The sequence below is a fragment of the Lissotriton vulgaris genome, chromosome 7 (genome assembly GCF_964263255.1).
Source record: "Lissotriton vulgaris chromosome 7, aLisVul1.2, whole genome shotgun sequence".
Classification (NCBI taxonomy): Eukaryota; Metazoa; Chordata; class Amphibia; order Caudata; family Salamandridae; genus Lissotriton; species Lissotriton vulgaris.
This window is the reverse complement of record NC_141695.1, coordinates 1,603,357,430-1,603,501,608: the sequence shown is the minus strand read 5'-3', so window position 1 is coordinate 1,603,501,608 and position 144,179 is coordinate 1,603,357,430.

Below are 144,179 nucleotides of genomic sequence, written 5' to 3'. Positions count from 1 at the left end.
AGCCTGTAACTCAGTTATAAGAAATGAAGGTGCATTTTATATTTAAAGAGAACCGTCCCTCCCTCTCCCAAGGTGAACTACCCCCCCTCTCAGAAACGGAAAGTACCCCCCCCTGAAAAAAAAACCCTCCCCCCCCAACGACGCTCCCAGTTCACTGGCGCTAATGCTGGATAGTGCCACGCTGCGTGGCCTTGCTGTGCTAGCATTCGTTCGTCCCAATTGCAGTGCCCGAATCGTCAAAGTTCGCCTGTTTTTCCTCCCAGGTTAGTGTCCCGTGCTTGTCCCCACAGTCGTCGTGTCTCAGTGTGGCTAAGCATCTATACTCCGCCCAGCCGCCACTAAGTCCAATCAGGCCCTCCTCTGCTCCCCTCGGTCCAGTGTCATGAGGATCCCACCCCAGTATATGAGACTACTGTGCTCCCTCTGTTTCTCCCTGTTGCGTGTCAGCAGTGTCTTCTCTTGTGTGCCTAAAGATGTTATATAGACTCCAAACATTTTTTGGGCGACTAGTGGGGGGAAGAAGTTCGCTGTAGTGTTCTGTTTGAGTGCAGCAATATACCATGTCTCTGGCCCATCGTGTCTTGGTTGGCGTCGGTCCCCTCATCCAGCACTGTGCTATTGTGCGTCTAGCCAGAAGTAGGCCCATGTCCGTCAATCGCCTGTACGCCACTGGTAGCGCCTTGGAGTAACCCAGCAGTGCCAGTGCCGGATCAACGGGAAGTTCATAGTTTAGTATCTCATTTACCTCCACTATGACTGCCACCCAAAACTCATATATCCTGCGACACCCCCACGCTAAGTGAAGGAAATCCGCCACTGGCACATGACACCGCTCGCACTCCGGGGATTGTCGGAGGCCATAACGGTGCAGCCTTCCTGGGGTGTAATACACTCTTTGCAGGAATTTAAAGTGGATCAACCTATGGCGTCCATTCAGAGACAACTTCTTGGTGTTGACGCAACAATACTTCCACATTGCGTCGTCTATCGTGATCTCTAGGTCACGCTGCCAGGCGAGGCGAGCCTTAGATACTTCCTGTGCTCTATGCGTGTTAATAGCCTTGTACAGGTGTGCTGTCATATGTCGTTGTGATACAGTGTCTATGATATGGGAGAGTTCCGGAAGGTCAGGAGGCTCCTCCACGTCTGGGCCCAGTGCATCCTTCAAGGCACTCCGGACCCTATGGAACTGAAACCGCTGCAGCAGTGTCGGGCGCTCTACTCCCTGAACTACCTGGTCCCAGGTTTTAGCTTTCCCCTCCGCGAACAACGCACCAGCCGTTTCTATGCCCAGCCCCTGCAGTGCCCGGACTACTCCTCTCTCTTCAATAGGCGGTAGCCACTGCATCCACTCCACCGCCATCAGGGGCGAATAGATCAGCTCGCCACCTCTGGCTTTCATGAGCGAGTGCCAGGCATGTTTCGTCGCCGTTATTGAGTCCAGCACACCGGTTCTTCGGTCGATGGGAGTGCAGATCGTGGCGGGGAGCGGGAGGGGGTCAGCAAAGAGTAGTTCCATCCGCACGTGCGGGATGTTTCTTTCACCGTGTATCCACGTGTGCAGGTAGGCGGCTTGCGCAACTCTATAATACCTCTCAAGGTCTGGAGCACCAAGGCCGCCCAGCTCATATGGCAACGTAAGCGTGCTCCACTTAACTCGTGGCTGCCTGCCTCCCCAGGCCAATCGAATCATGAGCTTTGTCAGATTCACAAAGAAGGCTTTCGAGAGTATAATGGGCAAAGTAGTGAACAAGAAGAGGAACCTTGGCAGAATCACCATCTTCATGATGGCTATATGTCCCATCAGGTAGAGCGGAAGTTTGCACCACTTTTCCACATCATCCTCGCATTTACTAAATGCCACCCCATAGTTATCGCGGAACAGCTCCTCCGCACTCGTATGGATCATGATGCCTAAATATCTCACCGGTTCTGTCGACCAGCGTAAAGGGTATTCCATATCAAATTGGCTAGTCACTGGGGTCAACGGGTACACTACCGACTTTTTCCAGTTGATTTTAAGTCCAGAGAGAGCTCCAAATTGTACCACTTCCCGCAATACGGGGGATAGGTTCACCTCCGGGTTCCGTACATAAAGTAACGTGTCATCTGCATATGTCAAAAGGACTATTTTGTATGTCGGGAAACTAACTCCCCTGTGCCAGTGATACTCCCGCAATGCACACGCCAGCGGTTCGGCGACGAGGGCATAAAGCAACGGGGACAGAGGGCACCCCTGTCTCGTGCCTCTATTGATGTCAAACGGGTCCGAGACTCGTCCCCCAAGGCGCACCCTTGCTGTGGGAATCCAATAAAGAGCTCCCACCATCTGCAGGAACGGTTCCCCCAATCCCAGTCTACGCAGGACTCTTAGCATAAACGGCCCCTCCACGGAGTCGAAGCCCTTCTCCATGTCCAAAAAGATGGCCACGGCTTTAGCGTCTTGCTTCACATGCTGCAAGGTACCCAACACTGTGCGTATGTTATAGGTGAGGTTCCTCCCAGGCATAAAACCAGACTGTCCCGGAGCCACCACCTTCGGTGCAATAAGAGCCAGACGAGTGGCCAAGACTTTGGCGTAAAGTTTTGCGTCCACGTTCAGTAGGGAGAGCGGTCTGTACGAGCCGCAGGCGTTGGGCGGTCTGCCAGGTTTTAATATAGTCACCAATAAGGCTTCTCTCATAGAGCACGGCATGCAGCCCTCCTCGGATATCTCATCGAACAGAGAGATCAGGTGGGGGACAAGTTTATCCTTAAATGCTTTGTAAAACCCTACCGTCAGACCGTCAATTCCGGGGGCGCTATGTACGCGCATTCTGGTCAGAGCGTCTGCGATCTCGTCCGCCTGTATAGGGGACATTAGGAACTCCCTGTCCGACTGTGCCAGGAAAGGTAACTGTATATGCTCCAGATAGTCGTCCATGTCTGATTCTAGATTTACTGTTTGTGCCGTATATAAATTAGAGTAGTAGTTGCGGAATTCCGTCATTATCTCATCCTCTGTCGTGACAGTGTTCCCACCCGCCGTAACCAGTTCGGTCAAGTTAGGGGCTCTTCTGGTGTTGCGTAGTATTCTGGCTAGTAGCGAGCTTGGTCGCTCGCTCTCACCATAGGTGCGTGCCGTGGCATATTTACCCCAATAGCGGACCTCCCTATCCGCCTCCTCATTGTATTCCGTGACCAGGGTTCTGATTCTATCAGCCACCGTGGGGTCAGGGTTAGTCAGTTGTAGTTTCTCCAGGTCACCTAATTGTGTTTCCAGGTAGCGTAGTCGCTGCCGGATAGCCTTCAGTACGCTAGAGTGTTTGGACATTGTAATCCCCCGGATGAAGACCTTGAACGCCTCCCAAACCGTACTAAAGGAGTCGACAGAGCCTATGTTCCGTTAAAAAAACAGGCCTATTTCTTCCGCCAGCTCGCCTCTGAAGACGTCGTCTAACAGCGCATACGGGGGAAAGCGCCATGTAAATGGTGGGATCCTACGTGTCGGCTTCGCCAGTGTCAGCAGCACTGGCGAGTGATCGGACAAAGTGCGTGCCAGTACCACACATGACAAAATATGGCTAGTGATGGAGTAGGAGGCCAACCAGTAATCGATCCGTGTGTGAATGTTGTGGAATGACGAGTAGTGGGTGTATCCCCCCCTGACAGTGTTCCTACTTCTCCACACATCAACCAGGTCAAGTGTCAACAGCTCAGCCTGAAGTGTCAGAGCGGCCGCCGACGGTCGATGTTGGGGCCCAGAGGATCTATCCAGCTAGCACCAGGTTGAGATCTCCCCCCCAGAGCATACGTGCTTCGGAGTATTGTCTGCAGCTGCGCGCCAGCTGTTCATAGAACTCTGGGGAGTCGTAATTCGGGCCGTATACATTAACTACAATTAAGTCATGACCCTTCCCAGTGCATCTTGATATAGAAAAACGTCCCTCCGAGTCAGCACATATCAGTTTTAGATCTAGACCTGAACGTGGGTTAACCCATGTTACAACTCCCCTAGAGTGTGTGGTGAACCCTGCCGCCGTAGAATTTCCCACCAGACCCCTGTGGTGTAGCATTGCGCTCGCTAGTGGTAGATGTGTCTCCTGTAGGAGAGCCAGATCTATGCGATGTCTCTGTAAATAATGGAGCACTTTCCTCAGCTTTCTATGGTCATTTAGGCCTCTGACGTTCCAGGTCAGAGCCCGGACGGTGTCTATAGGATTTTCAGAGTCCGTCACGGGGGCTCTGGACATCTACAACAGATAAAGGTTATACAACGATAGTGAACATCAGCGAATCTAGCATGCATTAGGTCATCTGCAACAGCCAGTGAACATTCTGCGAACTGTACCCCCCCCTGGTCCCCTCCCTACCCACCCACAGCAGACCCTCCCCAACCTGGTCCGTCTGTCCCCCATGGTCCCTTCCTCCCCACCCCAATTCCGACAAAACTTCAGAACATACCAACAGAACAACAAAGCATAGTGCGCGGGGGCAGTGGTAGCCTAGGGACATAAGCTCCGCCAAAACTCTCAGATTGCTCGTGTAGCCATCCACCCGCCCCCGCCGTGCACAGTGGTTTAGGGTAGAGCCATATTCCCATGCCCAAAGTCTCACCATGGCAGAATCCCTGGATCCCTCCCTGTACAGAGAAGGAAGATCAGGCATTAGTACCAATGTGGTACAAGTCAGAGGTGTAGCCCGGGAGTGTGGTATGCATTGTTCATAGTGCCTCCCCCCACCCCCGCTCTCCAATACACTTATCTGGAGATGCCGCCCGCCACACAGTCCAAAATTTCCTGATTGGTGGCCTCCACACGTGGAATGTTCTCAACGGCCTCTGTCTCCGGATACTGATGCAGAGACCCGCAAGTCGCCACTCCCAGAGCAGACTCATTCCTGGTCGTCCAGCCGGCTGTCGCCTCGTTGTTCGAGGCCTGTTCCCTCGACCAGTGATTCATGGCCTGTTGCAATGCCTTGGGGTCCGTGAATATGTGCGAATGCCCTCTTCAATTAACACGTAGCATAGCGGGGTATAACAGTGCATAGTCCAACCCCATTTCCCGGAGGCGCTTCTTATGGGGGAGAAATTTCTTCCTCTCTTCCTGTACCTTAGCCGTAAAGTCTGGGTATAAGGATATAGCAGACCCTTCGTACTGCATTTGTTGCTTGGCCCTGGCCAGCTTGAGTGCCATGTCCCTGTCGCGGTAGTTCAGCAGCTTAGCTATAATGGGCCTGGGGGACGCCCCGGGTTTCGGGCGAGGGGCCAGAGTTCTGTGCGCCCTCTCTACTGTAAACATACTGGAAAACACGTCCTCTCCCAGCAGGGTCTTCAGTAGCTTTTCGACAAATAGTTCCATGGGGCCTGTGTTTGTACTTTCCGGAAGGCCCATAATGCGTAGGTTGCAGGGCCTCGAGCGCGCTTCCAAATCCTCGGTTTTGTCCTGCAGGGCTTGCATCATCCTTTCCATCCTTTTATTCGCCGTGTCTAGGTCAGTCTGCGCCTCTTCCACTTCCGTCATTTGCCTTTCAGCCATGTCATGGCGCTCCGCATGCTTATCTAGCCTTTCCGCCATGCGGTCCATCCTGTAGGACATGGCGTCCATTTTGGTGCCCAGAGCTGATATGCTTGTTTGTAGACTCTGCTCATCGATAGCAGCATGGTTTTAATATCCGAGTTTAGGCCTTGGGCCTCGACCGTACTTGCCACTGTCTCAACCTCCGTCTGTGGGCTCTGTTGCAGCAGTCGCTTCTGCGCAAATGGCAGCTTGCTTTGGGTCCGGTCTTCTTTGCCCATCTTTAGGACCGGTCCTGTTGTGGCAGGGCGGGTGGTCTGTCTCGTGCGCCACAGGGGGCCCTCTCCCTATGAGGAACTGGCTGTGTCCTACCCACTCTGTGGGAGTTATGTTGTGGTTTCAGCTTTTCGGGACTTCCCAGCGTCTTCACCTCGAGTAATCAACACCCGGAGACCGTGACCAGGTACTGTTTGCGTGCGACCTCAATGCCTGTTCTGGCGTGCCCACCTAGGATTGTCCGGAGAGACCCGTTCTTGGCGGTCGAGTGCTTGGGAGGGCTCCGCAAGGGATATGGGGTGGTCGCGCACCTCCGAGGTGCCAGATATAAACATGTGTCCGGGTTATTGGGAAACGCTGGGCTGTCCCAGCCGCCGATAATGCTCCTCAAAATGGCGACTAGGGCGCCGGGAGTCTCCCCGCCGCCTCAGAGGCAGCCGTGCAATCACTGCCGCTGTTTCGGCTGGGCGGCGGTACTATGGCAGGGCCCGTCCACAGGCAGTTCGAACCACACTGAGCCCCTACCGCCGCGAGGCTAGCCGCCACCTCTGCCACAGCTTCAATGGCTAGTATCGGGAGCAAGAGATTGTTCCGTGCTCGAGCAGCACTCCGCTAGCTTTCGATCCACTCCCTGATCGGGGAGCAGCTCCGTATGATGGGGCGTCCCGGCTCTCCTACCGTGTGCGGCCCCCGGCGAACGCTGGATGCGTCTTGTAGCAAAGGTCCGAGCCGCGCCTCTGTCGGCGGCCGCTCGTTGTGTTACGTCGCCCTGGTGAGGGGCGTGCGGGAGACCGCGGTCGAGCGGCCTACCACTCTCGGAGCTCAGACGGGTCTTATCTCAGTCTATGGCGAGCAGACTTCCCACCTCAGGTGCTCCTGCTGCGCGCCTCGTCTTTAGCCATCCGGGGGAGCAGGAATCGGGAGGCAGTCGTCGCTCCAATCTGTATTATATAAGGATAAGGGTCTCAGGCAGCCATCGCGCTTGCTGGCTAGCTCCGCCCCCTGTGAAATGACACTTAATCAAATGACATTCTATAGCCTGTAACATAGTGTGATAACAATCCACAGTTACAGATGATTTACGTTGCCGTATGCTTATCACAATACATAAGCCAGGCCTACTGTCCTCTTAATAACTTTTCATAATAAACAGGCCAGCATTACGGCATCTAGAATACTGTTTCCTTGCACACCAACCAAGTCTCCACTGTTATTATTGGCTACTCACCACAGCTCAGGCCTACTGTACTGAGTCTAAGCTTTCCGACGAACCATCAGGCATACAATCATAAAATTGCAAATGCCCACAACATTGCAGTTTGCAAAGAAAAATAATATTCTTTCCTAATAGGGTTTAACAAGGATTCCCACTGTGCAAACCACCTATACTCGTGGATTCACAGTGGGGAACCAACCACAAAAACCTTGCCTACCATGGTAACCTGTAAGATTTGATGTAGCAAAAAACGACCTATGGGCTTTATTTCAGAGTAATAACAATTCAGCCCTAAATGTCTGTAAACTTTAACATAAGCTTTTGACAATCAATATGCCAGGCCAACTTACTTGATCACAAATGTTTTTAATTAATAAGCAAGCCTATAGCCTGCCTTTATCATTACCCTTTCACCATAACCAATTCAAGACCATTGTACTGAGCATAAGCTTTCCACAAGGCAACCATCAGTTATGCAATCATAGAAGCACAAATGCATACAGAATTACAGTTGGCAAAGTAAAATACTATCTCTCCTATAGAAAAACCTAGCAAGGATTATTTTAGTGTATATCTTCTATCCCATGTTTTTTCAGGTGGATCACCAACAATAAATCAACATAGACACTCAGGTATATAGCAAGCTTGCAAAACAATGTACACCCCCCCCCCCTCAGCAGGGCCTACCATGAATCGTCACAGTGAAAACACCAAAATCCTTGCCTACTATGGTCATTTCTGAGATTCTATGTAACAAAATACCCATCTGTAGGCTTTACTATAGAGTAATAATAGTCCATGCTTAAATGCTTTTGATATTAAAATATGGTTTTCATATTAAATATGTTAGGCTTAGTGCATTGGTCATACCTTTTCACAATATACAGATCAAGGGACCCAAACATGTGGGTGGAACCTTAGCCCCTGCCTCAGTACTACCCTGAAATCTCTTTTTTGTTGATCACATAAGATCAGGTGAGCTGGAAAGTCAGACCTAGAAATCCAAGTAGATTAGTGCAGCCAAACTGCTCTCAAACACAAAGCTGCACTCTGAGGTTAATGGTAGAAGGGGGGGGGGGTCAAGGGACTGCAGTACATAGCTTGTGCCTGCCCTCCTCCCATCTGTGCTGCTTCCAGAGATAAAGACTGTAATGTATCTAGTTATGGAGGGCACTACAACAGCATTACAATGCCATGTATGTGCTCCCAAAAGATCAAGATACTGCTGCTATCTTAGGCAGCTTGATAAATAAATAAAGTAATGACAGCTGTGTGCAGGGGACATTTTCTAAAGAAGCGCACAAGCAACTTCTGCCAAATCAAAATATGTATTCTTGAGGGGGTAGCTGAAACCCCTTTATGTAGTACTCCTGAAAGCTCTATTTTAGGTTGATCACATTACAAAACAAATGATAATATATGAAAACATTAAGGGGACATCCAGGAACAGTGTGTGCTCTGCCTAACCACTCAAGATCACTCAATCTATACTAATAGAATAAAGAGAGAGCCCAAACCATTGAGGTAGGTAATCTCAGGAACCACAGCACCAATCACAACACCCAATACAGCGTTGGAAAGGGCAGTTGCAGCAGAATGACATAGGGTATGCAGACGCCCACCATATACATTTAAAAGTTAAAAGAACCGTGCCAGCAAAGTAGTCCCTTGTGGGCGTGTCTGCGTTGTGCTGTGGGCATGTGCTGGGGGCGTGTGGTACGTTCTGCCCTTCATGCCATGTCTCATATCGTGTTCTGTGGGCGTGTGCTGGGGGCGTGGGCGTGTGCGGGGTGCGGGATTATGGAGAAAAAAAGCGTGCGTTGTGCCCAATATTTCATTGTTTTTTCTTCCCAGGTTCTGCACATTCCAGCTCCAGGTGTGCTTGCCCCGCGCTCCCAGTGACGTGCACCTGCTTTACTGTATGGAGGTCAGGCATGGCGCTATTCCCAAGGGCCGGAAGGAGCGCAAACAGGGGCCATTGTGCAGGAAATGTAATCTCGCCTTAACTTCCGGTGACGCCTGAAGTGCACACTGGAGATTTTCCACTTCTGTTGCGCACAGGCCTCGCGCCACGCACATCCGGACACAAGGCTCGCCTCCACGGAAATAGCAAGAAAGGGACTATCCCTCCCCCGGAAATATGTGATGATATTCCGCAAACCAACATCCCGCATACCATCACTGCGTAATTTTTATAACGCAGGACTATTACTCCGCAAAGACATCATTTCTAAAACTTTTACAACGCATATGACTTTATCACGCATGCCATTATAACGCAAATGCATGTGTGGTAAAGTCATATACATTGTAAAAGTACATTATTAAAACATCAAATATATGTTTGTATATGTGTGTATTTTTATATATATATCATCAATGTGATCTATGTGATCAAGCCTCTGGCTAGAGGCGAAACGCGTCATGCGGGCTTGCTGGGTGCTATTCTGCTTTACGGAATAAAACACTGATTTGCACCAGAATTGGGTCTGACTTATTAGTTTTCAACAGTCTAAGCAAATGTGACTGACGGAGCGTACGCAATATATACATATATATACACATTTTTTAAATTTAATTAAAACATTTATTCTTTTAAATTGCATTATTTATATTATTTTTATTTATTATTGTATTTTATTACCCTTTACACCATAAAAACTAATCCCACCCTGCTCCCTTTAAATACCCCTGCAGCCCATAATCATAACCCACCCTTACTCCTTAAAATACCCCGACACCCTTAAACACTAACCCATCTTAACCCTATAAATATACCCGGTACCCCAAAACCCAAACCTATCCCTAAACCCTAAAAATACCTTTTTAACCCAAAACCCAAACCTAGCCCTGAACCCTATAATACCCCTGTACCTCAAAACCCAAACCTACCTCTGAACCCTAAAAATACCCCTGTACCCCAAAACCCAAACCTACCCCTGAACCCTAAAATACCCCTGTACCCCAATACCCAAACCTAGCCCTGAATCCTAAAATACCCCTGTACCCCAAAACCCAAACCTAGCCCTGAACCCTAAAATACCCCTGTACCCCAAAACCCAAACCTAACCCTGAACCCTAAAAATACCCCTATACCCCAAAACCCAAACCTAGCCATGAACCCTAAAAATACCCCTGTACCCCAAAACCCATACTTATCCCTAAACCCTAAAACTACCCCTGTACCCCATAACCCAAAACTATATCTGAACCCTTAAAATACCCAAACACCCCAAAACATATACCTCAGTACCACAAAACATATACCCCTATACCCATACTTACCTTATCCAAACATAAAAAAACCCATGCTTTTACCATTTATGCATTTACAACGAATTTCGTTGTAAATGTATGCGTGGTAAAAGTATATAAAATGTAATGCCATGCATTATGATGGCATTACGGAGTCATGGTACTTTCGTAATGAAAGTATGCGGAGTGATGGTATGCGGAAAGAAAGTTGCGGAATAATGGGTGTTTACCCTCCCCCGCTAAGTACATTGGTGGCACAGCGGCCCACATCTCCAGCAACATACTCATATTTTTTCACCACCCATTTGAAAAATGCACAGGTCTCTTTCATTGATGGCCAGCACCGACATACACTTTTGGACACACCTCCCGCCACAAGTTCTAGAATTGCGAACTTTAGAGCTGGGGAGCTACGTTCGAATCTCGGCATCAGCTCAACATCCTGTGATTCCAGGCAAATCGCTTTGTCTCCCCATGCCTACCACAAATGAATGTGTTCTTCTGTAATGTAAATTCTGCTCATGCCATGTTGTCGAGTTCACACTATATAATATTGCAAGGAAAAATAAAGTAGGGAAACCCGAGTTCACACACTACTGAACGCGCACTCTTAAGTGCATCAGCAGTGCACTGTGAATCGGAGCGTTTCACATGCCTGTCACAGATGAGAAATGCTATCAAAACGAAATCCTACAAAACAATATACTACTGGCCGGCAGCAATTCATACCCAGACAACGTCGGGACGGGCTGCTAGTACAATTATAAAAGGGGAATCTACCCCTCCCCCCTCCCCCGGGGCATTGGGGTCACAAACTATTGGTACATTCCACTACCCCTGTGACTGGCAGAAGGGAGGGTGATGTTCCTTCTAGCTGTGATTTAAAAAAAGGTTGAAAAGGCTGACAAGCCACTTGTAAACTAAGAAAAGGCTTTTATACATTATGAACACCATTTTGCAAAATATCCTATATAATGTCCCATTAACATTGCATAGTAAAAGCCCCCAGGAAAAGAAGAATGATACTCTATGTATATGATAACAACCTTTGGTTGGAAATGTTTAAATTAAAATCCTGATGGCATATTTCTATGAAATGTGTTTGTTGATAGTTGGTATTTATGCAGTTGACCTTATAAGAGTGCAGAAGCCCACGAAGTCCACATATGTATGCTCCTTTTCTGTTGTATACAGTATTTTCCAGGACCATTCCTACTGAGACATTGATTATATGTTCAAGATAGACAAATGCAAGAGCATGCAGTTGTGCTGTGTGGCCAAAAGTAGGAAACAGAAAGCTGGGGTTGGTATAAAAGAACAGTAATGTGCCTATGCCACCTTTTATGTGAAGAAATAATTGTTAGATACAACTAAGCAATTAAAAATATTTCAATCCGTTGACAACCAACAAACTCCCAGTTCAACTGGCTAAGAGAGGGGGAAAGAGTATGAAAGCTAGAGAGAGAAAGAGAAGGTTGCAGGACAGATGATAGTCAGGCAAAAGGGTGAATGTATTCCAACTTTAGACTCCTTGGCAGGCTTTAACAAGGCCTACAAATGCCAGGCACTTCTTGTCAGGTCCCAGGCTTCTCTTCTTTCTCTTACTGTGCATCAAATCTGATATGGCCTTTGACTTGTGAATGACATGGCTATATGACAGCTCTTCCCCCTGGAAAGAAAGACTAAAAAAACAAATAAAGAAGTCAAGAGAGAGGGTAAGGAAAAACAATATCCAGTTGGGAAATAGGGAAGGTAGTAGTGAAGAACTATATCAAGAACTGCAGCTTTCTGAGCATGTCCACCGGCTTACTCTAGTACTGAGCTGAGGGTTTTCATTTGCTCTATGAGCCTTCAAAGGGGATGAAAAGATATATTTGAAGGACAACAGAAAACAGCACACACAAGTGTCTTCAAAATAGTTCATTAGGGTACTCAGTTTTTGCTTGTTGATTTGGTAGTGGAGGGATTCTATAAGAAGGTTGTAGGTGTTATCTACTGCTGTCACCAGTACATATGCTAGGATTATGTTTTTTAAATTTGCAAGCAAATAGGATATTTATCGCATATTCTATACTAGTGCCAATTTTCGTCTCCAAATACTTTGATTGAAATGGTAATAGCAGCCTTGTATGGATGTATGGGGATACATTTTGTTGGGGTTTAGTAATTATTTTAATTTGTGTTAATAGTTTGTAGCAGGTAGCACTTATTTGGGTAGCAAATCGTAAATTAAGGGTATGTTACTGTGATGATAATCACCATGTAAGGTGAATATCTGTGTGACTGGAAGAGGGCATGTTTTAAACGTGCCATTATTCCTTCACCTTTGGATTTGGAATAGTTGAAAAGCAGCTTATTTTCTGTTGTACATATTATTATTCTCCTGTTAATATTTTTATTATTGACACAAGGTAAGGTTCTTCACTATGTTTAGGGTTTAGATTTTCAGGAATATCTATATCCTGATATTTTCTGGGGATTCCTGTCATTTACACTTTGGTGTGTTCAGGAACTCTGGGGAGTAAGGGGCACATGCATCAATCTAGGATTTTGCATTTCCTAAATAGCGAAAATTAAGGAATCGCTATTTAGGAATTGCAAAATCCTATGCATCAAGAAATCCTAATTTTTTTTAGGATTTCTTAAGTTTCGGAATTTGCGTTTCCTTAATTGCGAATCGCAATTAAGGAATGGCATTACATTGATTCCTATGGGCCTAGAGGCCCATAGGAATCAATGCCGTTTTGCATTTCTTTTTTTAGGAAATCGCATTTTGTTGATTCATTGCAAGGGTGCAGAGGGGGGTCCAAAGGACCCCCCCCCGCACCCCTGAAATGTATTTTAAAGTGCATGTTTCACACACACATGTCCTAAGGACATGTGTGTCTGTAACATGACACTTTTCAAAATGCATTTTTGTGCTTTTTGAAACAATTTCGCAAATTAACACGAGGGTCAACCTCGTGTTAATTTGCACTTCCTATTTCAAAATTCGCATTTAAAAAAAAAATGATGCATTGCATTTAAGGAATCGCACAAATGCGATTCCTTAAATGCATTCGCATTTTTAGGAAAAGCAAACAAAAGCGAATTTTGAAAAATTGTTTCATGCATCCCAAAAACGTATTTAGGAAGTGCAAACGGCCGAATTTACCGATTCGCACCGTTTGCACTTCCTAAATAGGTTGATGCATGTGCCCCTACATGTTTTAAGATTCTTGCTGTGGGTTCGTTGCAGCTAGTACTTGCTTCCCTCAGGTCTTGAAAACAATTCTTCTATTTCTTTTACAGTTATGGGGTGGCTGTGCTTCCTGCCATTAAGTATTACATAATTTCTAGCTGTACCCTCCCATAAGCAGCATTAGCACAGTATTTATTACATTTCCAATATATATTGTCGGTGCGTGTGCTCTCCTGGTTCTATGTAGGTTAGGCAGGTGCCTAGGTCCAGCCCTCCCTAGACTTTCCTGTGACCGACTGGTCAAGGCCCTTGCAGACCTGCTTCCTGCACATCGAGGAATCAACCTCGTTCTCCCACTCTTGCACGCTCTCTCGCCCTCACTCTCCCTCTCTCCCTCTCTTGTGCCTCTGCCTTGTTCTCCTAACCCTCTCTCTGTTTTGTCTTTTGTGCTTTTTCACCCTTTGCTCTTTTTTGGGTATTTTTGTCTCTTTCTCTTTACCCATTTATGCCTTTTTTTCTCATTTTTTTCCTCTCACGCTTTCCCCACTTGCTCTCTTGTCTTTTGTGCCTTGCCTCTCACCCGTCTGTCTTGCTCTCTTCCCTTTTGCTCTCTTTTCCTGTGCTGTTTTTGTTATTTCTTTTTCCATCTCTTTGTTTTTTTCTTCTTCATGTTTCCTTACTGCATTCTTTTTCCTACCTACCACCTCCCGTGCCTTGACTGCCTTCCCTGTTCCTTCTGCCACTGACGCTCCTTTCTGCTTACCCTTTAAGCCCGTTCTTTGACCCCTGGACTCCTTCCTCTTCCTAGGACCAACTTAATGGCGGCGAGCCCATGTGCGCTAATCCATGCTGGCCCACGCCAGGCACCACAAACCTGGTTCATTCACTCCCCAACAGTACTCTGCAGTGTCCCTCTGGACCCTCAACCAGGGATGCCAACTACCCGCTGTTCCCGCGTTCCACCGCACACCACAGAAGGAGCCTTTACTTGCACCCACTGCCATTTTGGGTGCAGTAACCCACCCATAATGCTGGCACCACCCACACACAGCCAGCCTACGCAGAGAACACATCTGCCTCCAACGAGCTAACACATACCCCAAGATAGACTATCATGCATGCTCCTCAACATCAACTCAATCATTCCAACACACCATAGAACTCTGGGACATTCTGGACAATGCCGCCTGGACCACTTCTTCTTCTTGGAAACGTGGCTGACTACCAAGTTGGCACCTGATATTGCGACAGCCATCTTGTCAGGATACAAGATCATATGGGGAGAGAATGTGGCCTAACGGCTGGGACGGTCGACCTCGGAGCTGGGGAACTGGGTTCGAGTCTCATCAGGGACGCTCAACATTCTGTGATTCTGGGAAAATCACTAATCTCTCCGTGCCTAACAAAAATGAATAGGTCTGTCTGTAACATAACTGGTGCTCATGTAAAGTGCTCTGATATCTTCGGGTCCAGTTCGCACTAGATAAATCTCTAATAATAATAATAATATGACAGGACCACCATCACAAACCAAGAGGACGAACCGCAATGATTTTCAAAGAAACTGTAAGCTGCACTACAGCCACAGAGAACAAGACCACCTTCATGGAGTAATTGCAAATCTCAGCAAACTTCATCCCTGAACGGAACCCTTGTCTTCTATATGCCTGGCCCATGAGCAAGTTTCACCAACAACAATGGAGATTTCATTGGCCTTCTCACCATCGACTCCAAAGCCTACATCCTCCTAGGTAACCTCAACTTCCACCTGGAAGACTGCACTGACCCCAGCTCAGCAACACACCTTGAAAGCCTAGGTAACCTCGGACTCACACAACATGCCTCTGGATTCACACACTCTGCCAGACACACCCTTGACCCTGTCTTCACCACATTCAACGGCATCAACAGCACTGCATCCACACCTCTCATCTGGACCAACCACACCATCCTCCACTTCCAGATCAATGTCCCATATCAAATAAAACAGGCCACTACCAACCTGGCCAGCCGCAGCTGGAGCAGAATCACAGAATCGGACTGGTCAGGCACCCCAAGCATGAACTAACCAAACCCCAGTAGCAGCTTAAAAAGTGACATCACACAACTGGATCGCAGACTGCGCAGACTGCCTGGCACCCCAAAAACACAACACTCAGTAGAGAACCAATAAGAAGGCTAACTAGTCACAGTGACTAGTTAGCCTGCTTGCAAGTTCTCTTCTGGGTGTTGTGTTTTTGAGGTGCCAGGGAGTCGGCACAGTCTGCGATGCAGGTGTTGAGTTGTTTTATGCCGCTTTTTAAGCTGCTAGTGGGGTTGACTCCAATCAATCAAACAATGCTGCAAACAGCTGGAAAGAAGATGGAGAACCAATTACAAAGAAACAGACAAGGACGACTTCAAAGGGGCACTGAGAAATTACCACCAACAGATCAGAGTAAACAAGAAGAAGGCCCTAGCTGAGCACATAATAATCTGTTCTAATGGCTGTAAAGAGATGTTCACTATCTTTAAAAATGTCACCACACCAGCTTCCACCACCAACAGTATCGTCCACTCCCAAGATCTATGTGGAAACCTATCAGAATTCTTCAGCAACAAAATCAAAACCATCCACAACAATTTCAACCCTCAACTAAACCTCAGGAGCCTCACCTCCAGCCAATCCACAAAAAAGCTCGGAAGCACCCTGACTTCATGAAAAACTATCACCATGTAAGAGACAACCAACATCATGGGAATCCTCCACTCCGGGGCCCCAACAGACCCTTGCTCCCACCACATCTACAAAATGGGTACCTTCCCAATCAGTGAAGAACTCACCACCATCTTGAACGCATCCCTCAACTCGCCAATGCTTCCAGAGGACTGGGAACGTGCAGTGGTCTACGCACAACTAAAGAAACCTTCAGCAGACCCCACCCAACTAGCAATCTACTGCCGGGACTCCCTACCACCGTACATAGCCACTGTCATGGAGAAAGCAATCCACAAGCGACTCACTGACTACCTTGACCTAAACAACTCCTGGACACCACCTAATCAGGCTTCAGACCCAATCACAGAACCAAGACTGCCCTTATTGCAGCAACCGACAACATCAGGATTACCCTATATCGAAGAGAAACAGCGGCCCTCATCCTGCTTTACCTCTCCTTAGCCTTTCACAGGGTCCCCCCTGATCAGAAGACTTCACGTGACATGCATCCAAGGGCCCTGCCTATCGAGATTTCATCATGGTGCTGGTGGCACTGTAACCTTGGAGTAAGTGAGGCCTGTTCCCTCTCAGCCAATGAGGTCTAAAGGAAACCCAGAGTTGGGTCTGTCATTAATATAAAGTTTGTTAGGAAAGCCTTATGCCTGCTATATAATACTCTCATTCACATTTAGAAAGGAGTAGACAGGGGCATAGAGATGCCCTGATGAAAGCAAATGACTCATATGGGCAGAACTTTTCAGCTGGAACATGTTGGCAATATATTATGCGGGAATCATAACATTTCTGATTTTCAACCATGGGATGGGTACCCAGTAAATAAATGAAGATATCTGGGGTATACCCATAACCATTGTTACAATTGGATCCCTTCATCTGTTCAGAAAAGCAATGTCTACAAGCTCCCACTGGTTTGGCTGAGACAGTCCGGATGGTATTAACCTATCCAGATGAGGGTAGACACCAATGATGAAGCATGCCACCAGTAGCTGGGTGAGGTGTCTTCTAATATTTATTAGTCATGTAGGTCATCGGACTGCATATATAGTAGGGCCCAGCTGTTATTGGGCCTTTCTACATGTAGTGAGAGAACATCTAATTTTTTTTCACCTTGCAATGCTTGTTCAACATGCTCTTTTTACTAGCTGACCTCTAACTTGTTCTAGGTTCTTATGATGGCCACACTTCATATCAATGACATAAGCCTCTGACCTCTGTGCATACAAATTGTAATATTTTAGGTAATTCAACTGGGCCTTGAGTAACTCCATTAAGAATGCTGTGGAATGGCAGCTGTCAAGAATGTGGAGACAAAGGAATTCCTCATTATCAATTTAATGAAATTCACAGTGCATCATCAATTTACTCTGTCGCATGGCAACATCTCCCATTAATTTGTCATGCTGTATTGAAGTACTTCACTAAGTCTATGATTCTTTGATGGTCCTGACCATCATTTAGACACTTGGGCCGCCTTTCTTATGAATGAATCTTCTCAGGAAAGTTTGTCATTATTACATCTTCCACATCATCACCCACGGGTTGAGCAGCAAGCTTCTGGCCAGCTCCTTGCTGTGTTTCTTACCGGTAGCAGGAAGGGAGTTCTCAAAACGCCGGTGACCCTTTTCCCATCAGGAACTCATATCGCGTTGCTTTGACTTGTCATATGGGGCCGGGTACCAAAATCTAGACCTGGGTAGGTTTTCATTTTCATTCATTGCACCTATTTGTGATTTAGATGCGGTAGAGGCTGATGTTGACTGGCCGTCAGTGACTTTAGTACAGCAGGGTGCAGTGCAGGTAAAGAGAATTGGATGTACATTTGGCAGGCCTTTCATAAAGTAAACAACTGACATAGTTGCTAAGGGTCATTTACCAAGAGAGCCCTCTACTGGTTGCCTCAACCTGGATAAATAAGGCACACACCTAGAAACTTTTACTCACATAATAACTGCACCCTCAAGTGAAAAAGGACACAGATCAGTAAATTGAGTGAAGATTAGTTCCAATAAATATTTCATTTCTCACCTGCTGAATTAAAGAGATCCTATGTATACATTCCCTTAATGTATTCATGGCCTATTTATTCACTAAGATGAATGAAGCTCCTGATGAGGACCAACAAGGTTGAAACTGGTCTGAGGTTGCTTGTATTCCTGTCAAGGGGGGACGTGACCTAGGAGTCCAAGCTAGACAGATCCCATTGTAGTGGAACCAAGGCTGTTTTGCATAGAGTTGCTCCCTTTCTGGAGTGGAACAGTGAGCAAAAGACAATGGACTGGTATGTGCACCAGAGTAACTTACTAGTGACTGAGATTAATTCAAGCACTCCATCCATCATTTATTGTTTTTCATGTTGGATAAGCACACACATTGTAAACTGTATGTATGGTTTGGATTTATGTAGGATTTGGATTTGCCAGATTAATGCTGCGGATATTATTGCTGTGTTTTTTAAATTATTGTCCCTATTTTTCCCACTGGCTAGTTGGTTAAGATTTGCAAGTGTTCATTCTTGCACCCATCAGCACCAGGCCCAAAGCACCTCCCTCCTGAACAACTAAAGATAATATCACATTGATCCTCTGATGTCCTGAGCCTTATAGAAAATACACCTATAATTTCCCCGGTGCAAGCAAACATAAGAAAATTGGGACCAATATATTTGCGGGACTCTGGGACACGAAAACACCAAATTGAGAGTTCTCCTGGACAATAAGTAAACAGCCCCCTGGAAAAACACCTTAAAAAGCGGTTCTCCGTGTTTTCGACCCACACATCTACAAAAACACATGACCTCAAAGCAATTCAGGGTGTCTTTGGCACTGTTTAGTTATTTAAGAAGGTGTGATAATATCATGAACTTGGTTTACCTCATGCTGTAAAACTTTGCCAAGATCCACATTTATGAGTAAGACTGAGCAGGTAAGTAGAGGTTTCCAGAACATACCACTTCCGGTACGCAGGGGGTGCCAATGGTGGTGGAGGAAACAAGGAATGCCCTACACCAGAATGAGGCACCTCCCTTTGGTGGGTGAGGAGGGTGCTAAAGCAATATTTTGACAAACACGATGTGCCATGGGTCACTTGTTTAGTCATTTGATGTAAGCCATTACGCCTTAATTGGTTTGTAGCATTTAATATTAATTCCTAATATAATGACACATTTTATCAATGCCCTAAATATACGTTTGTCTTTACCAGGCAAGTTTTGAAACTTAATACATTTAGCTCTCATCCAGATGTTTGCAGCTTTTGCGTAACCCTTTGAACTATTACCAGATTTGGAATATGTGACTTGGAGGTTACACAAAGATGTTGCATACCCACGTGAACACACTAAGAAGATTTGAAACTAGGACCTGCAGGTTTATTCACAGCCCTATACAGAAGACACATCATTACTGCAAATAAACTGCAAGACCGTGCCAACAAGTCTCACGTAAAAAGAGGACAAATATGTACCTAGGTAAAGTGTGTAACAAAGGTTGCTCAAACTGGCATGCCACTTTCCCCTTGCCAGGGTTTAAAGACTGTAGGCCAGATTTATATTTGTATGACACAGCGCAACGCGGCACGACAAGTTGCTGCGCTGCGTCAAATGGAGATAACACAAATGCACAATATTTATCAACATATGTTGCATTCCGGCTGTCTGTGCTGGGGCGCTTAGTGCAGCCTGGCGCCGATGCTGGCACTCTTGGGTCATGGTGCAACTGTGCCGGCGTTGCAGGCTGGATTGTTTTTGTGCAGGAAGGGACACCTTAGAGGAAGTTTCCCCTTTAAGGAAATACTTCACACTGAAAACAAGGAAAAAACAAGGAGAAATAAATATATATTTGTCCTCGTTGCTCCTCTATCGAGCAGGTGTAGCATTTTGACGAATTCCCAGGTTTACCGGTGTTGGTAGACCTGTGAATGGTCTAAAATCCATGGATGGATACGTGGGAACATCCACTCTCCACCCACGGAAGGCCTTCTCTGCCCAGAGTAACTCAAGGCAGAGACTTGCACTGCCTAGTGTCACTCCAGATTTACCAAGAAATACAGGGCTTTGCAAGGTGACCTTGTGTGGCTTGGTAAATCTGACTTAATGGCTGCTTTGCCCTTGCTTCACCCTGCATGACACAAGGGCAACGCAATCCTATGATAAAGCTGGGTCTGGATATTACTTGAAACAACATTTTTCACCTGGAAGATGCGCACTAGTGAAGAATCTGGCTGCTCAATGAAAGCAGATGCCACACGGCTGAGGAGCTAAGATCAGTCTGGACGGAAGCCGCCTGGGCTGTGAAGGCCAGTAAAGAGGGCGCTGAAGGCAGAGACTCTGGCCCAGGGCCCCAGCCTTTCAGGGGGCCCCTGATACAGACAGCTCTGTTCTGCAGAGAGGCTTACTCTGAAGACCTTGAATAGTTCTTAAATACCCTTTTCCCTTATATTTATTTGTCAATGTGGGTAATGTGTGAGAGTGCATTATGAACATTTTGCAGAGAAAGGTGTGTTTATGTTTCATGCAAACTCAATAGGAAAAGTTTCATTTAGAAAAAAACAGGACCTCACACATGAGAAATGCGAAGGTGTCACAGATATTATTTGGTGCTGCCGTGTTACAATATTGAAAACACATGCTGCTATTAGATGTAAACAAATTTAGAATTTGGACCTTTGCGCCTGTGCACTGTCAGTGAGCTAACCAAAAAGGGCATGAAAGAGCTCAAACTGAATCATAAATTCGAAGCTGTTTAAACAGGAGACCCCAAAATACATTTGGGTAAGGGCCCCCAAATTCCTTTAGATGATACTGGCTGAAAGGTTTCTAAAGCACTCTGTAGACCATTAAGGAAACATTGAGGGCATCTTCAAGAATTTGTGATAGGGTATTTATCGGCACCCGAGGAGTCCACTGCACTGGCAGCATGATACCAAGGGTCTCTGACCAATGGTTGAGAAATATGAGGGCCACACAAGAGCTTCACTGCATTAGGCATTGGTCACTTTGAGTTGGCGAAGCTTCTCCTAGGTCTGAGAGCAAGTAGAGGACACATTATGATGGGTTAAAGGCCATCAAGAGGATATGTAAGAATTCTAAAGCACAGCGAACGAATGATGGACTGGGCATCACCAGAGCATCTCCAAGTGTCACTCAATTGAAGGTGATTCAGGCTCAATGGGTGATCTGAGTTCCAGCTGAGGATCAGAGATGGTCGAATGTTGCACCCTGGGAGCTGTCTGATGACTGGCTAAATGTGTCTGAGAAATTGCAGAGGGTCTCTGGGGGCAGATAAGGACTGTTTTATGTTTGGCCAAGGACTAACTGGGGATTCCTTAGGATTGGTGGGAGGGTTTGGTTGGGTCAAATTGGATTATGTGAGCACTGGCTGTGTAAATGTGATTATCAACTAAGAGAGGTCAGTGTGGTACTGTTCTGTGTGTGAGGAAAGCTTGCAGCTCTCCTACCTCGGCTATACCTGTTGCATCTTTAAAAGGAATCTAACAAAACTGCTACTTTTTCTCAACTTTTCCTTTTACGTTTTAGGGGATCTTGTACAGCTCCTGACTGCGTTGTGCCTGATCATGGTGTGCAAGGGACTTTGGGGCACATGCATCAACCTATTTAGGAAGTGCAAACGGTGTGAATCGGTAAATTCGGCCGTTTGCGCTTCCTAAATACGTTTTTGGGTTGCATGAAACAATTTTTCAAAATTCGCTTTTTTTTGCATTTCCTAAAAATGCAAATGCATTTAAGGAATCGCATTTGTGCGATTCCTTAAATGCAATGCATCAATTTTTTTTTAAAATGCGAATTTTGAAATAGGAAGTGCAAATTAACACGAGGTTGACCCTCGTGTTAATTTGCGAAATTCTTTAAAAAAGCACAAAAATGCATTTTGGAAAGTGTCATGTTACAGACACACATATCCTTAGGACATGTGTGTGTGAAACATGCACTTTAAAATACATTTCAGGGGTGCAAGGGGGGGTTCTTTGGATCAATGTAATGCCATTCCTTAATTGCGATTCGCAATTAAGGAATCGCAAATTCCGAAAATTAAGAAATCCTAAAAAATGTTAGGATTTCTTGATGCATAGGATTTTGCAATTCCTAAATTGCGATTCCTTAATTTTCGCAATTTAGGAAATGCAAATTCCTACAATTATGCATGTGCCCCTTTAAGTCTGTACTCTTCCGACTGCCTGTGCTGTATGCACTGCTGGGTACTTTGTATTTAGTGTCTGGATGGTTTTGTGGGAACGTACACCGCTACATATTACATTTGCTCTGCTACCTTCGAGCTTAGCCCCAAATGCTTTTAATACACTATGCCTGCAGTATTCACCATTTACCTTTAAACAATTTAGCAAGTTAAACAAAAAGATAAAACACTTCAATTAAATATGGCTTTACAGATTGTTTTTCATGAAAATGGCTTCATTGTAAACATCACAAAACTGATATTTAATTCAAAACAAGGAAATAATTTAGAAACTCATCCTCAAATACGTATTACTGAATTACTTTGGCAGAGTTAAAAGAGTGCTTAGCCCTTTAAAACTGTTGTTATATAAAAGCTCACACATATTAAGGTTAGATTTCAAGAAGCAGTAAAATATCAACCAAGTAAATGTCAAAATATATATTCTTTGTTTATGAATCGCTTTAAAACAAAAGAATCGTCCAGAGCAGACTGATGCAAGCTGTTCACGCTCGTTGATAAAATAATCGGTAAATATGCACAACTCTTTCTAATTTATCGCCACCTTTTCCGAGGTGCTAAATTGAATCCATTTCTCAGGCACAGCCCCAAGCCGACTTTGAATAATTCTTCTCAGTTGTAAATGTGAGTGGTGTGAAACGCTACGAGGTGAAAACACCTTAAATGAAGTGCAGAACATGTAAGCCCTGACCCACTTTTACCTGTCGGGCTGCAGAGTGCTTGCTGGGCATGCCTCCCCTCGCCACTCAAAGGGCCAGCTTTACAAACTAGAGCTCCAAGGGATCCAGGTCTATGAGTGGACAGCTCATCTCGTCCATGTTGTTTTCTGTACCATCTCGGATTTGAGGTCCTTTTCTGCGCCATTATAAATTAGAACTACAGTCCCCAGAATGCATAGGTAACCCCGGGCCTGGATGAGCTACTTACACAAGGACCTTGTAAAGTGAGAAGAGTTCTTATAAAGAACACGTGGAGTGTCCATATGCAGAAGAAACCCAAATGCAAACAGCAATGAGGGAGGCACTCAAAAAGCACTCGAAGGCACAATTCAATTAATAACTGCAATAAAGATGCTATAACCCCCGCACTCTGCCCCACTCCCGCAGTAATCCCAATACCTTTTCTTTGTAATTCCCCTCCCGCCAAGAAAGCCACTACACTTCTTGCCTTTGTGGTGGTCATTTGTTGGCCGCAGTTTATTAGGGTTACAAGGAAACAGGTATATTTTGCATTTGCATGTTATGTCATCATACATTTCCTTGCCATTGTCTCTTGGCCCTTCTGGGCCGGTTCTTGTGTAGGTTGGATTTCCTTGCGCTTCCTCTGCGCGGGAAGAGGATATCCGTTGTCCCAGAGTTAGGCTGCCTCGCAACCTTTCCGACCTTGTTGTGCCCTGCCATCCGGCGGGGGCTGGGCTGCGAGTGCCGTCTCTGCATCTTACCCCTTCCCTTCTTAGCCATGTCACCCAGCCGTGAGGCATCTGAAGGTGAGTGGACCTATTCTGGCGCACCGCCCTCCGGTGTGCCTCCGTACCAACCGTACTCAGCGTAGCCCTTCGCCACGCGCTTTCCCTCTCTCAGCCCTGCAACAACGCTGATCCGTAGGTGTGGGTGGGTGGGACAAGATTCTACGTGCGCCATACTGCTCCCCCCGCTCCTGTAGATAGGAGTGTACCTGGGGGAGCGGCGCTTATATGCCCCCCCAGGCCGTGCTTGGTCTCAGGAACACCTCCTCATTGTGGGGTTCAAATGTCGCCCGGTCCCCCCTATTGGCCGTGGAGCGGAAAGGGGGGGAGACGGACACCTTTCGGGGTCTCCCCTGCTCGCTGGGGCGACCCCGTTTTCGCGCCAAACTGGCGTCTCTTGGGCCATCTCCTGCCCCCACCTTGCTGCACTGGGGGTTCGCTGCCAGGTTATGGCAACGGCTCCTCAGCCCCCTACGGTGGCCCGCCTCTGCGATTACATACAAAGTCCAAATGTGTGGGTTTTCCACATTCAGTTCATTGAGTCAAGGAAACTGGTACATGATATATTCAACTTTATTCTTGCATCCTCCAAAATATTTACTCAGATAGCCTATCCAGAAAAACAAGCCACATTTATACTGCAAGCTTCTTTTTTCAAGTTATAGCAACATGTGGCTATGTATTACTTAACCAGCTAGCGGTCTGGGGAACCAAAGTTCGCCCTGGCGAAAATGCTCAATCCTGCTCCCCTCTCTTCATCTCCTTGCGCAGTCTCTCTCTTGTCATCCATCTACCATCTTCTCTCTCTCTCTCTTCTCCCTCTCAGATCGTTTTCTCTCTCCACCCTCCCTCCCTCTTTCTTTCTCTTTGGAGCTTCCATGTGACTGCTGCAATTAATGTTGGGGAGCTGAAGAAAGTGACAGAGGCGTTCAGAGCCAGCCTCCAAGGGCTCTGTTGTAAATAGATGTAGATGGATCACAGGATACTTCTGGATAAGTTACAGGATAGGTTTATTAAGACACAGCAGAGCGGTGGCCATGTTGCGAGGAGTATACGTTTACTACAGGCTCCAGCTCACCTGGGAAATGCCTGGTGTCTGGAATCTCTGGAATTCATTTTCAACCTTTAAAAATCATGTCTTCAACCAACACAGCAGAAGATATTAGCTGGTGATGATTTTAACATGAGACAGAGATAGGTACTTCTTCCTGAATCAGGATGGCAAAGGACCTCATTATCAGACTTTGTAGTCCTTCCATGGGCATCTGCCAGAACCTGGTTAGCAGTGCTGCGATTGAAGGTACGAGCCACTACTACAGTTCCTTGGGCTTATGATCTTCTGAAGTCCCTATCACATCACGTTCTGAGCCATTGATCTCCGATGTCTCAGAACTACGGGGCAAAGATTCCGGTATCACACCTGGTGAAACAGGTGTTAGAGGGTGGTTGATAACAGACAACTTGCAGAAGGGAGAATTTTTTTAGGGGGCCAAATCCCTCAGTATTGACTATGGAAGCGAGCCAAAGCGAGTGGGGAGCAACACTGAAGAGAATGGAAATAACACAGAGATAGTGAAAAACAGAGAAGGTATGCAGTTTAAATTGGAAGGAGTTAATGGCTATGTGGCATGCTCTACAGAAGTTTGTTCTCCATCGAGAAGTCAGTACTAAACAGAACCGACAAGCAGGATGCCCGTTTCAATTTCGCCTGTCTGCTTGCTGCTGGGTCAGTGACCGGGGGACACCAGGACAACAAGTCCCAGCCTTCTTTGCGGCCTGCTGCCACCTTCACCACTTCACTGCGGCAGGAGGCGCTTTAAAATCAGCCGCGGGCTCCCGCTGTGCGGGATGCCTGCAGGCGTGCCCGGGCACAGCCTGGGCCAAGGGCGGGCCCGTCAGCACCTGTCAGCACCAGACGGAGGTAGGGCAGGGCCACCCCCTTTTGACTCTGCTCACCAAGAAGGCTTATTTTCCGATCAGTTATCCTATCTTTATTGGCGAACGAGCCAATGGTACAGTAAACCTTTGACCTACTAAGTGTCTCTGCTTACATTAATGCTCTCACAACCTTTTTGTTTGCTCTGATTTCATTTGGTTTAGTCTAGAGGCGTAGATATAATTCTGAAATGGGGAAAAGAAAACAACCAAGCTCTGCACTATCAAAGTCACCACCTAAGTCAAGGCAGTCTTTTATGAACTGTATGAAAAATTAATTTTAAGTGTAGAAGAAACCTTAACCAGCTGCTCCGAGACTGCCCCTGAAACAGCAACTCCTTGTTTAACCATTCCCAATACAGCTCAAGCGCCCCAAACTCTGACTGAGGGTCCTGAGACTTTGTCAAAAGATAGCAATGAGCTTGTACATAACTTATCCTTACCGGGTACTTTGAACCTTTCGAATAATCATCCTTCTTCCAAATGTCAAAAAGATTTCAAGAAACTGTCCCATGGACCCCACTGTGGCTCTATCCGGTGGGTCAACTAAAGCTTAAAAGAGGATTCCAGTGCAGAAGACAGTAGACATCTCAAAGCCCACTAGATCTGTCAAAAAACTAGTATCTGCTGCTCCACAGGATTGCTCTTCACTGGTGACATCTGTTCAAGCCCTGACTGACCTTATTAAAACTGCGGTTTGTAGTCTTACAGACTGATTGAAAGCTATTGAATGTGCTGTGCTATCCTGTATTGAGCGACTAGGTGTAGTAAATGCCCATAAAGGGCCAAACGATTCTGCCAGAGATAATATTATTGGTAGTACCTTTAGATCTCATGTACTTTTACTGCCACAACAACCTGCTATGGAGAATCATGAGCCTCCTACTCGACAAATGTTAAATATGCTTCAGCAGCCACATATAGTGCAAGGAAATTATGTAGATAGTCATAATAACAAAGAGGTACCAATAGTTCCCACACCCAGTATCTCTCTGACGGGATCTTCTGCCGCCCAACCTACCCATCATACTAATCCTTTACACGATAATGACCAATTAGATCGTCCCCCTGCTGCTACCCCGTATGTGATTATACTTGCTAATGTCCCGACCTAAGGTACCCCTTTTTCAGAAATGTGGGAATCGTTAGGAAACAAGTCTCTAATAGGCTACATTCCAGGGTCAGGAATGGGGGGAGCTCCCTGATGATTTTAAGATGGTGAGAAGGGCACAGTGGGTTGGCAGGGGCCACAAGGTGTTTCATGGTGATTGTGTGGTGCTTTCTTTTAAATCCCCAGCACTAGTTAGAATGATATTGGGAAGTACAAATTCAAAGCCGACACTCATAAATCAGATTTCAGTATTACTGCTTGTTTTTTTTTACAGGCCTCCATTACAACTGCTTAATCAGCTGCCTTTTTAGTTGCAGCAATCATTCGAATGACAACCAGGCCCTCAACTGCCAAGCTTGATTTTGAATAAACCATCTCACTTGATGTTCTCTATTCCAACATCCACTAGATCTGATTCTCTCTCTAGCGTTTCTGGGGTAGATTGACTACAGGCGGATGTATTGGTTGGTGAACCTGTAGATCAGGATGCCCCTACCTCCCTAATGCCTGTTAATAGCTTACTGGTAGAAGGGGAGGTTTTAGAGGCTCAACAATCTTTGACACAGACTATGCAGAGGGGCCATGGTCATCTGGATTGTATAACTCCGGTTTCAAAACTGATTAGAGTCTTAAATTGGAATGTTGCGGGGCTTCAAAACAAAATTAACGTTCCTGAATGGATGGTTTTGTAACTGGTTTAAAAAAAATTGTTTACAGGAAACTTGGGTCGTGGAACCAATCCACTTCAATGGATTTGAAACATTTAATTTATCAGCTCTTCCATCGAGGCATGGTAGATCTAACGGGGGCTTATGCATTTATATGTCAAGCGATTTAACTTCCTCTACTGTAATCACAAAACCTCCTAACAAGTTTTATCAAATTGTCTCTATTGAATTTTCAGGCTCTATACTTCTGATTCTAGTTAACTTTTACAATAATGCCTGTGATTCTGACATATTGCATATCCTGGATCAACTTAATGCTGATCTTGAAGCTCTATTTGACAAGTAGGATGGAGACAAAATGTTGGTTTGGGGGGGGGGGTTTAATATCAAATTGTGTAATTTGCCATCAAGCAAGGTCTGTTGTCTTACCTCTCCAACAAACGACAACCTTACTCATTTTTTACATTTAATGAACTCATCTCCAAATATGATCTGGGTTTTAGTAACGAATTTGGGATCAGACCAGTTGTGGTACCATGTACTTACAATGGTGGTATGGGTAAAAGTGTTATTGATTTAACTTTGTTCCCTAACCGCTACTCGGCATTAATAACTGTTTTTAAAATTCATGACTTAGCAATGAGTGGCCACTTCCCACAGAGTCTTATGATGAACTTGGGCAGTTTAATAAAAACAAGGGATTTGTCACTCTACTATTTGTGCAGAGAACATAGAATTATCATAAACAAATGGTTACACCTTAGGGTGGTCCATGGTCGATCCAAATGGTTTTTTAAAGAAACTAATTTATCAACAAAGAAAGGTCTTTGACGTTTGTCTGGATGACTCAATAGGTCCTTCTGCTATTATGAAGTCATTCAATATAATTACTAAGACAATAAAAGCGGGCCAATTTACACACCAGAAAGATAGTACAGTAAACAAGAAACCCTGCTTTGAACATGCTTGCTCAGAGGCACATACAAACTTAAAACTGGCTTTAAAGTGCACACCCAGGAACATTCTGGAGGGTCACATTAAGAGACGGCTGTACAAGCTTGCAATCAAAAAGCGTAAAAGAAGTTTGAAAACGGAGGCTTGGGACATACTGTATGAGGCCAGTTGTAATAATGATCTATCGCATTCTGGCATGTAGTTAACTCACCCTTTTTTAGTGGGGATGACAAGCCTAAAATAGAGGTGGCAGTGAACGAAGAGAGCTGGGTATCACACTTCTCTAAACTATAGTCTGATTCTACAAGGTGTGGTCCAAAAGAGATAAAAGATGAAGACCCAATCCTTCATTAACGTTCATGATTGGCCCGACCTTAACTTCACACTGGGAGAAGTCACCCTGGCTATAAGCTCGAGTAAGGGTGGTAAAGCACCATGTCAAGGTTACAAGCACTCTTACCTGTGAGTTGCTTGTAGATGGATTTCGCAGAGACGTTATGGACCAACTTCCCTGAATTCTAGGCAACACCTAGAGATTGATTTGAACACCTAGGTAATCGTATAGAAAAGAGGGAGGGAGGCCGGATAGTGGACGCTACCTGTTCCTGGGTTGTCGACCTGCGAGGCAACAAAGAAACTTTTGTAACTCTTATCCTTTTGAATTCACTCTAAATTATCTACATTCATTCCTACAGCTCTCTTTCTTTAATTTCTAAAGCCTATCTGCGACAATAAGAATCTAAGCGTCGCGTCCGTGTTGTCGTCGTGGAGAGTTGTGAATGTGTAAGTCGCTGAGAGGGTTGAAACCAGAAAGATGATGTCAAGTTCTTTCCCCTAAAAAGAATAATTTTTAATGAGAAAATAAGTTACTCCCTTTTCTTTAGTTTGTTTCACCAAGAAAACATTTCTCAAACTCTTGTACATTTCACTTACACAATATACTCTGTTAAGTCTTCTCTTGACTCCACAACCTAAAAGAATCAACTTTAAACAAGAAACAATTGACACAAAATTCACTAAATCTCGATTATTGTCCACTAAGTTTTGGTACTTTGGTTCTCTCTCAAAGCACTTCTTCAGAAAACCAAATTGTCCCTTTTAGCAGAAGCACGGAGTGTTCTCGAAGAATTCTTCCAGGTAAGTTCTAGTCCTTCAAAACTCTGCTGCTTGCTTGCGTTGGGCGCCTTAAAACAAACTACGAAAAAGATTTCACTTAGCTTTTGTTTCTTTTTTCTTGCAGGAATGTGCGCTGGAAGTCTAGCAGAAAGAAGCAGCTTTTCGGCAGACTCCGGGCGGTGGCTGGCGTTCTAGGTCCCAGGGCGCTCCAGGATGTGCTCTTCCAGGGCGCGGCAGGAGGCGAAGCGTCGAGAAGCCTTGGGTGTGGCTTTTTATAGGCGAGCCACACCCCAGGAGATGCTGACGCATTGCGCACCGTTTGGCAGCGTGCGTATGCGTCCCAGAGAGTTTCCTCTTCCTGTCCTCAGCCGGCTGCATGGTTCATGTTCTGCAACTTAAGCACTAGTTCAAGATTATAAACTTACGCTTATATTTACTGATAACAATGTTTTGGCAGAATTCTTCTAGGAGGCAAAACATGTTATTCGACAAGTTATTTCAAGGATTGACATAAAACCACTGTCATACATTTTCTAACATTGAGGTATCATATTATCAACACTGAAAGCAATATTCCACATATTCATTATTTGGCTGCTGGGTGCACGGGACAGGGGTGGGTTTCCTGCGGGGATAGTAACTGCTCATTATGGAGCAGAAAGTGGTCTGTGTTCAAGACCGTGATTCATGACAGTACTCCCTTCTCAAGAGCCCTCCCAAGATCCGAGGAACAGGTCTAGGCTTGCGTGGATTTTGGAGGTGAAAACTTTTCAAGAGACGAGGGGGATTTTGCAAATTTGAGAGAGGTTCCCATGTCCGTTCCTCTGGACCGTAGCCCTTCCAATGAATCAAATAAAACAATTTTCCTCAAATTCTTTTGGAATCAAGGATTTTTTGAACTTCGAATTCAGAAACTCCGTCAACCTGTATGGCTACTGGTTTTTCTTTAAATCTAGTCATAGGATCAAAGGGTTTAACCAAGGATACATGAAATACTGGGTGAAATTTATACCTGGTTGGTAAAGTTAGTTTTATGCTAACAGGATTTATCAGTTTTTCTATAGGAAATGGTCCAATAAATTTAGGACAGAATTTTTTACAAGTTTTTATTTTCAAGTTCTTTGTGGACAACCACACTCTATCTCCTATGGAGTATGTAGGTGATGATTTTCTGTGAAGGTCTGACTGATCTTTTTGTTTTTCTTTCGCTTGTGCCAAGTGATATTGAGCCTGATCTTGAATGTGGATTAAGTTTTTAATATGGTCTTCCAAAGACGGTATTTCAGATGGGATTTGTATGGCACTTGGAATATTTTTAGGATGAAATCCATAAGTACAGAAAAAGGGAGATAGAGTAGTCGAGGAATTATCCATGTTATTATAAGCAAATTCCAAGACCCATAGGATTTCTGACCATTCTTTTTCGTTGTCAGCTAAAGCACACCTTAAGAACTGTTCTATAGTCTGATTAGTTCTTTCGGTTAAACCATCCGTTTGGGGATGATATCCGGAAGAGGTGCGAATGTCCATATCTAAAACTTTTCCTAAATTTTGCCAGAAGTGGGAAATGAATTGAGGACCCCTATCAGAAATTATCACTGATGGAATGCCATGTAAACAAATTATTTCCTTAGAGAATGTCTGAGTTAACTCCTTGGCTGAAGGGATTTTTTTTAACGGAATAAAATGAGCCATTCGAGAAAAATGGTCAACCACTGTTAGAATTGTATTGAAACCTTCCTTAGTTCTAGGGAGCTCAACTATGAAGTCAAGGGACACTGTGTGCCAAGGCTGAGGTGGAATTGGGAGCGGAAGTAAAAGACCACTGGGAGACTGGTGTAGTGTTTTATTTTGAGAGCATACATCGCAAATCTCAATGTAAGTTTAAACATCATTTAGCAAAGAGGGCCACCAAAATCTTCTTTTTATTGATTGACTAGTCTTAGTTACTCCTGGATGTGCAAACAATAATGTGTCATGATGAGATTGTATTACCTTTCCTTGGAGTTCTGGGATGGGTACAAAAACCTGTTCATTCATATACAATAAATAATTTTTCCAGTGCAACAAAGGATATAAGTTATGCCACTCTTCCATAGTTTTTTCTTTTATATTTTTTTTTATGTCCTCTATTACATCTGTAATGATTACTCCTACTTTAAAACAGTGATCAGACAATACTGGTTGAGTTGTTTCAACAGTACAATCTTTTTCAGTTACAAATCCCAAGCGAGACAGAGCATCTGCTTTCAAATTTTCTTTCCCAGGACGATAAGTGATTATGAAATTATAGTCATTGAAAAACAACGTCCATCGTAATTGTCTGGCTGTGAGAGCTTTTACAGAATGCAAAAATTGTAAATTCCTATGATCTGTATGGATTGTTACAGGATGCCTTGCTCCTAACAAATAATGACGCCATTCTTCGAAAACTGCTTTTATGGCTAACAATTCCTTGTCAGCGATTGCATAATTTTGTTCTGTAGGAGTGAGTTTTCGAGAGTAATATGCAATTGGATGCATCTGACCTGTCTCTTTATCCCTTTGAGATAAAATTCCCCCAATGGCAAGCTGAGAGGCATCTGCCTCTACAATGAAAGGATGAGAAGTGTCTGGATGCATCAGTACAGGTGCTGTAGTGAACTGTCTCTTAAGTATTTGAAAGGCTTCTTCAGCATCTTTGTTCCATTCAAATTTTATGTTCTTTTTTTAACAGTTTGGTTATTGGTTATTGGGGTAATTATGTGTGAGAAGTTACAAATAAAACGTCTATAAAAGTTAGCAAACCTCAAAAAACTTTGAATTTGTTTTACTGAGGAGGGACTTGGCCAATCAAGAACTGCATGAATTTTCTTTGGATCCATCTCGATACCTCTTGGACTTAAGACATACCCTAAAAACTCTACTTTAGTGGTATGAAAGATACTTTTTTCCAATTTTACGTACAAGGAATTGTCAAGAAGTTTTCGAAGGATAGCTCTTACTTGTTTTACATGTTCGGTGGTGTTTTTAGAATAGATGAGAATATATGCATACAATGCAACAAATATCCAAAAATTCTCTCAAAACCTCATTTATAAAAAATTGGAACGCTGCAGGAGCATTGCAGAGTCCGAATGGCATGACTTGATATTCGTATAAACCAAATTACGTTCGAAAGGCTGTTTTCCATTCGTCTCCACTTCGAACTCTCACCAAATGGTAAGCTCCTCGTAAGTCCAATTTTGTATAAATGGTGGCATCTTTTAACTGATCTATTAAAGTCGGAATCAAAGGAAGTGGATATCTGTTTTTGATGGTAATATTATTCAAAGCTCGATAGTCGATACAAGAACGCAACTCACCTCACCTCCCTTTTTTGGGATAAAAAAGAGAGGGGGGAATACAGGTGATTTCGAATGTCGAATGAAACCGTTGGCCAAATACTCATCTAGATATTCCCTCAAGTGTTCGTTCTCCTTCTCTGTGAGAGCATATATCCGACTACATGGTAAGGTAGCCCCCGGTACAAGATCTAATCGACAATCGAAATCTCTATGAGGTGGTAATGTGTTAGCTCTTTTTTTATCAAACACATCCTGAAGATCTGCATATTCTTTTGGAACTCCTTCCAGCAATAATACACTTTTAGACTGTAAAGGGAAGTCACTATCTTGAACTTGTAACTTTGAATCCGAAGATAGTAAACAAGAGGCTTGACAAAAATCTGAATCAAATAACACAGTTTTCTTTACCCAGTCAATTTTTGGATTGTGTTTTACAAGCCAAGGTATCCCTAAAATCAAGCGGAATTGAGGGGCATCTATAATGTCAAAAGTTATCTTTTCTTCATGTTTATTTAAACAAGTCATCAACAGTGTTTCTGTGTGAAATTGAATCAGTCCAGATGATAACTCTTTACCATCTACAGCTTTAACTACCTCCGATGTTCTTTAGATTCTGTTTTAAAATCTAACTCTTTTAAAAAAGCAGGTGTCAATAAAATTGCCTGTGGCCCCTGAGTCTATTAATGCAAAAACAGTCCAAACCTTATCTCTTCCTGAAAAAGACTGTAAAGAAATCTTTATACTAAGATGATGAGAAGTTATCTCAGGGGTTATGGAGGCCACGCTAGTTAACACACTCGACAATCTGACCTCTTGATTTGTCGAGTCAATTAGTTTTCCGACTGTTGTACTAATCCTACCTCGGAGCTTTTTCCTTTAAATTTATTTGGGCGAACTGGACATTCCTTAACAAAATGCCCTGCCTTTCCACAATACAGACATTGATTCATTTTTCTCCTCTTATCTTTCTCTTCTTTAGTCAAAGGTCCTTTTACAGTTCCAATTTGCATAGGTTCTCCTAAATCTACCTTAGGAGTGGGTTCTCCTTTTATGCTATTATTAGTTCTTTCCTTAAATGAAAACACCTTCAAATCAGCTTTTCCTTTTTCTCCTTTTCGTTCCGACAAACGATGATTTAATTTTACCACTAAATCTATCAAATCCTCTATATCATTTGGTGGGTCTAAAATGTGTGTTACCATATCTTTAAGCTCATCTTTTAGACCCTTGTAGAAAAGAGACATTCTTTTTTCTTCGGGCCAGCGAGCTTCAATAACTAGTCTGTTAAACTGGGATATGTAATGTAATAAGTCTGAAGATCCTTGTTTCAAATGTAGCAACTCGTGATCAGCAGACTGAACAAACACATGTTTAGCAAACAATTTTTTCATTGTGTTTTTAAAACGTCTAAGATCATAAAGGATAGGGTCATCTCGCTCTACTATTGGTACTGACCACAGCGCTGCGTCACCACCTAAATAAGACAAAATGAAAGCTATCTTGGAGGAGTCATCAGGAAAGGCTGTTGGTTTAGCAATAATATGAAGATGACATTGATTCAAGAAAATAGAAAACTTATTGCTATCTCCATAAAATATTTCCGGTTGTGCTAAGGGAACAGGTACTGGTGTGACTACTTGAATTTGAGTCGACGCTGCAGAGGAACTGGAACCAGAATGTAAGGTTTGAAACCCAGGTTGAAAAGTTGCCGGTTTCAGTACTGTTTTCTGAGTTGGAGAAAAGTTCCAAGTACTGGGACCTGACTGAATACTGTTTTGAATCTGAGTCAAATCTCTACGAAGGGCAGCATTTTCTGCTTGTATTGCAGTTAGGATGTTTGCAATGTCTTGCAGAGAATTCGAGACGGAAGGATCCATAACGTCTGGGCGAAATAATAGTCGTGGGCTTCGCCTTCTGTCAAGGTTACAAGCACTCTTACCTGTGAGTTGCTTGTAGATGGATTTCGCAGAGACGTTATGGACCAACTTCCCTGAATTCTAGGCAACACCTAGAGATTGATTTGAACACCTAGGTAATCGTATAGAAAAGAGGGAGGGAGGCCGGATAGTGGACGCTACCTGTTCCTGGGTTGTCGACCTGCGAGGCAACAAAGAAACTTTTGTAACTCTTATCCTTTTGAATTCACTCTAAATTATCTACATTCATTCCTACAGCTCTCTTTCTTTAATTTCTAAAGCCTACCTGCGACAATAAGAATCTAAGCGTCGCGTCCGTGTTGTCGTCGTGGAGAGTTGTGGATGTGTAAGTCGCTGAGAGGGTTGAAACCAGAAAGATGATGTCAAGTTCTTTCCCCTAAAAAGAATAATTTTTAATGAGAAAATAAGTTACTCCCTTTTCTTTAGTTTGTTTCACCAAGAAAACATTTCTCAAACTCTTGTACATTTCACTTACACAATATACTCTGTTAAGTCTTCTCTTGACTCCACAACCTAAAAGAATCAACTTTAAACAAGAAACAATTGACACAAAATTCACTAAATCTCGATTATTGTCCACTAAGTTTTGGTACTTTGATTCTCTCTCAAAGCACTTCTTCAGAAAACCAAATTGTCCCTTTTAGCAAAAGCACGGAGTGTTCTCGAAGAATTCTTCCAGGTAAGTTCTAGTCCTTCAAAACTCTGCTGCTTGCTTGCGTTGGGCGCCTTAAAACAAACTACGAAAAAGATTTCACTTAGCTTTTGTTTCTTTTTTCTTGCAGGAATGTGCGCTGGAAGTCTAGCAGAAAGAAGCAGCTTTTCGGCGGACTCCGGGCGGTGGCTGGCGTTCTAGGTCCCAGGGCGCTCCAGGATGTGCTCTTCCAGGGCGCGGCAGGAGGCGAAGCGTCGAGAAGCCTTGGGTGCGGCTTTTTATAGGAGAGCCACACCCCAGGAGATGCTGACGCATTGCGCACCGTTTGGCAGCGTGCGTATGCGTCCCAGAGAGTTTCCTCTTCCCGTCCTCAGCCGGCTGCATGGTTCATGTTCTGCAACTTAAGCACTAGTTCAAGATTATAAACTTACGCTTATATTTACTGATAACAATGTTTTGGCAGAATTCTTCTAGGAGGCAAAACATGATATTCGCCAAGTTATTTCAAGAATTGACATAAAACCACTGTCATACATTTTCTAACATTGAGGTATCATATTATCAACACTGAAAGCAATATTCCACATATTCATTATTTGGCGTGCGGGTGCACGGGACAGGGATGGGTTTCCTGCGGGGATAGTAACTGCTCATTATGGAGCAGAAAGCGGTCTGTGTTCAAGACCGTGATTCATGACACACCAGGGCATGATGGGGTTCCCATCAATTTGCTTAAGGCTAATATGGAGCTCTGGGGCTCCTCTTGACCCTCGTTTTCAGATCATGTCAGAGTGTAGAGTGACGAAACTGGCCTGCAAATTACAGACCCATCTCCCTGCTAGATTCCCTGGTCAAGGTCGTGGGCCACATAATCCTAAACAGATTGCAAACCTGGGTGAGTGATACTAACATAATTTCAGATCTCCAATATGGATTCTGAAGAGGATCAAGGACTATGGATCAAGGCATTAATCTTAATTTGATCATGATCAAGTATGCCTGCATTAAAGGAGGTAATTTGTTCCTGGTTTTTGACGATCTTTTGACTGCTTTTAATTCAGTAATACATGATAAACTTTGGGCCGCCATGACCTCAATGGGAATTGACCTCACAATCATTAGCTTTCTGAGATATTTATATTCTACAAGTTGTGCGACGGTCAATTTTGGTATAAAGGGCGAATGTACCCGTTCTTTTAATATTGAAAAAGGAGTTCGCCAAGGGTGTGTGCTCACACAATTTTAATTCAATTTGTACATTAATAACCTAGGTGATACCCTTGCTAATTTACTCCTCGATTTGCCACAAATTAAACAACGCCCAATTCCCGTCCTGCTTTATGCAGACGATGCAGTACGTATGGCGTGTACTCCACTGGCCCTGCAACAACTTCTTGATAACTTTGTGCACTTTATGGAATATTTGTGGCTGAGATTTAATATAAGCAAAACTTTCATTATAAAGTTAGGCAGAAGCTCCACTAAAATGCACAATATTTGTGTAGGTAAAGATTTTATTGCACTAACTCCCACTTTTACATACCTGGGTATCTTATTTGACCACAAGGGGAACTGAAAAGGCAACGTTAAATAAAAAAAACTGCAATTTATTAGATATGTTGCGGCCGTGTGTAACTTTGCAAGGAAAATAGGCTGTAAACAACCAAAAGAAATGCTAAAGATTTACAATGCAAAATGTAGAACTATTGCTATTTATGGCTCAGAGTTGTTGGGTCATGTAAATTTTGAACCACTACAGGTGATTGAAAATGCTTTTTTTAAAAACTTCTGGCACTTCCTTCTATTAGTTCACATTTTGTCTGCCATTCTGAACTGGGTGCCATTCAATTAACAGATTTGATAAGAATTCAGCCAGTCCTCCTTTGGCACAAGATCTGGACTTCAGATCACCTTGAATTTTTTAAATGCACAAGGTAGATTTGTTTTAACGTGTTTTAGATTAGATATATTTTATCGCTTGACGACATTTCCAAGTGTTAATAATTGGTCAAAGGAATTAGTGTTGTGTCCCTGTGATAACATGTCCAATCAACCAACGATTCACATCCTGTTCTTCTATAAATTATATACTGATTTGAGAAGATCTTTTATTGTTTCTATACTGAAATCTCTAAACTTCAAGCAATGTAGACCAGCGTTTTTATATCTGCAATTGCTTCCCAATTTGTTTACATGATATGTGGCACTAGCAAGGTTTCTTAGGGCTGTATTAACTAGAAGAAAAAGAGGTCTTGCATTATACTAAACTGTGAATGTTTTTAAAAGATTTATACTTCTGGCTATTTTTAAATATCATGCTGTGCTTTGTGTTCTTTTATGATACACTGTGAATCGAATAAAGATTCATTGATTGACTGATATTTTTTGATTGATTGATTGACAAGCAGGTGGCAAAATGTTGAGTCACCAGACTGGGCAAAGCAAAGAACAAATACTTAGCAGAAATGGCAACGATCATATGCTCTTGGGCAGAAGCTTGTCTCCTCTCACCAAAGGCAATATGTATACCTTGACGGGAAAACATTCAGGCAGGCAAGCTCAGTCAAAATGTGCCATTTTGTCTGTCATTCGGCCTAATTTAGGAGGCGGTCCAGAAGATAAGGGAATTGTTCAGCAGTCCATGGCTGGATTTGCTCCCTCCGTTTTTTATGGCGGCAAGGTGCTAGCAAACCTGGTCAAAGGTTGTACTAGCGACTCCTTGTTGGATGGAATTCTGTACTTCTTTTCCCCTTTCCGTCTTCTACCGAGGGTGCTATGCAAGATTCAAGACGAGAGAGTGGTGGTAATTCTGGTAGCTCCCTTCTTGTCTTGGTGTACATGGTTCTCATTGTTGAAATGGCTGGCAATGGACCATTATTTTCACCTCCTTATACATACATCCTCTCTAAGGTCTCAGGTACTGTCACAGAAGCAGCTAGTGAATGTGCATCTCATGGCATGGAGAGGCTTGCCTTACAACACTTAGGTTGGTTGCTCTAGAGAAGTCCAAATTGATATCCAGTATTCTAGAAAGTCACCAACTTTGGTAGTATATTCTAAGCATTTGTCATATTTTGAGAACTGGTGTAACAATGAGTCCTGTTTACCCTTTTCAAATTCTTGACTATTTAAGGGAAAGGTTCCATATGTTTTTTCTCCTGCTGCATTGGAATTTCCCAGTTAGTAATACTGGCAATCAGGTTGCTTTAAAGACTTAGGATAATGAAACTGGTTGTCCCAAAACCAGTGGTTGCTTGAACTGACTATTTGATTTGAAAGGCTTGAACAAAAAAAACCTTTTGAGTCCCTGGAGGAGGCAAAATTGTGCTGGTTCTTCCAGAAGGCATCATTTCTGATAGGAGTAACATTTTCTAAAAGAATAGGATGGTTACTTCCTACCCATACCTGTGAATGTTTCCACATAAAGTAGTGTTAAGGCCAGATCTGAAGTTTAGACTGAAGATCAAGATAAAAGTATAATTTGTCTCAGGAGATAGTTTTTCCAGTTTTTGAGACAAATTCTGTGTGTTCAATTCCTGTCGACATAGATGTTAAAAAGGGTGTTGTTTTTGTGGTTGAAAAAAACAAAAGAGCTTTGGTCTTCCAATGCCCTTTTTATTTCCTATGCATCAACAAACGAGGGCCAGAAAGTTACAAAATGTACCTTAAGCAGATGGGTCCAACAAGCCATTTCTCAAGCGTATCTATCAGCAGGTTGAGAAGGGCTGAAAGCTTTCCAAACTCACTCAACAAAAGCAATATCTACTCCACTGGCAGAAATTGATGGGGTTTCTTTACAAGAAATAATGTAGAGGCTTGAGACTGAGTAGTGATGATTTAGTTAATTTTACTGCAGGTGTTCCACAAGCTGCAATGAAGGTTATGCGTGCAAGTTTAAAGCACTGCATACAGTAATTAACTACTTGCTTGGTATTGTCTGTCCATATTTTCAGAAAAGCTTTGGTATATCCTCAAAGAGTCAGAACTGGGATGAGGATCATGGAAGAAGAAGTAATGTTTCTATTACTCACTGGAAATCTTCATTACCTTGGGTCTTAGTGCTTCTATTCTCAGTCCACAACCAAAGCCCCAACCCTTTACTTTCTGATCCACCCCCTTTTATAAGCAGGGAGTTATGGGCGAGGGGGAGGAGAGATTTTTTTATGTTAGTATAACGAAATAAAAAGAGGACTGGAAAATAAGTTTGGGAGACGGTCTGTCTTGGGGTGGGTTCTCCTCGAAGAGTCAGGACTGGTATAAAGAGCACTGGGACTGGGGCTAATGAAGATTACTGGTAAGTTAAAGGATCAGCTCACAGCTACAATCTTCAGTACATCAGTCACAAAAAAGAAACCCCAACAATAACTTGATGAGGGAGCCAAGGGGGGTGAGGATGCTCAGATTTCTTCTGTCCAGCTTTTAGGCCATTTCTGCTGCAAACCATAAGTTTGAAAGGCAATTCTCAGGAACAGCTAAAAACAGAAAACCTTTTAGAATAGGCTACTGCTATTTTATTTATAATGCAGATCTATTATTACCCATGTTAAATAGAGCAGGTGTACAGGACAAGGTGAGAGGAACACACAATTTCAACTATTTATCAAAACACACAGGTATAAAAACTGTTTCTTTTTTATGATGTTTACACATTTTATAAACATATGATCTTATTGGAAGTTCATATTAGATATGGTACCAATCATCCCTCTCCTACAGAAAATGTATTTATTGCTAGATAGATGAAAAAGCCTTGAAATATCAACAGTTGGTGTTAAATAGCATATATTTCTCCGGGTTAATTTTCTTTTACTGCTCTCCCATTTATGCCAACTCAATAATTATTTTTCGTCAAATATAGGCAATTATTAGAATTTTTTTAATGCAGTATTGTCGACCACACATGAATCTTCAAATAGAATATCTGGTGGGTCGGCACTTCTAGATCTAAGGAGATATTACTATGCACCTACCCAGCTAATTCGCACAAGATTCTATAATTTAAGTGAATCAAAAATATGCGATGACTAATATATAGGAAAGATGAACTAAAAACAATTTCCATACCCACCTCCGCCACATCAAAAGACCTGGAATCCCAATTTAGTACATTGCTACTCAATTTGCACTTACTATAAAAAGCAGCATCAGGTGTGGCTTTTTTTTAAAATTAATATATATCACGCAGCAACACCCTAGAAGTAATAAGTCCTCAATTTTCTTGGAGCTACAGAGGTGAGAGGAAGCACAAACAATTGGGAAGCATGAGTGAATTGGTACGTGAATAATATTTTAGGGGCTCATTGTTATGTCGGGCGGATTGCCACCAACAGGCCATCTGTGGCGGTCCATCCTACAGTCAGGGATTCGGCACTACTGCCACATTACCAGGGGAATCTCTAGTGCAGTGCGACCGGTGCCACCGCACCGGGTGCTGACTTCGGTGGGAGCGCCGTGTTTACAAGTTTATTATTATTTTAAAGCACCTTCTGCCGTTTGTTTCCTCCAGTAATTTCCAGTCAACAAACAAATGTCAGGATATCTCCTGTGATTAATGTTCTTTCTGTAGAGAGATCGGACTTTTGTTTATTTGGGGTTTTGACTCACTATAAAGTAGCACTGAGGGATGATACTCCTATTGCAGAAAAACAGTACCGATCAGTATTAATTTGGGCAGAAATCTATTCTCATCATTAAAGAGAACCTCCAACTATCCAGCTCCTTTTTAAATTGTGAATCTGTGCTTCTCTAGACTAAGCACTATTAAACTATACTGCCTGCCAGTGTTGATGACATGTGAATCCTACACCTTGGAGTCCACTGTCATATGTAACATGTAACATTTCCTTACACGTGTGATTTATTATGTCTGTGTAATGTGTGTCTGATGCAAAGTACTCTGTCACCCTACACTGGTGAGTGGCGCTATATATGCATCTGAGAGAGAGTGCTATATATGCATCTGAGAGAGTGGGTATGGAGACGTGGGCACTGTTAACCGCATGCGCGCTAGCGGAATTCCGCTCGCACGCTGGGTTTTTAAAAAACGCACTTTACGTGACGAGCTGGGCTCGTCATCAGCGTGCGAGGAGGCTACGCCATGACGAGCCCAGCTCGTCATCAGCGTCAAAGGGGTTAAAGGGTGGTGGTGAGGGTATCTGTGATGGAGGTGGTTAGTGGGGGGTGCCAACAAACATTGTCGCACCGGGTGCCACCAGCTCTAAAGCTGGCCATGCACATTACTATGCCAGCGGTTGGACAATAAATTGTGGGGGGAAAGACCGCCGCCTCATTCAGGATCTACAATCGCGGTGAGGCAATGGCTGTAAGCATATTCCCTTTACAGCAGTGGTGCTGAGCAGGCACCGCCGTCTGGATTATGATTACTATTTCCCACAGCCTTTTCACGGCGGCCACACTGTCATGAAAAGCTTGTTGGAATCGGCATTTGGGGGCCCCAAACAAGGGTCCACTCAATTGTGGGCCACTGAAAAGTCACCCTGGGGGCACATATAGTTCCCCCACAAATAGCCATGCGCATGCACTGTGTGCCATGCAGTACATGGTGCCTGGGACACAGTGCATGGATGTGGAGATATTGCCCTTTTCCATTGCGACATGAGCTGCAGCCCTTTACATGGGCTGCAGCACAAGCGGCAATTGAAGAGGGCAATTTCCGACCACAATTTAATTGTCGAAACTACTGCCTTCAAGTCAGGCGGTGTTCCGACCGCCGTGATGTCGGGCTTCGTTCCACCACCCGGCATTATAATCAGGCCATAAATAACCTGGGACTATGTGAAGAATAAGCTCAACCTACAATGAAGGGGTAGGGAATATGCTTTTAAAGAGACATTTCCACCTCAGCCGTATGAGAACTCATAGATATTGTACTAGATGTATTCCAGAATCCCAATTGCTTTAGAAAATTTAGCCATTGGAATAACATCTACAGAGAAATAAAGATAAGTTTAACATACAATATTGATTAAGAGAGTCTAAATGGCAAACAGAAATTGAGTTACGGCTAAATCGTAATAACTGTGAAGAGGCACCTGTTTACAACATCAAAGCCCTACCAGGAGGAAACTTCAGAAGAATGCAGACATATGCACAATAGCTAATCTACTATACCTCAGCTCAGAACCTCTTCACAGATATAATGATAATATATCAAGTAGATGTCCCAGGTACAATGGGTGGGGGGGGGGGGGGGTGATGGGTAAATGTGATTTGGAGATGTCCAAACCTACAATACGTTTGACACAAAGTAATAACATCAATAAAAAAACTAATTATGAATAAAAATGATACCTGATGCATTAGAGATATTATTATGCTGCATTGGAGGTGTACATCTATTTTAATTGACATATCTATAATAATCATGAACTGAGAGCAGCTGAACCACCAACTTCCCAAATGTAGTTAAAAAAACACAAACAATTGTGTATGAAAGAGAACATATTTATCCCAAACTTATAGGTACAATTGTTTTAAAAAGAAAATATGGAGTAGTTTCAAGGACTATTCAAAAAAAGAATAATACATTAATATATATGTTGATTGATATTGGTTGTTGCTTGTGATGATATTAAGATAACAATTTGCAGAACATATTTTAAAAAGAGATATGGTATCTCATAATATTGAACTTTAAAGGGAACAAAGATGGTTTAGAAAGAGCAAAACGTTCCAACCTCAATAACTGCATTCCACGTTAAAAATCACTTTACTTTTTATTTTGTTCTTTCTTAAGTACTGCAATTTGCAGTGGAAACCAACAGAACGGTAGATCCACAAATCACTGTATTTTGCAACCGTGTATTTTGTAACAGCACAGCAAGTCCAATGTATTTATAGTTACTTCCTGCATAGTTTTCTATTTTATAACGTTAGAGAAGAGTTAGACCTATCTTGGTGGTATTTTTCCTCCGTTTGGCGTTGTGGGATCTGATTAGCACAAGTTTGAGCTCACTGAACTCTGCTGAAGCAACATATCATTTAAAATATTAATTTGATCTTGTTATTAAAACCCTTGTGGTATTTCTATTACAATTTTAAAAAAGAGGCATAGTACACACCTAGGGTACTATGCCTAGGGTGTCGGGTAGTGCCCCGCAAGGCCAATAAGCGTTCCAAAAAAATTAAACAAGTGATTTCCTCCAATCTGATATCTAGTTAGGAAAACAATAAAGAAACTATTTTTAAAATGATACTCTTGAATTGAAAGCTTAGTCTCATAAATGTTGCATGACTACATGTCCCAGTTGTATCACAAATGAATACCTGATAGCTAGTTAGCATACATTTATCCCATCCAGCTGGAAATATGGGCCAGCAGATTTAGAGGTCACTGCAGATCTTTGCACGCTCTACCGGTCACTACTCTGAATCCAAGAAAGGGAAATTCAGCTTTCTGAGGTTAATGGATTATGTGCAATTACATTTGGTGATAGTAAACCATATCAGTTACAGTGCTTATAAACGACAACACCATTTTATTAGGAGCTATATGAAAACATTGGCTACTGAAATATCACAATATAGGTATATTTTGACTATAATGTCGACTAAGGAAATATAATCAAGGTAACCGTATATTTACTATAAATAACCAACTGTGGTGATATTTCAGGAGACACTATGGCCACGATATCTCCATAGGTTTGTTTTCTTGATCATGATAACTTTGGTAAACCACCATATATACAAGTTATTGTATGAGCCTAATTTGGACTTGCAAGCTGGCTAGAAGAGAGAGCAGTGCTTCTTGGGTTGGTAAGATACAGGAAAAGTAAATTTCTTCTACCCATAAAGGGGTTCTACCTATAGACTCTCAACAAAATAGCCATGTACCAATTCTAGCTACGGTGCAATGATACAAACCTCATGAGGTCCTTGTTCAGCAATGGCTTAGTGTAATAGCCAATAGTACCACCGTGCTAACGGTACAAAGGATATAGGTCACCAGCAATGGAAAGCAATAAGGTAAGCTAACTCCTGAAGTCAGCCAAGCAGCAAATACTTTTCATCTGTCAAGAAAGTTATCAAAGATTTAGTGGAAGATCATTTCACGCCTATAGCACGCTACTCTGTAATGCCATCATGGCACTTTTGGAAGTCAAGGGTGATTGAATCAGTTTCTACAACAGAATTATACCTTTCAAGCTCTGAATGACAGTAGAGTGTCCAACTTTACATAAATTCTTCCTAGCCTAATCTCAGAGTTAAATGCAACTCATACTGTCCTTCCTCAATCCTAGCGATTCGAGCCCTTAAGACTTCCCACCATCCACTGATGGATAGCTCATCATTCCAGCTTTCCTTATCAAGTCTCCAACCAAGTGCCATGGAAGATCACCACCTTAGTCTCTGTCCTTCAACTATTTTATTTGCTTTTAAATCCTTCCCCTTTATCCATTATTGTGCTCTGATACTATTGTCAACAGTATTTTTTACTACATTTCAAAATAAATAAATATGCACCTCATTATAGAGAATCATCAGACACATGAGCACAATCAATCCCTCAATGAACCAAACCATTGACTCATGAAGTCCTATGAAACACGGCATTGAATTTAGTGGGCAGATGTTCTAAGTATTTTTAAAGTCGCAAACTCTCCTTTTGATGTTTGTGACCATAAAATGATTTTTCATATGTGCAAAGTCTATTTTCGGAGTCTGGAAAGTGTTTCCAGCTCCTAAAGTGGTATTTGGAAGGATGCCTACAACACAGCCCTTCCAGATACCAAATCAGTATCTGAAAATGGATACCGATTTGGTATCTGGAAGTGACGTGTCCCTTCCAAATACCATGTTAGTATGTTATGTTTCAATGTTTGGCAAAGAAAACCCAGTCACAAAACATTGAAAGGTCACCAAGAACATTCCAAGGTTACCAAGACCTCAAAGGAGGTCATAACCCATTTGCAAAAGGGAAGGTGTGAATCAATAAAAAGTTTGTTAGGGAATAGGCAGTGGCCCAAGATACCACTGCCAATTTGCAAACAAAAAACCCTTTTCTTTTTAAATAGAGCCCTGTGCCCTTTAAGGAAAACATGCAGCGTTCTAAAAATTGTTTGCTTTATTGAAAAGTGATCCCAAACATGGTGGTCTACTGACCCCAGCAAGCCACCATCTCTCCGATGGCCTCCAACAGTAGAGAGTCACAAATTGCAACCTATCTCATTAATATTCACCTGAATTTTACAAACCAAAGTATTATTAAATAGCTCAGTTGGTAAAATTCTTTACTGGTCGCAGAAACAATGCATGTAATTTGCGACGATTATTTTGCGTTTGCAACTTCAAGATGTATGAAGTTATTCTTACATCTGACCCTGTTTTCCTACTCCACAATGTTTTCGACCAAGTAAAGCTTGGAAGGAATCTAGAGATTGCCAAAAACAGAGTTTATTTCTCTGAGTATTATCATGTGAAGGTACCCAAGTATATCTGTGCATTACCAAGTGTAAGCCTGTGTTTTTCATAGTATTTATGGCAATATAGGTCAAGGTAAATACATCTCTGTGTTTCTATTAGTAGATTAGAGCTCTGCCTGAGTCTTAGATGTTATCAGGAGCTGTGAGAGTGTACATGCATTTTCAACATTTTAGGAATGTAAACTGACACAATATAGGTTATAAGTGTTTTTGGTTGTAAAAATGTATATGGTAGTTTAGTTACTGATATATATATATTTTTTCTAGAAGGCCAATTTCAAAATTAGGTCATCCTGAAACTTCATTGCACATGGTATCAAGATCAGAATTTCCAGTGGGCCTGTGAATTTGTCGGGAATGCAGCTCATTATTACTCTTGTATTTTTAGGATCACAGCTCTTGGTGACTTATGTTCTTGAAATTGGACTCTGTGAAGCTGTGTATTATCAAGTAATGTGGGGTGCTGGCGCCTGACTTCTTTTAGATGTTAATAAGAAGTCAAACTCCTTGTGACTGGCTATTTGTCTAGGACAGAGCTCTGAGTAAGTTGGTAATTTACCCAGAGTAGATCCGTAAGTTTACCTGGGTATTAGGAAGAACAAAACTTTGGTTGACTTTCTTCATGCTCACATTCAGAGCTCTGAGAAACGCTCCAAATTAAGCTGTCCAAACATATTGTTTCAAATCAAAATGAACTAAGAAAGAATATAAATTTCGAATCATGAAGGGCTTATTCGTTTTCACTGACTCTACATAAACAAACAGAAGAACATATTGCACAAATGTCTTAAAGTGAACAAACACTGGCAGTTTACACGAATAATTTAAATGCTTACAGGCACAAATGCTGACCAGCTGTGATTTATACACAAAAAGAACAGTACCCCTAAGGGGCTCTGTTATCAGTCAAATTCCCAACGATATGAGTGATTTAAACGCAAATGTTTTACATCGCTTTGCAAACATACAAAACATTTTTAAAAAATAGATACATTTAATTTGTTACAGAATTTATTTGATTTTTGAGAAACATTTTTCTCAAAACTGAATCTCTTTGGTAATAATTTCAAAGGTATGCATAATTCATCTTTTGCCAGAGAAGCATGTTAGGGTCACGCTGTGCAAGATCATAATACAATTTAAAACATATACTAACATAACAAACAAATTAAAAAGCACAGTTGGATCAGTAGGACACCTCCTCTCAAAGCAAAGAATGTTTTAAACCTATGGACACGAGTTAAGGGGAATATTAATTTTTCACAGGCTAGAAGTTAACTGTCTCTTTATCCCAACCATCAAGGAGGCCTGTTCCAGTTATGCTGATATACTGTCTTTATTAGTATCATACATCCTTTGATTTAATCAACCCCAGGACTCCAATCCCCCTCTTACCATATTCATTTGGACTTCAATTGAATTCCATTGAGAGACTCCTTGAAAAAGCCCCAAACCTGTGCACTGTCTAGGGGGCAAACCAAGTGTTGGCTGGCCAAATCTCTCACTTGTATATCCTATTGAAATAAACTACGATGACATCAATCGTTTCACTAAATAGAAGAAATCCACCTCATTGATATTACATCAAAATGACTTACTGTTTCCACTATCCTCTTTAAACTGGTGAACCATTGGTGGAGCTTCTGCTGGCTTAGCCAACGGTAATGCATGACCCAGTGGTTCGTCAGACGCTGGACCGCTGGGTAACAATGATGCTTATCTCACCCTTTTGGGAACGGGAACGCCCAAAGGTAGATAAAATGTTCTCTGCTCATTGGAACTATTTACCTTTTGTTCAGAAAAATCAAGCTCCATCTTGGGAGCTTGCTATCTTTGAAAAAATGTTGTTTACTGAGCAGATGCTTTAAACATAGTGCCCACTGAGCAAAGTTCACTGCTGTAACGGGAGCTGCCATGACAGTAGCTTCCTTCAGTGAAGAGAGATCCCTGTCAGAGGGTAACATAATTTATATTGCACTATTTACCACGCATTACACTTAAAAGTCAACACAGTCATTACAATGCATGAGCCTTTTACCAGGCATGCCATTTCCAAGCATCTATACATTTACCATAAATGTTTTTACCATATGTGCCTTTACCACGCATATCTTTACCACGTTATATTGGGAATTGTGTATAATTATATATGAAACTATATATATATATATATATATATATATATATATATATATATATATATATATATATATATATATATATATATATATATATATATATATATATATATAGCAAAAACATTCCCTCGTAGGAAGAAATCAGAGGCCAGAGGGGAGTCCAGGGTCAAACACACAGCTTTATTCTCTCAGGTTACAGTGGCGGCGAATGCATTTCGGCGGTAGTGCCTTCCTCAGCGCCCTGCGCTGTAACGAGTCCATCACCAGAATGTCATTTCCTGCGTGTAAGTACCTGTCAGCACTGGTGCCCCTCCCCTTGAAGCGATAGACCCACCTATGGTAGTTCAGGAAGTGGCAAGGAACTACCTATCCCAGAGTGCACTGTGTCGGCGCTGCTGGGTTGGTTGCAAGGGAGAGTGGGACAGACGGTAGGTCCGTGTTGACAAGCAGGAAATAGGTGCAGGAATGCTCTGGTCCCTTGAGAAGTCCGCGTCTGTGACCTTGGGTCCCCTCGTTCCGCTCGGCCAGTCGTTCCAGGTCCGCTGTAAGGTGGGGGCTGCCCTGTGGAAGCAACATTACCCTGCGAGGTCAAATACCTCAGTCCATCTTTACATGCCTGGAATTGGCTGGCAGTCACCGGAGTTATCGTTACCACGATCAAGAAACGCTGCAAGCAGCCAAGCGCCGAGTGGACTCCGGGACACTTGATGAGCGAGGCCTTCCGTGTTGCACCCTCGACCAGTGCAATAAATATGGCAAAAACATTCCCTCGTAGGAAGAAATCAGAGGCCAGAGGGGAGTCCAGGGTCAAACACACAGCTTTATTCTCTCAGGTTACAGTGGCGGCGAATGCATTTCGGCGGTAGTGCCTTCCTCAGCGCCCTGCGCTGTAACGAGTCCATCACCAGAATGTCATTTCCTGCGTGTAAGTACCTGTCAGCACTGGTGCCCCTCCCCTTGAAGCGATAGACCCACCTATGGTAGTTCAGGAAGTGGCAAGGAACTACCTATCCCAGAGTGCACTGTGTCGGCGCTGCTGGGTTGGTTGCAAGGGAGAGTGGGACAGACGGTAGGTCCGTGTTGACAAGCAGGAAATAGGTGCAGGAATGCTCTGGTCCCTTGAGAAGTCCGCGTCTGTGACCTTGGGTCCCCTCGTTCCGCTCGGCCAGTCGTTCCAGGTCCGCTGTAAGGTGGGGGCTGCCCTGTGGAAGCAACATTACCCTGCGAGGTCAAATACCTCAGTCCATCTTTACATGCCTGGAATTGGCTGGCAGTCACCGGAGTTATCGTTACCACGATCAAGAAACGCTGCAAGCAGCAAAGCGCCGAGTGGACTCCGGGACACTTGATGAGCGAGGCCTTCCGTGTTGCACCCTCGACCAGTGCAATAAATATGGCAAAAACATTCCCTCGTAGGAAGAAATCAGAGGCCAGAGGGGAGTCCAGGGTCAAACACACAGCTTTATTCTCTCAGATTACAGTGGCGGCGAATGCATTTCGGCGGTAGTGCCTTCCTCAGCGCCCTGCGCTGTAACGAGTCCATCACCAGAATGTCATTTCCTGCGTGTAAGTACCTGTCAGCACTGGTGCCCCTCCCCTTGAAGCGATAGACCCACCTATGGTAGTTCAGGAAGTGGCAAGGAACTACCTATCCCAGAGTGCACTGTGTCGGCGCTGCTGGGTTGGTTGCAAGGGAGAGTGGGACAGACGGTAGGTCCGTGTTGACAAGCAGGAAATAGGTGCAGGAATGCTCTGGTCCCTTGAGAAGTCCGCGTCTGTGACCTTGGGTCCCCTCGTTCCGCTCGGCCAGTCGTTCCAGGTCCGCTGTATGGTGGGGGCTGCCCTGTGGAAGCAACATTACCCTGCGAGGTCAAATACCTCAGTCCATCTTTACATGCCTGGAATTGGCTGGCAGTCACCGGAGTTATCGTTACCACGATCAAGAAACGCTGCAAGCAGCCAAGCGCCGAGTGGACTCCGGGACACTTGATGAGCGAGGCCTTCCGTGTTGCACCCTCGACCAGTGCAATAAATATGGCAAAAACATTCCCTCGTAGGAAGAAATCAGAGGCCAGAGGGGAGTCCAGGGTCAAACACACAGCTTTATTCTCTCAGGTTACAGTGGCGGCGAATGCATTTCGGCGGTAGTGCCTTCCTCAGCGCCCTGCGCTGTAACGAGTCCATCACCAGAATGTCATTTCCTGCGTGTAAGTACCTGTCAGCACTGGTGCCCCTCCCCTTGAAGCGATAGACCCACCTATGGTAGTTCAGGAAGTGGCAAGGAACTACCTATCCCAGAGTGCACTGTGTCGGCGCTGCTGGGTTGGTTGCAAGGGAGAGTGGGACAGACGGTAGGTCCGTGTTGACAAGCAGGAAATAGGTGCAGGAATGCTCTGGTCCCTTGAGAAGTCCGCGTCTGTGACCTTGGGTCCCCTCGTTCCGCTCGGCCAGTCGTTCCAGGTCCGCTGTAAGGTGGGGGCTGCCCTGTGGAAGCAACATTACCCTGCGAGGTCAAATACCTCAGTCCATCTTTACATGCCTGGAATTGGCTGGCAGTCACCGGAGTTATCGTTACCACGATCAAGAAACGCTGCAAGCAGCCAAGCGCCGAGTGGACTCCGGGACACTTGATGAGCGAGGCCTTCCGTGTTGCACCCTCGACCAGTGCAATAAATATGGCAAAAACATTCCCTCGTAGGAAGAAATCAGAGGCCAGAGGGGAGTCCAGGGTCAAACACACAGCTTTATTCTCTCAGGTTACAGTGGCGGCGAATGCATTTCGGCGGTAGTACCTTCCGCAGCGCCCTGCGCTGTAACGAGTCCATCACCAGAATGTCATTTCCTGCGTGTAAGTACCTGTCAGCACTGGTGCCCCTCCCCTTGAAGCGATAGACCCACCTATGGTAGTTCAGGAAGTGGCAAGGAACTACCTATCCCAGAGTGCACTGTGTCGGCGCTGCTGGGTTGGTTGCAAGGGAGAGTGGGACAGACGGTAGGTCCGTGTTGACAAGCAGGAAATAGGTGCAGGAATGCTCTGGTCCCTTGAGAAGTCCGCGTCTGTGACCTTGGGTCCCCTCGTTCCGCTCGGCCAGTCGTTCCAGGTCCGCTGTAAGGTGGGGGCTGCCCTGTGGAAGCAACATTACCCTGCGAGGTCAAATACCTCAGTCCATCTTTACATGCCTGGAATTGGCTGGCAGTCACCGGAGTTATCGTTACCACGATCAAGAAACGCTGCAAGCAGCCAAGCGCCGAGTGGACTCCGGGACACTTGATGAGCGAGGCCTTCCGTGTTGCACCCTCGACCAGTGCAATAAATATGGCAAAAACATTCCCTCGTAGGAAGAAATCAGAGGCCAGAGGGGAGTCCAGGGTCAAACACACAGCTTTATTCTCTCAGGTTACAGTGGCGGCGAATGCATTTCGGCGGTAGTGCCTTCCTCAGCGCCCTGCGCTGTAACAAGTCCATCATCAGAATGTCATTTCCTGCGTGTAAGTACCTGTCAGCACTGGTGCCCCTCCCCTTGAAGCGATAGACCCACCTATGGTAGTTCAGGAAGTGGCAAGGAACTACCTATCCCAGAGTGCACTGTGTCGGCGCTGCTGGGTTGGATGCAAGGGAGAGTGGGACAGACGGTAGGTCCGTGTTGACAAGCAGGAAATAGGTGCAGGAATGCTCTGGTCCCTTGAGAAGTCCGCGTCTGTGACCTTGGGTCCCCTCGTTCCGCTCGGCCAGTCGTTCCAGGTCCGCTGTAAGGTGGGGGCTGCCCTGTGGAAGCAACATTACCCTGCGAGGTCAAATACCTCAGTCCATCTTTACATGCCTGGAATTGGCTGGCAGTCACCGGAGTTATCGTTACCACGATCAAGAAACGCTGCAAGCAGCCAAGCGCCGAGTGGACTCCGGGACACTTGATGAGCGAGGCCTTCCGTGTTGCACCCTCGACCAGTGCAATAAATATGGCAAAAACATTCCCTCGTAGGAAGAAATCAGAGGCCAGAGGGGAGTCCAGGGTCAAACACACAGCTTTATTCTCTCAGGTTACAGTGGCGGCGAATGCATTTCGGCGGTAGTGCCTTCCTCAGCGCCCTGCGCTGTAACGAGTCCATCACCAGAATGTCATTTCCTGCGTGTAAGTACCTGTCAGCACTGGTGCCCCTCCCCTTGAAGCGATAGACCCACCTATGGTAGTTCAGGAAGTGGCAAGGAACTACCTATCCCAGAGTGCACTGTGTCGGCGCTGCTGGGTTGGTTGCAAGGGAGAGTGGGACAGACGGTAGGTCCGTGTTGACAAGCAGGAAATAGGTGCAGGAATGCTCTGGTCCCTTGAGAAGTCCGCATCTGTGACCTTGGGTCCCCTCGTTCCGCTCGGCCAGTCGTTCCAGGTCCGCTGTAAGGTGGGGGCTGCCCTGTGGAAGCAACATTACCCTGCGAGGTCAAATACCTCAGTCCATCTTTACATGCCTGGAATTGGCTGGCAGTCACCGGAGTTATCGTTACCACGATCAAGAAACGCTGCAAGCAGCCAAGCGCTGAGTGGACTCCGGGACACTTGATGAGCGAGGCCTTCCGTGTTGCACCCTCGACCAGTGCAATAAATATGGCAAAAACATTCCCTCGTAGGAAGAAATCAGAGGCCAGAGGGGAGTCCAGGGTCAAACACACAGCTTTATTCTCTCAGATTACAGTGGCGGCGAATGCATTTCGGCGGTAGTGCCTTCCTCAGCGCCCTGCGCTGTAACGAGTCCATCACCAGAATGTCATTTCCTGCGTGTAAGTACCTGTCAGCACTGGTGCCCCTCCCCTTGAAGCGATAGACCCACCTATGGTAGTTCAGGAAGTGGCAAGGAACTACCTATCCCAGAGTGCACTGTGTCGGCGCTGCTGGGTTGGTTGCAAGGGAGAGTGGGACAGACGGTAGGTCCGTGTTGACAAGCAGGAAATAGGTGCAGGAATGCTCTGGTCCCTTGAGAAGTCCGCGTCTGTGACCTTGGGTCCCCTCGTTCCGCTCGGCCAGTCGTTCCAGGTCCGCTGTATGGTGGGGGCTGCCCTGTGGAAGCAACATTACCCTGCGAGGTCAAATACCTCAGTCCATCTTTACATGCCTGGAATTGGCTGGCAGTCACCGGAGTTATCGTTACCACGATCAAGAAACGCTGCAAGCAGCCAAGCGCCGAGTGGACTCCGGGACACTTGATGAGCGAGGCCTTCCGTGTTGCACCCTCGACCAGTGCAATAAATATGGCAAAAACATTCCCTCGTAGGAAGAAATCAGAGGCCAGAGGGGAGTCCAGGGTCAAACACACAGCTTTATTCTCTCAGGTTACAGTGGCGGCGAATGCATTTCGGCGGTAGTGCCTTCCTCAGCGCCCTGCGCTGTAACGAGTCCATCACCAGAATGTCATTTCCTGCGTGTAAGTACCTGTCAGCACTGGTGCCCCTCCCCTTGAAGCGATAGACCCACCTATGGTAGTTCAGGAAGTGGCAAGGAACTACCTATCCCAGAGTGCACTGTGTCGGCGCTGCTGGGTTGGTTGCAAGGGAGAGTGGGACAGACGGTAGGTCCGTGTTGACAAGCAGGAAATAGGTGCAGGAATGCTCTGGTCCCTTGAGAAGTCCGCGTCTGTGACCTTGGGTCCCCTCGTTCCGCTCGGCCAGTCGTTCCAGGTCCGCTGTAAGGTGGGGGCTGCCCTGTGGAAGCAACATTACCCTGCGAGGTCAAATACCTCAGTCCATCTTTACATGCCTGGAATTGGCTGGCAGTCACCGGAGTTATCGTTACCACGATCAAGAAACGCTGCAAGCAGCCAAGCGCCGAGTGGACTCCGGGACACTTGATGAGCGAGGCCTTCCGTGTTGCACCCTCGACCAGTGCAATAAATATGGCAAAAACATTCCCTCGTAGGAAGAAATCAGAGGCCAGAGGGGAGTCCAGGGTCAAACACACAGCTTTATTCTCTCAGGTTACAGTGGCGGCGAATGCATTTCGGCGGTAGTGCCTTCCTCAGCGCCCTGCGCTGTAACGAGTCCATCACCAGAATTTCATTTCCTGCGTGTAAGTACCTGTCAGCACTGGTGCCCCTCCCCTTGAAGCGATAGACCCACCTATGGTAGTTCAGGAAGTGGCAAGGAACTACCTATCCCAGAGTGCACTGTGTCGGCGCTGCTGGGTTGGTTGCAAGGGAGAGTGGGACAGACGGTAGGTCCGTGTTGACAAGCAGGAAATAGGTGCAGGTACCATATGTGCCTTTACCACGCATATCTTTACCACGTTATATTGGGAATTGTGTATATATATATATATGAAACTATATATATATATATATATATATATATATATATATATATATATATATATATATATATATATATATATATATATATATATACATCACAACAGGATCCCAGGGATACCACCTTCCAAAAGGAGAAACAGACTCCGCAGGCAAAGCTTTAATGAAGATTTAATGAAGCATTAAATGTCCGAAGGACGCCTTTCGGTCGCCAGGCATGGGACCTTGTTCACATAGTGCTACAGAGGTGAATGAGTGCTTTATATACATTAGTGAAAGTGGCAGTGTTTCTACCATGTTCAGCAACATGACTAAACATGTTTACAAAGTGTGGTAAGGCAAACACATGACATCACAGATTTTTACCACAATATGTGAGAGGCAGTAAAGAGGGACTATAAATAACATACATGACAGTCAGAGCCGGTAATAGCCCTAGTGAAGTCGCTGGATGCAACTGTAGCGAGCAAACCCGGAGTTTGCCAAATTTCAGCCCCTTGCTCGTGTGAGTACCTGTTTCCACAGTTGCAGTCTCCGTAGTACCTGGGTCAATCGGCTGTTATGCTCCGGGATGGTCCTTGCATGTACCATGATGTCATCACTGACATTGATCACCCCCGGGATGTCAGCGATAAGTTCCTGTATCACGTTTTGAAACACTTCCGCCGCACTCGATATCCCAAAACTCAGGCGGGTGTACCTCCGGAGCCCTAGGCGTGTTGAGAACGTGGTGATATTGCGAGAGGCTTCGTCTAGCACCAACTGGTCATAGCCTGATCGTACGTCCAATTTGGAGAACCAGCTTTCTCCCGCCATCTCACCTATTAGGTCGTCAATGGTAGGGGTTGTTTAGTCATAAATGAAGCGCACACCGCTAGCCCCTCCTCCGGATCACCCCTCGGGATGACTTCCCTCATCAGTAGAGAAAGATCGTTAGGGGTGGAAGAGAAGGCCGCCACACAACAGTCAAAGGCCTCGATGCCAGAACCAGCACGCAGGTGCGTCTTCGAAGAGCCCGTCGGCCCAAAGCTCAAGGGAGCCGTATTGTGTTTAGTCATACATGGAGCGCACACCGCTAGCCCCTCCTCCGGATCGCCCCTCGGGACTCTGGTACTTGCAGTTCTTCAGTGGATCACCCAGGTGGGTGCAAGTCGGTACTTGTAGGACTGATGAATCTCTAGACCCGATACATGTCCCGGGTTTTAGGATTTCACCCGAGACATGTCTCGGTTTTCGGGATGACTTCCCTCATCAGTAGAGAAAGATCGTTAGGGGTGGAAGAGAAGGCCGCCACACAATAGTGAAAGGCCTCGATGCCAGAACCGGCACGCAGGTACGTCTTCCAAGAGCCCGTCAGCCCAAAGCTCAAGGGAGCCGTTATGTGTTTAGTCATAAATGGAGCGCACACCACTAGCCCCTCCTCCGGATCGCCCCTCGGGACTCTGGTACTTGCAGTTCTTCAGTGGATCACCCAGGTGGGTGCAAGTCGGTACTTGTAGGACTGATGAATCTCTAGACCGATACATGTCCCGGGTTTTAGGATTTCACCCGAGACATGTCCGGGGTTTCGGGATGACTTCCCTCATCAGTAGAGAAAGATCGTTAGGGGTGGAAGAGAAAGCCGCCACACAACAGTCAAAGGCCTCGATGCCAGAACCGGCACGCAGGTGCATCTTCCAAGAGCCCGTCGGCCCAAAGCTCAATGGTAGGGGATATGTGGCGTTCCCGCTTGATGGCAGCATTGGGGAGCCGCCTGTCCACGCAGTTCCGCACTGCTCCAGGCTGTTTGGGTTTTCGCGTGACCACGATTGGCGAAACCCAGGGGGTGGGACCCGTCACTTTTCTCTATTATCCCCGCATTCTCGAGTTTCTTGAGCTCCTTTTCAACCAGCGGTCGCAGGTGGAACGCTTTTCAGCGGAGCCTCAGAGCTATGGGTTGGATGGTGTGATTGATGTGAAGATGCACCTCTTTTCCTCTGAATTTTCCGATGCCTTTGTATACTTCTGAGAACTCCGTCAGTAGTTGTGTAATTGACTCTTGATGGATCCCAAAAGCGAAATTCACTAATCCTAGGTCTTCGGCCGCCCCGGCACCCTAACAGCATGCCTTGTCCGTCCTCTGACAAAAGACGTTGGTGGTGATGGACCGGTCTCCATCTGAGATTGATGTTCTGAACTTCCCTCTGATTTTTAAAGGGGTATCATGTCCATAAGCAAATACGGTAATAGCCGACAGGAGTAGCACTGGCGGTGGATCTAGAGCTTGGTGTAGTTCGGATGCCATGATATTGATGGTCGCACCAGTGTCCACCATTGCCATGACGTCTTGGGCGCCTACCCAGATGCCACACTGAGGTAAACGTTGGGCCTTTCGATTGGCGGTGCCAATCATGTGCACCTTGTGCACTGTCCGCTCTTCCTCCTCGTCATCGTCCATATCACTTTGGCTTGGGTCTCCTCTGGCACTGCGTTGACTACCTGTCTTGGCTTGCGGTACTTCTTTGATCGGCAGACTTTTTTGAAGTGGTTGAAACGTCCGCAACTGGAACACCGTTTTCCTTTTGCGGGACACTCCGCCGCCGGATGTGGTGATCCTCCGCAGTATCCACATGACTTTTGTTGTCCCGTCGTGGCTGTTCCAGCTCCCTTCTTGGTACACTTCGTCAGGGGCTTTACGGTCACTTTTTGACCGGTGCAGCTTTCACCGGTGCCTGGAGGGCTGCCTCCATGTGAGCGGCTCGGGCCTTCGACAGCTTTTGGTGCGCCCCAGGGTTAATATGTACGCTAGCGACTTGCCGGATTCTTCTAGAATTAATTCCCTCAACTTGGAGGAGGCACATCCTTGAATGATCTGGCCACGGATCTCTTCCGTGGTGTCGGCGAAACCCGCACGTGGACGCTAGATTTTTAAGGCAGGCATGATATGTGTCTAACGACTCCTCTGGTAACTGTCTTGCCTGCCGGAATATAAATCTTTCATAGTCCTGCTTGGCCATGGGCTCGAAGTGCGCATTCAGAGCATTTATTAGGGTGTGGTGGTTCTTCGGGGTGACTTCCACCAGGGTTTTGGCTATGTTGTGGACATCCTTGCCTCCTAGGTGAATGACCATGGCCTTTTTCTGATCTTTGTGTACCTTTGTGGCTTCAAAGAATATTAGTAAGTGATCTACCCAGTCCTTCTATTTGTGTGCGAGTGACGAGGGTGAGCCCTCCACCAAGAACGGTTCAATTGGGGGTATCATGGCCATGTTAGGTGCAGGGACACGTGACTGGTCATGTGGTGACTTTAATGCTGTCTCTCCGCCGTGTCCCTTCAGGCTGGCCCTTGAGAGAAACCCCTCCTGACTGTGTCCGTGTCTGCTTGGTGTGGCCAATGCTTGATGGCTCGAGTCCGACCTGGCTTGCCAGTGACAGTGGTTGTGTACCCTTGGGGGCTTGTGTAGTGCCCTTAATTAGCAGGTGCTACTTGACTGGGGCACGTGCTGCCTCCTGTATAGGCCTCTCTCTTCCAGTGTCACTGGGCCTGCAGGGCCTGTGTTGAGGCTTATCCCCTCCTGGTCAGTGTTATGGGCTGCCCACGTGGTACTTATGAGCCTGCAACTGGGCTCGGGGCAGGCTGTGCCGTTATTTGTGGCTTCACATGGGAGAGGCAGTGTCTGGAGCCTCTCGCGCCTCCCCCCTCCTGCATGGCCAAGACTGGGACCGCCCGTCCTCCGGGCACAAAACCACGAGGTCCAGAGCCAATTCACGGCCAAAGCGAGATCGTTCCCGTAAGCGCCGACGCGTCACACCTCACACGTGCTGCCGATGCAGCCGCGTCCTCAGGTCCTCCCGCTCCGATGCACGGAGCCGGCCGCACAGCGTGTCTCACGCCGGGCACGAGCCGATAGCAGAGCTCACGGCCACGCCTCAGCAGAATCGGCGACACACAGCGAGGGCACGCCCACCCTCGTCTCCAGCTGTTATGTCATCGGGGGAGCGTGCAGCCTTGGGAGATGAGGGGGAAAGGACACTGGGGGGAAATCTATGGGCCTAGCAATGAATACTCGGACAACTGTGTGCTTGTTCACTGGTCACCACGCCATCGCCTAACTGCGTACATGCGTGTGTAGACCCTATTTATTATACAAGGTCACGTGGTCGTGATGTGACAAGCCTGTTGCGCCACAGGCTAGAACACAACACAAGTGACCATGGGAGAAGTGTGCTTGTCACTGAAGTTTAAATAACAAGCAAGTGTTCCCAGCCGAAGTACGACAAAAGTGTGCCTGTCTCAGAGGTTACATGTAGATCACAGACAAGAGATCGTGAGGATAGTCTGCCTGTCACTGAGGATTTCACTGTAACAGGCACGGCCTCTTTACATTGTCGAAACAACCACTGGAGAAGCACAGTGCGTCTTAACCAATTGGGAAGCTGTTATATCCGGCTTCAGTGCTATGCACGCTTCTCTGCCTTGCTGCTCAGCCAGAGTGTATGTGCTGTAGAATGTTAGTATGATTGATGAGGTCATAGTTTGTTGGGGTGCCTGGTTGAGTGACAGTTGAGAGTATGGGCTGAGCAGCAAGAAGGCTGCTCCTGGTGGGGTTTCCTTTCTGTACCTTGTACAACTTGCTTAATAAACCACTTGAAGATACCACTTGGACCGGACTTTCTTTCAATTACATCAGAAACCTGAAAGAACGGATCTCTGTGACGTCATCCAAGTAGCAGCCAGCAAAGACTTTGAGAAGAAACCCAGAGCCTTCCAGCCATAGGAAGGCAAGGAAGCAATCAATTGCGAAGTAGGCCTGCTCTTTCAGGGACCTATAGAGCTGTGAAAGGAACCTAGAAGAAGGCCTGTGCCTTCCAGCCAATAAGAAAGTGAGGAGGTGGACTATTGTGACGCAAGACCCTGGAGCTCCCCAGCCTCAAGTACTCTGGTCGTGAGTACACAACACGAGCCACCTTGTTGGGTCATGAGGGAGCCCTTGCTCATGTGGATGCAGTCAAATAAGAAGGTGAAGCTTTTAAAAATAAAAAAATAAAGATCTTGCACAACAGTACCTTGTAGCACCATGGGAGGAACACTCCCGCAAGCGCGTTGAGTTGAGACCATAATGTCGCCCTTTTTTATGATGTCCCTTGGGCGTCATTAATATGTTAGTGTAACGTTGGGGGTGTTTATTGATGTGCACCTGGGCTGATGCTGATTTGGTTTAGCCAAACACCACGTGGGGCGGTGATGATAAAAGCAGCTGCTGCCGGGCATGGCCTCAGAGAGCGACCCGGAGCAGCATAGCGATAATTATATTACTTAGCGTCTCTGTCCCACATTCTGTTCTAGGCCCAGTTGTCTACTTAGATCTGCATCCCGTGCTCACCTCACCTTTACTCTGCTACCCTGAGTGCAGCAACATAACAAATATGTCTCTTCTGCCCACACTAATTCCATTCGTTGAAAGACGGGGTAAACCACAGAGTAGGGCCATTACGTGTACGTCTCAAAATTAAGATAGGAACAGCTAAAAATCTGTACCACAGCGTGAATCACTCCAAGATCGTCACCATTGAAGAGAAGCATGACTGGAGGCGGTATTAGAACATTGGAATATTGGGACCTCCAATGCAGACAATGGAGTGCTCCCTGCTTCTACGGGCCGGTAAAGGCCCGCAGAGCAACATTCCAATGTTCAACAAAGGCTTCTCGAAGCTCGAGGGGATTTATATCCCCTCGAGCTTCGAGAAACTTTTGTTTAATTTGTTATAACATTCTACCCTCTAGTGGAAGAATGTTCTAATAGTCTTATAGCCCGTCGTAGCAGGGCTATACCGGCTGTTAAAGTCCCGCTGTCTCGTTAAAGTCCCTCGCATTCGGCTCGGGCCTTTAACGATTCAGCGGGCCTTTAATAGCCGGTATAGCCCGCTACGGCGGGCTATAAGGATATAGGAGATGTACCACAATAGTTTAATAATACAGAGGTACATATAGAGATGACACATCCACAAAGGTTACCAACTGATAACTCTCTGATTAACATTCCAACACTATCAACCTTCTAAGAACAGGGTTCCACATTCGGAGTCTCCACAAACTAAAGCTTATACTAAGTGTTGCCTACACAATAAAAACACTACAATACCACACCCTCCATTCAGCCCAACTTGTAATTTATATGCATGATGTTTGGGTTAACTTACAATTTCTAAGGATTATAAACTAGAGCCAATTGAAATGGACAGTGTGGGGTTTCTACCTTTGGGTTGGCACAGACTGGTAAACAAGGGAAAACGTATGCAATGTCACAGGAATGATGTCTAGATTCCGGGTTGGACTGAGACAGAAAATAGTCCTGCGCACCAAAATAAAAGTAGCCCCTTTAGAGAATAAAATCGCCAAAAAAGTGGACACGCTGTATTGGTATACTATATATTGTAAGGTGGGAGAGACAGCATAACTTTTTACTGCTGCAGACAATGTATATGGCAATAACGGGGAAACCAATAGTAAAAAACAGCCCATCAGACCATAAAACAGGCCCACAAATGACCAAAACTGGCCCACACACTGACCTGTCAGACTTGCTCATTAGGCGCTGCGTTATTGCCCTATAGACCAGTCAGACACTGTCCAGATAGTTCCACGTGGGTAGGGCACTAATCTAATTTGCAATGTAGTGCTTTTCTTTTACAGTTTATTGTTATCAAGAGCATTAGCCCAGTTGGTTTAATTGAAGTAAAAGAAAACTACATCTCAGAGTAGACCTTGATTTATTAAATGAAAACGGAGGGTCAGTACTGACCTTGTGGGACATGAAGGGAAGGAACTTTGAAAGTGATTTGGTTGCATGACTGAATGACAAGGACAAAACGTATCGACCTCACAAAATATTACAGCCAACACATTGATTACCACTATATCGTGAAGATAAGTATGTATAGGTATGTATAGATGTAGCTTACTAATGCCAATCAATCAGGTTACTTGTAAAGCGCGACTACTCACCGGTAAGGGTCTCAAGGCGCAGGCCTTACTCATGAAAGCAATTTGTAATTGTATTAACAAACATTTCACTTACATACATGTCCATAAGACAATACAAACACTTTCTGTTACATAAGTTGTTGATTAAAGTACATAAATTGTCTTAATATTGGCACCTAAATACAGTTACATCTACAGCCCTCCGTTAATCATGAGGTCAACAAGTTCTAATATTCACAGCCAAGATTTACCGTATTTTTGTGCAAAGAGTAGTTATTTATGTGCAAAATATACAAATAGCCCTCCACTTGTTATTAATACAGAATAGAGTTATTAGTGTGCAAACTATAGTTACAGTAGGACAAAAGTGGACCTCTCATTCTTTTTACGAGGTATGGAAATATATGAATATGTAAAGCAGTAAAAAACAATACATATAAGGGCAACATATTCTAAAATAAATGCACACAAAGGGGCTTATTACGATTTCGGTCGGAGTTGCCTCTGACCAATACCGTTTCGAACTTGGGACCGACTGCCCTCCGGTCGGCGGTTGTCGCATACTCACTTTTCTCTATGGGAGCTTGTGTTACGGCCGTAAACCGGCTGTAATTCAGGCTCCTGCAGAGAAATGGGTGTGTGTGTGTAAAACCCTGCACCCTGTGGCAGGCACCCATGGTGCCTGCCACACAGTGCTGGGTTTTACAAGGGGTTACCCTAGGTACCCCCTTGACCACCAACCATTGACCACAGAGGCAAGGGCCCTGCTAGGGGCCTCCAAAGTTGCTTTGTGACAGCATTTCTGTGTTGGAAAGGCCGGCACGGAAAGGCTGTGGAAAACCGGGATCCTAATCCCGATGGAGGAAACGCCGTCCATAGGGGATTACTGTGCGGTGCTGACTGGCTGGAAGACTCCGAGAGCCTGTCGGAACCACGTTGGAATGACCAGCTGGTTTACGTTCCGACCGCCGACATCATAATCGGGCGGTCAGACCGCAACAGTGTTGGTCGGAAAGCTTCCGACTAGCGGTCAGAGGTTTCCAACCGACATTGTAATCAGCCCCAAAGTTTTTACCTATGGAATGACCTGTCATAAATATTTATGCAAAATATCATTCTGTTTTGCAAAAAATGTTTACAATTATTTTTGCGCAAAATGCAGCTATAGCAAGAACACTCATGTAAGTGGTTTCAGCATATTTCGATCCCTATATATTGAATTGAAATTGCATTTACATAGCACTTGCTACCCCTGAAGAGGCATCAAAGCGCTTGGGGAGCAAACGAAAACAATCCCTTCGGAGGCGTGTCTAGAATAAAGTTAAACATTATCCGTGAGATGTGCTGAGACTGAACTACGTTGTCAAATTATTGCTTGCAGTCTCTGAATGCAGAAATTCGTGTAGAGCTATTGTGCCTGCTGCTCTTTTTGGATGGGTAGAGATTGGTATGCAAATTAAATTTCCTTGCAAAATATAACAGTGACACAGATGGGAGAAAAGATTCACATTTTGTTCTGGTCGCTTGTAGTCGGTGATGTAAATAGTTGTTCTTTTTATGTGCACAGTGGCAGAATTGCTGCTCTGTTTTTGATTTCGCGCATTGTATTATCTCTCCCATTTTGAGTTAGTCCTACAGAAAGATTATTTCTCGCTATAATTTTTGCATAATGTGTTATGCATAAGTACTTTTAAAAAACTCCAACCTTGCGATAAATTCACCAAACTCAGTACAAGAGAAAGGAGGAAATAGAAAAACAGGGTGCAGATAAAATGGTTGCAGTGGCTCCTATTCGACAAGTGCTAATGAGATCAAAGCACAAGGCATGTGGTCTACTTGAATGAAAATATGCAACATTTTGGACTTCTGTTGAATAGGAGAAAAAAATCCACAACTACCTTTGTTATAGCATCCAAAGACTCCATTTCACCATATATTTTTTAAGGCGAACTGCATTCTAGTAGGTACAGTATTGATTCCCTCCAATAGCAAAATCTAATAGACTACATGGCTTTTAAAAGGAAAGATTGGGAATGGAGCATTATTACTGATCATGGAAATACTACACTCTGCCATTGAGCTCCTAGTACTTATGTCTGGTTTTGAGGCTGGCGCGGTCTTCTCTAGACGCCAAAACTCTCACGTTTACCTTATGCCAAGTTTGAGCAAATTATCCAGTTCTGCAGAATGCAGTCACCCAGAATGCAGACACAAAATAGAACTGAGTGCCACCTGCCCATTACATGATGTGAAATGGCCTCAACTTAGTTTTGTCACCCCCTAAATTTTCTGCCATCATTTTTATGTGAAAATTTAAACAAAATGAGATTGTGCACGCTCTTTTTCAGTAAGCTACCAAATGGAGGAAATGGTTTCCTTCGAATTTTCCTGATATGCTCTACCTCGTGGAATGATGGACTGTGGGAGCACAGGTGACTGCATAAAAGGGGACTGTGTAATTAGAACGCTACAGCCTGGGTGTGCAAGCATGCCTACCTATGGAGTGCATGAATAAATAAAAAAAACATCAGAGTGAGTGCCTGCCCCCGGAAGTGGTCTTTTCGAAACTTTAGACCATGTTTGCCACTTTCTGAAAAATGCACACCCTACCCCATCATCCATCATGCTGTCAATGTCCCACCACTTTTTTTGTTTACATTTGTTTATTGGGATTTTGCATTTCATATTACAAGTTGATACTGCATCATTAACATATCATAACATACATTTGCAAGTGTTCGAATGTTATCTGGATGTATGACGGTACCACGCGTACTTCTACAACGCGTACCGTTACAACGCTACTTTTACCACGCAAGTCGTTACAACGACTTGCGTGGAGGGGCGCTGGATAGTAAATTATTTAATTTACTATTCCAACTCCAGTCCCCGTGGACTCTAGGGAAAGGAGTTGGATAGTAAATTAAAGTATTTACTATCCTGGAGCGCCCCCCAGCGCATTTCGTTGTAACGACCTGCGTGGTAAAAGTATCGTTGTAACGGTACCGCGTTGTAAAATATGCGTGGTAACCGTTGCATACCATGTTATCTATAATGAAGAATTCTACAATCTCATGTCAATGTCCCACCACAATGCCAACACAGCCTTGTCAATCACAGTGCCTCTTAAGTCAGGAGCTCCACTCTGGTGATCTGGGCTATTAACCTTCACATTTAAGCTCAGCTGCATCATTCGATGAGCCTCGCTTCGCCACTTTGCGGAAATTATACGGTGCATTGCCACGTGTGCTCCTGCCCTTTCACTCCCAATCCACATCTGTTCGACTCTTCTTGTTAAAATCACTTTCCATGCACTCTCAGTTCCTTCTCTGAGAAAATAGATGGCTTGCGATCCAAGCTTTTTTCTTCCCACTTCTCTTATAGCCTTTCAGCAATTACCGTGAAGTCATGGCATGCTCCCAGACCAGGTACCGCTCAGGCATCGTGCTTGTGGCCTTGCTCGTAATGCTGGCGGATCTACATTATAAGAACAAAGGGGCTTATTTACAAGCCTCTTGCGCCACTTTTGCGTCATTTTTAACATGGGAAAAGTGACATACGGGCGGAGCAAGGGGCTTGTAAATCTGCCCCAAACAGTTGACGGCCAACCTTTTAGTGGTACAAGACTCTTGCACAAAATGTAGCATAGGATGGTGACATAAAAGCATATATTTGAAACTCAGGCTAGGAATATAGAATTGTGCTTGGAATGCAGTCAAGAAATGGTAGCCAGGGAACTCAGTGATTTGTAGTCACTGTGTTTATTAAGGGATTGTAGTCTATATTAAAAATAAATTAGCCCAAAAAGAGCCTGAAGGTACCATCAAATTTAAGACACTGATGAGCAGGAAAACGTTGCTTTGATGGGAAAATTCGGAGGCATGTTATGGATTCCAACAAATCTGTACCGGGCCCATAATGATTGACTCACCAAAATTCCAGTGGTTGCAGAAGTGATTTTGCTCACCCTTTCTCTCCCAACCACTTTAAAGGGGATAAGCCTTTGATCCTACCCTTTCCCACTCAACAACTTCTTATTTGCTGCATTGGAGCTTTCTGCTTCCCACTTACTGACACCAGGGATCATAAGGGTAGTGCCAGGGACATCATAGCAGTTGTTTTTGAAGTGGTCATAGGGCTCAGCTTCAATGGAAGTCCGTGTGATGGCTGCCATTTTGTGTCTCATATCTTGTCTACCTGTCCTCTGATGACACTACCTAGTCTTGCAAAAAGGCCTGAAGTGAAGCAGTTCGATGAGCGAGGGATACTCTAGGAGTTAGTTGGAGGTTTCTGTCTGAGATGGCCTGAGCCCTGAAATAACATTTGCCTTGGTGGATTGTACTTGTGTGTTTATTTCTGAAAACTTCTGAAGAGGGTCTTGCATTATTAAAAGTTAATACAATTGTCAGCCATGTGGCACTTGTGGGCTGAGCTTTCAAGTCCTGGGTATTAATGTAAGAAATTTTAGAATGAATTATTCAAGGCATGTGAGAAAAGAATACAATAGCTTCCAATATATCGTTACAAGAAAGTCCAGCACACAATATCTGGGCTTTCCGTACAAAGTAGATGTAAGGAGTGCAACTTTGGTGTCCAACGCTCATCCACCTAGGGTGTCAATGCCCTCGAGTAGACCAGGACCATCCAAACTTTTCTGCTTTCTCGCAGTGTGAGATGCAAAAACATAAAATGGTATTTATAATACCATTTCATGTTTCTGCTTCTCTCACTGCGAGAAGGCAGTGGGGTGACGCTCCTCCGCCCGCATAGAGGAGCCGCCCCTGGGTTTGCCCAATCCTAAGTGCGCAATGACTGTTTGGTTGGTGCTCTTGGTGGCGCTCTAATGAGGTGATAGTCGCAGTATATTCAGTGATCTGCCGCTAGCAAAACACAAAGGAGCAGCTGGAGGCAGAAAGAGAGTGGGAGCCAAACAGTTACATGCATTTTGTATACCATATTCACTTTCATTGGTGTCTCTCTCTCTCAATTCTGTGGGTCCTCAACCCAGAACAGAGAAAACGTTTGTGGAGCCAAACCTGAAATCAGGAGGGGATTTGTAGTAGCTCGACTTAGCTTACAGAAATTGACATGGATGTAAATCTACAACTGAGGACCCTGAATCCAGATATTCCCACTCTCCAGTGCCATCATCACTCAAGGTTTGCTGCAGTCTTATGGTCTGTGTTGATACCTAGAACCTCTCCATTGAAGATGTGGCTATCACCACTCTGGATTTTAGACACCTACAAGTCTTGGTATTGTCACATGACCAGAAAGTGCTATAAAAGCACAGGAGATGCTTCTGGCGTAGTGGCAGGTCATTAGTTTTCAGACTGGCCATCTTTGGTTTTTATGACTGTCTCTCCGCTTTGACATGCTCAATGATGTGGCAAATATGTGTTTATCTTTGTGTTAGGTTTTCTCTTTACTTTAAGTATGTACAATGCCTAGCAACAAACAAACACTAGAACTTACCCATGGCATTAAAACATGGAAATTTAAAACAAGATTCACCAGATAATAAAAAAAGTATGTAATAATGATTGGCACACTAAGATTCTCTGAATTAACAGAATTTGAAATGTGGTTCTTGATTGTACAGTTCTCCTTTTCCTGGGATTACTGGAAGCTTGCTGATAGAGAGCATATCGACATTCTGACATTCGATTCATAATCAGTCAATCTAATAGATTTACTTTTGCCTATTAGTCAATGGAGGATGTAAATGTCTAGAGAAAATAAAACTATTCTTCAGGATAACAGATTTTGCTCAAGTGCTAAATTGACTTTTGAACATAGGTTACCAGGGTTCACGGTCAACAGCTAGACAGAATCTCATTCTGCCTACTCACCATTCAGTTACTTTTTGTGGTCTGATCCCAAAGCTGAGCCGGGCAAATCATGGAAACAGTAAATACACACTGAAAATCTCCCATCATGAAGTTTTTTAAAAGTGATTGAAGTGTAATAGTCTTAGCAGTGACCGTCAACCTAGTTATATGTAGAGAAGATTATGTTTTTCCTGCCTTTGTTCCTGGCAGAGGCATTCTTTCTACTACAACTAGCAGAACGTTGGAGATTTTGCATCACTGTCTGGTTCTCCACTGACACAAATTCTCTGACATTGACTCCGAGTCTGACAGAATTCAGTTTTTTTGCGATTGGTGTGGTCTTTTTTGTTAGTTGATGTTGACCTCCTACATCTAACATTCACCCAAGGGAATTCTCTTTGTACCTGCATCCTCCATTTCAGGGAATCAGAGAAAAAAGGACTTACAGATACCAGTTCCCTTCAATAAAAGTAATCCTTACATCACTTCCCGATTCTTGGAGCCATTTTAGGCAGAAATCGATCGTCAGCAGTACTTATGTTGAAATGAAAAACACAATGTAGTGCTTAGGACCAAAGTTATATGACAAACCCACCGTCAGTAATGTAGAATGTGTGGATTGCCAAAAACCAAAGCGCTGTACTATGGATTTCATCTCGTACTGTTTCTTCCAGAAATCCACACTTCCATTCTCTCTATCTCACTCTATACTTTCTTCTTCTTTGCTACTTTCCCTGTTTAACACTGATTTCATAGTTTCTGCTTGCTCTTTCTTTCTCAATTTTCTGACTTTTTTTTCTCTTGCTCTAAGTCAAAGTCTGATGATGAAATTCAAGTGCTGGACCTTAAATAAGACTGCTGGTGACCACCACCAGCAACATCCTTTTGATTAAAGCAGGTACTACTTCTTGGTCGGCAATCTTTTTTCTGTTTCTACTCACATTTGAGATGTGGTCTAAAGACCGTATTTATTGTTGAAGGTTAGATACCTTCCACATTGACCATAGTAACAACACCTCTCCTATATTACCAGAGAGACAGTGTCTCTCAAGTCCAGTGGCATGTCGTCCACTGTCAGTAAAGAAACATGTCTATGCAATGGTTTTGATTCGCTAGCTTGAAAGCGATATGATCATCATTAGTCTGCACCTCAATTCCCTTTGGTGAACAATAGATGGTACAATTCAATTTGCACAAAAGTTCACATACTAATAAACAGACTTGACTCAAATCACACACCACAAACTGATTATGATCCTAGAAGGTTCCTATTTTCACCAGCACCTCTTCCGTCAATGGTTTTGTCATTCTTTTGGTGGCAACTACTATGACTTGGAATGATTTTCCTGAGAGAGGTTGGTTTCGAACTACTGCATATCTCCCACTACAATGAGTAGCACCAGTATCAATAAAGAATGTAATGGGATGACCATCTTTGTCTGCCTCCACATATGGTCCATTCTGGTCTACCTCTAGGACTGCTCTAGAGTACAGTCCTCCTCCCCCGTCAGGCACAGTCATTGGCATAGGTCCTGATCAAAACCATCTAGCGCTTCCATAAAGGGCATTTGATGGTACATTCAATTATTCTGTGAGATTCTCTGAGGTTGCAGCACTTGCAAAACTGATTTTAATTCCCTCCATTACAGTATTTACCACATCTGGCACTTACACGAGGTCTCCTTCCTGCTCCTGATTTGCTGGATTCAAGGGACACTGGCACTTCAAATGCTCAATCTTGTGACAAAGTTTACCAGCAGTTGTGTTTTTCAGCATAGCAATATCTATTTCTGTCTTTGGATCTATAGGGAATCCTTTCCCTCTTCCTAGTCCGACTGCATCCTGTGTGTTCTGAACACCTCCTTAGGAATTCCCCTGATTTTGACCTACTATTTCTTCGGTTGTCTCTACCTGATCTCCCCTTCGTGCGTTTCGCATTTGAACCAACAATCAGCTTGTCCCTTATCCTCCTGTGCTTGGAATCCACTTCATTGTGGCAATACCTGGAATACCATAGAATTTCGGCCATGGACTTTTTTACCAGTATATCAAATGTTTCTGGATCATGGGTCTGATTTTGAGACAAAATGGTACGTCTTTGGGGTCGAATGTATCCAACCCACTGTATTGCTTGAAGGCTTGCAAGAGCCTCTCATAGTAGGCATGTACTGATTCTTCAGGCTCCTGTGTCATTTTGATCTATCCTAACCCAATCGATGTCTTGTGGGGCTATTTTGGACTGTAGCCATGTGATCACCTGATCGTACTTTTTCATAACAAGAGCAAAGGACTATGAGTTACAGGATCCCTCTCTGGCTCAGCAACAGGCCAATCAATAGCTATTTTACAAGCAAGCTATAGATCACCAGGGACCACCATTTCAAACAGTGTATTCAGGTCAATCCACAACACTTTCCTGATTTTAACAAAACAATTGACTTGCTTGTACCATGCAGCAGGTTTCTCCCTCAGCCTAGGAAAATCATTTGGAAATGCAGCTAAATCACCTCTACTCCAAGAAACCTGCACATACCATCCACTAGGCACTTCTCGTAATGGGTACGCCCCAACTCCTGGTGTTCCCTCTCCTGTAGGTGGTGTTTTCCCTGTCACTTTTCAAACACTTTTCTTCTTTGACCACCTTTCCTCCCACTTATCGAGTATACTCCAAGCCTGTATTCCTATAATTAGTTCCCGGATATGTGTCTTCAATACTGTCACTTACTTTTCCTGTAGCCTCTGTTCACTGTAGTTGAGCCTATGATTTCCCTGCAGCATTTTCGTTTGGGACAGGTCCACATCATATCTCGGAGCCAATTCTGACAACTTCTCAAGTGCTCATCTCTCCTTCTGGGTAACATCTTTCGCTACAAATAACAGATCATCTGGCTCAAAGATCTCTATTCTTTCCAAAAGTAAAGTTCCACTGATAATCTGGTCTATCTCAGCCTTCAACCTCACCACATCCAATAGTTTCACCTTTATTTCAGGATAGTCAAGGATTTCATCTCCCCTCCGTGGTCCACTCCTAAAACCTCGCATTCGGAGTCCTGGATCTCCGAACTCGCTGACTTTTTTGCCAGCAAAATCCGGATTATCCAGACCTCCTTTGGGACCACTAATACGAGTAATACTCTCAATTCATGGCCTCTCGATCCCTGCCCGACTACGGCGGGCCCTTCCCTCTGGAATTTTCCTTCACTGTCCCTACAGTCCTCTTTAGATCTCCTCTCTAAACTGAAATCTGGTTCACCGCTCGACCCGTGTCCTGCTAAATTCCTCGCGCAAATGGCCCCCACCCTTAACCACCTCATTAACCCGATACTCAACCTCTCGCTCAACACGGGTGAAGTCCCCCAGCCTTGGAAACAGGCACTCATTCTGCCACTGCTTAAGAAAACCAACCTGAACCCCGAATCCCATGCCAACTACAGACCAATTTCCCTCTTGCCAGCACTTGAGAAAGTGGTCGAGAAACACGTCCATACTACCCTGTCCCACTTTCTAGAGACCAATGATATACTACACAAATCACAGTCTGGTTTCCGCTCTAATCTGACCACTGAAACAGCTTTGCTTGTGGTCACTGAAGCGATTAAAGAAACCTTGGACAGGGGAGGAAAAGCTATGCTGGTGATGCTCGACCTGTCCTCAGCCTTTGACACCGTACCCCACGACCGCCTCCTTTCTAGACTCTGGGAAGTGGGTCTAAGGGGGACGGTGTTCAGATGGTTTAGGTCTTTCCTCTCCAATCGCCAGCAAACTATCTGGGCCCCACCTTTTTCTGCTGCGATGCCGCCTCTGGAGGTCGGAGTTCCGCAGGGCTCAATTTTGAGCCCTTTGCTCTTCAACATTTATATGACCCCTCTGTCGGCACTAGCAGAGGATTTTGGGGCCCAGATCGTGTCGTATGCGGATGACACACAACTCCTGTTCACCTGCGACAGGGGTCACGACTTAGACGGGGCGTCTATTCGGGGCTGCCTTGGGGCCGTGTTTGACTGGTTCAGTCGTAACAGCCTCAAGTGCAACTCCGATAAGTCTGCCCCGCAGACCCCAGATGGAAAGAGTGGTGGCCTGTCGCCATGTTCCCTCCTGCCTGCGACTAAGGGGCTGCTAAAAATCTGGGTATCCAGGTTGACAACAGCCTCTCTTTCAGGGCCCAGGGGGCCTGGCCGGCACTTGTTTTGCGATCCCGAAGATGCTGAGGAAGTTCTTGCTGCTCTTATCCTTAGAGCATAGAAAGACCACGGTGCAGGCCTTGATTGGCTCGTGCCTGGACTACTCCAACGTACTGTACCTAGGCCTTCCGGACTACCTCCTCGCGCGTCTCCAGGTTGTGCAAAACTCTGCGGCCCGGGCCATTTCTGGCCTCACTAGGAGAGCCAGGGCCAGTGAACTCCTTAGAGCTCTTCACTGGCTGCCCATTAAGAAGCGGATCACTTTCAAGGCCCTGACCATTGCCTTCAAAGCCCTTCATGGTACAGGTGTCCGTTATCTCTAGAAATGGATCAGCTTCTATCTTCCTTCTAGATCCCTGCGCTCCTCGACCCAGGCCAGGGCAGTCACTCCTGTGATCTGACGTGCTCGCTGTGGGGGGCGCTCTTTCAAACATCTTGTCCCCCGGCTGTGGAACGCTCTTCCTCTTTCTCTCAGATCTAGCACCAATCTGCTGGCATTTAGGAAAGATCTGAAGACCCTGATTTTCATGCAATAAACCGCTCCTTCAGAGCTACGATCTCTCGCTCGTCCCTTCCTCCACCCTGGATCTGTGAGGCTCTTTCAGCGCCGGGACACTCCTCGGAGTAGCCGTGCGCTATAAAAGTACCCCTCTAACATTAACATTACCATTAACATTATTGCAGCCCGGTTCATTCCCTGACTCAATGTACTGTTCTGACCTTCCTTACTGTTAAAATGCGCTCTAAGCCAAATCCCTAAATCTGTAGCATCTAAGACATGTTGGTTTACTGTAGTTCCCTGACTTGCACTTTGTTCTGACGCCACACCTGCTGGTCCCCTCACTGGAGTTTCCCACATCCTTAAGTCTGAGCTTATGTTCACCATGGGTATAGATCGTATAGTACTGGAGCCAATGCATATTCCAGAAGGATCGGCAGTAACTGGTAAAGGGGTACTAGATTCTACAGCCACTAGAGATGGACCATTTCCATTCGTACTCCCTGTGTTGAGCTTCAAACCACGAGGCACCTGTGCGTGTTTCTTCTTAATGCTGCAAACTCCCAACTCCTCTGCAGACCAGTCAGGTAACAAGGATATGAAAGCTTGACTACTCTGACTGCTCTGCAAGGGAAAGGGGAAGTGGAAAGAGAAACAAAAAAAACACTGGTCCTTGTGGAATTCCAGCCACGTTTCTCAGGTTGAAGTGTGCCGGACCTTCATGTCGACTTGTCAGGTTCTGTACAATGTGCCAAACAATTACTAAACTTATTGCGAATATGCACTCAATAAACAACACTACTATAGATAAGTAGACATACCAAAAAGTCTTTGGGCCCTTGCTGACACTTCTACAGTTGTCAAATATTTCTTCATAACTCGTGAATACCTTTATCATAAGGTAACCTATCATGAATACCAATAACAAGAAATATGCTACATTACAACCGGTTAATATTGTTAGTGGGTTTTAATGATTATTAATATAACCCAGGAGCATACCTGATAACTGTTTTTCAACAGTGGTCGAATTGGGTTCTTCTGATCTAAAAGGAAACAAAAATAAACAAAGAAAAGACACCAAAATGTCCTATACTTGACCAGTAGGCCCTTGTGTACTTAACTATAGAACTGGGTTTGATTCAACTCTCCAGCAATGCTTGTTATCTAATTGCACCAATGCTTGTTGTCTCCAATCATTCATTAATTACACCAATGCTTGTTTGCTTTCACAGCATAGGAAGAAGTACACAATGCGCTTATACATCTGGCTATAACAACTGTTGTTTTTACCAAGATTTGATTCAAACACAAGCAATAAACTTAATACTGTTCTCTTAGCCAATGCTTGTTTCTTGCTAAGCAGAATAATGTCAGCGTAATGCTCAAATCAATAATGTCTACAATTCTTGTCCTTCAAACAGGAAGATTCACGGGCGCCCAAAACAAAAGGCAAGGAGTATGGGGATAATGAAACCATACTACGAGTTTCAGCGGAGGTGACATGCTGCCCGGAAGAAAACTGAAGACTCGGGGTCCGATGGAGATGCAACGTCCAGGTAAGTTCTGATGCAGAGGTTTGCTTACGATTTCCAAAGCGATACGTGAAGATTTGTAGAGGTGAACGCAGGAGCGATGAACGGCAACTGGATACCAAGGTATGCGGGTCGGAAGAAGGGCGGAGGTCGGGGGCTTCGAGAAACAATGATGCACACGCGGTGACGCTCAGATGAAGCAATGTCTGAACTGGGGTGGTGTGGAGTGCAAAAAAACGATGGATTTAGGCCCAGATCTTTGTACTGGGGTGAATGTAAGACATTGTTCTGCATTCTGAAATGAAATGAAATGAAATGAAAACAATATTTAATAAAGCGCACTGCTGCCAAGCGGCTTCCTGGCGCTGGGGGACCTGGGTCAGAACTCACAGAGGGGGACACAAAGGAACCTAAGAAGGGAAAGCCAAAGAAAAAAGAAAAGTTTTTAAGGCTTTACGGAAATGGCTAAGAATAGGAATAGAGCGAAGATGAAGTGGGAGACTATTCCAGAACTGGGGAGCCAAGACGGAAAGACGAGTGCCCCCGGATCTGGATTTGCGGAAGCGGGGAATGTGAAGAAGGGAGAGAGAGGAAGACCGGAGGGTGCGACTGGGAACATAGGAAGAAATGAGGGAAGTGATGTAAGCAGGGGCAGAGCGAGAGTGGGCACGAAAGGCAAAGCAAGCTAGTTTGAAAAGGGATCTGAAGCGGATGGGGAGCCAGTGAAGGGATTTCAAAGCCGGAGTGATGTGAGAGGATTTGGGGAGGGAGAGAATGAGACGGGCAGCTTGGTTTTGAATGGCCTGTAAACATCGGGATTCGTGGGAGGGGATGCCCACGTACAGGCCATTGCCGTAGTCGAGGCGAGAGATGACTAAAGCCAAGACTATGGTTTTAAGCGCGTCGATGGTGAAAAAGCGAGAAATTTCTGTCCATCAACTGTGTTTTTTGCTCAGATGAAGCGAAGCGTCGCCGCATCTCCCAAGCTGGCTTAAATACTGTGCCCCTCCCAAACGTTTACAGCCCTCACGTGGAAGCCGAATACCGGTACACACATGACGGGAGCAAGTAGAACATTGTTTTAGCGTCTAAACTCAACAAGCATAGGTAAAGGCAAGTGAATGAACATTTTACAGAAAACAGATAGTTTCTTGTGCAAACTGCCCAAACATCATGGAATATTAATACCAGGCTAAAACATAGTGCAAATCAAGGCTACAAGATGTATTTACAAGATAAAAACACACTATAAAAGGCAGCATATTTACACAGTGGTAATGGCAACATGTTCCCCCTTAACACCCTGATCTTCCCAATCCAATTCCCTTTACCGATACATGCTGTTGCTGACTAAGTTTTCCCAATGAACTCAAGTCATACACAGAAACAGCAGGACTATTGGTGACCTGTACTGTAAGAGCTTCTGGTAATCGTGAAGCAGCGTTAACTCCCAAAGCAGATTCTTCTGTCACCCCTACTCCTGCGTATATCCTTCACATAACTCCTGTACTAGAACCTGCCGGAGATCCTGACACATTCTCCATGTTCCCTGTATATGCCAACTCTCACCTTCCCTCATCTGATTGTGAATTATAAGGTGGAGGATTCTCCGATAACAATCTATCCAACTAGCTGTCGTCTGTATCACTCCCATCTTTTCCATTTTCCGCTCTTTTCTATTCTGAGAATCTCCCTCTCCTACCAGCATTGGAGACAACCTTTCTCCTTCAATGATGTCCACCCTACATGTCTTAAGCTAGCATCCCATCGTGCTTCTTGACATTCCCTTAAAGCTTTTTTCATCTTTCCTTGGTATCTTTCCCTGTTCTCCACATGTGCTGACTGTATCCATGTATCTAGTGCCTCAAACTGTGTTGGTCTAGGCAAGGGTCGCAGCGCAAACATCACTCCTCTCAACTGCTGTAACATGTCCAATCAAAATGAACCATAGCATGGAAATGCCCATTCCCCCTCTTTCTCAGTGATTGTGAGACAATTTTGAAGCCAAATTGTAATATGGAGCCCTACTTTTGTCGCCACATGATGTGCTGAAGTATTCTTGGGTGACGCTTCTTCGCCCACTCGAGTAATGACTCCTTGATCACCCCTGAACAGATCCTGCAATTCCCTAAAACATCACATGAGTCAATTACAAGTTTGTAAAATTTTACGACAAACAAGAATTCCTAACCACAACTTCCTGATGACTCCCAACCAATCCCAGCATGGTGTTACACCACCCGACCGATTGCAGCGCAGCACACTGAGACATCACCTTTACTCCTCGCAGCGGCTCACCCTCATTTCCAATTTCTCCATACAGATTCCCTCACACAATCATCTTAAACTCCATAAATGTCTGCCATCTAAAAGATCAATAGAATTCGGTCAATCCAGAACATACACCCACAACAACCCTGTACCTGCTCTGGTCTCCCGAATCAGTATAGTTCACCTCTGTACGCAAGGTTTACTTAACGATTCTCATACATTCCATTCACACAAAGTTCCCTCTCTTAGGTGGAATGGCCTCTCTCGACAACTCATCATTTCTTCGGTCAGACAATCACAATAACTGGTGCACAGACAAAATATCGACTCCAAAATATCGAATGGACAAAATATCGAGTTAAAAATATCGACAACAATAAAATATCGATAACAAAAATATCGTTGGTCAAAATATCGAATAAAATAATGATAAAAAAATATCGAGTACAAAAATATCGACTCAAAAAAATTGACAAGACAAAATATTGATAAATAGTCAAAGTAAAAAATATAGATAATATGTAGAAAAAAGGTTAAAAAAAATATATTAATAGTAATATAAATTGTAGTTAATGTTTAGGAGCGGGATGTTGGGTTAATAGGGGATAAGGGTGGGGGAGTAGTTTAATAATAATTAATTAATTAATATATGTTTGTAAATATTGTTAATTAATATTTAATTGGTAATTAATTAATATTAATTAGTTAATTAATTAATATAATGTTGTACATATTTTTAATTAGTAATTAATTGGTAATTAAATAATATTAATTAGTTAATTACAATAATTAGAGTAATTTATTTATATATATAATTTTTAGTTATTGTTAATTAATTAATTGGGAAAAAATAATATTAATTATTAAATTAAATTAATTACAGCTAATGTGCTAATATATTTACTTTATTGTTATTGTTAATTAATAATTAATTGGTAATTAAATAATATTAATTAATTTTGGGTAAATGAGTATTTTTAGGGTTCAGGGTGAGTTTTGGTTTTTTGGTTAAAGGGGTATTTTTAGGGTTCAGGGTCAGTTTTGGTTTTTTGGGTAAAGGGGTATTTTTAGGGTTCAGGGTCAGTTTTGGTTTTTTGGGTAAAGGGGTATTTTTAGGGTTCTGGGTCAGTTTTCAGTTTTTGGGTAAAGGGGTATTTTTAGGGTACAGGGTCAGTTTTCAGTTTTTGGGTAAAGGGGTATTTTTAGGGTTCAGGGTCAGTTTTCAGTTTTTGGGTAAAGGGGTATTTTTAGGGTTCAGGGTCAGTTTTCAGTTTTTGGGTAAAGGGGTATTTTTAGGGTTCAGGGTCAGTTTTCAGTTTTTGGGTAAAGGGGTATTTTTAGGGTTCAGGGTCAGTTTTCAGTTTTTGGGTAAAGGGGTATTTTTAGGGTTCAGGGTCAGTTTTCAGTTCTTGGGTAAAGGGGTATTTTTTGGGTTCAGGGTCAGTTTTCAGTTTTTGGGTAAAGGGGTATTTTTAGGGTTCAGGGTCAGTTTTGGGTTTTTGGGTAAAGGGGCATTTTTAAGGTTAAGGGTCAGTTTTCAGTTCTTGGGTAAAGGGGTATTTTTTGGGTTCAGGGTCAGTTTTCAGTTTTTGGGTAAAGGGGTATTTTTAGGGTTCAGGGTCAGTTTTGGGTTTTTGGGTAAAGGGGTATTTTTAGGGTTCAGGGTCAGTTTTCAGTTCTTGGGTAAAGGGGTATTTTTTGGGTTCAGGGTCAGTTTTCAGTTTTTGGGTAAAGGGGTATTTTTAGGGTTCAGGGCCAGTTTTGGGTTTTTGGGTAAAGGGGTATTTTTAGGGTTAAGGGTCAGTTTTCAGTTCTTGGGTAAAGGGGTATTCTTTGGGTTCAGGGTCAGTTTTCCCTACTGTTGCACCCACTGGAGTGGGAATAGTAATTTTAACCCCTACGCTATCCAACGCTTTCCCTACGCTTGCACTCTTTGGAGTGGGAATAGTATTTTTTACACTTCTGGTATCGTACTGTAATATAATAGTATCTTATTTAATTACAGTATGTTACTATATATATATGTTTTAACAAATAAGATTGTAAATTTTTTTTTATTATTTTCATTTATTATTTAATTATTATAAGATAATTTAAGTATTTTTAAGTATATTTTAGTAATTAAATTTGAATATTAATTTAATTTAACACTGTTTTTAATAAAGTCGATATTTTTTACAACTATATTATTGTAAACGATATTTTGTACTCGATATTTTTGTACTTACCTGTTTGTAGATACAAACTCGATATTTTGACTGTCGATATTTTGTCCACGATATTTTTGCAAGTCGATATTTTGTCCCTCGATATTATTTCAGTGATCGCAATAACTAGGGGGTCATTATGATAGCGGCGGTAGATTCAATGCTATCGTGCGGCTATTCGCCGCCCTCCAGATAAGGATGGCGGGTGGATTGCTGGCGGACGGGAAGCCACTTCATTCCCACAATCTATCACACAACACATCCCTAATGATACTCACTCCTCGGCTTGCCGCTCGCCACACCATCAAGCTCCGTCAGTCTCCACCAAATTCTGTCACTCTCCCTTCTCAATCATTGGGTTCTATTTTGGGGCTCTGGGGTTCTAGATCTCTTTTTGTAGAATAATTCTGCAATCTCCCTTGCTTCATGTGAGAACCATTCTGCAGGGCTACTAACTATCAGGGCAGGGCCCGTACGTTCTAGATCTTTTCTAGAGTCACACGTCAATGGTTATTTTTCTCAGGATGAAAGCGTGGATGTGAGTGAAATCATTAACAATGTCAATCAATTAAAACGCAGTTTCTTTAGCCACATCATAACAACAGACCACTAATTGAAGTAGGTTAGTTTATTACAAAGCCAAAATTGAGTGGACTGAAAGTCACCTCAAGACGAGGGTGAAGAAGTACATTGGAATCAACATAAAGCCAAATCTGCAGGTAAAGTTGAGTCGGTGCAACATGCACAAGACAGTTAACTCAAGACATAGAATGCAGAGGATCAAAAAGCATGAGTCCAAAGTTCCCTGCATCAAGGGTTGATGAAAATAAAGCATTAATCCTTCCCTACATTAACGCTAACGTGACATCCCTATTTAAGCATTCTTCGGGCAGGATAGAGAAAAGGTGTAAGCATGTGGAGTCCTCTTTAGAAGTCTCTCCACACCAGTGGGTCAGGTAGCATGGAGCTACTGAGACAGAGCTTGTCCTGCGATGCTCTCTCTCCAAAGGCAGAGAAGAAGTGGGGATCTTTCCCTACTTTCAACTTTCCAATATTCAAGTATCTTCCCAGAATTCCTTTCGGGTCATGCCATCCACTCGGACCACGTTCTCATAGGTAGGTTTCCACAGGACAGCAATGTTCCTGAACAGCAAGTAGATTACTTTAATTCCCAGGCCTTCTCTGATGTGAACATACAACAGTTCTCCTAATCAGCATCAACTCCCAATGTATCTTTTTCTCTCCTTGCCTAACTCCTAAAACAAAGACATTATTCTAATTAACAAGGGCGCTTCTTCCACCAGCAACACAAAAATTAGAAAAAACAAAATCCACAGCACACATGAAATTCAAACAGTTAATTCTAAAGTGAGAGCTTCCAGCGGAATGTATTTCAGACCTATGAAATTCAGGTAACATAAGAGAAATGGAGCATGAGCTTTACGGCATTGCACAGAAAATAAGGCACATTCAGTTAATATTCCTACCTGCATATAAAAGGACGCGATTAATAGGCACATTAAAATAGGAATGCTTGTCAGTTGCACAGCACAAATTCTTCATGTTAGCGTTTTCTCCAAGCTACATGTGATTTCCACATTAATTCTTCACGTTTTTTATGTAACGTCCTAAATACACTGCATTTATGTTATTACATTTCTAAGTCCTAGCACCTTATAGTGACACAACAAAAGTTTATATGCGGATGCACTCTACACGTGTGCTTATGATGCACCCTTGCAAATGAAAATACATTTTGTGTTACATCACTAATTTCAAATGAACCTTTCCTGGCCAAATTGATAGAAAGAGCAGCATTCACCCAGATGTCACAATTCATTGAAGATAATTCCATACTTTCAGACTGTCATACAGGATTCTGCCCAGCAAGAAGCAGAGAATCTGCCCTAGTTACCATCTGGGATGACCTGAAGAACACAGTTGACCGGAATGAGGTTGCTGAACTACTTCTCTTGGACCTCTCAGCTGCCTTTTACATGATTGACCATGACACTCTAATACAAAGACTCTACGAAGCGGGCATAGAGGGGACACCTCTTGACTGGATCACATCCTACCTTCACAACAGAACTAATGTCACCCATCCCCCCCGTCACATCTAAACCGTACTTCACAAAAGCAGGGGTCCCTCAAGGTCTTTCATCTCTCCCATGCTTTTCAACATCTACATGAAGTCATTACCGGCACTGATCAATCAATTTCACCTCACATGCTGTAACTATACAGAATTGTATATAAAGGGGGTAACCCATATATACTACCTGACCTGGGTCAATAAGTACAGTGTAAAACAATGTGATCACAGCAGTAAGCAATTCTGTTGTGAGAAATAAATAATAGTAGCACAAACAGAAAACAAATTTGTTGTGGCATATTCAATAGCGCTGGGACACCCCGTTGGGGTAGCTGTGCGCTTTATAAAATACACAAATAAATAAATAAATAAATGTATCCACTACAATTGTTTTATACCAGGATAAAGTATCTGATGCGATTATATTCAAAGCATTTTACAGATAGAGACAATCGAGTTGCTCATTGCGGCATTTGTGCAGTATCATACAGTGCTCTTGGTGTGGTGGGAAAGAAAGGAGGGGATGGGTACTGAGTGGTCATGTGTGGGTAGGGGACAAGGAAAGTTATTTGTGACATATATACATCAGCATTGTTTAGTGTAGACGTTTCTGCCTGTGATTTATCAAATGTTCCCAGTGTTACACATAACTCAAAAGGACCAGGAGTTGTTTATATACCGTGTCACAAGAGTTTGTGTTCAAGTGTTGACGACGTTTCGACCCTTCGAGTAGGACAGGGTATTATCCTTGCAGTTGGATCTTCATCAGGACTGGGAAGAGCACCTGCGGATGATTTAAACGGTATTAAAGGGCTAGAAGGAGTAATTATGTGTGCTACTGGTGTGTCCGGTATAAATACCTACTTGATAAGAGAACGGGGAAGAATCCCCCATGGGATTGGGAATGGTGGGCTTGTGTAAGCTCCTGGAATAGGGAGAGAGGAAAAAATAGGAACAATCACAGGTTGGTAGGTGAGTCATCATGGGGGACTCCCACTCAATAACCTAATATCTCAATGAAGGAAGGGTATGAAGGGGTAATACTCACTCCTGGTTACTTGGTTCAAGGATCTGCAGCTATCTCAGCTTACAAATATGGGGGAACAAACAAGTGTTTCTCCTGAAGATCAGTTGAAAAATCTGCAGCTGTGTCTGCTTGCAGATAGAAGGAACTAATCCTGTGTTTCCTGGAAAAGAAACGCGAGGAGACTCTCAATATGAAAGGAACATGAATCATGTAGACTATAAAGCGACCATATGCCGTAGTGACCCGGCAGGTGGGGACCCGTGTTGTAGAAAAATGGCCTCCTAGCAAGAGGGACTGTTGCACGGGAGCCAGGACCCCGTTTTGTTTGCGTTAGAGTCTCCGCTACCAGGATTCTTCGCTCCCTTCATCAACTTTCCTTTCAATTATACTGGCCAATTGGTGGCGCCCCTCCTCTAATCTTCCTTTAGATCCTGCTGATATTTTTAAAGAGGCCTTGCAGGCTCACATGAAGCACTAAAATCCGTGGATTGGTCCTGTCTCGCAGAGGGCTGGACCTAGAATTTTTTTATGTCCTAGGCAAAAATGACCAGGTAAGGCTTGACAAAGACCATCAACACTTATACTTGGGAAACAGCAATCACAACACAGATTTTACAATGCAATGCCATTACTACGCACACCATTACATCGCATGAGCTGTTACAACGCATGCGCTGTAATGCCGATCCACCTCGTTGGGAGGAAATAGAGGCTCTTCGTTTCCTTACAACGACTTGCACTGCTCCTCGTGTGAAGCAGGAAGCAGGAACTTGGAGCAGAGATGGTGACGCTGGAGAGGAGCCACGAGGAAAGAGAGGTAAGGGTGATTGTGCTTGGGGTGGGAGTAGTGTGGGTAGTGGTTTAGGGTAGTGTTGTAGTGTCGTAGTGTTTTAGGGTTAGGGGTAGTGTAGGGGTGGGAGTAGTGTCGGTAGTGGTTTAAGGTAGTGTTGTAGTGTTGTAGTGTCATAGTGTTTTAGGGTTTAGGGTAGTGTAGGGGTGGGAGCAGTGTGGGTAGTGGTTTAAGGAAGTGTTGTAGTGTCATAGTGTTTTAGGGTTTAGGGTAGTGTAGGGGTGGGAGCAGTGTGGGTAGTGGTTTAGGGTAGTATTGTAGCATTGTAGTGTTTTAGGGTTTAGGGTAGTGTAGGGGTGGGAGTAGTGTTGGCAGTGGTTTAGGGTAGTGTTGTAGTGTTTGTGTAGTGTAGTGGTTTATGGTTTAGTGTAGTGTTGTAGTATTTGTGTATTGTAGTGTTTTAGGGTTTAGGGTAGTGTTGTAGTGTTTGTGTAGTGTTTTATGGTTTAGGGTAGTGTTGTAGCGTTTGTGTAGTGTAGTGTTTTAGGGTTTAGGGTAGTGTTGTAGTGTTTGTGTAGTGTAGTGTTTTAGGGCAGTGTTGTAGTGTTTGCGTAGTGTTTTAGGTTTTAGGGTACTGTAGTGTTTGTGTAGTGTAGTGTTTTAGGGTTTAGGGTAGTGTTGTAGTGTTTTCATAGTGTAGTGTATTAGAGTTTAAGGTAGTGTTGTAGTGTTTGTGTAGTGTAGTGTTTTAGAGTTTAGGGTAGTGTTTGTGTAGTGTAGTGTTTTAGGGTAGTGTCGGGGGGGTCGTGCAGGGTAGTGTAGTGTTATTGTAGGGATTGGACTGGAGGAGGGTTGTTCAGGGGTACTATATTAGTGTATAGGGTAGGGTAGGGTAGGGTAGAGTCACTTACCTTGCAAACTTTTACCACGAATATAGCTTTACCAAGCATGCCTTGCGTTGTAATGGCATGCGTGGTAAAAGCATAGTTGTGGTAAAATTTTGCAATGTAATGGCATGTCGTTGTCATTGACATCTCGTATTTCACCATACCAATACCACGCATGCATTGTAATGGCATGCGTGGTATTGGTATGCGATGCAATGACATACATCCCTTACACATTGAGCAATGCACATAAAGACTTTATCCCTGAACATATCTCACAACAAGGCATCCACCTTCCCCACGCCCTAAAAACTGTCACCCTACCAGTTAAAGAGAAGACTAATTATTCATGTCCATATCACACCTTATTAGTCACATCACTTCCTGGCCACGTTCAGATGTATTATTGAGGTTCCAAACCTTTGATCTTATTAAAGTGCTACCGGACTTAAGTTTCCCATTTCTAGCACATTGGACTGAAGAAATAAAAATGATAACTTTATCTTAGAAATGAGTGAGCAATGCTAGTCACATTCAGCTGACAAAAGAGGGTTTTGATCAACATTGAATATTTTTCCACTATGAGTCTCCAGTTCAATCAATGCTATAACATGTAGCGCATAATGTGGGTCAACATTTCCAAATGTTGGAAATTGTAAATATTTCTATTAAAAAAAGGACACATTTCTGCCCCATTGCCTAACGTACTGGTACAGTGCTTTCTGGCACTTCAGCATTGCGCTGCATAATTTGGCTTTTCTGGCCACATAATTTAGTCACCACCGCCACATAATTTGGCCCTCTCCTGTTACATAATTCCAGTGGCCCTCAATACAATAAAGTCTGTACATATCACACAATATTCAAATTTGTCAGACTTAACAGAAGTGGCTTATGGGCTGGATTTATTCAGCACTGCTCAGCACTGTACTAGACATGTTGTGGCCTTTATATTGTAATAAAAAACACAAAGAGTACTGTGTGAGAAAATGTGTGTGAGTGTTTTTTAGCTTTCTAAGTGGCATTCAATATTTCCTATTTTTGCACTTTGTGCCTACTTGAAATTTGTCAGGAGAAGAGATGTGAAACCTATGGTGAACCTTGAACACTACAAATTTCTGAAAAGTACACAAAATTCTGAATTTAGGAAGGGTTCAACGGGCATGGTTTTCTAAAAAAACTATTCAAGGAAATCAAAAAATAATGACATTAAAGAGGAAAAATAGAAATATGAAACTAGATGAAAATGCTTTAAGCTGCAATTTTTTTGGTCCAATGTCTGATCTACAAAAATGACATAGCGTAACATCAGACTCTGGTTGCAGAGATATATAGTTTTTGATGGTTGTCAAGTGGTGTTGATAAATAAATAAGCACAATTTTGGTACCCAGGTGGTACATGGTTTGATTTATTTATTTATTTGAAAGGTTTTATATAGCGCGAACAAGACCCAACAGGGTATCCGTGCACTGTACATTGTGGTTGAGAAGTTGTGCTGATAACAGAGGAGGATACATCACATTCACCAATGCAGAAAATAATAGAGAAAAATGTATTTACAGCGGATGCACACTGCATGGTAGATAAGTGGGTCAATGATGTGAAACCAATACAGATGGCTTGCAGGGTTACAGGTCTATTAACACAGGTGGCTATTCAGGAGTAAAACTTTGACTTCACTTTTGAAAGCAGCGGTCAAAGGGTTCGTTCTGATATGAGGAGGGAGAGTATACCATATTCTTGGAGCAAGACCAGAACATACGCTGTTGAGGGTTCTCTTCTTTTTGAACTTTTATGGCTTTAACAGTAGAATATATGAGCTTCTTAGGGCTCAATTCCCATCAGATAGTTCAAGCTTATTAGCCAAGTAAGTAGAAGTGTTCTGATGCAGCACTTTATATGTCAAGCAGGCTATCTAATATCTGATTATTGCATCGATCGACAGCCAGTTGAGTTGGATTAGATCTGGTGTGATGTGATCTCCTTTTCCAGATCCCGTGATGAGACTGGCCGTCGAGTTCAATGTGGCACTTAAAGGGACCAGTTTAGCTTTGGCTAGACCAGCCAGGGTCACAATTCCGTAGTCTAAACAGGAGATGACTAGGCATGGGAATGCCAGTTGCATGTTTGCATGTGGCATGAATGGTTTGATTTCCTTTAAGGTGTACAGATGGTGATTAACTCCTCTTGTTGTTGCACTGATGTGGTCTTGCATATTCAGGAATTTGTCCAAGGTTATTCCTAATGATCTAGTTGAGTCAACAATGTGTGGGGTGCAATTGAGGGCTGTTTGTTGTTTAAGTGAGACTTGAATAGGGACAGGATGATTGTGAGGAGCCAGCAGGAGGAATTCTGTCTTAAGGGTATTTAGTATAAGGTAGTTATGAAATAGCCACTGTTGAGTTATCAGAAGAGCAGAGGTGAGATTATTGATGTCGTCTGGTGAAGAAATTTTCAGATGCAATTGAGTATCATCGGCGTACATGTGATAGAGTATGTTTGTGTTTTTCAAAAGTTCAGTGAAAGTTCCATGTACAGATTGAATAGTGTGGGTGAGAGTGCGGAACCTTGCAGAATTCCAATTGAGACCTGCTTGCTTGTGGAAAGGTCTCGGTTGACTTTGATTCGTTGCGTTCTATTTTGTAAGAATGAAGCAAAACAATTTAGGACTGGACCCGATAAATCCATCCTTTTTTTAAGAAGGTCAATCATGTTGTCTTGTTTGACTGTGTCAAAGGCCGATGTAAGATCAAGTAGTATAAGTAGGCAAGGTTCATTCTAGTCAAGTAACCTAAGGCTGTCATTAACAATGTGTGTTAGTGCAGATTCGGTACTATGTTCAGATCTGAAGCCCAATTGGTATTGATCCAGTGGCTGAAACTGTTCAATGTGGTTGCAGAGTTCTGTGTTTACACACTTCTCATGTAGTTTGGCCAAGGTCATGATACTGGAAATAGGACAGAAGTTATTAGGGCCAGATAAATCTGCATTTGGCTTCTTTAGGATGGTGTGACTTGTCCGATCTTGAGACAATCTGGGATCTGGCCTTGCACGAGTGAATCATGTACAACCTTAGACCAGAGACGGATGATGGAAGAGGAGAGTTCCTTAAAGAACTTGGCAGGCATAGGATCCTTGAAATGATTTGAAGGTTTTAATGATGATATGATGTTAAGCAGTTCTGAGTCATCCGGTAGTGTGAAGGTATTCCATGAAGCATCATTTTTTGGAGTGCAGACCACAGGTCCTGCCAGAAGAGAGCTCGCCCGAACGTCCTTGGGGAGGGAGAGGATTGGGCCGGATTCTGTGAGTCCGGGAAGGATTGTTGCAGTTCTAGCTCGATCTTTTCTGTCTTTTTCATAATGTGTGAAGAGGACTCCTCACCACTTGGGAGAGGGTCCATGAATGTGGAGAGTTGATTGGTAGAGTGGTTCGCTTGTTTGATGATTTAAAAAAGTTTTTTGGGTCTGTTTTTGGCCTTATCAAGCTGAACCTTAAGTGATCATTTTTGGCCCCCCAGATCTGTTTGTTGTAGGCACTTCTTTTCATACTTAATAGCTTGAGGCTAGTTATGAAGGAAGAGTTTCTCCAAGATCTTTCAGCAAGCCTTAGTTTCTGATGTTTCTCATTAAGGGAACTATTAAACCAAAGTTTTGAATGTTTGCTGGAGATCCTTTTGAGCTGCAAAGGAGCAAGTGAGTTAAAAATATTCGGCATGGAATGAATGTAGTGATCCGTGAGCTCCTCCAGATTTTTTTGTGTTGGGTGGGAGGGGAGATTATTGCTTATGCGGGTGAGTTTATTTACATTGATGTTTCTCAAATCCCTAGACCATTGTTTGTTCTTACGTGGTTGACAGTGTCTAAACGATACTCTTTACAGGATTAATAGGTTAGGTAATGGTCTGACCAGTCGCTTATGTCATCCACTTGTAAAACGTTGTCTATGGCTATGATTATATCTAGGGTGGCACCCTTGGTGTGAGTAGGGCTGTTGCACAATTGTATGAAGTTACGGTCAGAGAGGAAAGCCTTGAAAGTTTATAGTAAAGGGTCATTATCCTCGTTCCAGTGCAAGTTGATGTCCCCAAGAAAAATATGGTTAGGGAGCTGATCCGAGTTAACTGATATGGTCTCCATTATTTGTTCAACGAACAGAAGATTGTCTCTAGGGGGGTGGTATATCCTGTGGAGTGTACATACTACCTTGTCATTGTTCAGGATTTCAATTTCTATGTGTTTGCAGGAGGACATAGGGGCTGATTGTGCAAGTCTAAAGGAGAGATTAGTTTGATGGATGCAAGCGATGTCACCCCCAATTTTAACTTGTCCATCAAGTCTAATGATGTCTTATTCAGGTGGAACTATGTCCAATGGTTACGTCACCATCTCAGGTAAACATTGTACATGGGAGCATAGTGCTTTCTCCCACGAACACCCTGATGCCTGTCAGCGGCAGCATCTTCTTGCCTTACGTTGGGAGTGGAGGGGGAGGTACTGCGTGTATTGCGTCTCACTGCACTGGCAACTGGCATTGTTGTACTGCCCATGCTTGAGGCACACTCACTACTATCTTCCTGTGCAGACATGTTGCCTCCACTAGTGGATGCATTCACCATCTCAACTGCATTTGTTACTTGGTCTAGTGCTTTGGCAACATTTCCGCTCCAATGACACATTTGGGTCTGCATGGTCACAGATCTACGTGCTAGCAGTGCTGTTGCAGTGGCCAGCCTATTGTTTGACTTTACTTGCAGTTTGAGCTGCTGCATGAGTTGCCGATGCTGTCTATTGTGCGATGCATGCCCCTCCTGCATGACCTTTGTCAGTTCCTGCACACTACTGGACAGTACTGCTATGTTGCCTGCCATCTTTGCCATTTCCTCCCTGACTAATTGAGTGGTCTTGCTCTGCAGGCGATGTGAACAGAGCAACTGTCCCTCCAGGCCACCCCAGACCTGATTTGTCTGCTCCACCTGCTGTGGTCTGCGTGCTCTGCGTCTTCTCCGTTGCACTCTGCGATTGCCTCTACGGATCTGTGTTGGTGTAGTTGTGGCGCTAGTACTTTGCCGAAGGCTGACCTCAGGTGCTGCATTGGCCTCATCATCTGACGCCATGGGAACCAGTGTTGGGACAGGTGACCTACGGGAATGTGGTACACGTGACTGTGTAGTTGGCAGAGCCGGTGTGTCCTCATGTTCTGACGCGCTGCTGTGCTGCATTTCCAGGACCTCACTATCCCCGGCTTCACCACGTTCTGCATCTGTGAGGTTAAACAGTGCAAAACAGCATTAATGTATGCTTGTGAGGTCATGTCACAGTTGACAAATATAATATTTTCATTTCATTGGAACATCTGCTACACTATTTGAAATAGTTTTTTACATATGTGTGTGTTTGTCATTGTAACTGCTTGCCCTGCCTACATCTCCCATGATGCACTTCCCTTAGTAATGAAACTGTAGTAAATGCTTTACAGTGTGCGCTTACGCTGTGCTGAGCTCACATTCAGACTTCAGTAATTGGGACAATGGCCCCATGCATTCCTTTTACCTTCCGTCGTGTGTGCAGCTCCTGAGGTGTCAGCTGCGTCACACCAACAACAGCTTCAGGCTGGATTGTTGACTCCACCAAGTCCTCCATGGGAGTGTTTCCAGTGTCTGTTGGTGTTCCCCCTCCTGTTTTATGTGCCTCCTTCAACCGGTCTGCAATGCGCACCTTGGCCCTACTGCGCAGATCGTACCATCTCTTTTTTAGTTCTTCATTGGTGCGGTGAGTCACCCCAATTTAATTGACTCTGTTCTGGATCCGGATCCATTTCTTCCTTTTTTCCTGCTCTGGTACCTTCAGAAAAGCTTTTCCAAACAGCTTATCGTGGCTGTGCACTACTCCCTCAATCAGTGTTTCAATTTCTTTTTCAGAAAATTTCACTTTTCTTTTCCTGCCACTTTGGCTGTCCTCTGCTGTTGGTGCAGGTTCCATTTTCTGTTGTTTGCAGGTGTTCTCAATCTCTCTCTCAAACTCCTCTTCTGCTCCCAGAGCCAGCTCCCTCTTCTCCCTGAGCCTCAGCACTGAAAATGAGGCTTGGAGTGCAGACTTCCTGCTTCTGATGTCATCGACATGCATCAATGTGCGACTCCGGAAATTGCAACATCGCAATTTGCGAGTTCGCAAACTCAAGAAATCGCAATATTTTCTGCGATTTTTACGATTCCTTATTTATTCGTAGAATTCATGATGCATCGTGTTTTGCGATTCCTTATTTGCGATTCCTTAAAAATCGCAGATAAGGAATCGCAAACTAATTTCTTGATGCATGTGCCTGTAACTCTTGCACGAGAAGTAGGTTGGCAATATCTGCTGCATGTTTTACCGCCGATCTGCAGGTAATGAGGATCGTTTGCTGTGACCTTTGGATACAACATTTTCGATGTGTGAAGTGTGAACAGTTCGTAGGTTTTCCTTGTTCGTAGATCTGAGACTGACCGTGGATTATCTAAACGGATTACAGGGAATAGTTTGGATATTGAAAGTTGCAGCCGAAGGGTCAAGACAGGCAGCTTTATAGGTTAATAGCAGGGTGTGAATGTCTGCATCTGTCAGGTGATTTGTAATCCTATGTGGCCTGGAGTGGTGATTGGGATAAGGCTGTGAAATCCAGACAGTGTTCACTGGAATTTTCATGGGCAAGGTTTCATCCCGGCAGTGTTTGCTCAATGCAGGGAGGGTGGGTTGGTTAGTTTTTGAGGTCGAACTGAGATCCCATAGCTTCTCCATTTTCGACGAGAAGTATAATATGTTCTGGAGGCCCTCTTTAACTAGCTGAAGATCCTTCTCCTCAATGGAGGGCGGGTTAGGAGTTAGAGTGACTGGTTTAGAGGTAGGCAGAAAATTCATGTTAATGGCTGGTGTAATGGAGGTGGCGGGAGAAAGAGGTGTGAGAATGTTTTCTTCACTAAGAGTCTTGAGTAGAGGATCTGTAGATCTTCATGGTGTGGAAGGCAGGGTGTAAGGATGGGCCTTTCCCCGAGGCAAAATAGGCATGGAAGAGGGTTGAATAGTAGATCTAACGTTCTCCCGTTTGTTATTGTTGCGAGCCATAAGAGGATGATCATTGTGAATCAATTCCATAGGTATGGATGGTGCTAGAGGATTCGATAAGTTGGTGTTCAGGCAGCTTTTAGGTGCTAATTGAGGCTTTGGTTCAACCACTGAGAAGTCCCCACTGGTTCAGGGGTGTTGATCAAGTTGAGTATTAGTAAGTGATGAAAATGTTGTGAAGAGGTTGGAGCTATTAACTGCGTGTGAAGGGCTTGGTGGCGCATTGTTAGCCATTGAGTTTTTGATCCTCAAAAAAAAATTGATTGAACTTCTCTAGGTGTGGATCTGATGCTTATATAAGACTGTTCCCATTGTTGTATAGTGATATTGTGAGATCAACTTTGAACACTGGAGAGAGTATACTGGATAGACTGAAGCAGTGAGGTGTTTTCCTTATCGGTTTGGATCTGAGTATGGACAAAAAGGCTTTTCTCCTTTGGGCTCTCCTGCTAGTGAATATGATTAGGCATCCAAGACCAGCGTTTCAAGGTACTGTTTAAGTAGTTTATGTTTAAAGTTGTTTGCAGCATTTTTCGACAGGTTGGGGGGTAACCAATCTTATAGGCATTGTGCCCCACCACATTGTGTCCTGTTGGGGCTAGTGATATTAGGAGCCATGGCGGAGGTTAGGAGCTGGGTAAGGGTTTCGAGGGCTAAGTACGTGGAAGTTGCATGTTACACCATTAATTATAATTGCGTCAAGGTCATGAGAATCAGACGACCAGAATGAATGAGAATTATGTTCAGATTTAGAGTAGGGATATTTAGTAAGGGTCTTGCTAATGAATTTGTGCATCAAGGAGCCTGTGGAGGTTTCATGAGAGAGCATGAGAAAAAAAGAGTTCCAAGATGGCCTCTCCCATAACCTAAAAGGTAAGAAGAAGCAGTCCCACCTTTATTTCAATTCAAGGTCAACATGCCGTAGTCCTCCTTTACTTTCTGTGTCTATGTTAGGCAGACATTGATAGTCTTCTGTCTATTTTAAATGAGCTGGTCCTACCACAGTTCTGAAGTTAGGTTCTTTTAATGGCAAGGGGAGTCCTTTGTCTATTTTCTGTAGTAGGATCGCATACCCATCCTATTGCAGGTACACAAATTGTATACTGGTGCTACCTAGATGGCAACTGCAATCGAAATAAAGTTTAGCAAAGTTCATAAATAAAGGAGATAAGAGTTAATATTCAAGTTCCAGGTTTACGAACACTGGGGAAAGGGCATAAATCATGGGGTGGTTTAGGAACCTATTTGGTTCTCGGTCGGAAAGCAAAATGGTGTTGGTCGAAGGCAACTCTGACTGACATCGTAATGAGGACCATAATGTTTAACAAATATTTTATATATATTTCATTCTATTTGTAATTTTACGTTATAACAAGTAAAGGTATCATATTAAAGAGAATACTTTTTAAAACTGTAAGGAATTTCTAATAACAATATCAAAATGTAAAACTGTTTAACTTTAGAATATATGATACCAATTAATCTTTAATAAATATAAATGAGTAAAAAACTTAGATGAATTCAATTTTAAATTAACTATAATAATTTATGTTAAACAATTACCAAAAGTAAAAACACATTAATGTATCAATGACAGCTAAAATGATTTGCACACATATACACATACATTCAATGATTTTAACTAACTTAAATAATAATTCACTAATTATCCAAACATTTTGAAAAATATTCTTTAAATAACAAAGATATTTGTAAAATATTCATAAAATTCAACCTACAACAAAAACACAATAGCAAAATACAATATAATACTAAAAGACCCTTTATTGATTGCAGTCAAACAAACATTAAATAAATATATAATTTGATGGGGTGCGAGGTTCACTATTCTAGCTCCAAACCAACCAACACACATTGGGTAAAGTCAATTATTAATAAATAGGCCAGATTTTATATTTTAATTCCAGTCCCACAAGCATTGTGGAAAGTACTTAAATTAGGGGAATGGGAGAGGTGTCATTACCATTTTAACTCCATTCTCAAAAACATTACGGAAAGAGCACAAATCGAGGGGGAGGTTTACTACTTTAACTCCAATCTGAGAATAATTATAGAAAGTGCACACATTAACCCCTTCCATGCTCATGACGAACCCCAGCCGTCATGCACTACGGTGCTCGTGTGCTGATGACGGCTGGGGTTCTTCACAGCCCGCCCCTGTTCGTGCTGTTTACAGCACACCAGGGGAATCGCGGCCGCATCGAAGGGGTTAAAGGAGTGAGCTTTACTATTCAAACTCCAACCCAAATAAAATTCAGATAAGTGAATAATTTTGAAAGAGGTTACTATTGTAACTCCAGTCTTAAAAGCATTGAGGAAAGTTAGGGAAATAAAGGGATACAATTTATTATTCTAACTCCAACCAGATTAAAATTGTGGAAAGTGAACAAATAAAAGGAGTGAGATCTACTATTATAACTCAAGTCAAATAAAAAATTGAGACAATGCATGAATTAAAAAGTGGTAGATATACTATACTAACTAATTACACTAACATTGGGGAAGGTACAATAATCTGAGATGTGCTGTAGCATTTCTTATTTTGTTCTGCATTTAAAATAAATGTGTAGAATGAAGGTACAATAATATTTAACGTAGTCATTTTTTGGGGCTAATTTATTATAAAATGTCATAAACTTGTTTTAACCATCCCTTTACTTTATCATAGGGCGATCTTCATTTCAACTGTGGAGTCTCTCGCTATGGAATAGTATAAGGAAAAGTAAAACATATTTTAAACTATAGAAAATAGTTACATTTATTTTTCTAACAAGTATTAATGTAAGTTCATGTATATATTTATTTTAAATATAAAACAGAATAACCTAGAGTACTATTAACTTAAATTTGTATTAACTCTTTAATTGATTTAAATACATTAAATTAAATACAAAATATTTTTCTGATGTTTGTATAAAAAAATTAATTCTCATAAAGCAGAAAAAATCTACATTAATAATTATTTAAATGATGTATACAATTATTTAAAAGTAATGTTATATATAATATTACACTTAATTATATATTTAAAAAAGGTTGTAAAAATATTTTGTAATTAAATAATAAATGTTTTATTTTTAGAAATATTTAATATAAACTATTTTATATAATTTAATCTAACCTTTTTGAAAATGGGGTTTTACTTTAAGTCCCTACCCCCATTTTGTTTTTATGGGAGGGTGTTGCAATATCACTGTTTGGCCTTGTGTGGAGCTGGACTTCCTACTGTTTCTTTTGCCAGCACTAACTTACACTCGTAAATTCAGCTTCACCACCAATTTCATGGGTTGAAGACATGTACGTCTAAACTTTTGAATAACCTTACACTCAGATTATAAATAGCCAAATATTGTAAAGTTACTTAAAAGAGTAAGAATAAATTAGATGTGTAAGTTACTCACAAGTGTAAGTTTACCTTGTGATTAGCCAACTTACTTTGCTTTGAGTTAGAACATTAAGGGGCAATATGATGTCAAAAACTCCGATTTCCATATGGGAGCTTGTGCAGTGGGCAGAAACCGTCTGCAGCACAAGCTCCCATTGATAAATGGGAGTTTGTGAAAATTCCTGCACCATGTGGCAGGTACCTCAAGGTGACTGGCACAAGGTACAGGGATTTTCAGGGGGGCACAATAGGTCCCTCCCAGGCCCCTAAACATAGGGCCAGGGGGGAAGGGGCCCTGCTAGGGGCCTCCAATGTCGCTTTTCGACAGCCAATGCCGACATGGGAAGTCTGTCGGAAACCGACATCACAATCCTGATGGCGGAGCCAAACCTAGCTCTGCCTTCATTGAAGAGTTAACTATTCTGCTCCTGTTGCGACGGACTTACAGACCCTGTCAGAAGAGGAGCAGAATGCCATTGCGGTTTTTCCTTTGACCGCCGTAATCAAAATACAGCGGTCGGAGGGAAAGCTCAGGATGTCGGTCCCTATATCTATATATTCTAATAATTACAGTTTAATTTAAAGTTTTGATAGTAATACTAAGCTGTTTAGAAACATATTGTGGTAGTCTATTGTTATCCTTATAATATGATTTAATAAATACAATAAAAACTTACATACCTACCTATTGTTATCATTTAAACACTATAATATTTTTTTTGTAGATATTTGTGTACTTGCTATAGCTGTTATTTTTTTTGCAAATTAATTTTTAGTTGACATTGTAAGTATAGAAAATCTGTATTTTAGCCTATGATATTTTTATAGACGATAGTCGAACATACAAGCCAGATCAAAGTGTTGTCTTAGGAACTGGAATACCTGCTTCAAAGTGAAAAACATAGTTTAGGCTTTGGAATCCTCATACAGCCATATATGATGATAAACTTAGCTTCAGTTCCAAATGGGATATATTATGTCCCACTGACCATAGCACAAAAACGTGCATCTTAGATATTTAGGATGGCGGGCTGACTTTGCCCGCCCGCCATCCTCACGGGGATTGGGACCATAAGGGCGATCCCCCAGAGTGAAGACCACATGCCTTTCCGTGGCAAGGCATCTAACCAAGCCCATTGTATTATGGCTGGCGGTGTCTAATAGACACCGCCACCATATTAATCCTTTTCCGCCCAGGCCGCAAGGTGACAGGGGCGGAAAAGCGGCGGACAGTCTTTCCTTCTACTGCGGTCCCCCAGCCATACTAATAGGGTGGGGGGGAATTTAGATGCGGATGGAGGCCGGATTGCCCCCGCCAGGCCGGTGGTGGCTACCGCCAGCCTGGCGGGGGCAGTCCGCCCGCCATCCTAATGGGCTCCTAAATGTTAGATAAATAGCCTATTATTGTTTAGGGCAAGCAGTTCTATGCACATCTCTAACTGGCCAATGATTTTTTTTTGCCACCACTGTAAACAATGCAACATATTCATGATGGTATTTTTGAGTTCATGCGTTTGGAAATTGGCATCAAACCTTTAAAATTGGAATAAAATGGGAGTATTCAGGGAATGTTCAAAAATATGTTTATTGCACTTTTACTATTAGGGAACTGGATTTTTCTTGGTCGATTCACAAAGGTATGTTAAAAGAGGTAAAAGAGTACGCCTGTTGTACTACTTCCTGTGCTTACACGTTTGTGAGTGAGCCCCAATAACTATAGAGTTCCTTTCATAAATATACTGCTAATTCTCTTCGTTCATGAAAAGATCTTGGAGACACCAAAGGTTATGTTTTATTATATACGTTGGAGGCACTGTACATGTTCATTGGACGCTAGAACCTCCATTGCCCTTGAACACTTCCAAGTGTGCTAGACAGTTCACATAAGTCACAGCGTTAACTGACAAAGTTAGACCAACGTTTGTTTCCATGGCATTGACACATCACCATATCCACAAATGTGGAAACCTTTGTGTAGTAGGAGCTAATTTTCACAAGTATAAAAAGAACCAAATACTAAACAAAACTCATTATTAAAATATCTATCTATCTATCTATCTATCTATCTATCTATCTATCTATCTATCTATCTATCTATCTATCTATCTATCTATCTATCTATCTGTCTGTCTGTCTGTCTGTCTGTCTGTCTGTCTGTCTGTCTATCTATCTATCTATCTATCTATCTATCTATCTATCTATCTATCTATCTATCTATCTATCTATCTATCTATCTAATTATCTATCTATCTATCTATCTATCTATCTATCTATCTATTTAGATTTATATCTAAAGAATGGAAATTGTGTATGCAGGTAACCAAGGCTCAAAATGAAGGGCCTAGTTTTGAGTTTGGTGGATGGGTTACTCCGTCACAAGTGCATTTTATCCTAATTCACTGGTAATGATGCGAACGGTTCAGTGGCATGGCTAACCATTCTGCCACCCGTGTCGGCCGCAAGTGAGACCTGGGGGGGGGGGTTGTGGTGATTCCTGATACGCCCGCCTTCCCGGCCGCAGGTAGGAGCGGAAGGCTGGAGTGTGCCGCTGCCCCCACAACTTGTGCCGTCTGGGGTGGACCACCCCACACCCTTTGCTAAGCCACTGGAATGGATGAGAAAAGATGAGGAGTTGGACAAAAAGTACAGTTGCATATAGGGGTGCTACAGCTCTGTTTATAGATGACTTACAGAATATAACAGTAGATAGGTTAAACTAATCTTTAATGGTTAGGCCTCAGGTTAACAATAGTGATAACACCTTAAAAAGCTTTGTTGTCATAGATGAAAAATGCCTCCACAAAAGTAGTGAAATGATAGCCATATCGCAAAGGACTTGTGATATCAAGGAACCAAGATAAACATTATGTTGCGAAACTCAGCACATATTATCTCTCAAATATCAGCCTCAGCTATACTTCGAAAATGGCAACATTCTGTTCTCAAACATCAGCTTGTAAATGTCAGAAAATGCGCAGGTTTTGCCTTGCAGTACAGTATTTTCATTTTGGACAAATAAGCTCACTTCGCCCAAATAAAAGCTTACCATTTACACTATCAAAGCACGTTTTATCCTGGAATTTCAGCTTTCTCTTTTAAGTAAATACCTTTGTTCCTTAAACATCAGCTTGTCATTTTTTTTATCAAGTTAAAATGCCATGCATGGGCAGATGCCAGTATCTGTGTCCTAGATTTTAGTGATTGTTTCGAAGATACCCCCCGGAAGATCTTCACTGTGTTTTTCAGAGGCAGGGTGCTTTATTCTGAATATGAATGTCTGCTGATTTGCAGTACATTTTAAGAGGTTCAGTGTCACTTTCAGTGCTTCCATGATCCACTTAGTGTGGTATAATTTTCTTTGTCTGTTTGACGACATGATGATTCGCTGCCACGTGGCTCATAAATTATGTATTGATTGCATCTGAATTTGAGTGTGAGTTCTAACCACCTCCTTTCAAGGCTGAAGAGGTGGGGGTCAAACGATCTGTCAGCCATTTTGTTGTTTGATTTTCTTTCACTTTTTTCTGCTTTATAGTGTCAACAATCTTTAGTGTCCCTGGGATGTTGGTTTTGTGAAATGCCAACAGAATCTGAATAGCTTTGGTTTTCTGCAGGAGTATTGGAATGTCTCTTCTAAAGTACAGAGTTTCCTTTTTTCAATAGTCTCACAGATAGAGATGGCAACTGACTGCTCCTCTATACCGGTAGGTATTTTTTCTCGAACAGCAGTTGGCTGAAGCATCATGGGGCAGATTTACAAGCCCCTTGCGTAATTTTTGCGCCACTGTTGCTTCACATTTTGTGATCCAGCTGCGGTGTAAAAGTGTGGCCTATTTACAACGTACCGCATCTAGGGAGATGTGTCACGTTGTAAAGCCCTGAGTCACATTATACCTGCCTCAGGTATAAAGTATGCAGGGTGGGTGTTCCCATGCAGGAAAGCCTTGCAAAAGTGACACAGTGAAATCTACAAGATTTCACTGCGCCACTTCTAGGACGCCACTGCGTCAAAACCTTATGCCTGCTTTAAGCAAGCGTAAGGAGTGACGCACCACAATGAGAATAGGCCTGAACATGCATTGCTGGAGTGCTTGTGACACAACTCCAGCAATGCGTGACTTTTGCGCCAGCAGATGCGTCCGAACTTTGGAGACATCTGTCAATCCTTGCGCCAAGGTGCGCCGTATTGTAAATACGGCCCATCCATGGTGGCGCAAGGGTTTCTCCGGGTGGCACAGGGAAAGTGACGCATCTCTACAGAAGCGTCACTTTCGTGTAAATCTGCCCCCATGTGTTCAGACCAGGAGGAGTATTGTTGTATTTCCATCTCTTTCACAATCAGATTATAGGTGAAGTTTTAGTGTGTGACCAACTGTGTGCGTGTGGATGTGCACGAGTTGGATGAATCCCAGGAGGAACAAGCTTTCTTCAAGTTCATACATCTGCTTAGTGGTCTTGTCATCAACGTAAAGGCTAAAATACCTCACAAATAAAGGTTGATTGACCATGATTTAAAGAACTTTCATCTTGTATAGGGAGTTCTTTGAGGAAGGATTACATTATTTATATAGACATGAACACAGTGGTGTAACATAGGGCCATGCAGCCACTGCAGTGATAGTGGGCCCCCAAACTCGAGGGGCCCCTTAGCTCAGTACCCTGACCTGAGAGCTCCTGATTACGACCACAGGGGGGCCTTCAAGCTTTGTTGCGCCACTGCATGAACACCAGATCACTTTATTAATTACGCTGCCTACGATGTTTCAGTGGGCTGATTTCTTGGTTCAGTGGGCAGTGAAAGTGTAGAGATGGGTGACATTGGGGTAATCCAAAAAAGGGTATGATTATTTCTTGCTGATTGTTGTAATAGATCCAGGTTAACTTATGCAAATAGTTGTATGATGTCATTGGATGTGATGCAATCCTTGTCCAATGGGCCTGACTTGGTTGTGTGAGTTATTCAGTTAACCAGACCGGTCGCCAATGAATGATCATCTGATCACTGAATGATCAATGTTCTTTTGCCTGATTTTGGAATATAATATCCTGAAAATCTGCAGTCCCTCTCATTTCGGGGGCTCATCTTTTGGGTGAAGATAAACTCCTTTTGGTAGAGTACTTGTGTGCACCATGTGGGCTCTGTGAGTTATTTATGTTTTAATGTGCATGTGTCTTCTTGGAGTTCATCCTTGGCCAGTTTTGTTAAATATTCTGCATTAGCCATACAATTGCTGCTTCAATACAACACAATACAAACACGTGCATTTTGGTTTTCTTGGAAGCCAATGATTCAGAAGTTGTGACAACATATCCAGTTTTCTATCTCACTGTTGGAACTGCTGACTCTGGTTTCCTTTCAAAAGCTGTGCCTTCTCCCCACTCTTCAGTGTGCTTCAATGCCAAATATTATATCCTCTTTCTTCAGCATTCTGTTGGCAAATTTTCTAAATTTCTCTTGGTGACTTTTTTATGCTAGAAGTGCTTTATTGCCATTTTTAGTTGATGCAATAATACATTTTAATCTGTTTTATGGAGCCCTGTTTTTCTATGGACCTCCATTTGATAAGATGAAACTGATTAACTTTGGGAAAGTTGTCTAATGTGGAAAACCTCCGCCCATGTTCCACGATTTGAAACCATATATGAGTATTTCCAGAGATTCATTTGTAATCTGATTGACCAAAGGCTCCTGGGAAGCTGAATAGCCGGGATCAAATTTTAAAAACATAATCTTTAGTGCAAATGGCATTTGTATATATTATACATGCTGAGATCAGCAAATAGTATATGGAACCCAAGAGGCTAACCTCTATATGATTAACAGCCGCAACCTTGTAAGCTTAGGCCATTGGTTCTATAAAATGTGTCTGCACATGCTTAGATTTAAGTGATCTAAGATCTCGGAGACCCTCTGAAACACGCCACAGCAGACCGACTGAATCGTCCTTCAGGGGCACCTTTGCTTGGGTAAATTTCCAGATAACGTCAGAGTTGTTTAGTCTAGAAAGTTAGCGACATATTCACAAACCCCTATCGCCACAGGAATGTCACTTTTAAAGAGGGTCTTAGCCTTATTTACAAGGCGGCGTTAAGCCACTTAACATGTGTTATACTTGGCATGAAAGAGGTGGGCAACGGGTGTTGCGTTGGGCGTTCCACCGCAACACCCATTGATTTTGATGCTACCCCCTATTTACAAGGGTAAAGCACACAAGATGATGGACTGAATGTTGCACAATGGCAAAACATTCACCCCCAGTCACAGATCTGGGTTTAATCCATTGTTATTTTGCTCACCAAGCTACCCCAGTTCAGACACGGCCATATGCAAATCAGTTTTGACCCTCTGCCTCATGGGAACAGTTCAGACCGAACTGCCAAGCCATGTCCTTCCTGGACCGGAATCAAGCATCCTAGGACCGGTTGCTGGCTATCAGCTGTCTTCAGCCAGGATAGCTTGACTCCAGTGGCGTAGTGAGCACAGGGCCCACATCTGGGCATACCCTGCCAACATAGGGTGAACAGCAAAACACACAAGATGATGGACGGAACGTTGCACAATGGCAAAACATTCACCCCCAGTCACAGATCTGGGTTTAATCCATCGTTATTTTGCTCACCTAGCCACCCCAGTTCAGACATGGCCATATCCAAATCAGTCTTGACCCTGTGCCTCATGGGAACAGTCCAGACCGAACTGCCAAGCAATGTCTTTCCTGGACCGGAATCAAGCATCCTAGGACCTGTTTCTGACTATCAGCCGTCTTCAGCCAGGATAGCTTGACTCCAGCTTTATTTAGTGCCAGCACTGGGTGAAACGCAGGGTTGAGCTGTATCTTTGTATATACAGCACATCCCTGTGTTTTCAGAATGGCGGAGAGTGGTGTTAGCAATATTTTGCTTAACTTCACACTCTGTTTTACATATATCCCTTAATTTCATCATGCCATTTCGGTTGCTGAGTAGGTTTTTATTTAGACACAGGTGTTGGATTTGTCATAGATGAGAATCGAAATTCTGTTCTCGATATGCATTAGTTCATTGAGTTTGTGATATACGAGAGTATAACTTTTAGTCCCAATCAGGAGTATCTTGATCAGCAGGCGTGACCAGTGCAGGTAATAGCGGTGAGGGGGGCAGCTTGCAGGGGGGGGGTGTCAACATACAACAACGAGGGAAAGTTTTAAAAAATGCAATGTTTTCTTTTTTTATACGTTTCACTTGTCATGGTATGGCGACTCCCACCCCCCTCGCCCCACTGCTCTTACCTGCATGGGCTGCTCCTGTTGGCCATCTTTTTCTCAATTGTGTCTCAGGTGTCTCTGCGGACTGGAGTAACAAACGCTCTAACCTACTGATACATCATCAATAGAATGCAAATGTTTGACCTATCAGTTACACACAATGCTCTGTATTTGAGTAACTCAGATCATTTGTGACAAGCTCGGTAGATTGAAAGATGTATAGATAGACAGACAGACTGGCAGGCAGGCGGGCAGGCAGACAGACAGGCAGGCAGGCAGGTAGGTAGGTAGATAGATAGATAGATAGATAGATAGATAGATAGATAGATAGATAGATAGATAGATAGATAGATAGATAGATAGATAGATAGATAGATAGATAGATAGATAGATAGATAGATAGATAGATAGATAGATAGATAGATAGATAGATAGATCAGACAGATGTGCCCCTGGTGTCATTAGCTCTGATTTTGATAAGGCCAGCGTAGGCCTCCTTCTTTCAAAGATCCTAAATGAAGTATCATTAAGATGGTTAATAGCAGCCCTTCTCATTTGCAGCATTTAGAAACGGCAGAAAGGCAGAGTCGAGCACTATATAAAATCAAGTTGCCATTATTAAAATGCTAAAGTGAGCAATCAACCTAGTGATTCACAGGGCTCGGCAGAGATGCGTTCTATGGGATATATGAGTTCCTTGAAATTCCATTGAAGCGCAGCAGAATAAAAATATTACAGCTTAGTGACAGCTGTTCAGGAAAATCCTCGAAGTCCTCAGGAATAGCCACAAAAAGGTTCCACTGAATTTTCACCAATACCACAGGAATGACCAAAGGAAAACACATGTCCACCTGCCACAAAAGTTTATAATTTTTCAGTGGGACATGACCATTATTGTGGCTCGGTAGGTGGGGTGGTAGGAAGAACAGATTCATCTCAAGAGATTTATTAGTTATGTAAAACGTCTTTATGACAACTTATTTTGAGATTGAAATGTTAGACGCTTCCGTCACATTCTCCACTCGCATTAACTCACTCCACGGGAGAGAGAGGAGGGAGTGAATTGATTTCAGAAGCCATAACGTGGTGGCAAGTGGAGAATGTGTGGAAAAATGTGATTTAAAGAACCTTCTTTTCGCTGCATTTTCTTGGCCAGCTTCACCGCCGATTAACCGCTAGGACCGCCATAGTCAAAACAGGAAGACGAAGGGGCTTATTTACAAGGCCCTTGCGCCACTTTTGCGTAATTTTTAACATGGGAAAAGTGATGCAAAAGTGGCACTCGGATCTCGTAAATCTGCTCCAAAGTGTGGAAACCCACGACCATTTTAACCCCAGTGGGCCAAACTGAAAGCGCAACTGTTTTTGACACCCAAAAAAGAACCCCAGATAAGGGAATTTATTGGGTATCATAAATAGCACTGTTTGCTACTCTCCCCCTAGCAATGGGGAATAACATGCAGATTTTGGTAGTTTCTGCAGCCAACTCCAAATGTTCCGGTATTTAACTGAATCCCGAAGTGTGGTCTTAATTACCGGGTGAAGTACATATTGCAAACGTAGTAAATGCAATTCTCGCAAAATAACAAGCCTCTCACTGCCTCTTTACCCTCCACCGCACCACTTTTTTACCTAGTATAGCTGATGGTGACCGGCCTCTCCTCCATGCTTCCATAAAAAGTTTGCAACTTTGAGACTGAACTGCTTCCTGCTTGAGATGCAGGGGACTCAGTCTAGAGCTTCATTTCATTTACTGACACGGTTGTGTTGGAGGGCACAGCAATTATAAAGCATATTGGTAGCTTTCCTTCTGACTGTAATGAGCTTGCTCACCTAAGGTAAGCTGTTTCCAAGGTAATTTGCTTTTCTTCCCACAACTCCCTCATGTCTTGTGAAAAAATAATACTCCAAGTCGACCCCCTGATGTGAACAGTTGACATTCAAGATTGTCAGACTCCTTTAATGTCAGGCTGTGGCTCTTAAGCCGTGATTTTGCATCTGCCTCTATAGCTATTGAAAATGTATGCATGGAAAAGATATAATGAAGCCCTCTGAACCTCTCTTTGCTTGGAAAGAAAACTTAATATTCAGGATGACAGATGATTTTTGCTGGATTTGAAGAGGCGGATGCTTTTAGCAAGTAAAGGCGAAATGGAAACCTAAGGTGTCAATGTGTGTATGAAATGCAGCACAAGTTGTTATTTCCTTGGTGGGAGACAAAATGCCTAAACCATACTATCATTCTCAGGCTGGTCTCATTATGAGCCATCAGCCTTTGAGCCTTGCATGAGTAACATTTATAGTGTTCTGCCTTGTGATTCAGGGCTAACACATTCACAAGTTTTCTCCAACTAATGTTCGCCCACTGCCCACCCATCCACCTGCCTGCCTGTAGCTTTCTGTTAGCATGAAATTTGATTGGTTATGTTATTCAGATTTGCGGAGCACACTATCTCCCGGTAGGGTATCCTAGCATTGAGCAGGTGTGAGTCTAGCCACACCTAAGGCCTATCATGACAACTAAAAACAGCCGGGGTCCTTATTTATGAAGGCCTTGCATCAGTTTTGCGCCGCCGGTGTGTCACTTTTTGTGATGCACCAGCGATGTAAAAAATGCGCCTTGTTGCGCCATATTTAAAAAGTGACGCATCTAGGTAGATGCGTCACTTTTTAAACCCCTGCGCCACATTATACCTGCGTCAGGTATAATGTATGCAGAGGGGGCGTTCCCCCGCAAAAAGCCTCGTAATTGTGACGCAGTGAAATCTATGAGATTTCACTGCGTCACTTTTAGGACGCTGTTGCATCAAAATCTTGCGCCTGATTCACACCAGGCGTAAGACTGACGCAAACCCTTTCACATGGGGCTTTCCCCTTGTGAAAGGAAGCATTGCTGGAGTTGCGTCACTTTTGTGACACACTCCAGCAATGCGTCACTTTTGCGCTTACAGATACGTCAGAAATACTGACGTATCTGTAACTCCTTGCGACATGATGCGTCATACATTAAATATGATTCACAAAAGGGGGTGGTGATGAACAGAGTGTCTGAATTGAGCAGACCACTCTTACCCAGTCCAAAGATCAGGGCTTGATCCATCACCGTTATTTATCTCACTGCCCCATCCCAGCTCAGAACCTGGCTATATGCAAATCAGTCTGTCCCTGGCCCAGTGCATCATGGGAACAGGGCAGACTAAACTACCAAGCCAATTCTTTACCAGAAAGGAGACAAGCTACCGGGGACCGGTTTCTGGCATTTCAGCCGTCTTCGGCCCGGCTTGCTTGAATCCTGATGGAGCAGTGAGAAAGGGACTCATGTCTGAGTATACCCTGCCACACCTATAGTGGCCAAAATCGATTCACAAAAGGGGGTGGTGATGAACAGAGTGTCTGAATTGAGCAGACCACTCTTACCCAGTCCAAAGATCAGGGCTTGATCCATCACCGTTATTTATCTCACTGCCCCATCCCAGCTCAGAACCTGGCTATATGCAAATCAGTCTGTCCCTGGCCCAGTGCATCATGGGAACAGGGCAGACTAAACTACCAAGCCAATTCTTTACCAGAAAGGAGACAAGCTACCGGGGACCGGTTTCTGGCATTTCAGCCGTCTTCGGCCCGGCTTGCTTGAATCCTGATGGAGCAGTGAGAAAGGGACTCATGTCTGAGTATACCCTGCCACACCTATAGTGGCCAAAATCGATTCACAAAAGGGGGTGGTGATGAACAGAGTGTCTGAATTGAGCAGACCACTCTTACCCAGTCCAAAGATCAGGGCTTGATCCATCACCGTTATTTATCTCACTGCCCCATCCCAGCTCAGAACCTGGCTATATGCAAATCAGTCTGTCCCTGGCCCAGTGCATCATGGGAACAGGGCAGACTAAACTACCAAGCCAATTCTTTACCAGAAAGGAGACAAGCTACCGGGGACCGGTTTCTGGCATTTCAGCCGTCTTCGGCCCGGCTTGCTTGAATCCTGATGGAGCAGTGAGAAAGGGACTCATGTCTGAGTATACCCTGCCACACCTATAGTGGCCAAAATCGATTCACAAAAGGGGGTGGTGATGAACAGAGTGTCTGAATTGAGCAGACCACTCTTACCCAGTCCAAAGATCAGGGCTTGATCCATCACCGTTATTTATCTCACTGCCCCATCCCAGCTCAGAACCTGGCTATATGCAAATCAGTCTGTCCCTGGCCCAGTGCATCATGGGAACAGGGCAGACTAAACTACCAAGCCAATTCTTTACCAGAAAGGAGACAAGCTACCGGGGACCGGTTTCTGGCATTTCAGCCGTCTTCGGCCCGGCTTGCTTGAATCCTGATGGAGCAGTGAGAAAGGGACTCATGTCTGAGTATACCCTGCCACACCTATAGTGGCCAAAATCGATTCACAAAAGGGGGTGGTGATGAACAGAGTGTCTGAATTGAGCAGACCACTCTTACCCAGTCCAAAGATCAGGGCTTGATCCATCACCGTTATTTATCTCACTGCCCCATCCCAGCTCAGAACCTGGCTATATGCAAATCAGTCTGTCCCTGGCCCAGTGCATCATGGGAACAGGGCAGACTAAACTACCAAGCCAATTCTTTACCAGAAAGGAGACAAGCTACCGGGGACCGGTTTCTGGCATTTCAGCCGTCTTCGGCCCGGCTTGCTTGAATCCTGATGGAGCAGTGAGAAAGGGACTCATGTCTGAGTATACCCTGCCACACCTATAGTGGCCAAAATCGATTCACAAAAGGGGGTGGTGATGAACAGAGTGTCTGAATTGAGCAGACCACTCTTACCCAGTCCAAAGATCAGGGCTTGATCCATCACCGTTATTTATCTCACTGCCCCATCCCAGCTCAGAACCTGGCTATATGCAAATCAGTCTGTCCCTGGCCCAGTGCATCATGGGAACAGGGCAGACTAAACTACCAAGCCAATTCTTTACCAGAAAGGAGACAAGCTACCGGGGACCGGTTTCTGGCATTTCAGCCGTCTTCGGCCCGGCTTGCTTGAATCCTGATGGAGCAGTGAGAAAGGGACTCATGTCTGAGTATACCCTGCCACACCTATAGTGGCCAAAATCGATTCACAAAAGGGGGTGGTGATGAACAGAGTGTCTGAATTGAGCAGACCACTCTTACCCAGTCCAAAGATCAGGGCTTGATCCATCACCGGTATTTATCTCACTGCCCCATCCCAGCTCAGAACCTGGCTATATGCAAATCAGTCTGTCCCTGGCCCAGTGCATCATGGGAACAGGGCAGACTAAACTACCAAGCCAATTCTTTACCAGAAAGGAGACAAGCTACCGGGGACCGGTTTCTGGCATTTCAGCCGTCTTCGGCCCGGCTTGCTTGAATCCTGATGGAGCAGTGAGAAAGGGACTCATGTCTGAGTATACCCTGCCACACCTATAGTGGCCAAAATCGATTCACAAAAGGGGGTGGTGATGAACAGAGTGTCTGAATTGAGCAGACCACTCTAACCCAGTCCAAAGATCAGGGCTTGATCCATCACCGTTATTTATCTCACTGCCCCATCCCAGCTCAGAACCTGGCTATATGCAAATCAGTCTGTCCCTGGCCCAGTGCATCATGGGAACAGGGCAGACTAAACTACCAAGCCAATTATTTACCAGAAAGGAGACAAGCTACCGGGGACCGGTTTCTGGCATTTCAGCCGTCTTCGGCCCGGCTTGCTTGAATCCTGATGGAGCAGTGAGAAAGGGACTCATGTCTGAGTATACCCTGCCACACCTATAGTGGCCAAAATCGATTCACAAAAGGGGGTGGTGATGAACAGAGTGTCTGAATTGAGCAGACCACTCTTACCCAGTCCAAAGATCAGGGCTTGATCCATCACCGTTATTTATCTCACTGCCCCATCCCAGCTCAGAACCTGGCTATATGCAAATCAGTCTGTCCCTGGCCCAGTGCATCATGGGAACAGGGCAGACTAAACTACCAAGCCAATTCTTTACCAGAAAGGAGACAAGCTACCGGGGACCGGTTTCTGGCATTTCAGCCGTCTTCGGCCCGGCTTGCTTGAATCCTGATGGAGCAGTGAGAAAGGGACTCATGTCTGAGTATACCCTGCCACACCTATAGTGGCCAAAATCGATTCACAAAAGGGGGTGGTAATGAACAGAGTGTCTGAATTGAGCAGACCACTCTTACCCAGTCCAAAGATCAGGGCTTGATCCATCACCGTTATTTATCTCACTGCCCCATCCCAGCTCAGAACCTGGCTATATGCAAATCAGTCTGTCCCTGGCCCAGTGCATCATGGGAACAGGGCAGACTAAACTACCAAGCCAATTCTTTACCAGAAAGGAGACAAGCTACCGGGGACCGGTTTCTGGCATTTCAGCCGTCTTCGGCCCGGCTTGCTTGAATCCTGATGGAGCAGTGAGAAAGGGACTCATGTCTGAGTATACCCTGCCACACCTATAGTGGCCAAAATCGATTCACAAAAGGGGGTGGTGATGAACAGAGTGTCTGAATTGAGCAGACCACTCTTACCCAGTCCAAAGATCAGGGCTTGATCCATCACCGTTATTTATCTCACTGCCCCATCCCAGCTCAGAACCTGGCTATATGCAAATCAGTCTGTCCCTGGCCCAGTGCATCATGGGAACAGGGCAGACTAAACTACCAAGCCAATTATTTACCAGAAAGGAGACAAGCTACCGGGGACCGGTTTCTGGCATTTCAGCCGTCTTCGGCCCGGCTTGCTTGAATCCTGATGGAGCAGTGAGAAAGGGACTCATGTCTGAGTATACCCTGCCACACCTATAGTGGCCAAAATCGATTCACAAAAGGGGGTGGTGATGAACAGAGTGTCTGAATTGAGCAGACCACTCCTACCCAGTCCAAAGATCAGGGCTTGATCCATCACCGTTATTTATCTCACTGACCCATCCCAGCTCAGAACCTGGCTATATGCAAATCAGTCTGTCCCTGGCTGACAGGAACAGACTAATTTGCATACAGCCAGGTTCTGAAACTGGGATGGTGCAGTGAGCTAAAAAACGGTGTTGGATCTAGCCCTGATCTCTTGACTGGGTGAGAGCTTTCTGCTTAATTCAGAGACTCTGTCCCTCACCACCCCTTGTTGTAAATATTTTTGTCCACCCTAAGCGTGGAAGGGTATTCTCAGATGTGAGACCCTTGCTCATTGCACCATCAGGATTCAAGCAAACCGGGCCGAAGACGGCTGTAATGCCAGAAACCGGTCCCCGGGAGCTTGTTTCCTTCCCAGTGTAAGAATTGGCTTTTGTAGTTTGGTTTGCCCTGTTCCCATCATGCACTGGGACAGGAACAGACTAATTTGCATACAGCCAGGTTCTGAAACTGGGATGGTGCAGTGAGCTAAAAAACGGTGTTGGATCTAGCCCTGATCTCTTGACTGGGTGAGAGCTTTCTGCTTAATTCAGAGACTCTGTCCCTCACCACCCCTTGTTGTAAATATTTTTGTCCACCCTAAGCGTGGAAGGGTATTCTCAGATGTGAGACACTTGCTCATTGCACCATCAGGATTCAAGCAAACCGGGCCGAAGACGGCTGTAATGCCAGAAACCGGTCCCCGGGAGCTTGTTTCCTTCCCAGTGTAAGAATTGGCTTTTGTAGTTTGGTTTGCCCTGTTCCCATCATGCACTGGGACAGGAACAGACTAATTTGCATACAGCCAGGTTCTGAAACTGGGATGGTGCAGTGAGCTAAAAAACGGTGTTGGATCTAGCCCTGATCTCTTGACTGGGTGAGAGCTTTCTGCTTAATTCAGAGACTCTGTCCCTCACCACCCCTTGTTGTAAATATTTTTGTCCACCCTAAGCGTGGAAGGGTATTCTCAGATGTGAGACCCTTGCTCATTGCACCATCAGGATTCAAGCAAACCGGGCCGAAGACGGCTGTAATGCCAGAAACCGGTCCCCGGGAGCTTGTTTCCTTCCCAGTGTAAGAATTGGCTTTTGTAGTTTGGTTTGCCCTGTTCCCATCATGCACTGGGACAGGAACAGACTAATTTGCATACAGCCCGGTTCTGAAACTGGGATGGTGCAGTGAGCTAAAAAACGGTGTTGGATCTAGCCCTGATCTCTTGACTGGGTGAGAGCTTTCTGCTTAATTCAGAGACTCTGTCCCTCACCACCCCTTGTTGTAAATATTTTTGTCCACCCTAAGCGTGGAAGGGTATTCTCAGATGTGAGACCCTTGCTCATTGCACCATCAGGATTCAAGCAAACCGGGCCGAAGACGGCTGTAATGCCAGAAACCGGTCCCCGAGAGCTTGTTTCCTTCCCAGTGTAAGAATTGGCTTTTGTAGTTTGGTTTGCCCTGTTCCCATCATGCACTGGGACAGGAACAGACTAATTTGCATACAGCCAGGTTCTGAAACTGGGATGGTGCAGTGAGCTAAAAAACGGTGTTGGATCTAGCCCTGATCTCTTGACTGGGTGAGAGCTTTCTGCTTAATTCAGAGACTCTGTCCCTCACCACCCCTTGTTGTAAATATACATTAAATATGACGCATCAGGAATGTCGCAAGGAGTGTGCAGTGAAAAGTGACACATCGCTGTTTTCACGCAGCGATGCGTCACTTTTCATAAATGAGGCCACAGGTGTGCAGCTTTTTGCGTAATTTAAGAAGTGAGAAGGAGGCTCTTATGTGTAGCAGCAAATCGTTCCACCCTTTAGGGGAAATGTAGGAGAATGCTCAACTGATGGATCTGGTTTTCTGTATGTTGATTTGTGGAGGCAGATGTCCGGACGAGTGGATGTGTCTGAAACGTTTATGAAAGCAGATGTGAGTGCTGAGTTATGCTGAGCCATGGTTATGTAGTGCCTTGAAAGTGTATGTGAGGAGTTTGAATTGTGCTAGTTTCTGAATGGGGAGCCAGTGGAGCTTCATCAGGTGTGGTATGATGTGAGTGCATGAGTGAGGTTGAGAGTGATTCTGGTCACCAAGATCTGAATGGTCTACAGCCTTCTGGTGAGTTTTTTGTTGATCCTGCCATTAAAGGCCTAAATTAGACTTAGCCCCTGATACTCTCTCTATGGGTGTCTCTCTAGTCAATTTTGTTTAGCTCATCTGTGCTATTACAAAAAGGAACCCATCATATCCAAAACACTCTTGGTATCTGCTCAAAAGGGAAACTGCTAGGACCCATTGGAATGATAAGGAACCATAGAGTGGCTGCAAAGTTATTGCTGAGCTGCAGTTTATGTCTGATGGCGCAAAGGGCTTGTGGACAAGATTAAATCACACCTCTCATGCTTGGATGGCTCTTTTGGCAGCACAAAATGTCATGAGTGGGATGCTTGTCTTACTCACTGGCAACCCCTTTGGGCCAACTCCAGTTAATATTTTTGGTTATCTGTGCCATTACAGACATGGAACAGCCTTATGCAAAGGAGCGTTGGCTTCGTCCTGCCCAAACTTTTAGGCTGTTAGATTACAAACGTCTTGACCCTGCTCGCCATGGGAACAGTCCAGTCTGATCTGCCAGGCCAGGTCCTCCCTGGACTGAAAACAAGCTTCCTGGAACCTATTTCAGGGTATCTCCCTTCATATGCCAGGCTAACTTAAATCCAGTGGTGCAGCAAGAAAGAGACCTACGTCCGGTCAAACCCTTAACCATTCAGGGCGAAGATAGCAACATAACTAAATAAAATGATGGATGGAGTATTGCTATCTTCACCCTAGTAGCTAAGGGTATGCCCAGCCGTGGGTCTCTTGCTAGCTGTGCCACTGGATTCAAGCTAGCCTGGCTGTTGAGGGTTGATACCCTGAAACAGGTCCCTGGATGTTTGTTTCCAGTCCAGAGGGGGCCAGGCCTGGCAGTTCAGACTGGATTGTTCCCATGGGGAGCAGTGTCAAGACTGATTTGCATAAGTCTGGGCCAGACATGGGGAGTCATGGTGAGTAAAATGAAGATGGATTAAACCCAGATCTGTGACTGGGGGTGAGTGTTGGAAAAGTTTCATCACTCTGTCCATTTTATTTTGTGACTGTGCTATCTTTTCCCTAAGTGGCTATGGGTATGCCCATAACTGGGTCCCATGCTTGCTGCACCACTGGATTCAAGCTTGCCTGGCTGATAAAGGGGTGATACCATGAAACTGGTCCCAGGATGCTTGTTTCCGGACCAGAGAGGACCTGGCCTGGCAGTTCGGACTGAGCTGTACCCATGGAGAGCAGGTCAAGACTGATTTGGTCCGAACTGGGGTGACTTGACAAGAAAAATAAAGATGGATTAAACCCTGATCTGTGACTGTGGGTGAGTGTTAAAAAAGTTTCAACACTGCATCCATAATTTTACTTTGTTATGTTGCTATCTTCGCTCTAAATGACTAAGGGTATGCCCAGACGTGGGTCCCTTGCTTGCTGCATGACTGGATTCAAGCTAGCCTGGCTGATGAGGGGTGATACCCTGAAACCGGTTCCAAGATATTTGTTTCCTGGTCCAGGGAGGACCTGGCCTGGCAGTTCAGATGGAACTGTTCCCTCGGGGAGCAGGGTTGAGCGATGTGCATATGCCTGGATCCAACTGGGGTGACATGGCAAGCAAAATAAAGATGGATTAAACCCAGATCTGGGACTGGGGGCGAGTGTTAGAAAAGTTTCAGCATGCCGGGAATCATTTTATTTTGTAGGGTTGGCACAGCAACATAGGAACTTGTAAAATGGGTGGAATGAAACTGAACAGCAGGAGGAGAGGAATAGGGGAAGTGGTGGGAAGGAATAAGCATAGAGGTAGCAAGGGATGATGATAGTATGAAAAGCAACGGAAGTATGGAGAGGGGTAGCAGAGCCACATAGGAACTGGTGAAGTATGATCAGCAGCACAAGAGCTAGGTGAGCTGGCAGAGGAAGTAAAAGGGGGAGTCCAAATGGTCCCCTGCTGAGCGGGCTCCTGGATTCTCTCCCTATGCTCACATAGCTTCCGCTACCTCCTTCTGCCACTGTGAGTGTGGCGAGTACGCTGTGGTGCAGGCAGCATTGAATGAGCGGAGATGAAGTCAAGGACTGGCTAGGAACAATGCCGCCAGACAGATTAGCCCACCCTGAAACCAGTCGTAACATTTGTGAGAACGAGCGGCCGAGGCAGTGGCAGGATAGCTCCTTCTGCACTCTAGAAATGCCAGCAGTTTCCAGCGCCCCAAGGTGAGTGAACCCTAGTCACGAGGATTCGGAGGTGGGCGCTCATTTTGGGGACCCAGTGAAAGTTGTCACTCTGTTTTGCTACTGGGGCTATATGGCAGCCGACTTACGGACTGGGAAACGATTGGAAGATTTGACACATAGCTGATTCCATTGTTCTGTTTTTCCTTTGATTGCTGCATGCCACTGACTCTATGTTTGGCATGGTTATTGATAGTATGTGACAACATCATTTAAAAGTGGCAGGTGGGGCCAGTAGTACAACTCCCCCTACCAGAAAATTTTAAAGCATGCCACTCAGGGCCATCTGGCAGTGGTGGCTCGAAAGGACAGAATCATTGTATCAAGAAGAGACATACATTGGACCTCTTTGTCAAACGTAAATTCTACCTGTCTACAGCCAGCAGGTAGAGCCATGGCAGGTTCTCAAAATAATCCTGTTGGATATTCTGACCCACAAAGTTCGACACTGGTATTACATGAGCAAGGAAATATGAATCAGACTGGCCTACTGGGTCAATCTGAAAACTCATCATATCCATGGCAAGCATAAGAAGACCAAATTTCAGAGGCTAGGATAAAAGAGTATCCATTGTTTTCCAAGCAACTGAAAAGTCAGGTTGAAAAGGTTATCTCATAGCCTCGACAGTTGGTGAGGGCAGCATGCAAATAATCACAATGGATACACTGTGTGTGGTGTCTCAAAAGACAACCCCTCTTTCCTTCTCTTCCCCCTCAAATTCCATTTTGTGGCAGGAGGTCTCTCGGGCTGAAATTGACAGCCTATTAGAAATAATGCCAGATTATGGTTGACAAGATAATCCACAATCAATGGTCGTAGTCCACGGAAGGGGCATCCTGTCTCCTGGACAACTGGAATTATTTAAATTGCTATCTGAGTCATTATTGATGGAAATTTATGAGATGAAAAAGCTGCAAGCTCATGAGAATGAGGCTCTCCACCAAAGATTGACAAAGATTGAAGAGAGTGTGATGCAGATACCAGTCAGATTACAGGAAGCAGAGGCAATGATATCAGACCTTGTGGATACAACTTTGAGAGATTACCAATGATAGATCATATCAACTGAAAAAATATGAAGTGAAATAGAAAAATATCTTGCGTTGTCAACCAGGATTAAAAACAATAGGCATGATATTAATGAGATTGAGAATTCACTCAACTATGTTTTAGTAGCCGATAGCAGGGATAGCTGTTTTGTTCTACAAAGTTATAGGAATTTATACGAGGCGGCAGACTCCGTACCTATATCTAGGATTTACCACAAGTGTCTAGGTTTCAAAAAGATCTCCTTCTAGGTAAAATAACGGCTTCAGAGGTGGCTAATACACTGAAAAGTATGGCGAATGAAAAAGCTTGTGGGACCGATGAAATTCCAATGGAGCTATATAGGTTTTTCACCAGCGACCTCCTGCCTTTTTAACTGACCTATTCAATCAAATCAGGAAGGGTGTGGATATCCCGAAATCTTTTAAAGAGTCTGGCATTGTTCTCTTTCCTCAGAAAGGACGAATCTCTCATCAATGTCAATTCCTTCAGACGAATAAGTCTTTTAAATGCAGATTAATTATTTACCAAAATTTGGGCATCATGAATTGCCTCTATTGCCAAAACAATGATCCATAAGGTTTAGAATGGTTTCCTTTCTAATAGGTCTATAGCTACCAATACTAACTTTTTGATCAGGGCGATTGAATATTTTTCTAATAAGTAAAAAATGCGGTTTTGATGATCAATGCCGAAAAAGCTTTTATTTAGTAAATTGGGGGCTTCATCCTTTACTTTGGCTACATTTGGGTTTCCTGACCAATTTTTAAATATGCTGAAGAATCTATATCAATGTGCAGAGGCCAAAATTATTATTAATTCAAAAGGAGCTGACTTTGTCCGAATCAGTGGGGGTACTCGTCATGGATGCCCAATGCCCCCAATTCTTTTTACCCTTTTCATTGAGTCCCTGGCAGTTAGAATATGAGGCAAAAGGCCAGTCATGTCACCTATAGAAGGGTTGTCGACAATCAAACTTTTTGCTGATGACATTATTTTATAGCTTAAAGTCGACAGAACCAATGTACAAGGGGTGATGAATGAAATTCTCGACTTTACGAGTGTAGGAGTTTAGAAAGTTAACCAAGCCAAAACGGAGTTGTTTTTTTGGTGTTACGTCCACTAATCTTTCCCAAGATTTGCCAGTCGGTCCCCCAGCAACCTATACGGTAACAAATGATTCTTTGCAATTAGCTCAACTGAGTTACAATGCCATGTTCATTAAAGGGAAAACCCTGCTTGATAGATGGACCCTTCTTTCCTTATCATTGATTTGGAGGGTCGCTTTAATTAAAATGACCATATTACCTTTATTTCTATTTATTTTTGTAACCTCCCTATCAAGCTTGGTAATTCATAATTTAAAAAGGTAGATTCTCTTTTTAAAAAATGTATATGGAATAATAAGTATCCAATGGTAAAGATGTTCATTCTGTAATTGGATGAAATCCAGGGTGGATTGGCGCTATCACATCTCCAAACATACTATCAAGCTTTCTAGATAACATAGAGGTTCATTATGATGGCGTAAGGACCGACACCACCGGGGCGGCGGAGGATTTTACTCACCGCTCAATTAGGATGGCGGTGGGTACCGCGGCAGATGCAAAGTCAATCCGTCGCTTCACCACCAAAGGCAATCATCACAATTGCCTGGGGAAGGGTGCAGGGCGCCTAAAATGGTGGCGGTGCCTAGCAGACACCTTCCACCAAATTAGGATCTAGGATTTGGAAGGCCTTTCCATGGCAGGGATGCTGCCATGGAAAGGCTGGCGGGATTGGCTTAGGGGCCCATTCGGGCACCCCTTGTTGGGGGGATGTCGCTGCACTGGGGGTACCCATGGTACCCTCCTGCATTTCCATGCACCAAGTGGCGGTCACTGCTTGCTGCCTGCCACGTAGTGCATGAAAATGCTCAGCATGGCATTTTAGCGTTGCAAATTGTGCTGCAGCCAACAGCACCGTCCGCAATGTTAAAAGCCCAGGATGCGCCTGCCAGTACGGCGGGCGCATCCTAATTGCAGTGGTGGGACCCCGTTCGTAATGAGCTCCATAGTTCAACTTTCCTTGGACATGGTGATTTCTGACAACTTTCTATTAAATCGTATGATTAAAGAATGTGGAATAGAATTACCAGATTTTTTTTAAATTACAAAGCCCCACAAAAGGACAAAGGTATAAGGTGCTGAATGCATTAGAAAGTAGCATCCAGGCATTTTGTTTAAATCTGGCGGGTTCCAGCCTGTCATTCATTTACTGTATTAGAGGGTCGTACATTTTTTGGTCTTGTCTTGTCTAAATCAGTCTTGGCATCTTTGAAGGCAAAGGGTTTCAAAAGGGTGGAGGAATTCTTTATAGGCCAAAATCGGAAAACATGGGATGAAATTACTCTGCAATATGGGACAGAGAACCGTTCATTACTCTTTAGTTTTATGCAAATATCAAGCTTTTTGAAAACAAATGACCAGATAATGAGCGAAGAAGCTTACTTTCAAATTCATCTTTTAAGTGAGTATAAATTGGCAGGAGTAATTGGTATCGGTTGGTCCATAAATATTCCAACCAGGCGCTGATCCCCGAATTTCTGAATACGTTTTTAGTCAGACCAATTTTAGGATTCCAACAGGGGAATGACAATATGTATGTGAGATGGAGCATACATATCCTAGGGGGGCTAATTTTAAGAGAATGTCTTTTCTATCAAGAAGGCTAGCATATGAAACCCCTCATAGGCTACATAAGATGTTCCATTCCTTTCCGGAGCAATGTTTTCAATGTCAAGCAAGTAGTAGGGGGAACTGGCTACATATTTTGTTCAGACGCCCTACACCTTACCAATTTTGGAATAAGCTTTTCCTTGAATTTAGCAAATGCATTTAATGTACGATTAATCCTGAGGCTACTTTAGCATTGTTTGGTACATCGCAAGCTATTAGTAGGCCTATTAAATTTTCACAACATTTTCTTTCAATCACTATAGCCGTAGCGCGCTCTTTGATTTTGCAATTTTGGAAAACAACAATCATTCCTACCTTTGAATTTTGGTACGCAAAAATTAGGAGGACTAAATCCTTGGAAGAGACCTGTGCAAAATGAGTCGGACCCGCCCAAGATTGTTATCAATTTGGAATGTTAAGTTGTGCGAGCTCAACCTTCCCATATGATTACACTCCTTTAATAGCATCTTTATAAGGAATTTAAATTTTAGACTACTGTTTCTCCATATTACTTGACATGTTAGACATTCTTAATCTCTTAGAGTAGGGCCATTTCCCTAACAGTTTGATCGTCTTACATTAAATAATCAAAAAAATAAATGATGGCATGGCTGAGATTCCCTATGAGTATATAAAAGATCTTGAAATTATTGCTGCAGCCAATTTGTGTTTTTGCCTATGCACTTTAATAGTTGTTTAATGCTGTTCTTAACTATTTTTAGAGAACTTTTTGCATTTTATTATCTGTTACTTATTTTCCCAGAAATTCAATAAAATTGGGTAATGCTGCTGCCTTTAGTCAACTTCAAAGCACTTTATCACTTTGTTGTTCACGGGGGTGATGCTATTGGTGTCAATTTACAAAATGATGATTGTGTAATGTATCAGTTGTAAGAAGATAAGCGATTTCTTGCCCTTGCGAAGTACCCACCTCAACTTTCTTTTTGTTTCTATTTATGATACAGCACCAAAGCATGTTAATGCACCGTCGCCTCATGGATCTCAAGGATCCATCCTCTCTCCCGTTCTCTTTAACCTCTTTATGGAACCCCTTATCCGGATACTCAAACAGGAAGAAATCAACTACCACCTATATGCTGACGATACCCAATTGTACTATAAATGCTGATATCTTGCACCTTAACACAGCCTTAATCAAGATCCAAACCTGATTCCACAACAATCATCTGAAACTCAACCCGTACAAAACTGAGATCATCCTCTTCTCTCCCAAAAACAAACCTCTCCCCATCCAATCGTGGATCGCAGACCTTAATGCGCTAAACTGCTCTCTCTCCCTCGCCGATTCCGTTAAATCATTCGGCATCACCATCAACAATAAACTCAGACTAAATTCCCATGTCAAGAACTCAGCAAAAAGTGCACTTTTCACTCTCCGACTTCTCAAAAAAATCAAACCTTTTATCCCAACTGAAGACTTTAAATTAACTATCTAGTCTCTTGTTCTATACAAAATTGACTATGGTAATGCCCTTCTCTCAGGCACTCCCAAAATCCACCTGGCTCCCATCAAATCTGTTCTCAACCTCGCCGCCAGGCTAACAACAAACTGTAGACGCTTTGACCACATCTCCCCTGCCCTCAAGGCCCTCAAGTGGCTCCCCATTGAAGGCAGATTCTCCTATAAAATTGCCTGTATTACTCACAAAGCCCTTTACCAGAACACCCCATCCTACCTCTCAACTAAACTTAAAAAAGCTGGCTGTGCCCTAACACTGAGAAGCATCAACACTCTTCTTTTCATACCCCACTACTCAAAAAAGCTACTTCAAATCCCGCTCCTTCTCTGGTAAGGTCCCAACCATTTGGAATGCCCTACCCAAAGACCTTTGTTGCAACCCCTCCTACTCTAGATTAAAAAAAGACCTTAAAATTCATTAGCTCACTAAATTTTGGGGAAATTAAATCCCGGATCTCCTTTATGACTATCTCTCCTTCTCCCTACTTAGACTTCTCCCCCTTCTGAGGTTCCGTGACGATTTGAACCCGTGTTTTCAACATTGTCGTAAACGCATAATTTTGGTATCAGTGAACCGCAAATGATCCATTTAGCATATCCTGGTGTTTTCGCTATGCTACGAGCAAGAGCACACCTGTTATAAACACATTTCTGATTCACCCATGGCATCCATCTTAGAGTATGGCAGCCATTTGGTATTATTGCCCTCACATAGTCAATGGACACGCAATGACCTCTGATCAACCCATTTCGTTTAAGGACACGTAAGCCTTAGCCGGCGATTCACCTTGCTAGTGACACGTGCACCTTAGGACAGAAACGCTGTGGCCGCATGACTCGGCAAAAGCTGCCTCCCCAGCCTAAGGCCAGCCCTACTATACTGGTTCTCGTGTTCGTTGGCCTGATCATGATTAGGCGGCCGAAGCCGGTAGCCTTGCCCATTTACGACCCACAAACATCTCTTATCCTGCTTTTCTATCTTCTGCACCTGGCCCTGCTCCTTTCCTTCTGGGCCTTTATTAGGGGGAGGTAACGAAATGTACGATGAGGCGGTCCGGCTCTTGAATGAAAAGTTGACATGGGATTATGATGGAACAGTGGGAACCCCTCGTTCGTAATGTTTTGACATCAGATATTGTTGACGATTCTTATGTAACACCAAATATTTATTGTTTAGGACATGAAGGTTTAGAAATGTACTAGCATGTGAAGAATGTTGCCCCAAGCTGAAAATTCTGTATTTAAGGAGCAACCCACTTTGTACAAATCGAACAGGCTCCTAGATTCTGCCCGTGTGTACTTTCTGTGACTTCTGTGTTCCTGCAGTAATAAACCTTTGGTCTTTGACGCCACCATCGAGAAGCCCGTGTTTCTGTTTATTTGTGCACCGAGACAGGTAGAACTCAGGGGTCTTCGGGTGTTGTCCCTGACACCTCTGGACGGAACCAAAAAGTCCAGAACTCCAATTGGCGCCCAACGTGGGGCGACGTCATTCGGTACCGGTCCAAAAGCCTGAAGAGTTCGAGAAGCTTCGTGTGAAGATTCCAGAGGGAGGCGCCCCACTTCATCGATCCCGGCATATCGCAAAAGTGGCCCGACGTTCTCTTCCACGAGGGTTCCCGTTCGGAAGGCTGCAGTGGTCCGCTGCCTTGACTGTCGCCCTGTCTTGGACCCGAGGTGCAGACCTTAGTACGGCGAGACAAGACGGGTTTCTCCTTGGTGACGTCTTCAGTGCCTCAGTTAAGTATTAAGTGGTTGTTAGTTGTTTGGTTACTTCGTAAGGGTTTGCTCCTGTTTGGATAATCCTTTTAGTTCTTGGTTTGGTTTGGTTTCGTAAGATTATAACTGGTTGTTCTGGTTACGATAATCATTTGGTTTAGTTTGGGTATCGATACATTTGTTCGCTTTGGTAGGCCTAAGTTCTTGGTTCGAATGCGCACCTTTTGTTTGTGTCTGTTTGTGTTCCGGATTATAAAATGGTAAGTCGGAAAAATTGTATGTTGTCTTGTTTTGGTTGCAACAGGGATTCCCGGTTGGAGGACTCATGTTTGGTTCCTCCGATTGGAACTCCTCTTTATGATCTTTATTGCAAGTTCGGTGTGGGCCCTATCTCTTATAACGAGGTATGGATCCGCTACACGGAAAAAGACGGTGTCCTTAGTTGGCCACTGCATGGTAGTTTTGAACCTGAAATTCTTGACAATTTAGAAATGAAATTGTTTAAGAAGAAAGCCCGGCCGGCAATGTTTGATTCTTTCCGTTATTGCCGAAAAGAATCCAAACAGAGAGAAACTAAAAAGCTGAAGAAAGAACAAAAAGAACAAGAGTTGACTTTAGAACAGTCTGCCAAGCAGCTGCAACTCAATGAATCTGAGAAAGCGATGGAGGTGGCCAATAGAGAGCGTAGTCTAGCGATAGACAAGTGCTATCCTGCCTTGCCATCGAGTACAGCTAAGATAGTAGAGGACCCTGAAAAGGATCCCCTGTTGTCTTACTTGTTGAGGTCACCCCCACCATATGTACAGGGTGCTACAGCTCCACCTTTACCGGTTGCTGGACAGCCTGGTATTCCTGCTCCTGCTCCCCCGAATCAAGCTCCTGTACTTCCTGTGGTTAATCTTAATGTTCCTCCTCCGGCACCCCCTCTTCCAGGGTTGCCAGCTCCTCTGCCTATGCCTGTACCGCTGAATCCTGTTGTTTCACAAGCCGTTTTGCCTGCTACCCCTACTGTTGCTGTTTCTTCTGTCCCGACTACTACTCTTCTTCAAACTTCTGCAAGCTATATGACTCCGCTTTCTGTTCGTCGGAGAATCACTGATTCTGTCACTAATATCCTATCTCCCTTTTACAAAACTTTGATTAGGAGTCCTGTCTCTGATTCCGTTCAGAGACGTAGTCAGCTTCCTAGTAGTGAAGAACGTGGAATATTAGACTCCACTGCCCTTAGGTGGATTTCGAAAGTGGGAAGATATAGTGTGCGAGATGTATTAGATACATTTATGCAATGGAAGGAACCGACACAGCGCTATGTGTTTGATGTCATGTGTTCCCTTTTACGTGAAGAATGGGAAGAGAGCGAGTCTGAACAAGTACCGGATGAATTAATCCAAGTTCAACAAAAATTTGCTGCAGGTATGATAGTTGGTCAAGAGATAAAAGAAGCAATGGAATTAATTTTAGATTTTAGATTCGATCCTTCCCTTCATTCACCAAGAGAATTAGAGAAACGAAGTACGAAACAAGGTCGACAATATCCTATGAGAGAGGTTCCTCCAATTTGGCACGAAGCTGTACAAGCTGATGCGAACCGTGGTATTGCAGCCGCTCCGGCCCAATTCCAGAGAGAGTGGATACACATTCCGTGGAAACGAGCTGAAGTGCTAGCAGTGAAACAGGCCTTGCCAGATCCGCGTAAAAATCCAGCCGGATACTACAAAGAGTTAGGGCAAACAGTTGAAGCTTGTGTAATGAATTTAGCGGACATTGACATGTTATTTGGCAATGTAGTACCGCAACCAATTTGGGCTAAAATTCGTAAAGAAAATCATCCAGTTGCCCTAGGTGGTGATTGGGCAGCTATAATAGCGGCAGATGGTCAACAAATAGGTGGTTCTAAACCTGAACCTCTAATTGCTGATTTGCCCGGTAGAATAATCGAATTCATGAAAACTCTGATGCCAGCATTGCGCGTTAACTGGGACAAGTTATCCGCATGCAGACAGAAAAAGGACGAAAGTGTCTCTGACTTTTTCACAAGGTTTGAAGAAACTTTCGTAGATCACAGTGGTCAGGATATGAGCACAGAAGGAGGCCAGAGATTATTTGTTGATAAATTTGTGCACAATCTGTTACCAGAGCTCAGTAATAAATTAAAAGATTCTGAAAGTGCGTGGGCTGTCTCTACGACTGCGCAAATACTTGCAACTGCTCAGTACTATGAAAATAGGGATAAGGAAGAAAAAGAAAAGTCAGATAAGAAGACGAAAGATTTAAAAACTAAAGTCCTTTTGCAGCAGGCATATCCGCCTCGCACGAATCAGACGACTCAGACTAACACACAGCAAGGGCCATATCAGAGGACAGATTATGGTTCTCAGAGACCACAATATCAATGGAATCAGTGTGCTTACTGCAAGAAGGAAGGTCATTATAAAAATGAGTGTCCAGTACTAGCACAAAACAATGCTGCAGCAGCTCAGAGAGGTCGTGGTGGTTCTATGCAAAATTCTAGAGGTCGAGGACGAGGTGCTATGCCTCCACAAACGAACGATCGCCCTTCTAATTATTTTGATCAGCGAAATGGACAATCTACACAACCAAATAGATCTCAACAGTATCACGTTGAAGACTACTGTGAAGTTAGTGAGGAATTTCAGCAAAATGAGTACTAGGACAGCCATGGACAAAGAGAGGGAGTAGTATCAGTTCCAGTAGATCAGAGTGGGCCTTATGTCGCAGTAGCAACATCAGGTGTAGTCGAACCGTTTCTGTTGGATACTGGTGCAGCAAAAAGTTCTATCATACATGCGAAACTCCCTGGCGCACCTTTGTCTGGCTTAACAAAGGTTTCAGTAGGTTTTTCAGGCACCCCTGTTCACAACCACGTATCTGGTCCTTTGTCTATTTCTGTTGGACGCCGTCAATTGAAAGCACCCTTGATTTTGACGACTGGTTGTAATGAAAATCTGCTTGGTTTAGACTTGTTAAAACGCCTGTATGCGACTCTGTACTGTTCTCCGGCAGGAGTACAGCTTACATTAGGTAAAAGAATCATCTCCCCGATGTACTTGTCAATGGATGCGCTCCCAATGGAGGTGCGTTCTCTCCCTGATACTCTTTGGGCGACTGGTCCTAACGATGTTGGTCTTTTAGAAATTCCACCATATGTAGTCACTTTGAAAGCAAATGTCAAATTTCCACGAATCCCTCAATACAAGATCTCTAGTGAAGGTGAACGAGCGCTTTTATTGATCGTGCAAGATTTGATCAAGAAAGACGTAGTAGAAGAAACTAGAGGAAATGTCTGTAACAGTCCTGTACTGCCAATTCTGAAACGCACTGATCCTTCTAAGCCTCCAGTCTATAGGTTTGTAATAGATCTTAGAGAGGTTAACAAAATTGTGATTCCACAGTTTCCTGTGGTTCCAAACATTACTGCATTGTTAACGTTGATTCCTGCTACAGCCACATGGTTCTCAGTCATCGACTTGAAGAATGCCTTTTTCAGTATTCCGATAGCCGAGGAAAGCAGAGATATTTTCGGCTTCTCTCTAGGAGGCCGAAGCTTCAGGTTTAAACGTACTCCACAAGGTTATTGTGAAAGCCCATCCATTTACAGTCAGGCATTAAAAAGTCAGTTAGATTCTTTTGTACTTCCTACTGGTTCTGCTTTAGTGCAATATGTCGATGATCTTCTAGTGGCTGCCGATGACAAGGAAACTTGCAAAGTAGCTACAATTTCCTTATTGCATTATTTGTCTAATTTAAATCACAAAGTGTCACCTTCCAAAATGCAATACTGTTGCCAAGAAGTGACCTACCTAGGTCATCTCTTGTCAAAGGAGGGAAGAAGGTTGACCCCAGAGAGAATAAAAGCAATTACGCAGATGAATGTTCCTAGTACACAAAGAGAAGTGCGTCCCTTTTTAGGTATTACCTCATACTGTAGGCAATGGATCCCAAATTTTTCTCTTTTGGCAAAACCATTGGTGGCCTTGACTGGGAAAGGTGTTCCGAGTCCGGTGCCATGGTCTGCCGAATGTCAGCAAAGTTTTTCTGAATTACGAAATGCATTGTGTTCAGCTCCTGTGTTGGGTACACCCGACTACAGTAAACCATTTACACTCTATGTTCACGAGAGGGAAGGTTGCGCGTTGAGTGTTCTGACGCAACGATTTGGTGATAAACAACGCCCCTGTGCGTATTTCTCATCAACATTAGATCCGGTAGCCAGAGCGTTGCCTAGTTGCTTGAGAGCTACAGCAGCAGCTGCAGCATCCATTCGACAATCTGCTGGTTTGGTCATGAACAACATGCTAGTGGTCATGGTTCCTCATGCTGTGGACACACTCATGAACCGAACCAAGACACAACATCTTACCAGTGCTAGATTATCAGGCTATGAGCTGACACTGTTAGCGAGTCATATTCAGATTAAAAGATGCAATGTATTGAATCCAGCAACATTGTTGCCGACTAATCAGGAGTCGAGTGATTCCGAACCACATGACTGTTGTTTCAGAACCGAGGAAGAGACAAAAGGACGGATTGATCTTAAGGATACTCCGTTACCAGATCCAGATGGCACGTTGTATGTTGACGGGTCTTGTTTTAAATTGGAGAATGGTGATGTAACAGCTGCTTACGCAGTAACGACTTTGAGTACGATTGTGGAGACTGCAAGAGTGAGTCAGAATTCTGCCCAAACTGCAGAATTAATCGCGCTGACAAGAGCGTGTGTTTTAGCTAAGGGAAAGAGAGTGAATGTGTTCACAGATAGTCAGTACGCGTTCGGCGTTGCCCATAGTTTTGGCCATTTGTGGAAGGAAAGAGGTTTCATTACGTCCCATGGGACTAAGATCCAACATGGTCAGCTAGTCAATGACTTGTTGGAATCTCTAACCTTGCCGACTGAAGTTGCAATTGTGAAGTGCAGTGCTCATCGAGCAATCACGGATGATGTTGGTCGTGGAAATGCTTTTGCTGATGAGATAGCTAAACAGACAGCTAGAAATACGATGAGTAGAATGTATGTTGCAACGTCTGCAAGATGGATTACTGAATCAGGAATGTGTGAGGATACAGTGGAAAGTGTGAAAGCAATTCAAGGAGAGGCGACTGAAGAGGAAAAGCTTGCATGGAAAGAGAATACGGGTAAATTGGATGCGAGTGGATGTTGGATTGATTTGTCGGAACAGCAGCGTTGGATGTTGCCTGATGAGTATGTGCTTGCGGTAGTAACGATGGCGCATGGAGCAGCGCACATCAGTTCCAAAGGGATTAGTAAGATGTTGGCTCCAGTCTGGAAGAATGATGGAATTAGTAAGTGTGCAGAAAGAGTGGTGAGAAACTGCACGATATGCCTGATGCATAATCCTGGCAAGGGAATCCCCACACCCGCTGGTCATTTCGCTCCTCCTTCCTGCCCCTTCGAAGTGATCCAGTTAGACTTTATTCACATGGATCGTTGCAACAACCTCAAGTACGTTCTAGTGGTAGTCTGTGCTTTTTCAAGGTGGATCGAAGAATATCCACTAACGGACAATACTGCTATGTCCACTGCCAAAATCCTTCTCAAGGAATATTTCCCCAGGTATGGCATGCCACGGATTGTATGGTCAGATAACCGGAGTGAATTCGTAGGGAAAGTTATGCAGAGTGTGTGTGCAGGTTTAAACATAAAACAAAAATTTCACACTGCGAATCACCCCCAGTAAGCTGGTCTAGTTGAGGGCTACAATGGCACCCTCAAACTGAAACTTGCCAAGATACAGGCCTCCACGGGCTTGTCCTGGCCAGACGCACTACCTTTGGCTCTGTTATCCACAAGAGCGACTGTACATTCTCGAGTAGGGCTTAGCCCCTACGAGATTGTGTTCGGTCGACCTGCGAATGTTTGGGGGGTACCTAGACCGAAAGAATTCAAGCAGCTGGAATATCCAATGTTAATTGATTACCTTTTTGACTTGACTGCTAAATTGAGTCTCATTCACCAACAGGTTTTCGATGCTTTGCCAAAGCCACCGGAGAGTCCAGGTCATCAGCTGAAGCCCGGTGACCAAGTAGTCATCAGGAACTTTGGACGGACCAGAAATCTCCAACCGAAATTCGTCGGACCATTCCAAGTCCTATTGGCGACGAGGACTGCTATACGTGTGGCTGGCAGAAAGAATTGGATCCATGCGACGCACGCAAAGCGTGTACCCCTTCCACTTCCTTACGATAACTGGGTAAAAAAAGGAATTGGTGCCTCTGAAACCGAACCAGTTCCTAGATACATTCCTTTCAGTGATGCAGAACTAATTACTGATCCACCGAACTCTGAATCCCCTTCTGAAACTGCTCCTCTGAACACTGAACATTTGTCCCCTGCATCAAACGAACACTTGCCATCTGCGGACTCGAACATTGTAACTCCTGCTGAAAACAGTCTGTTTCCGGATCAAACAACGCCAGGAAAATTGAGATACAACCTACGTTCTCATTCAAAAGACTAATAAAGCAGGAAACTGCCTATTTTTACATATTTGAATTTTGATACGTTGCCTTCAGCCAGGAAGTTTGCTATACTTTATATATTGTTTTAATTACCTTGCCGTCTGGGTAGCCGTAGGGTCGTGGCTTTGTGCCTAGTTGAATCTGCGGGGGCCAGACACAAGGTCGGTCTTTCTGTTAGTTCTGGGAACTCCCAGGGCTGATAGAGGCATTTTCAACTACGTACATACCATCAGTGGTCGCGAGCGGTTGTAGAAGATGGAGCTTCCTGAGCTGCACCGAGAGAATGTAATTTTTGTTCGCAGAAATAGACTCTACAAGATTCTTCATAACAAATGTTTCCTGATGCAATGTGCAATTACGTTTTTGATTGTTTTAATAACGTTGGTGGGTCGAATCGTCTTTGGAGTACATCTAATTTTTGCACCAATAACAAGTACAGTGCCTCCACTTGATCTTGTTTCTTCTACTGTTGCTTCTTACCATTCTTTTCACCCGTTCCCTGAACATGAGCAAGCTCGACGCTCAGAATTCATAAATAACACTTTTGTACAACTCTTGCATCAACACCAACTGGTAGTTAACACGACAGACTGTTGGGTATGTGGATTGATACCACACACTATGGATAAAGGCATTCCCTATCTGGTCTTGCCTTTTAGCTATAATGGATCATTTCAGGCCTTCTAGACTATATTAAGGGTATCATTGACATGATTAAAGACGTCAATAACACCCCATCTTATCCTAGGGATGAACTACGAGTATACCTGAGTTGGAATTCCACAGAGTATCGCATTAGTTTGGGTGAAAGCAAGCGTAAGAGCTCCACTCCAGTTTGGGTCGTGCCTCACCGAGGTCAAGTCTGTTTGCAAGGTAATGGGAGAAATCCAAGAGCTCGGCTAGGGAGGAGTGACTGTGTTGAGACTTTTGTGTATCCGTCGAACTCCTCCCCTGCCTTTCTCACTGCTAAGGGTACCTACTTCATCTGTCAGGATAGGGCATATACATGGTTGCCTGCTGACTTTTCAGGTTCATGCTATATTGCTCGATTATTGCCTCCAACGTACACTGCTTCCCCAGATTATCACAAGACCAGAGTAGCAAGAGGTGTTTTCAGCAAAGAAGATACCGCTGGTCAGGAAGCCGGAGACTTCTTCAAAGGTTTCCTTCCGTTCTGGGGGCCTATGGCCAATAGTAGAAATCTACGTCAGCTAACACGGGTAGTTGAATCTACTATTACAGAAACTGCTGGTGCCCTTAGTAACTTAACAGCTAAGCTCCAGGTGGATCGTCTCATGACGTTGCAGAATCGTATGGTTCTTGACGTAATACTTGCAGATCGAGGTGGGGTATGCAGAATGATCCAATCGAGCTGCTGTGTTTTCATACCCAATAATGCTCCGACTGTATACAAAGCGATCTCTAAGCTACACAAGATTTCCTACTCTATTCACGTAGACAAGAGAAACTGGTCCTTAATGGAGTGGCTTTGGACTCTACTATCAGCGTGGGGATGGAAGGTTCTGATGGTCGTTGGTATTATCTTAGTATTCCTGTTCTCGTGCTGCCTTATTATCCAATGTGGTCCTGCTTTGTGTAGTCTCTGTGCTGCAACCTGTTTTAGAAAACCACCTGTGTTTGGAGACAAGGTACGAGAAAGGATGATGATGCAACAGCATATCACTGACCTAATGAACATCGAGATAGACTCTGATATAGACTGAGTAATTGCCTATGTAAGGGCAAAAGGAGGGTCTGAGGTTCCGTGACGATTTGAACCCGTGTTTTCAACATTGTCGTAAACGCATAATTTTGGTATCAGTGAACCGCAAATGATCCATTTAGCATATCCTGGTGTTTTCGCTATGCTACGAGCAAGAGCACTCCTGTTATAAACACATTTCTGATTCACCCATGGCATCCATCTTAGAGTATGGCAGCCATTTGGTATTATTGCCCTCACATAGTCAATGGACACGCAATGACCTCTGATCAACCCATTTCGTTTAAGGACACGTAAGCCTTAGCCGGCGATTCACCTTGCTAGTGACACGTGCACCTTAGGACAGAAACGCTGTGGCCGCATGACTCGGCAAAAGCTGCCTCCCCAGCCTAAGGCCAGCCCTACTATACTGGTTCTCGTGTTCGTTGGCCTGATCATGATTAGGCGGCCGAAGCCGGTAGCCTTGCCCATTTACGACCCACAACCATCTCTTATCCTGCTTTTCTATCTTCTGCACCTGGCTCTGCTCCTTTCCTTCTGGGCCTTTATTAGGGGGAGGTAACGAAATTTACGATGAGGCGGTCCGGCTCTTGAATGAAAAGTTGACATGGGATTATGATGGAACAGTGGGAACCCCTCGTTCGTAATGTTTTGACATCAGATATTGTTGACGATTCTTATGTAACACCAAATATTTATTGTTTAGGACATGAAGGTTTAGAAATGTACTAGCATGTGAAGAATTTTGCCCCAAGCTGAAAATTCTGTATTTAAGGAGCAACCCACTTTGTACAAATCGAACAGGCTCCTAGATTCTGCCCGTGTGTAGTTTCTGTGACTTCTGTGTCCCTGCAGTAATAAACCTTTGGTCTTTGACGCCACCATCGAGAAGCCCGTGTTTCTGTTTATTTGTGCACCGAGAAAGGTAGAACTCAGGGGTCTTCGGGTGTTGTCCCTGACACTTCTGGACGGAACCAAAAAGTCCAGAACTCCACTTCCCACATTCACCCCCTTCTTTTTCTCTTGCCACATCACTCTCCCCCCTCCCCCTCTCTTCTCCCCCCACTACCTACTTTGTCCTTTGAACCCTCCTTGTCATACTGTTAAATGTACTATTTTTAATAATCATCCTGGTTCCGGCAATTTGCTTCTCTTTCTCTATCTCCATCTATATGTACCTCTAATCACTATGTTCCCTAAATTACCCCCTGTATTTTTCTATTGGGTTGAGCACCTGTATAACCTGTTTTAGTTAAAACTGCCATGATTGTTTTTATTATGTACTTTCATTGCTGATGTAAAGCGCTCTGATACCCTTGGGTGGAGCTAGCGCTATATCAAACCTTCAAAATAAAATAAAATAAATAAATACAAATAAATATGATCAGTTGTTAGTGAGAGAGCGCCATGTTATTTTGAAAATTGTAGGGGTGTATCGTAATCGACCATAGTCAGCACCTGCATATTTAGATGAAATATGTGTTTTAGAAATATAACAGTAGGCCGGGGATCAATGCAATATGTGAAAGAGTATTCATAGCGTTTGCAGTCTAATGTGGAGCCTTAACAGGAGTCTGATGCTTTATATAATGTAGAAATGTTATTAAACGTGTGTATTGCTAAACTACTAAAACGTGCCATATTAAGAGTTGCACGTGTAGGAGACAGAATGTGTAGCTTTCACATGGAAAAGAGCTTGCGTTTAAGAGTTGAAGTGTGATGTTGTTTTTGTAATAGAATAGAGTGCATTGCTTATAATGTAGAATCATTTAGAAATGCGTTTAAACGTGTAAAGGCCTGCAACATGAAGAAAAGCCAGTAGAGGCCTAATTGTAATTTCTTTAGTTTGAATTGGTTTTTCTCATGAAATAGCTTCATGTTGGGAAGGGTGCTGTTCTCAGAGAATATTGAATTGTAACTTTGGATGTGCACAAGGTTGCTTCTCACGTATTTCAGTTGCAGGTGCAAGGCCACGGAGCTCGTTAGGTAGAAAGATCCATTGTTTAGAAGCTAGGCCGGTAGGAGTGAGGACGAGAATGTGCCAGAGGAATGTCCATCTGCAACATTTGGCGGGAAGGTGCCTGGGATCCAAGAACACCTCAACAGGCGCTGGATGGAAGGATGCCATGCTGGAAATATCTGAAAACCAACACCTGCCCAGAGGGGTGCGCCATGGGCGTATCTACGATTTTGGGTGTATTGTATTAGGGACAGATCCGGAGGGTGGAGAGCAGATTTTGTTAGGAGGTTGTTAGGACAGGATGTAGGCAATCTTAGATAGCATAGAGGGAACTTAGGGAAGAGTGGGGTGTAGGAAGGAGCATCTTAGAACGAGCTCAGTAGTTTAGGCTACTTACCTATGAAACGTGACAGCACTTCCTAGGGACTCTTCACGGCTGACACCTTTACTCTTGCCTGAAGGGAACTGTTAAGTAAGGATGTCAACTTAGAGTTAGTGTAGGGAGAGATTAACCTTTCCTTTCCTTTTTGTAAATGCAGTCCAGACTTCAAGTAGGGACGGTAATTGGATGCCTGATGTTTCTCGAATTGACTTTGCTTTTCATTCTAAGTCGTTTGAGACTCCTTCGTAGGATTATGTTTGTATTAGTGCCAGTTTATCCCCTGAACCTCTTTCTGAGGTGTTTGTATGTCCAATTATTTTTGGCTTTGTAATAAATCCTTTAACTTTAGTTTGTGGTCATTGGTTCTTTAATTGGGATTTGATTGCTGATTTACAAAGCTGTTTTAATTATGAATTTGGAAACCTCCCCTCTACACTTTTTAGCTGACAAAAAGGTCCAGTCGACCTGTTTTAGGATTCTGGATAATTGATAAGATAGAAATCTAGATAAGAATCCCAACTCCTTCAGTTGGTAGCAGAGTAGGATGGTTGTCTCTAGAGTGAGGGGAGTTTTAAGGCTCACAGAAATTAGGTGATGATTGCCCAGTGGATTGTCGGCGGAAGACGGTGTTTCATGGAAAGCGACGGAGAGTGACTGTGCGGCAAAAGCAGCAGTTTGTGGGAGAGTGAGAGGTGTTTGTGTTGTGTTGTAATGTCTCGCGGAGTTGGATTGCCTGTTGTATGAAACTGGATCAGGCTGTGAGCGCGGGCAGCCCGGGAAAATCTTAGGCTCAACGAGTAGCTTAAGTGGGGCGGGTGTACCGTACACCCAGAGTAATTGTCGACCATTGTTAAGGGGATCGTGAGGTTCCATTGATCGCCCACTGAACCGAGATAGGGGGAACAAGTGTGTGAGTGCGTGAGTAACTGACGCTGGTCGTGGGCTGCTGAGTGTTTGTAACCTATCAGTTGAGGTGATTGTACGGTCGTTTCATGGACAGACAGTTGCCAGTTCGGCGACAATTACGCAACTGTGGACGTACAGTCAGTCTGTGGACGTACAGTCAGTGAAGTGATTGCTTGGTCGTAAGTGATCATTTCAGTGTGTGAATGGGATTTATGCGTGAGTGAGAGCTGAGTTGTAAAGGATGGGAACTGCTGGGAAGCGGAGGTGAGTGACGTCAGAAGGTGCCACGCTGTGATAGGGTGGTTGGTGTGAAGCCGCACTGGGATTGGTGGATTGTCATCAGGAAGTAGAGGAGCGCTGCGAAAAGTGAAAAGTTGGGTTTCATCATGAAGTGTTTTAAAGTGTTGCGAGAAATGTTGAAAAGAGAAAAGAGATTAGAACCCAGAGGGGGGAGAAGAGGCTCCACCCGAGGATACTCCAGCTCATTATATGGCTATGAATGTAGGGTTGCGTACTATATTGTGGCTGGAAAATTGGGCCAAGATGACTGATGGAAATGAAGATTTGACCTTCCCCAGATATGAAACTTTTAGATTAGAAGTGTTATGTCAGTTGAAATCGATTATGGCTTCTTTGCGTCCTTTGCCTAGACCAACACAGTTTGAGGCACTGAATGCGTGGATTAGGGCGGCACATGAGAGAAACAGGGACAGGAGGCAGGAAAGAGTAAAACAGTCAGTCAGAGCATTTCAGGATGCGAGGTGGGATGCATTGGCAAAAGAGATGGAGAGTACAGACTATTGAGGGGGACAGGTTGTATCCGCTGTGTGTAAAGACAGCGGACGGCCAGAAAAGGAATGCTGAAGAAGACGACAGTGACACAGATGATAGGTTGATAGAAAGGATGCTATCAGAGAGACCACCTCCATACAATCCAGAGTCCGAAGGGGAGAAGTCAGCTCCAATAGAAGGAGTTGGAGAAAACAAGTTCCACCTAGAATGGAAGTAGTGGGTAAGCTCTCAACAGGGGAGATGCAGAATGTAGGGGGCTTTAGTCCTCAGAGGCTGCCGGATGCCCTTAAGGTACCGGTTAGTGTCAGTGTACAATCCAGAGCCGGTGAGAAATGTAACTCCATCACAGATGGGAAAGGAAGGGAGCATCAGCGACATAAGGAACAGTGTAGTGGGTGGGTTAAGCAAAAAGCCAAGGCCTGAGGAATCGAATACTCCGTTGCCGGCTACTGCAGATTCGTCCAGAGGTCTGATGGATCTGAGTGGGCCAAGGCCAAAATCTCTTGGCGAATTGAGGCCAGATTTAAGAACATGGGGGACGGTCGAAGGGGCTCAAAGCGAGGGGCCAGAAGGGGATTGGGACCGTGGGAGTGTGGAGAACAGGACGGGTTTTAGAGAAACACCTGAAGTGAATATGTGCCGAGAACAGGACAGTGCTTGTAGGGAATTGAGGGGTTTATCTAATAGAGGCACCCTGTCAGCAGCAGTGAAAGCAAAAAGGCTGGACGAGCTGCGATTAACAGCAGAAATGGATGAGATAGTTGAGGAAAATTTACACTTAGAGAGAGTGTAACTCTTTTAACCAAGATGAGTTGCTGTTTGTAGCGAAGGACGTGACCCGCAAGGTGAGGTCGACACACGAGAAATTGACTGAATTGGCGAATAAATATGATGTGGACTTGTCCAGGACAAAAATGCTGCAGGGAAATAATAGGTTGCAATACACTGATCAAGATCTAGAAGAGAAGAGGGTAATTGGCTTAAAGACCCACATTAGAGAGCTGATTATAGGAATATGAGCCTGGAGCAGACTCGACAAATGGGAAGAATGGTGGTCGAAGAAAAAGAGTGTCAGAAGGAGTGTGGTAGAGACACCCAATCTAGAAAGGGGAATGGCAGGAATTGGGGCATACCCTTTACGGGAAGTGGCCAATTGAGGATACGTGCATGTGCCTTGGAGTTGAGGAGATTTGGCAGCATTCACGAACGATTTTCCAAAGTTGAGGAAAAACCCAGTTGAGTGGTGCAAGCAGGTTGAAAGGTTCGTTAAGATCTTTAAAGTGTTGTGGATCGATTTAAACACCTTATTCAACATTGTGGTTCCAGGAGATTTGTGGGTTGCATATAAGGTTGCGATTGAGTGGCCCACTGCTGAACCAGACCGAGAGGTTGTCACAAATGGGCCATCGCCTTTGGTCATGAAAAAATATGAACAGGCGATCACCTGGCTAAGATCTAAGGTATCCCCACAGGATGTTCGGTGAAGGTGAAGATAGATCGGACGGTTCAGGAATCAAAGGAGACAGTACGTGAATATTATGAAAGATTGTTGCAAGTCTTTAAGCAGTACAGTGGGTTGGATGTAATGGATCCTAAGGACATGGGACAGTTTTTTTTAAAGTTTGTTTTGGGATTGAGGCCTGACATTTGCCTTATGATCCAGCAGTATTTGATTTGTTGGCAGAATAAGCCGCTGGATGAAATCTTGAGGTATACTAGTTACTGTAGTGATGAAATAGAATCGAACAATAAAAAGCTTAGGGACAAGTTGATGTTGGTCCAAATGCAGGCGTCGGACAAAAGTCAGGTGCAGTCTGGAGGAGGTACGCTGGGAAGGAAGCAGAATGGTCAGAACAAGACGAAGGGAAATGTAGAGGATTCCAAGCCAAGAGTAGACTTAGCCACGTTGAAAAAGACTACTGCCTGCCACCAGTGTCATTTGATTGGACACTGGAGATGCGAGGGTCCCTTGAATCCCGCATATCAGGTTGAGCAGGAAGAAGAGGTAGAACAAGTACAGGTTCCTCAGGTGACAACAGCTGTGTCAAAGTCTAAAACTGCCAAAAGGGGGACTTCGGCTCCACGAGTACAGGTTCCCCAGCCACCGAGGATCCCGCCAGGGACACGGACATACAGCAGATGCCTATGTTTGATGAGAGTGATGATTGTTATTTAGACCCGTTTGCATGACAGTGCCTGAGGGGCGAGGAGGACTGCACTCTTGGGGCAGTCTTGGAGGTAGACCAGAGGGGACCATTTGTGGAAGCGGATGTTGATGGTCACACCACCACCTTTCTGGTTGATACTGGTGCTACCCATTCTACTGTGAGATCTGCAGTAGTCCCCAACCTACCCCTCTCGGGACAGACAATCCAAGTTGTAGGTGTTGCAAATAGGAAGATGAAAAATCCCTTGACAGAACCGATTCCTGTAAAGACAGGTTCGTTTCATGACAGACACCAGTTTATGGTGTGCGACTCGAGTCCTGTGTGTTTACTAGGGAGGGATCTCCTGTGTAAGCTTAATTGTACCATCTATTGTATCCCCAAAGGAGTGGAACTACAAACAAATTATGATGATGCGACTTTTAAGGTCACCAATCAGCATGTTTGTATAGAGATGTATCCTGTTTTGACAGTGGAAGAGCTTCCACTTGACTTGAGAGATTCAGTCTCGCAGGAAGTGTGGGACTTTACTGGAATAGACATAGGATTGATAAAGGGAGTTGAACCAGTTAAGATTCAGGTTAAGCAAAATACAGAATTCGCAAGAACGCCTCAATACAATTTGACTCCAGAAAAAATTGCAGGGATCAAGCCTGTGATTGAGTCTATGATTAAGCAAGGAATTCTGAAGGAAGTAATGGGCAGCCCATGTAACTTGCCTATTATGGGATTGCAGAAACCAAGTGGAAAGTTCAGGATTGTACAGGATTTGTGCCGGATTAACCACATAGCGGTTCCCTATTGTCCAGTGGCACCGAATCCATCTGTGATACTATTTCAGATTCCGTGTCAAGCTGAGTGGTTTACCGTGATTGACCTGTGTCAGGTTTTCTTCTCGATCCCTCTGCATGAGGAGAGCCAATTTCTTTTTGCTTTTAAGCTGGAAAACCGTGTCTTAACATGGTGTCGTATCCCTCAGAGGTACACCGAGAGTCCATCTATCTTTAATCAGATCTTGAAGAAGAACCTTGAAAGTCTTGCACTGCCGCAGAACTCTGTTCTCGTACAGTACATTGACGACCTCCTTGTCACGTCCGAGACTGAGGATGCAGGCAGGATTGATACCATTGCCTTACTGAGTCATTTGGCAGAGAATGGACACAAGGTGTCACCAAACAAGTTACAGTACTGTTTGAATGAGGTGCAGTACTTGGGTCACTGAATAGAAAAAGGCAAGAGGAAGGTGTCACCTGACAGGATAGAGGCGATCATGGGTATGATGGTGCCTTCTACTCAGAGGGAGGTTAGGATGTTCCTAGGAATGGTTGGCTACTGTAGCCAGTGGATTGCCAACTTCTCCTTGAAGGCAAAGCCTTTGCAGAGACTGACGCACAAGGATGTGAGTGATCCGGTACCATGGGACAACAAATGTATGAAGGCTTTCCTTGAGTTGTGAGAGGATCTTTGTTGTGCTCCGGCACTAAGAATGCCTGATTACAATAAGCCATTTTCACTATTCTGTTGTGAATGAGAAGGTTGCGCTTTAGCAGTACGAGTACAAGATCATGGAGGTGTCCGTAGACCAGTTGCCTATTTCTCAGCTACTTTAGATCCAGTAGCTTCAGCGTTGCCCGGATGTCTCAAGTCTGTTGCTGCAACAGGTGTCAATACAGGAAAAAATGGTCCGACTATTCAGTTATTTCTAAATATTCAACTTTGTTTACGTGAAAAAGCATTCACCACATAAATCTAACATTGTGTGTTATTTAGACAAAATAAACAATAAAGCTGGCAATATTCAAGGACTGATTGTATTTATTTTTGCAACCGTGTTCATTGTGAATTACTACTTCACAAAGATAATTTTCTTTTTCGGAGATATAAACATAATTTTTAAAGCGTCACCCGCCAAAAGCACGTCCCTGAACTTGAAACTTCTCTACAAAATCAAACCCTTCTTCCCCCCAAAAGACCTGAAACAGGCCACTCAGGCACTTGTGCTCTCCAGAATTGTCTATGGCATCGCATTGCTGACTGGAACAGCAAAGTGGCACCTGGGACCTCTCACCTCCACACTCAACGCAGCAGCAAAAATGGTCACAGGAACAAACAAATATGAGCACATCTCTCCGGCACTCAAAGAACTGAAGTGGCTCCTGGTTAACCAACGAGCCAGCTTCCGCACAGCTTGCCTCACACATAAAGCCCTGCTTACAGGTAAACTAGAATACCTGGCCACCAAACTCAAAAGGGCCAGTCAATCCAGGAACCTCAGAACCTCCAAAACACTCCTGCTCATCCCTCTGAAATCACAGAAACACAAAACCTCAAATAAATCCTTTGTGGGGAATGCTCCCAAGATCTCGAACTCCACCCCCCCCCCCTATCAGAATGACAGCCTCCTTCCCGCAATTCAAATCACTACTCAAAGCCCTCTTCCTTGAGCGCTCGGAAGCTTAACGAGAACCCCACGCCTGACGGTGAAAGTACGCTATCTCTTCGAACCCAGAGCCGGTTGATTCGCTCCTGATCTCCATCCCATATTGCGCTCAAGTTGTTGTTGTACAGACTATATTTCCTGCTTGTGTTCATGATTCCTGTTTTTTTGTACTTATTTTCCTTGTTGCATATCTGTATTTGTTGTGAAGCGCTCTGATACCCCCGGGTCCAGCTAGCGCTATACAAAACTTCAATAAATAAATACTTACTTGACATAATTGTAATGACTGCATAGTGATTCTCAGCACTTTTCAGAATGAATTTGCTTAAAGATAAGCACTTTAGTGTTACCCTGCGAAGATTTTGATTATGATCGATATACAGTTGCTAAAATACTTCTTTATAATCTTGTTTTAATTGTCATTATTTTTATTAATCAAACAATAAATTCCAAATGTCATTACTCTACACCACTGCACTCTGTGCCACTGCACTCTACACAACTCTACTTTATGCAACTGCACATTATGCCACTCTGCTCCTCTCTGCACCACTGTACTCTATAGCACTGCATTCTATGCCACTACACTCTGCGGCACTGCCTCTGTGCCCCTACACTTTACGCCTCTCTACTCTGCTGTGCCCCACTCTACTCTATGCCACTTCACTTTATGCCATCGCACTTTGCGCAATGCTACACCACTGTATTTTATGCCACACTACTCTTCTATTTCTACTGTTCTAAACCACTGTACTTGACACAATTGTACTCTATGTCACAGCACTCTGTTCCACTTAACTCTACTCTGCCCCATTCTATGCCACTGCACTATACACCACTGCACGTATATCACTACACACTAAGACATACTACTCTGCCCACTCTACTTTATGCTCCTGCACTCCACTCTGTACCACTCTACTCCAGACCACTACACTCTACACTACTCTATTCTGCACTAATCCATGCTACTGCACTTTGTGCCATTGCACTTTATGCCACTGCACTTTACGACATGCTACTCAGCACCACTCTACACTGTGCCACTGCACTCTATGCAACTGCACTTTATGCCACCCAACTCTACTTTAGGACACTGCACTCTAGACCGCTGCACTCTATGCCACTCTACTCTGCACCACTTTACTCTATGCCACTGCACTCTACTCAGCACCACTCTATGTCACTGTATACTCTATGCCACTGTACTCTGCTCTGCACTATAATACTATATGCCAATGTACTCTACACACTCTACTCTGAGCCATTGGATTCTAGGCCATTGAACTATATGCCACTGCACTCTACGTCACTGCACTCTATGCCACTCTAATCTACTCAGCACCAGTCTACTCTATGTCACTGCACTATACATCTCTCTACTCAACTCTGCACTACTCTGCTCTATGCCACTGCACTCTATGCCACTGCATTCTACTCTGCACCACTCTATGCCACTGCACTCTACGCCAATGCACTCTACTCTACACCCTATACACTCTACTCTGCACCACTCTATCCTTTGCAACTGCTCTCTACGCCTCTGCAGTCTACTCTGCACCACTGTACGCTTCTGCACTCTACTCTGCACCACTCTATTCAATGACACTACACTCTATGCACCGGCACTGTACTCTACTCTGCATCATTCTACCCTATGCTACTGTACTGTGCACCACTGCACTCTACTGTGAACCACTGACCTCTGTGCCACGGCACGCTACGCCGCCGCAGAGTACTCTCCACCACTCTACACACTCTACACTACTGCATTCTACTCTGCACGACTCTGCTCTACGCCACTGCACCCTTACCCCTGTACTCTACTGTGCACCTCTCTACTCTACACAACTGCAATCTACTGTGCACAACTGCACTTTACTATGAACCACTGCACTCTATGCCACTCTACTCTACTCTGCACCACTGCACTCTATGGCATTGCACACTATGCTATTCTACTCTACTCTGCACCACTCTACTCTAAAATACTGCACTCTAAACCACTCTACTCTGCACCACTCTACTCTAAAATACTGCACTCTAAACCACTCTACTCTGCACCACTCTACTCTACACCGCTGCTCTCTGTGCCACTGCACTCTGCACCCCTCTACTCTATACACTATTCTACTCTATGCCACTGCACAGTACATCACTCTACTGTACTCTACACTACTCTATGCCACTTGACTCTATGCCACTGCACTCCATGCTACTGCACTCTACTTTGCATTACTCTACGCAGCTGGACTCAACTCTACTGGACAACGCAGAAACAGCTGCCCTCATCCTACTTGACCTCTCCGCAGCCTTCGACACAGTCTGTCATAGCACCCTCATACAACGCCTCAGCAACGTCGGAATACAAGGAAAAGCATTGGACTGGATCATCTCCTTTCTCGCCGGAAGAACCCAGAGAGTCCGCCTCCCCCCTTTTAGATCTGAGGCCACCAAAGTCATCTGCGGCGTTCCACAAGGATCATCACACAGTCCCACCCTCTTCAACATATACATGAGTCCCCTCGCATCCATCGCACACCAACACAACCTCAACATCATCTCCTACGCAGACGACACCCAGCTGATCCTCTCCCTCACCAAAGACCCAAACACCGCCAAAACCAACTTACACGAAGGAATGAAAGAAGTCGCCGAGTGGATGAAGAACAGCCGGCTAAAACTGAACCCGGACAAAACGGAAGTCCTCATCCTAGGATCATCCCCCTCCGCCTGGGACGACTCATGGTGGCCACCGGCCCTGGGAACCGCACCTATACCCACGGACCATGCACGTAACCTGGGGTTCATCCTGGACTCCTCCCTCTCGATGACCAGACAAGTCAACGCCGTCTCATCCTCCTGCTTCAACATCCTACGCATGCTCAAAAAAATCTTCAGATGGATCCCCACCGAAACAAGAAAGACGGTCACCCACGCACTGGTCACAAGCCGACTGGATTACGGAAACACCCTTTACGCCGGAACCACAGCCAAACTACAGAAAAAACTCCAACGCATCCAAAGCTCCTCAGCTAGACTCATACTGGACATTCCCCGTCAAGCTCACATTTCCGGTCACCTGAAAGACCTCCACTGGCTTCCCGTCAACAAGAGAATAACGTTCCGTCTCCTCACCCACGCACACCAAGCCCTCTACGACTTAGGACCCGAATTCCTCAACACGCGACTGTCCTTCTACACGCCCACCCGCCAACTACGATCATCCAACCAAGCCCTCGCCGCAATTCCCCGCATCCATAGATCCACCATGGGAGGAAGAACCTTCTCCTACTTAGCGGCCAAAACCTGGAATTCTCTCCCCACCCACCTCCGCCTTGTACAGAACCACCTCTCCTTCAGAAAACAACTTAAAACTTGGATATTCGATAAGTAAAATACCCCCCCCCCCCCCCCCCCAAGCGCCTTGAGACCCTCTGGGTGAGTAGTGCGCCATTCAAATTTCTGAACTTGAACTTGAACACTGCACTGTACTCTGCACCACAATGCTCTGTTCCACTGTGCTCTACACACTCTACTCTGTGCCACTGTATTCTAGGGAGCTGCACTCTACACCACAGCACTGCACGCCGCTGCAGTCTACTTTGCACCAATCTATGCTACTGCACTCTACTCTTAACCACTCTATGCCACTACACTTAATACCCCTGTACTCCACTCTGCACTACTCTACTCTATGCCAATGCACTCTATGCCACTGCATTCTGCTGTGCACCACTGCACTCCAATGTGAACCACTGCACTCTGTGGAACTGCACTCTATGCCACTGCAGTCTACTCTGCACCACTCTACGCTACTGCACTGTACTCTGCACAATTCTACTCCACGCGACTACACTCTTTGCCGCTGTACTCTATTCTGCACCACTCTACTCTATGCCACTGCACTCTATCCCTCTGCGCTCTACTGTGCACCACTGCACTCTACAGTGAAGCACTGCACTCCAAGCTACTGCACTCTATGCCACTCTATTCTGCTCTGGACCACTGCACTCTGTGGCACTGCACCCTATGCAATTCTACTCTACTCTGCACCACTCTACTCTAAGATACTGCACTCTACTCCACTCTACTCTACTCTGCACCACTCTACTCTACACCACTGCACTCTATGCCACTCTACTCTGCACCACTCAACTCCACGCCACTACATTTTATGCCACTGCACTCTACACTACTACGCTCTATGCCACTGAACTGTACACCATCTCTACTCTATGCCACAGCATTCAGTGCCACTCTACTTTCCTATGCACCACTCTACTCTACACCACTGCATTCTTTGCCACTCTACTCTGCACTACTCAACTCTATGCCATTCCACTCTATGCCACTGCACTCTACGCCACAGCACTCTATGCCACTGTACTGTACACCATCTCTACTTTACGCCACAGCATTCAGCGCCACTCTACTTTCCTATGCACCACTCTACTCTACACCACTGCATTCATTGCCACTCTACTCTGCACCACTCAACTCTATGCCATTCCACTCTATGCCACTGCACTCTATGCCACAGCACTCTATGCCACTGTACTGTACACCATCTCTACTTTAGGCCACAGCATTCACCGTCACTCTGCTTTACTCTGCACCACTTTACACAACTGCACTCCACACCACTGCAATCTAATCCACTCAACTCTACTCTTAACCACTCCACTTTATGTCACTACACTCTACATCACTGCAGTCAACTATGCACCACTCTATTCTACACCATTGCACTCTATGCTACTGCACTCTACGCCAGTCCCCTCTACACTACGCCACTTCACTCTGCTCTATGCCACTCCATTCCACTGTATGCCACTCCACTTTAAGCCACTCTACTCTGTGCCATGCCATTCCACTCCATACAGTGCAACTCTAACCTACTCTACTCCACTTCACTGCACACAATGCCACTCTAATCTACGCCACTTGACTGAAACACACTTCACTGTACCCCACTTCACTCTACGCCACTCTACGCTATGCCAATCTACTCTATAGAACTCCAAGACACTCTACTCCACCTTACTCTACTCCACTCCTCACCACTCTAGGCCATGCCACTCATTCCCACTCCATGTCACTTCACTCTACACCACTCTAATCTACTCCACTCTATGCCACTCTACTCTATGCCAATCCAATCTATGCCACTGCACTCTACTCTATTCTCTGCTACTCTATGCCACTCCACTTCACTCTAATCTATGCCACTCCACTCTATGCCACTCCACTCCACTGTGCGTCCCTCTATGCCACTCCACTCTACGCCACTTCACTCTACTCTACGGCACTTAAAGCCCCTCAACAACACTGGAAGCCACTCTTGTCCACTTTACGCCACTCCACTCTATGCCACTCCACACCACTCTAAGCCATGACACTCCACTCTACTCCACTCCACGCTGCTGTACAACATGGCTTAAAGACATTGGCAAAATCAATAGCTCTTGCTTAGGCGAAACGTATTGCTTTGCCAGGAATTGTTTACAAGTAAAGCTAACTCCCCTATTGCAATTTCTTCTTCAAAGGGACCGTACTTAAAGCTTCCATAGGGAGTAGCCCACTAATATATTCCATTTTGAGATTTTCTTTCAAGGGCAGCTGTGGGAGTAGAACACACACAAAGTCATCCTACTAATGCCAAACACTTTCCCGAACAAAAGTTAAGACCTATTGGCTTTGGCAATCCGTAGTCTTTTTGTAACCTAACAAAAAGTAAGACATGTAGGCTTTGCCAATGCATATTCTATTTGTAACCTACACCCTGCACACCACATAAATTCAAAGCACACATATTCGACATTGATTTCTTTCCCGTTAGGGAACAGACTGCATTGCAGCCTAGCGAAATTTCTCGTATTTGTTACCTTCCTTTTCTTTTCAGATTTTTGTAAAGGGCTTTCTTGGTCTGAGACTCACCAGTCAAAAAAGGCTGCAAGCCAAGGCGAACACGACGAGCGTGTGAAGGAAACCTTTTCATGAGCTCTCTCGTGATGAATAAAAAATGTGCACCAAAAAAAAGTAGGCTAGGCAGAATTTTAGATCACCTGCAGACATACATTTCTTCTAGATCCCATCATGTTTCGCGTCAAGTTATATTTGTGAGCTTTGACTGGGAAAGGCGAAATAATGGGCAATTACACTGACGTATTTGGACAGGAAAGACAATATTGTAGTACTTCCGTTGTCAAATGTTGCATTAGCCCTTACGGATGTGCCAGGTTTAGCCGAGCCGGCTCGTATCCATCCCACCCTATTTGCGTAAAGGGGAGCCGTGCAATAAATAATAGACGGAGAAAGAGCAATGCTACATTATTTTACAATAATAAGTGTTTAATGCATGCATCGTCACCAGAAATGTAAAGTTATGCTGTCACTTTGTCCAATGTGAGTGTTCCTTTTCTGTCGACGGCTCGGCCTCGCCTGTGATCAACATGCAGATCAGCAGAGGCCACTGTTCGCCTGCAGTGACTTACTTCACGTTTCCAGGCGACGCGTCGAGTGTCTGGGCCGAGAGAAAACAAAATTGGCTCTAGGTCTGATTCACTCTTTAAAGAACAACAAAGGACAGGGAAGCTTTAATCCTCCTCCCTTCTCCCCTTAATATTTTCGCTGATAGAATCTCCAGACCTAATCCACGTCTAGTTTATTTTCAGCTCCGGCTGGCGCGCGCGCGATGCCGGAGATTATAAAGAATTAGACGTTGTCATGAAGAGTGGACGAGGGGAGGGCGCGCCCGGTCTAAGGTTTATCCGCCTCGCGCCAGGTCAGCGGGGAAAGGCCTGCGCAGCGCAGCGGGGGTCTCTTCAGCAGAAGCACCGTAAAAATGGATGCCCGCAAACAAAACCATTAAAGTTAAAAGAGGCTATGTCGGATCTGTAGGAAGTATTGGCCTCTTGTACAAAGCTTTTTATGGGGTCGCAAACTCGAATCGGTCCGTTTGCGGGGTGAGGAGGGGAGGGGGGGGGGGGGGGGTGAAAGCATTTTTACGTACTACTACTTTCTCTATAAAATGAGCAAGCCACCAATTATTGCCTGCCCCTTGTCTGTTACCAGAGGCGCAACCAGAGCCAAACATTTAGGGGCCGATTTATGTTGGGAATGCGCCACGTTTGCGTCACGCAACTGCGACGTAAACGTGGCGCATCCCTACGACCCATTTACAACGTGACGCATCTAGGCAGATGTGTCACGTTGTAAAGCCCTGCGCCACTTGTGGGCGTTCCGGTGCAGGGTGGGCGTTCCGGGGCAGGTGCGCCTCGCAAAAGTGGCTGAGTGAAATCTATAAGATTGCACTCAGTCACTTTCAGGCCAATGCTGCGTCAAACCCTGCGCCTGCTTGAAGCAGGCGTAGGTCTTGACGCAGCATTGTAAAGATGGGGCACCCGAGCCTTGCTGGAGCTGCGTCGCGCTTGCGACGCAACTCCAGCAATGCGCCACCTTTACGGCACAGATGCGTCACGCATCTGTGCCGTTTTTGCCCCATGGTGCGCCGCATTGTAAATGCGGTGCACCATGGGTGGCGGAGCAGCGGCGCAAAATAACTGGCGCATCCCTGGGGATGCGCCAGTTATCATAAATCTGCCCCTTTTTTTCGGGGAACGTTAATAAAAATGTGGTGTTGGGGGGGGGTTCTAATTCTTCCAGCAATAGGCAGTGGCGTAACAAAACTTGAGGGGGTCCCCCTGCAAAGTGCATGGGGGGCCCCTACGTTCTTGACCCATTCAGTAGTTCTCAGGCCTGATCGTGCACAGTTCCGAAGGGGGGGCCCCGGAGCTCAGAGCCCAATGCACCACAGTTGTTGCTGCTATTGCTACGCCGCTGGAGTGCAACAAAAAAAAGGCGGGGTAAAAAATCCGTTTTAAAGTCATTCAATGCCTTTATCTAGTTGTTCTGTCATACAACCACTTAGGTATTGCTATTTGCAAAGAGGAAAGTAGCGGGCAATTTGATAGTCTGATGTGTTAGTGGAATACAAATACGTGATTGAATCCTCATGCATGCAGGCATTATTCTAATCAAAGAGGACATAGTAGGAATGTAACAATGTAGGAATGTAGCAATCTGATATGTTTACATGATCAGTTCTCCATGTATTGTATGTAGGCATTGTTCTCTGCAAAGAGGTGATGGGCAATGAGAAAATCTGACGTTTACATGATCCATTGCCCACGTATGTAGGCATTGTTCTCTACAAAGAGTAAATAGGGGGCAATTTGACAATCTGACATGTTTATAAAATACCCTTAACATGATAATTTTTCCATAAAAATGGCCGCTGTTCTTTGCACAGTGGAAGCTCGAGGATCATTCGATTAAGTAAGAACACTCCTTTTCATTCACGAATACTTCAAAGGCATTTTCAGCATATTTATTCCTTTTGGTAAAAAAAATCCGGCTGCTGCATTTTAGATGGTTTACATTCTCTTTGTGAGTTGTTTGTTGTCTCCTGTGTAGAGAAAGTTTACATAGTACAGCCTGCTGATTATGAGGACTGTGTGACAGCCTTTCTGGTGCTGTTCGCTAGGCACTTGTAGAACTTTCTCTGCATCCTTGGTGGAAATGTTAATTTTGTTGTCAATGCTAATCCAACGTTTCTTCCTTGTGGGCTAGGGAAGGGGGTGGGAACAAGAATTTTAGGCAACCTGCTGAAGTCCCATGATGTGGTGTCTTTTCTAAAGATTACTACTTTTGTCCTGTTGGTGCTCAGTTTGAG